The 143,824-nt window shown below is 36.6% G+C and overlaps 4 protein-coding genes across 6 annotated transcripts in view; all 4 read right to left on the bottom strand.

Moving 5' to 3' along the window:
- LOC133517496 (cholecystokinin receptor-like) overlaps positions 1-16,477 on the bottom strand; it is a 20,942-nt gene extending 4,465 nt beyond the window's left edge. The window contains exons 1-4 of the mRNA XM_061850831.1: positions 16,022-16,477; positions 14,260-14,374; positions 8,282-8,482; positions 5,555-5,836 (exon numbers count right to left, since the gene is read on the bottom strand). Of these exons, the coding sequence (XP_061706815.1) occupies positions 5,555-5,836; positions 8,282-8,482; positions 14,260-14,374; positions 16,022-16,273 (850 nt within the window). The 5' untranslated portion in view covers positions 16,274-16,477. The remainder of the gene's footprint in view (positions 1-5,554; positions 5,837-8,281; positions 8,483-14,259; positions 14,375-16,021) is intronic.
- Positions 16,478-43,408: 26,931 nt separating this feature from the next.
- LOC133517243 (sucrose-6-phosphate hydrolase-like) lies at positions 43,409-45,435 on the bottom strand. The gene has a single exon (XM_061850460.1). It carries the CDS (start codon positions 45,370-45,372, stop codon positions 43,882-43,884), a length of 1,491 nt encoding a protein of 496 aa, XP_061706444.1. The 5' UTR covers positions 45,373-45,435; the 3' UTR covers positions 43,409-43,881.
- An 8,315-nt stretch (positions 45,436-53,750) lies between these two features.
- Positions 53,751-69,044, bottom strand: LOC133517448 (proton-coupled amino acid transporter-like protein CG1139). The gene is made up of 9 exons (XM_061850777.1): positions 68,910-69,044; positions 68,461-68,574; positions 66,234-66,384; positions 65,406-65,527; positions 58,869-58,953; positions 58,154-58,398; positions 55,032-55,244; positions 54,566-54,735; positions 53,751-54,352 (listed from the first exon to the last, which is right to left on the bottom strand). The coding sequence occupies exons 1-9, from the start codon at positions 68,939-68,941 to the stop codon at positions 54,051-54,053; spliced, it is 1,434 nt and encodes a 477-aa protein (XP_061706761.1). The 5' UTR covers positions 68,942-69,044; the 3' UTR covers positions 53,751-54,050.
- A 5,185-nt stretch (positions 69,045-74,229) lies between these two features.
- Positions 74,230-121,188, bottom strand: LOC133517244 (proton-coupled amino acid transporter-like protein pathetic). 3 transcript variants are annotated; one of them, XM_061850463.1, is made up of 10 exons: positions 121,152-121,188; positions 112,680-112,730; positions 109,685-109,801; positions 108,410-108,560; positions 101,376-101,497; positions 98,788-98,872; positions 95,836-96,080; positions 76,171-76,383; positions 75,343-75,512; positions 74,230-74,952 (listed from the first exon to the last, which is right to left on the bottom strand). In XM_061850463.1, exons 2-10 carry the CDS (start codon positions 112,715-112,717, stop codon positions 74,672-74,674), a joined length of 1,422 nt encoding a protein of 473 aa, XP_061706447.1. In that variant the 5' UTR covers positions 112,718-112,730; positions 121,152-121,188; the 3' UTR covers positions 74,230-74,671. The 3 variants fall into 3 exon arrangements, with proteins under 3 accessions (XP_061706447.1, XP_061706446.1, XP_061706445.1); XM_061850462.1 differs by lacking the exon at positions 121,152-121,188 and adding an exon at positions 120,983-121,140; XM_061850461.1 differs by lacking the exon at positions 121,152-121,188 and adding an exon at positions 120,824-121,140.
- Between the last annotated feature and the right edge of the window lie 22,636 nt (positions 121,189-143,824).

Genomic DNA, 143,824 nt, shown 5'->3' on the forward strand with positions numbered 1-143,824 from the left:
AACATGGGGTCTGATTTCGGTGTTGGTCCTATAGGAAGAGCTATACAATATAATGTGGCTACACCCACGGACAAAGAATACGGGTTAGTACAAAAAACCAGAATATCTCCTAAAATAATAAAACTAGGGGCGTGAGTGAAATATATAGTATATAGAATATCGTATTGTTAATAAAATAATACTAAAGATTTTAAACGTTATTCATATTTTATTAAAATTACATAGGAAACAAAACATCGTTAAATTACACATAGAAAAATTAACGGTTGGCATCTCACCTACAACACAAAAAAAACTTTAAGCTGATGTAATACTACGTATTGCCTCCACGGCTTTTCTAACAGATTCCAGACTATTGGGCATGCCCAAGTATGCTGTTTATTAAGTTTCTTATGCGATGTTGCGGAATTTTGGTCCTTTCTTCCACTAACGCATGATTTAGGTCTCTAAGTGTAGCTGGGGCGAGGTTTCGAATTCTTACATGCCTCCCAAGCTCATCCCATACATGATAAATCGGATTTAAGTCCAGGCTTCTCGAGAGCCAGTTCATGCAATTGATGCCAACTTCCTCAAAATAACCATTTACAATTTAAGCTGTGTGTAGCGACATGATAGTAATTCAATAATAACCATGAAAGATAACAATGCCGGCTTTTTTTTTTGCTTTGACAGATTGAAAACAAAAGTGAGTAAACAAGCAAAAGTTAAACAAGCGTGATTTGAATTTAGTACCTAAGTAATTAAAGTTTTATTTTAATTATAACTTTTTCCAGTTACCATGTAAAATACCATATTGCATTTAATACGATATTAAATTCTCTTTTATATAGAGTTATTTTCATGCAAGTATCACTATTAATTTGAAACTTACAGACGTTTTCGTCATTGACCCGTATTACCCGTTTGAACGCGAGTGTATGTGAACAAATTTGTCAACGGAATATTCCGTTCACGAATATGTACAGCACCCTTTGCTTTTGACTGCTGGACTGAAAAGCAATAGTTGCTTATCGAATAATTTTGCAAATTAGTGTTTATCGTGCTCGTGTATTATTCGACCGAAAGTACCTTTGGCACAACATTACCTAATGTAACACTTTATAAATTGTCTATGATAATATTATTTATATGATTATCTTTTTATTCATTAATTAATCGATGATAATAATAAATAAATAAAATAGTTTTTTTAGTATATGTGATGATGATTTTGGTGCCAACGGTTTTGGTGGTGACACAATGATGTTCTGGGTGATTATTTTATTTGTCTAAAAGTCATTTATTGCATTTACATTATACTTAATACATGGATGATTTTTAACGGCCTCCTAGCCTAGTCGGTATTGACCCGGCCTATGAAGCAGTAGGTCTGGGGTTCGAATCCCGGTCAGGGTATGCATTTTTATCATGAAGATTTACTTTGAGGCTAAATTGATCTGTGTATGATTGTCCCCAAATATTTAATTAATTAATTAATTAATTTAATTTTTGGAGTTTATTAAAGTTTACTTCTTTTAACGAAAGTGGAGGACCCACGCGAAATCGCCTTTTCTTACAAACGTAGTCCTCATTTTCCTCTCTGGATATCAACATATAAATGTACTTAAAATTGCTCAAAAACCTTCCTTTGAGCCTTAAGGACATTCGGAAGTATGGAATCATTTAGTACTTTTGCCAAAAGCGCCTAAAATTAGTCAAATACATTTTTACCAAATCATGCAACTCTCCGAACGTTCCTAAAGCGCTGATGGCGGAATTGCGGATCTGTGGGTGATTTTCAGTGGAATAATATTGTGAACGATGGTTTTTAATGGACGAGAAGCTAATATGCCGAAATAATTAAAATTAATGATATAAAGACAGTTGTGAATATTGACCAAAACGTTGTCCAAAGCATTATGCGGACGGTCAGAAAACACTACAAAAAATTTAAGGTGGACTTCATGTTATAGGTATTATTGTGTTTGCTTATAATGTCAATTATGCTCCAGTTTGTCATTATATAATCTAATAAACTGGCCAAGAGCATGTCGGGCCACGCTCAGTGTAGGGTTCCGTACTTAGGGTCTCCCCAAACTAGTCGACGCCGTTTCGGCAAATCGCGTACGGAAAAAGCTTTATGTCAACGCAATAAGAGCGAATAAGTCGTAAATCGGCTCGGCCCACGCGAAACGACGTCTTTCGACGGGAAAACGGCGTTTTGCCGTAAAGCTGTTCGCATTCGTACGACGCTGTTTGCAGCCTACCGCACACGTTCGCATTCATAAATCTCCTTATACCGCCGTACGGTGCCGGAAAGAATTGAACGGCTCCGATCACGGCCGAGTGCCTACGATAAGGACCGGTCAGAGCTGGCGGAAGCCGTTCAGCGTCTTCGACGGCCGAACATAGCTGACGACGGCCGAACAGAGCCGATGACGGCCGAAGTAGCTACTGATGCGTTTGTATTTGTTCATTTGAATTATTACCCACATTAATTTTGTGTTCTGTTTTTGAAGTGTTCGTCTTAGCAAATCCAATAAGAAGTCAAATTTTGTTGCGGTCATTCCATTTTTGGATCGAGTCTCAAACGAGGATATCGTAAATTAAATTCACCTTCACTTAATCTATATTGCCACAAAGAATCAACCCACGGTCGCCTCCGCTTTTGCTGCTGTTCTAGCTCTTCCAACAAGTAGGCTACGATAAAAATGCTGGGAAGCCTTTTTTTCCATGCCCGTCTACGTAAAATATCCATCATCACAGGTTATTATATAATATGTAACAATTACCAAGGAAAATAATCTTACAGGTCTGTTCAATTTCAAACTCAGGTTGTTACTAACAACCAGTCTCCAAAAATGAGATTTACGATTGCCGATCACCCGCTGTCCTACATCTGTTCGTCGGACTCAACGGCTGTACGTGTGCTGTCTGACGTCTCGACGGCAGGACGGAGCACGGGAGAGCCGACCGTCGCTTTACAACTGTTGCGATAGCAAGTCGCAGGCGATCGGGCGTCTCTACGGCCGCAAGGAGGATGAGACTGCTAAACGCAGGTGTCCAACCGCGGAGACGGTCGATCGGCTAAATGCGAATAGTGTGGTGTAAAACACTCGGCGAAAGCCGACTCCGCGTCGACTGGTTTGGGGAGACCCTTAAGCTCTACTCTTCTTCTTAAGCTCTTCTTTTAAGATTTTTTTCATATTTTTTGGACCTATGGTTCAAAAGTTAGAGGGGGGGGACACATTTTTTTTTTTTCTGGGCCAATTATCTCTGAAACTAATAGCTTATGGTCTTTTTTGTGTATTCTAAAATAAAACTTCTCAATACTTTAAGCCAGCCCGTTATTTGTCCTAAATACAACAACCTACACAACATCAACCTACATCAACTGTGTTAATGCTCTTAAACTCCTAACGAACAGAAACAACAAAGTTACTACATTAATTTGTGTTTTAACCTCATAAATTCAAACAATATTAAACTTTGCTAACTATATAATGTCAAAGGCTCTCTTTCCTTGATCTCTCTTTCACTTTATCAAAAAATGTTTCTTGAAAACCCCTATTAGTTTTGAAAGACCTTTCCAACGATACCCCACACTCTAGGGTTGAAGCGAAAAAAAATTTTTACCCCCACTTTACGTGTAGGGGACGTACCCTAAAAAAAAAAAAATTTTTAGATTTTATTGTACGACTTTATTGATTTATATATCCATGCCAAATTTCAGCTTTCTAGCACTAACGACCACGGAGCAAAGCCTCGGACAGACAGACAGACAGACAGACAGACAGACGGACATGGCGAAACTATAAGGGTTCCTAGTTGACTACGGAACCCTAAAAACGAATAGCTTATGGTCTTTTTTGTGTATTCTAAAATAAAACTTCTCAATACTTTAAGCCAGCCCGTTATTTGTCCTAAATACAACAACCTACACAACATCAACCTACATCAACTGTGTTAATGCTCTTAAACTCCTAACGAACAGAAACAACAAAGTTACTACATTAATTTGTGTTTTAACCTCATAAATTCAAACAATATTAAACTTTGCTAACTATATAATGTCAAAGGCTCTCTTTCCTTATTACTGCCGGAGGCTGTTTTTCGTACATAAGTGTTTGTGTAATTCCTTGGCACGCCTACAGCATATTTTACGGATTTCGACATTTTAGGTGTCAAAATAATAAATTTATGTCATATGTAAGTAGGAGTGATAAAAGGTATAATTAATTAAATAAATATTATAGGACATTATTACACAAATTGTTAGTCAATTCCCACAGTAAGCTCAATAAGGCTTGTGTTGAGGGTACTTAGACAACGATATATATAATATAAAAATATTTATAAATACATAGAAAACACCCATTACTCAGCAACAAATATCCATGCTCATCACACGAATAAATTGCCCTTACCAAGATTTGTACCCGGGACCATCAGCTTCGTAGGCAGGGTCACTACCCACTAGGCCAAACCGGTCGTCTTTCATCGTTTTTCGTTACAGACTCTATTACATATATTACGATTGTATAAAATACTATTGGTACATCAAATTTCTTATCTGTAAAAATGTTATCATAAATATTGTCTAGTAAAATCATCGAAATGTGTTACCTTAGACAAAAATCTATTTGGTTTGACCTCTATTCTAATGTCAGTCGAAATGATTTCGTTTTATTCTCTTGAAATATAAAAAAAAAAACAGTCAAGTGCGAGTTCGTTTTACTCGCACACGGAGGATTCCATACAAAATTCAAATTATCTCGTATAACTATAAAGGCGAAAGACTTGTGATTAGAAGTACCTGTACTAAGTATAATTGTATAGAGCGCCATCTATCGGCATATTATCTAACTAATTTGCGCAATGTAATGCACGTATGTTGGTTATTCGAGGATAATTATCTTTCATGTAAACCGATTTCAAAAATTGTTCTTTTATTTGAAAAAAGTGTGTCTTTAATATAATCTCATAGCAATTTTAAGTGTTGTCAACACACGTAAAGTTGGGTCAATTGGAAACTGAATTCGGAAATGTTTTTATATTTTAATTAAAAAAAGTTACCGTGATAGAGGTCTGATTACATTTTCCTGTAAAAAGTATAGTAATGTTAATATTATGCAAAAATACAAAATCACTATATGTATGCCTTTAACATTTGAGGAGGTTCCTCGTTTCCTCATAGATTCTACCATCAAAAAGAAAAAAAAAACAAATCCCCATGCGGGAACTATGCGTCGTTGAAGAGTTCCATTCTGATCAGCATCAGCAGTTCCACTTCATCGATTGTACCTTTTTAAATGTAAATGCTTGATTTGTTCATGAAAATACAGAAATCACTATATGTATGCCTTTAACATTTGAAGAGTTCCCTCAATGACTCATGGATCCCATCAATAGAACTGAGTTTTGGTAAAAACGGGACCAATCTGTATGTCTATATAAATTCAATAAAAAAGTAATTTTCAAAATTAGTTTATACAAACATTAAAAAAATACTACCTAATTGAAAACCTCCTCCTTTTGAAATCTTGAACTCGGTTAAAAATGGATTCATCTCAGCATGATTCTGGCTTCCTGCGTTGATCTTCCAACGAGACCAAAAAAAAGCACGGGTATAAAAATGACGACAGAACACAAAAAAGCGCTCGGTACTTACGCTGCCGTTGCCACCTGTAGTTGTGCTTAATTTCATGCTGCATTCCCCTCCAGAGCTTGGTGACGATGAGCGAGTAAGCGAACACCATTACGAAGATAGGGATGATCAGTAGCGCCACGTCTAAACCCAAGCTGAAGGCCCTCTCCAGCTCGAGGTTTGGCCAAACCTCCCGGCACTTGTAGTAGGCTATGGACAATCAGATTTAGATTTATTTATGTCACGATTAAACTTACACTATAACTTTGTAACAAAGTCAAAATTATACCAGTTCCTCACAGATCGCCAATAAATCATAAAATATAGAATAACAATTCTCTCAGTAATAATCGTAAATAATTAATGTCATTAAAAACATCAAAATACACATTATTACATAGGTAGGGTCGGCAATGCGCATGTAACTCCTCTGGAGTTGCAGGCGTACATAGGCTACGGAAACTGCTTACCATCAGGTGGGTCGTATGCTTGTTTGCCACCGGCAAAGTGAAAAAAAAAAAATTACATGTAAGTAGAGGGTTGTCCGATAAAATGTTTCTCAATTCGCGCCTAAAATTAAATACTTAATATTTTTTTTTAGATCGGTAGGTTCCCACAAACATAAGTGCTCAAAACAAATCAACCCGATGACGTGTGGGGACTGTGGGGTTTTTTGAGAGTGGCATGCGACTAAAAAAGCCAAATATATCCTACTGCTATAAGGTAAATCAATATTAAACACATAGACCATAGTGATTGATTGATGCCCTAAATCGTTTAATCAAAGTGATCGCTAGTGAAGTGTCACTTTTACAATATTGAATTTGTTGTGAAGGACGAATGGTCTGTTGTAATTGGTAGCACGTTTGATCGGTAATCCAGAGTAGTAGGTTCTAATCCTACTTTTATCAGGTTAGATAATTTTTTTTTAAATGTCTTCTTAATCTTAGCGCTTTGGGGCCCAGGGTCCGCTTTGGTAAGTTAATACCAACTATTTTTGCAGACTTTGGTTTTTACGAAAGTGATTCTTATCGGATCCTTTAAAATTAGAGCGGAAGCCAATTTATGGGCACAAATTAAAAATATTTATATACTTATTTAAACTAGTAAAAGCACAATAAATATTAGAATGAAACCGTAACTTGCACTCCGCGAAACAAAAAAAATAGTTTTCACACTTAAATGTAAAAAATATGCTAATAAAAAATCATTGAAATGGACTATAAACTACATTCAATTAAAACTAAACTTGAAGAAAGACACAAATACAATAACCTAGTCAAACAACCCGTCCCGTCCGTCAAAGAAAAAAATTGGGACCGTGCGAAGTGCATGGTGGGGGTAAGTAAAGCGATCCCAGCGCATAAGGTGGTAAAAATTTGAACTAACTGCGGATAGCGTCTTTAACATTTCGTACAATTATATGGCTCGAAATGAAACTTTGATTTACGATTACTTCTGAAATATTCATTTAAATTTAATGGTGTAAGGGACCAATGTAATCTGTATGAAATGCTTAATATAACTAACGTATTTATTTTGATAATTGTTAATAATGTATCCATGTAAATAGCTTTGCAAATGCCACATATTACGTGATCTTTTTCTAAAAGTTAAGAATGGATATAGTAAGTTATCCTTAAAAGATAGACATTTAACATCGCGGACTTTTTTGTAGACCTATGAATGAGAAACAACCCCACCATACATTGTGTTGTTATAGCTCAAACGGATTAGGCAGCGTTTTCGATTAAAGCTCCTAGCCAGCGTGATTTTTTCCGACAACATCGTTATATTTCAAACAATTTACACAAAACCTTAACAAGTTATATACTTAAGCCTTCCTCAAGAATCACTCTATTGATAGATGAAAGTCGTATGAAAATCCGTTCAGTAGTTTTTAGTTTTGGAGTAGTTTTATAAGATGTAGTGAATTGACGTTTTCCCCTAGACTTGCGGACACTAGGTTGCGTGACAGTCGTGCACGCTCCCAATAGGGCGGTATAATTAGTCGAGATTCACGGTAAACCAGACATTACGGTATATATGGCTGAGCGCTGCTGCCTACCTGTACTTCGTGTTCGCTCTCTACTTATGTTAAAACTGTATGGAAAAAAAAAGTTTTGAATATAATCCCTTCCTCCCTTAATTTCCTTGTATCTTTTACTGAGGTGTACCAATAAAGAGTAATCTATCTATCGTAAATTGCATGCATTTTTTTATGTAGATATATGCATCATTATACATCGTAGGCTGGTAAAACCCGACAGATTTTAACCACGTATTCCTGAGTTCATAAGGAACAAAAAATATTAAATGAGATTTGGTCAAAAAAATTTTTAAATTTTTTGCACACAACACGTTATTTTATTTAAAAAAAAACATTACAACGAATAAGTTAAGTATTTTTTATTTACAGAAAAAATTACGAGTATACTTTAAAGCTTTGATGTCTGTCAGTATATCCAAACCAAGTCACATATTGGCAGCGTTGCAGCTTGCAGCCAAAAAGGCGAAACAAATTTTCGTAAGAATTGTCATTATCTCTAAAACAAGACCGATTTCAGAAAACAACGCTAAATGCTATTAAGAATACACCTTTAAATCACTCGGGTTTTACCATCCCACGGTTTATTTATATATTAGATGTCTTACCAGTTTCTCTCATGGGCTGTAAGGTAGAAACGATGAGTATTGGGAAGTTCAGCACGAGGGACAGAAGCCACACGAGGGCGATCATCTTATAGGCGTGGGACTGCGTCTGCCATTTGCGGGACTTAAGAGGTCGGCAGATAGCGAAGTATCTTTCTAGGGAAATGGCGACCAGCGTCCATACGTCAACGGACACCGACACGGCTGAAACAATGATATTACTGGTTTTTAGACCAGGACCTCTAGAACAGTGTCGTATGCATTATTATTAGACCACAATTTGACTTCTGAATTTCTGATCCTTGTAGTAGTTTTCCCAGGCTTCTAGAAACCTGATCTTGCCAAGCTTACGCCGTTACCCCGACCAGTCCCTAGAATTTCCTCCTTATAATTCTCATACATTCGCTGTCGAAAAAATATTTTTTATGAATTGGAGTCAAGTGATTCTAGCTCTTAGCGGCATTGCACTAGAGTCTGTTTGGGAAGAGAAGAGTCATTTAATTGGACCCCATACATTCCACGACTCTTTCTCTTTCCGCACAGGCTCTATCCTGATCGATTTCGGTGAATTTGAAGATTTTGAATTAGGTTTAACGACCTTTATATTGATATATTTTGTTTTAAAACTATATATATTTTGTTTAAAAAAAGAAATGAAAATAATTGTTTCAAGGGTTGTGCGTTATGTTTTATGTTCATTTCTAAGGAACCATTTCTAAGAAACCATGGAATATTTGGTCTCAAAATGGTGCAATAATACTTATCAAGTTTGTCTTAGATACCTCTTTTTATTTGTAATGTTGTTACGTGGCAACTGTTGTTTACTATTAAACAAAAATAAATGTCATAAACAGATATATGAGCTTATCCTTACTTAGACGGAGGCGGAAAGCGGCAACTTTGTTAAGCGCAGCGGGAGCAAAATTGACGCTTTCCTCTCGGAGGGCAGAAAAATATATTGACGACCTGTCTGGCCTAGTGACCCTGCGTATGAAGCCGATGTTCCCGGGTTCAAATCAAGCTAAGGGCATTTATTCGTGTGATGAGCATGGATATTTGTTCCTGATTCATGGAAGTTTTCTATGTATTTATAAATAATTATGTAGGTTATATTTTATATATCGTTGTCTATAAGTGCCCGCAACACAAGCCTAAGGGTGCCTAAGCATAGCACATCTCTGGTTGAACGGCATCCTTATTGAGCCGTGGGACTTAGTCAATTTGTGTAATAATGTCCTATAATATTTATTTTTATTTTATTTATTTTATAAAATCTGCTTAAATCAACAAATTGCCACATATTCCAAGAAAATTAAAATTGCATTAAAATTTGAAAATCATTGTGAAGAAAACAAATTTGGACCAAACGAGGTAAGTTGGATCTATTTATCGGAGCAGAGGGCCTACCGTGAACCACGTTCGTCGTCTTGCCTCTCTGTCGTCCTTATATATTTGTATCTAAGTGTGACAGGGGAGCAACAGGTCGAACGTGGTTTACGGTAGGCCAGCGGTGGCAGCATGGTTCCATTTTTATCACTTGTCACTAAATATGCTCGTCACTTTCGCGCTTACATACTTGTTAGAACGTGACAGGCATGGCGACAAATGATAAAGAACTGACCATCTTAGCTCTACTACAGATCTTCATTTCTCACAATTCAAATCGGTAGTACGACTAAGTTTATCAAATATACGCTAAAAGCTAGAGTCACTGTTTGAAGTCCGATTTGTGACAACGGTGTTTTTTATTAACGGCGAATGTATAAGTAACTGTAAGGGCGAAATTTAAGGGGCTTGCTCCAATTTCTTAGCTCAGGAACACCAACATAAGGATCAGAAGTCAAACTGAGGGCTAATAATTACGTATACAATTATAGATAGATAGGTTTTATTTGTATTGATTATACAACATTACAATTTGCCACGGGCGGTACAGGAATTACTAAGTCGCATTAATTAAGCCACGATTAAATTTATACGCGTCCGTAAATTCTTGTTTACCGCTATTAATGCGAAATCTAATTAATCTAGGCGAGCATAACATTAATTACATTCGTCATACATTTCTATGCAAGCCAATTTCGTCAATTATATTAATTACTAATGGAATGGAGTAGTGAGCATATATTTATTTACGCATGTTTAGTTAACTTTTAAAGGTTTACATGTCAAATGAATTAATTATGAATGGAATATTATACCTACAGTGTGTTACCGTCATACGGGCATTTATTAAAACTGATAAAAAACGATCTATTAGCAATTGTTTGCGTGTATTAGCAATTCATAATAATGTGAATTAACTGCTCAATTAAATGTCTGAAATCCGGACAGTCAATGTAGTGGGCGTACTATGTAATTGTCGTTACTCATATCGTTAATGCACTTGGTACAAGGCATGTCGTGGTACGGAGGTAAAAAACTGAGACAACTGTCACAAAATTATTGTCGTCTTTATCATTATGTTCATGTATGGAGGTTTTAATACATTAATTAAACAGTTTTTATAAACATTGACATGATGATTTCAAGTGTTGACGTCGGGTTGTCAAAACAAACCAAAAAATTACCAAAACTGGTATTTGATTTTCTTTAAAATGGCTTACGAGTGGCTTACGATACGATGCCCGAGAGTAGTTGAAACACGTGGAAATGCAGCTCAAGGCTTAAGACTTTATCAGAAACGCTTCCCAAATTGACGTGACGACGACGACATCCACACAATGCTCGATTGATAACCGCGGCAAGTTCGTGAGAATAGGCCAATGGGCGATTGGTCAGTCTGAAAGGGCCGTGAACGGGATCGTACCAGTGCAAGTTGAAAAAAGGATTCTAGAGTACTTCATACAGGTACCAACGTCAAGTACTCGTACTGCTCGGTACTAGGAACAAAATTGTGGCTTCAAGTTTTTTCAAGGCGCTAAAATTACTCCCCAGGGATTTGTTAATAAGACTCGTTACTGGTTGTCAATTGGTTTTTCTCCAATATACTCGGAAATGTTCACCTTATTGTAGCAAAAATAGTACGGGAAGTTATTCGTTATGGTCAAACACAAATTAAAAAAATACAAACCATTATTGTCGTGTTTTAGCGAACGGGAAAGTTATTACTGTATTGTTTTTTACTTTTTAAAAACATGTATCCACTAAGAAAAACGCATACAGCCAATTAATATAGCTGTGGGCCGCGTCTACACGACCCGGTGAGCATCATTTCAAGCTATAGGATAGGGTCGTGTAAGACCGACGTGTATGATCGTGTGAATACTGCTCAATAAAATCAAAGACTATATAATTTTTATATTTTTTCAAGGATCTCATGCGTGCAAATACAGCTTATATTGCACAGTTATATTGAATGAGCGAATATTGAATGGCAGAATAGTTGTGCCTTTAACTTTTAAAAAATAATTAAAGAGGGAAATTTATTTTGACGTTTTTGATGTGAAGGTTCGATTTTAGTGATAGTTCATGTTTAAATTATGATTATTTAACCTGATTTCCTCGCATGTTTGGAGAAAAGTACTATATAAGTAGGCCTCGGCAGGAACAGCAATTCATGGATTCGTCTTCTTTGTCGGAATCCGCTACGCGTCGTCCGACAAAATCGAAACTCATCCACGAATTGCCATTTCCCGGCCTCTGCAATAATGTAATATTTACAAAAAAAAAAAACATTAAAATGTGGGATTTGTATTTAAGTTTCATTTAGTTGGTAATAAAGTGTTTATCAATAAGAGAAGTGCCTATAATTTGCCGTAGTTATCTTGAGTGCAGTAATACTGGTATCGCTAACTCTTGAAATAAACGTCGCAATAAACAAAGTATGAAGGGCTGTCATTGGCACTTACTTGTAAATTTACTGCGCTGTACATTGCTGGCAGTTAAATTTTGTTAAAAAGTTAATAAAGTCTGAATTTTAGTTTATTAATTAAATTAAGGTCATGGTTAAGTTAAAGAACTATGTTTTTTTTTTTTATTAAAGCTGATCGGCGATTGGATCTAGTCGCACCTGATGGAAAGTGAAGACAGGGCCTAAGATGGAGCTCACCGGTTCAGTATAGTAGCCTATTCACTCTTGCTTTAAAGAGACCGAGGTCATATTTATCAGGGAATACAGATGGCGGGAGCGCATTCCATTCTTTAGCCGTCCGTACCAAAAAAGAGGAGGCAAACCGATTTAGTTGAAATTTGGTAGGTAAAAGGTTTTCGTTATGGAGAAGGATATTGAATAGTTTTCAACCCCCAAATCACCCCGACGGGGTGAAAAGGGGAGGAAAAGGGCGGTACGGGGAAAAGGGGGTTGAAGTTTATATGGGGAATCAGTAAAGAAAGTAGATTGTATAAAAGATGCCCCCAGATACGTATTTCAGGATTTTTAATAGTAAATCACTCATTGAAAGGGTTGGGGTCTTTAAATTAGGGAATGGAAAATTATAATCCCAACAAAAACATTTTCATGTAAAATGTTGCCAAGACGAAGCCATAACTGTAAAAAAGTTATCAGATCTCTTGTAGAACCAAGCTTCTAACTCTACACAAGTGCACCTTGGTTAAAATATATGGCTTGGCCGTTTCGTTACTACTAGAACTATTGTATGATAAAATAATGAATAGTGAATAATTTTTTCACCTTACGCCCATGTGACGGTAGCTTCACAAACTCTACACCTTAGTCAAAATACATGGCTTGGCTATAATTTATAATTTTCATAAAATAAAAAATAAAAATTAAGTGAAATTTCTTTAATGGCGCTGTGCACTTTTTGTGATGGGGAAAAAATGTTAAACTTGCGACAGGTCACGTGACTAACAGATACGTCAGATTGAAAATTCGTAAGACGGACACGTGACCTGATCGAAAAACTGTTACAATGTCATTGAAGCCAGCAGACTGCCGCGCGGCGAAAGAGAGGGGTATACTTCCTCTCCTACACCGCGCCGGGTACAACGGGTTGCACTCCGGGAGTGCCGATGCCGGCAGAAGTGAAAACTTGAATAGGTTTTGTATTTTACCACTCTTATTCTTCTTCTTCTTTCCCTGTTCCCTTTATTTGGGGTCGGGTCTCCTCACTCTTCTGCGCCATGTTACTCTGTTTTGGGTTGTCTCTTTTGACATCTGGGATCGATTGAGGTTTCTTTCTATGTTTGACCACCAGGTCAACGGACGGCGGCCTGGGCCTCTCTTACGTTCCGGAATTTTTAATGCGACCCTGACGACATGATTATCACTACGCCTGTTCACGTGGCCGTACCACCTAAGACGTTTTTCGGTGAGTTTTTTGGTGATTGGTGCGACTTTAAAGTTTCCCCGTATATACTCGTTCCGAACTTTATCCATTCGAGTCACACCCCCCGCCCATCTCAACATTTTCATCTTGTTTACATGGCACTTTTGCTCGTGTGACTTTTTGACTGTCCAACACTCGGAGCCGTACATTAGTGCTGGACGGACAGCCGTCTTATAAACTTTGCCCTTAGTTTTTATACTAATAATTAAAGCAATTCCTGCTAAATTATTCCCTAATCATTCCAAAATATCAAAGATGCACAACGTTAATATTCAAGTTTCCACTTCTGCCGGCACTCCCGGAGTGCAACACGTTGTTTTTTTTACTTTTAAACTATTTTTATGCAGTTCGTGTAATTGTAGTCATCTCTCTCTATCACTCATCCATATTAATGCGACAGTACGATAACGATTGGCACGTTGGCTACGCACCCAATAAACAAGGGACTATTGGCACGGCTTATAGTAGATTGATGACCAACTGATGAAATGGTGCCTTTCACCCGAGTTAAACACTCTACTTTTCATATCGAATGTGACGCAACCAAAAAAGACAAGAAAATTTTGCTAAATCAGTAATCTAATCTACGTTCTAGTAATTCTATCTAATCTAAAATGAAATACAGAGATATGCCCATGCAGACGAAACCACGGGCACAGCAATAAAATACATAAATAAACAGAAACTCACCTTGAAAAAAGGGTATTATCTTGCATAGAACTGGTCCGAAGAGGAATCTCCGGTAAATCTGTCCAATAAGCGTGAACGGCACACAGAAGACTCCCAGCATGAAGTCTGATATGGCCTGCGAAGTAATGTTGAAAGGTTAATAAGGTTTGACGACCTGGCCTAGTGGGTAGTGACCCAGCCTATGGAGCCAATGGTCCTGGGTTCGAAATTTCGAATCCGCGTAAGGGCATTTATTTGTGAGATGAGCACAGATATTTACGAGTATTTATACAACTTTTTTCAAAAAATTGTATTTAATGTAATCTCATAGAAATTTCAAGCGTAAAACACACGTAAAGGTGGTTAAATTGCAAACTGAATTATTTTTTTTCTCTATGAAGAAAAAAGAAAAAATGTTTTGGAATGTACAATTTGAGATCTTTCAATTGATATCCCACTTGCCCCAATCATTAGACTTTGAAATTTTGTCTCCTCTTCATGTTGGGCATTTCCCATAGTAAATAAAAAAAGATTAAAAAATAATACTCCCGATGAGTCTGAGTTAGCGTTGTTCATAACTTGGAGGATATAACAACTGGAGGCGCCTTGTCTGTAATTTTTGCGGGAAGGGGCACATCAAATGTATGGCTATTTGTACGTAACGTAAAAATAGCCATGTCAGATTAACGTCAGTCCATTTAATACATATGACCATTGGCCGAGCTTTTTGACAGAGGGGTAAAGGTCTTAAAGGCAGCTCTAGTTGTTAAATCCTCCAATGTTCATAACTATTCTAAATTTCTAATCGATAGCTTTAGATAGCGATTAGTTTTAAACCTTAAATGTTACTAACCATTATGGACCATTGTTGTCTTTTGAAATAAATAAACTTAAAAATTTAAATAATTAAGTTGTTCTTGAGATATTTGGCGATGTGACAGATAAACAGACATACAGATGGACGGACAGAGTCGCACCATAAGGGTTCCCTTTGTACCTTTTGGGTACGGAACCCTAAAAACTTGATTGTTTGCTTAACAGTCTCTTGACGCGAATCATGTATTTTTAACACTCCTTTTTTAATTCCTTTGACACTCGGAGAGCCTCCAAATCTTACTAATAGGTAATATTCTCATTCTCAGACCGTGGGGGCCTTTTACATCTCCATTCCTAATGTATTAATCTCTGTAATATTGTACATATAATATTCTTGACTTATTCTATACACATTAATTAAGACTGTTAGGTTGATAGTCTTGACGCGATTTATTTAATATATATTTCATTTCGATACTTGGAGAGAATTTACTCTTTTACAAATACAAAAGTTATTTTACAAGAGCTATCGAATTATGGGTCGTGCGTTGATTATTGCTGGTTTTTTTTCACATGAATTTAGACAAAAAGGAATGTTGACTATAAGAAGGAAAATATCCGAAAATTGTATATTACAAACTTATATATTGGCAGTTGGTAGCTATACTAGTGTATATAATAGTGTACCGCTGCACTTTAATCATAACTACTATTCGTATTCGTAAAAAAGGGTATTATTCGTTGCATCACTACTGTACCTAGAAGAATTTGCGAGACTTGCATCAACATACATTGTTGAGTATGTAGTACATTATTTTGATGAAACCGAACTATTAATAAATAGTAACTAATACTAGTAAAAATAGGCATTATTGTAAAAAAATACCTAGATTATCCAAGAATTTAAAAAACAGTCTCAATATAGTTATACTTACATCTTATTTTGCCGCTGTCTAATAGAACTTACCAAATTAAGCAAGAATACGTTGGTGACCGTTCTCATCGTCTTATTATAAGCCAGCGTCGCTATCACCAGACAGTTCCCAGATATGGACAGCATGAAAATGAGGACATATGGCGGCAGTATGAAGCGCCATTCGTACGCGTTCCCCGGCGCGTTACGCGTAGCGTTGCCTGTATCGTTGCGGGCGAGGTCTAAGGCCGTTGTGGCGGTTGGCAGCTCGTAGAGGTGACTGTACGTCAGGCTTGTTGACTCCATATTTGTAAATTATCTGCAGACAAACAAACAGGCATATATTTTTTTGTTAATAATTATTTATTTAATCAAAATCAAGCATTAATAAAATAATGACAAATTCATATCCGCAACACAGGCTTCGTCAGGAGGGTACAACCATAAATCAGCAACAGTCGTCATTGCACACAAACAATAAAGCTATCCGCAACAGGCTTCGTCATTTTAAAAACACAATCATTTTTATTTAAAAGAACCACCCCGAATTGCATCCGATCCAAAAGTTCCCATTATGCCAGCAGCGTGCAGCGTTTCAACGTTGTAATAGCCAATGAAATCCCCTGCACCAGATATGACCCGGAGCGTGGATCACAGCCCCTATGCCTAAGTCGGCGACCAAGTTCTTTTACAAAAACCTCTCTCCAGTTTTATTCAGTGAGAAAAAAAAAAACAGTGAGATACAACATTTGTGCTAGTATGTTTTATTAAAGACGGCATAGCACCATATACACCCAACAAATTAATATATGTAAGGAGGATGACTTAGAGATTTAAAGATCACTAAGTATCAATTAAAAATAAACTAAAATTTTATACAAAGTAAAATATAATAAAATCTTGGAGGCGTATATCTCTAAGTGTCCAACACTAAAATTAACTAAAACAATACAATCAAGCGTGAACATGATGGTCTCTTGTGTCAGTCCTACTGGACCCTATAACCATTTTCACAGAAAAAAATCGGAAACAATAAAACAAAACGACTATAACTTAAGAGGGAAGAATAGTTTTGCGATTCTCCCGAAATGAAAATTTCATCAAAAATGTACATACGTTCGATTAGCATCGCAAAGTTATTCTTCCCTCTTAAATTTTTATCTTATTATCAAGATCACTACTGGCTTAAAGGCATCATTGACATTATAGTACATCTTACGTAACAAGCAGCTCTTAATGTTAGCTTCTTTATATTTCTCTTAAGGATACTCGAGCGCCCAGCCCATAGATGGAATTAACAGCTTCTCCCCACAACAGAGTTCCATACGACATAACGCTATGGAAGTAACTAAAGTATACCAGCCTGGCCGTCTCTACGTTTGTTGGCATTAGAATAATATCTAAATGCAAGATGTCATTTAGTTATCGTGCATTTCGCTCGTACTTGTTCGTGTATTAGTGCGAGCGAGATGCACGATAACTAAAAGACACCATTCAGATATCGTTCTGATATCGGTGTACGTTCAATATTTTGGCCTCCTGTAGCTTTACTACGAGTTTGACACTGACATATAAAATTTTATGTATGTTAAATTTTAGATTAGCTTTTGTGATTAGTAGCACCACCCACAATCCCTCTGCTTTGGTTGAATGGTAGACAATGCCTTTTGGCATTAAGTCCGTCTTTTTTACGATAAGTTTTCTTTTGTGCAATAAAGTTTAAATAAATAAATATTCGCTAATTTCTGCGTAACATACTTTCTGTACATCTCGCTCGCACTAATATGCCAGTACAAGCGAGATGCATAGAAAATAAGTTACGTTCACGCTAGCAAATAAGTCAGTGTCAGGTTATTGTCAAACAAATTGGTTGCAATGCTGAAGATTGTTCATTGGGGATTTTGAGTTACCAAAACGTCCCGCTTGGCGCGCTGTCTCTAAATCCCATACAAAATGAGACTTAACGCAGACGCGTACGTCACGTCACGCTAACGAATACATTTACACACACACACACACACAGGGGTTCTGTAACTTTGTATTGATTAAGAGCGGTATCGATATTATAACCTTTTTATTTTTATAATATAATACCTACTATATGTTTTGGTGATTTGTGTCTATTATATTGAGATATTTAAGCTACGAAGGAAGTTATATATTTTTTGTTATATTAAAGTTATTTTTGTAAAAAAATGATTGGTCTGAAACGTCAATTGCATGGAATGAAAAAATTCAAATGTCACCCTACTATTCGCGTTTCAAAAAAACTATACATTACCAAAGCAAATTAGAAATAGAAGTGGGATTGTCAAAGAAAACTTTGTAGCCACAGTAAATTTACTGCCATTTTTCGACACATGATTAAAACTTGTATAGAACACCATAGATCAAAGGCCAAAGGTATGGCGGCATCGTTTCGAGCTATGGCGACAAACTTGAAGAAAACAAAGATGGCGCCACTTTTTGATATTTAACAAATTTAACACAAATGGCGTTCTAAAAGTTTTAATCATGTGTCGAAAGATGCCACTAAATTTACTGTAGCTACAAATTTTTTCTTTGAGAATCTACCTCTATTTTAAATTCTCCTTGACATTTACATAGACAGACGGTGGACGGACAGCATATACTTACTTTACTCTTTGACGGACAGACAGCGGATACTTAGCTTTCGTGTGGTACAATTATGCTAAAGAACTCTAAAAAAGAAAAATATATGATAAATCGAATGTTCTGACTTCCGGTCTGGCCTAGTGGGCCTGTCTATGAAGCTGATGGTCCTGGGTTCGAATCCCGGTAAGGGCATTTATTTGTGATGAGCACAGATATTTCTTCCTGGGTCATGGATGTTTTTTATGTATTTAAGTATTTGTATATTATGTATATCGTTGTCTGAGTACCCACAACACAAGCCTTCTTGAGTTAACGTGGAACTTAGTCAATTTGTGTAAGAATGTCCTTAAAATATTTATAGTATTCGCATAAAAAAAATGTGAATCCTCTATTGACATTATTGACATTACTTTCTATTTTCTTTTCGCTTTGATCTTTTTGAATTCCATCCTGTTCAAATCTGAATGGTTCGATAAACCAAACAGCGGGGATTTTATTTGGAAACGTTGATATCCTTTGTTGACTTATCATAAATCAACTTTGTGAGTCGTTTGTATAAATTGTAGGGGTCGGGCAAAACGGATATGCCACTAGGGCAAAAAGGATAACTTAAAAATAACACAGTCAGTCTTGGCATCATAAAAGTAACTACCTACACCTGCATATGGTGTGCAATTTTAAATGTCGATGCAAGGTAATAACTGGTGCCCCAAACGTTTTTGCAGCACAATTTATAGACTTTCCTCCTTCTTTTACTGGTTATAACGCTCGCTTTAACGATTTTTCAGATCATGATGCCTTCCCACTCTTTCTTTTTGTAATTAAAAAGTATAAAACATCTATAACGTAGCCGACCGCATGCAGAATCATGGCGGCGAGTGTCAAAACGCTATTACCAATATTTAGATTAATTGATTGTTTTTCTTACCCATATTATGCGTATTGCCCGGGCTCCCCTACTTACGTTAAGCAAAAAAAAAAACAAATTTGAAAGGATTTATCACCAGCCCAGCTCGGAAAGGCTCTTTTGTTCCTAAAAACAATGAACACAAATGATTTTTATTCTCGAGAGTCCAATAGTACCTACATTATTGAAGAGGCTAGAAAGTGATCAATAGATGGACGAATGACTTTCAGGTTTGAGGGCCGACCCGTCAGTGTATTAACAAAGCCTGGTACTATTTGAGTTCGAGCGCGAATTGAAATAGATAAGCTAGTATGTAGTAAAGTATAGTAATGTTGTAAATAGGTAAATAAGGTATAGTAAGTTCAGAAATTACACTATTAAAACATTGTTGGACTGTTGGTTCAGGTGAACAACTAAGATACTTTCTAGTCAAAGCTTTAGACCATCTATTACCACATTCCCGAGCAGTGGCGTAAAAAGAATTTTGTCATTCAAACATGACACACCCATCGCACCTTTTTAAAATTAATGAGAAAAAGAGTCGTTCTGAGTCTGTTCGTTTTTGTTTCACAATGTAGGTATAACTATTTTATTAATTTGGCACACAAAAATTATCATGTTTGCATCTAATGAATTTAAATTCAGCCTATTATACGTTCTACGTTTCACTGCTGAATAACTAACTCGTGAATTAAAACTAACGGTAGAGTTAGAAGCTTGGCTCTACATGAGTGTAAATTTATTCGATTTGTTTGACGACCGGTTTGGCCTAGTGGGTAGTGACCCTGCCTACGAAGCTGATGGTCCCGGGTTCAAATCCTGGTAAGGGCATTTTATTCGTGTGATGAGCATGGATATTTGTTTCTGAGTCATGGGTGTTTTCTATGTATTTAAGTATTTATAAATATTGATATATTATATTATATATATCGTTGTCTAAAGTACCCTCAACACAAGCCTTATTGCGCTTACTGTGGGACTTGGTCAATTTGTGTAATAATGTCATATAATATATATTTATTTATTTTTGATCTTAGGCTAGGTCATTTATAATATGAATATAAAAGTAAAATATAAAAACACTTACAAAACAATACAAAATATATATAAACACATTATAAAAAACCTAACCTAGGGTGCCGCCAGCAGCGGGGCAGGGCCCAAGCTGCCGGTGGTCAGGGCCGCAGAGAGAGGAACCGGCGGACTATCCGCGCCGTGTCCAAGATCACCGCCTTCTGCATCTGACCCTTGATCCAACCACCTAGCGAGAGTCTCTCAAGGTGTTGGTCGAGACTCTTCGCTATGAGACCATTCGTTGAAACGACTATCGGGACAATGATCGTCGAATCAACATCCCACATGGCGGTTATCTCGTGAGCCAAGTCTAGGTACTTACTGGACTTGTCCTTCTCGGCTTTCACGAGATTCTCATCATGGGGGATGGTGATGTCGACGAGCACGGCCCGGAGTTGCGATCGATCTATTATCACGATGTCAGGCTTATTGGCTACAATAGTCCTGTCAGTGATAATAGATCGATCCCAATAGAGCGTGGCACGACCATTTCGAGAACGGGCGCAGGTGAGTACTTGTAGTACGGTACTTCGCGGTCCACAAGGCCGTATAGAAGAGCAAGTTGCTGGTGAATAATCCTGGCTACGAGATTATGTCTGTGCAAGTACTCGCCGTTAGCAAGATGAGAACAACCGGAAATGATATGCCTGAGTGACTCTCCGGGACGGCGGCATGCCCGACAAATGTCGACCGTACCGTCCTTCAGGATATATTTCCGATAGTTGTTCGTCATCATCACTTCGTCCGCAATTGCACAGGCAAAACCTTCGGTTTCTCCGAAGAGGTCCCCGAATCGTAACCAGTTCACCGACGCGAGCAGGTCTACGTCGGGTCCCGTGAGGGCCTTGTAGAACCGCCCGTGTAGCACCTTAATCCGGACACGATACGCGCATAGGTTAGTTCCTCCCTCTGTAGCCCCATAGTAGGCGCACATGACGTTCTCATTCATGGATTGAGACCATCGCTTGCGACGCACTACACCACCGGCAGCGGGAGCCGTGGGCGGGGCAGGATGTCCCGCAGGCCCCAAGCGTGCCGGCAGCGGTGGCCGCCCTCGTCGCGCAGGTGGTCGTGGCGGCGGCGGCGGCGGCCCGCACTCGTCGCTCGACTCGCTGGTGTCGGGCGCGGTGGCGAATTCATCGCCCGACGACGATTGCGAGGAGACACACGAGGCGGGCGAGGGTGGTAGGCGTGCGTTGGATGTGGTAGACGCTATTTGAGGTCGTGTTTTGCTTCTGGTTTGCATTTTCTTTACTTATATATTTATTTATTATTATATTATTATTTATTATTCGATGGCGTAACGTGACGTACGCGTTTGCGTTAAGTCACATTTTGTATGGGATTTTGAGTTTACAAAACGTTCCACTTGGCGCGCTGTGTCTAAATTCCATACTAATGAGACTTAACGCAAACGCGTACGTCACGTTTAGAAATCGAATAAATTTACACTAGAAGCTATGTTAACTTTTCGATAGTGCGAGCCTTATGGTTTCGCCTTGGCAACATTTATATGAAAACGTTTTAGGTGTGATTTCACTTCTTTTTGTAAGTTGTTTATGAATATCTTCCATCCCCTAAGTTGTGTGTGATTGATGGTGGGGGGTGATTTACTAAAACTTCTGGAATATATTCTAATATTTATATATAACAAAGATTCCATCAATATTCAGACCTCTGGCATGAATATTTTCCGAACCCTCATACTAATTTTCATGCCCTAGTTTAAGGGGTTGGGAGCCCCCAAAAGTTCCGAGTTTTAGAGTTTTTTATTGTTCGTATAATTATATACCAAATTTCAGCTTTCGTATTTAGTCGGATTTCAGAAACTACTGTTTTTGATGATCATCAGTGAATGAGTGAGTGAGGGAGTGAGTTACAGAAACCGTTTTTTTTTATCAATAAAGTAAAGCAGAAAACCTATCTAAGTGAAACTTTTTATGTTTAGTAGGTTCACTCGTGACATCAGATTTCAAGAATTTAGTTTATCTAGGATAACCCAAACCCAAGAAAGTAAGTAAGTAAATATTCTTTATTGCACCACACACACACTATTAAAACATTCCCCATCTGGAAGGCGATGAACAGGCTCAGGTCTCAGGTTGGCCGTTGTAAACAGAGCATGGTCGAATGGGGACTGCTTCGTGGCCACTCTATCGAATGTGCTTGCGACACTGCACCACATACTATGGCGCACCTGCTGGATTGCCCCACGTGCCCGCACTCGTGCTCTGAATCTGACCTGAGAGATGCCACGGTCCGGGCTGTCAGCACCGCTGCTTTCTGGGCATCCACTGTTTAGGGCAACCTCGACACGAGAGAAGAAGAAGATTGCACCACAAAGAAAACGAATTTAAGAACAGATGTACAATGTAAAGAAACGTAGCAACAGGCAATCGCTGTAAACCCCATCGCTATCGCTGTGCCCAAGTTATGAGGGTTAAAAAAAAAAACGCTTCGAGAAAAGGTAGGTAGTGCCAGTGCGCTTCGCTTGGCTCGTCTTGGCGGGGGCACTGCCGTACCCCCAGATAATGTTAAATAAATCTATTCTATAAATCAATGAATTTAAAAAGAATAGTTTTATAATAAATAAATAAAAATTGTTCCAGTTATTCACATTCCGTCAGATGGCATAGTGGCGCGTATAACTGAATACTCAATCTCAGTATATATTTTGCAGCCAACTGAATAAATTAGCCAGTTAATAAGTTAGCCGAAGAATAACCAGCCAAGTCATTGATCGCAATTCGCAACGTTTAACCAGATGGCTGAACGCCGTGTAGTCGTATAGTTAATTTGAACATTGATTAATTTGATGTTCGATTAGGTTAGGTTCGTTTTGAAAGACCTATCAAAGCAAAAATAAATCTTTTTTGTATGGTAGGTACCCAATTTTTTTTGTGGTTTTTGTTTTACCGTTCTGTCGCCATGCATGATTAAAATATGCATGCTGTGGTGTTCACATTTTGATTCTCAATCTATGAACCTGGGATATAAATTAAATAAAACAAATTATTATCACAGCCACAGGGCACCGCTACCCCTTCGAGCCATGACAGTTGGCCAGTATTGCTAGTGCATCTGCCCATTTATGCGAACACCACAAATGCCAAATGCAAAGTTAAGCTAACGATCACAGAGCAAAGCCGCGGACAGACGGACCTAAACTAAAATTAGTAGGCTGTAACGAATGGTTAATTAGTCCGTTTGGTTTATATTTTTAAACTGGCCCTTAGTACTGGACATTACCCATCCCAATGGAGGTTCCGCAAGTACGCCCTAGGCCCTATCCCAAAGTCAAATGAGACGTCTAGTGTTGAGAACTATTGCCATAGCTATCCTTTCCTCCGCAGCCAAACTGAATTGGTCGTGAATAGACTCCTCGCCCCTCTTAAATTAATCCATACCTCTGCGACTCTCAACATGGTTTCAAGCGATCCATTATATTTTTTAACATATTATAAGTCGATGTGCTGTACTTTGGTTTTCAAAAAAGCTTTTGAGCTTACCACACACGTTCAGGAGTTCGAGTTATCCGAAATGCACCCAACTTTTACGAGTAAGACCCTTGGGCCATTAAGCTTATTTACACTGTCCTGGTCATAACATAAGAAACAAACCGACAGACTGAACTGAATTGACAAAAGCAGCGCGATTCGGGCAACCAATGTCATTTTGACGTTAGAAATATCTTAGATAGATATTATTGGAATTACAGCGGAATCGATCTAAACGTCAATTTTGACATGTCGTTTACTTATCGATCTTTTAAAGATCTTTACAAAGTCTTTTACGTATCGAAATCATATGGCCGTATGTCTATTCTGGTCTGCGCTCTTCAACTGCGTGCGCGTTAACGCATTCACTGTCAGCAACTCGCCAGACGGGCGCTCAGTCCGCAGTCGCTTTACGCTACATACGCATTTTCCCATGTTATCGGCTACGCTCGTAACGCGTAGCACGCGCTGGCACTGAATATGTTAAGCGTGAGCACCGGAATGTGATGTTTTTGCGAGTGGTTGGACTGTTGTTTGTAATGATTGTGAGTCATCTGTTATGGCAAGATTGGTATTTTTAATGTCTTAGTTATATTAATTGCTAATTACCCTAAGTAATCTTTGAATAAAATAAAATAAGGCTTGTTTTGTGGGTGTAGACTGTGTGGTGTAGACTATAATACGAGTATAATCGCTACATAATATATAAGGTAAAATGTATAACACGAATTCCGATATAAGCATCAGGGAATCGTTTATTACCTCACAAGAATTGTGCTGGCAGCTGCCAAAGAAATATATATGGATTGCGCCCCTCCCCTGCGCTTAATGGATACACACATTACACGACCATTGAATAGATTCCTTAAGTAACACACCACGATATATTTGTAAGGTAATATATAAACTCAAATTACACCTACGTTTTTCGTAGATACAGGTCAAATGAAACCCAAGCAAATTAATGTACATATATGAATTCGACTCACGTCGCAGGCCAATAAAAAATATATCATTGATTATTTGGCCTAGAGGTAATCAGAAAAATTTAATAAATAAGAAAAAAACGTTAAGTGGTACAAAAAGTTGGTAATAATAGAATCATATCAACTAAATAATATTAACGCATCCCCCCATTTTAATGTAAGTGGGTGGGTAATAGTTATAGTACCTACATTTCATTGCAAGTGTGCAAAGTGGTCGTTTAGGTACGAGTCTCAAGGTGTCAAGTCCCGGGATAAGTACATAATGAAAATTGCAGACGTACAATAAACGACATTTTTGAAATACATTTCGAAAAAATCATAATAAGTCAAATTAAGCACTGCAAACACCCACTTAGTTGCTTAGTTTTTTTAAGTTGTTATTTAATTCGAATAAGTGGGTGGGTGTACTAAATTATATTTATTTTTTTACAGGGCTGTGTTATTCATTTACTGGGAATCAAAATTAAATCTCAGGTGTGTAGACTCATGTCCACATTATTGCGAGCCATGATGGAAGCCGAAGAAGTAAATAATAACTTCGCTTTGGCAATTTAATTCGGTCAAGTTATGTTCTAATGTCATAGAAATGAAAGAAATGGCTTTTACTATGAGACTTTAATTATACAAGTAATTATAGAAAAACAATTGACACTTAGGTGCAATCACACAGAGTACGAGATTAGAAGAGAGAGTATGCGACTATGCGTAAGGCAATCGTTGAGCATGTGCACTTTGCTCCTAGATTTCATGCAGGCGCGTAAATGGTTTGTGTTTACTTCCATCATCCTCTCCTGAACACAAACCCATTAACGCAGTAAACTTTTTGTGTGTAGGTCCATGTAGTCCTTTAGTTAGGAGATCAGCAATCATCTCCTGCGTTGGTAAGTACTGCACAGATATTTGTCTGGTGGATATCCGCTCTCTTAGGAAATGGTAGCGGACATCAATATGTTTGCTCCTCGGGTGATACATGTCGTTACCTGAAAGACTAATGGCACTTTGGTTATCACAGTATAAAACGGTAGGAATATCTGAGAGATCAGGCCAAAAATCTTGTTGTAATTGTTGTAGCCAAATACATTCTTGTGTAGCGGATGCTAATGACATGTATTCCGATTCTAATGTCGATAGGGCAATGGTCTGCTGTTTCCGTGAGTTCCAACTCAAAGCGGCTCCTTGAAAAATAAAAATATATCCAGTGCATGACCGTCTATCTTCAGAGTCACTGGCCCAATCAGCATCGCTATATCCAACAATATTAGTGTGTTGATCACTTTTGTATGTAAGCTTTGTGAATATAGTGCCCTTTAGATATCTTAGCACTCTCTTAATAGCCATCCAATGCTCTTCTGTAGGTTGGTTATTAAATCTGCTTAGTGTATTTACTATATATGCTATGTCAGGCCGTGTGCCTTGTGAAAGGTACAACAAGCAGCCCACTGCTTCCTGGTATGGCTTATCTCTAATAATCTCCTTTTCATTTTTAGCCTTTTTTAATGTAACATTTGTTTCACATGGTGTGGACACCGGCTTGCAGTTCATCATTCCAAAGCGACTTAATATTTTTTGTATGTAAGCCGACTGGTCAATGGAAATGTCACCGTTGTCTTCCTGTGTAATCCTGTAACCTATTCAATGTTTGGCTTCGCCCAAATCTTTCATAAAGAACTTTTCTTTAAGTTTATTTTTAACTTCCAGGGCTGTGTTGTAGTTGTTAAAAAAATACAGTAGGTCATCTACGTATACAGTAATAAATAAGATGTCACTTTCATTCAATATTCTAAAGTATATGCAGGGATCCAATTTTGATCTTTTCATACCTATCTCAAGTAGAGCAGCATTTAATTTAAGATTCCACTGCCTGCTTGCTTGTTTAAGGCCATAAATGGACTTGTTTAATTTACATACTTTTTGTCCATTTTCAAAGTATGGCGGTTGTGACATATAAATTTCCTTATCTATGTCTCCTTGTAGAAACGCTGTTATTGCATCTGTTTGATGGATTTGTAATTTGTATTTTGCTGCCAAACCAATCAAATATCTAATTGAAGTGTTCCGAACAACAGGAGCATATATTTCATTGTAGTCTATACCTCTTGCTTGCTTGTAGCCTTTTATGACTAATCTTGCCTTGTAACGCGTGACATTTCCTCTTTCATCTGTCTTTGTTTTGAAAACCCACTTGCATGGTATTACTTTCTTATTCTCAGGTAAGTCAACTAACGTCCATGTATTGTTCTTTAGTAATGATTCATGTTCCTCATTCATGGCTTCTATCCACTTCTCAGCCTTATCGCTATGAAGCGCTTCATTAAGATCTTGTGGATCACTGTCTAGTATACTCATGGCTGACTCACCATTTATACAAAGATATGTTGTAGGATCGCGTTCAGCAGGCCCTTCCCGTCGTCGTGGTCTTAGGTTCATTCGACGCGGTGGAGTAACATTTACACTTTCATTAGGTATGTATGTTTCATCTAGTCCATCTTCATATATTTCAGATTCAGAAGTAATACAATTATCAGTGACAGTAACATTCAGAGAACTTGAACTGCTCTGTTCATCGGATTCATCAATGTCATCGGTGTCCTGAAAAACTCTGTTATCTTCCAGTATTGGTAAGTATACTACTTTCTTCTGTACGCATTTGTCAGATGGTAAGTTTTTAAATTCATCTTTGTTTATTTCTTTGTTGGTATCTTCACCTTTGTTTTTATTTAATATGTTTTCTTCTTTTTCAGGTGCTGGAGGGACCTTCTTTTGTTTCACGGTGGCTTCTAAGAATACAACATCTCTGCTCATTATGGCCTGTTTGCTTTCTGGGTCTATAAATCTGTAGCCCTTTGTACATTCACTGTAACCTACGAATATCAACTCACGTGACTTTGCATCTAATTTTTGCCTTCGTTCTTTTGGAATGTGAACCATGGCCTTGCACCCGAAGATCTTCATATAGCTGAGGTCAGGCTGCTCACCGGTCCAAACTTCTTCCGGAGTCACGTCATTGAGAGCTCGAGTAGGCGAACGATTTATGATGTGTGCCGCAGTTGCTACTGCCTCTGCCCAGTAGCAGTTCTGCAAATTAGCATTGAGAATCATACATTTAGCGCGCTCTATCAAGGTTCTATTCATTCTCTCGCTGAGACCATTCTGCTCCGGTGTATAAGGGTTACTAGTCTGATGCAAAATGCTATATTTTTTTCATTGTATTTTGAAAATTTTTGTTAATATATTCCTTGCCATTATCACTTCTAAAAGTTTTTATTTTCTTATTTAATTCATTCTGTACTCTGTTTTTAAACTCTATAAATTTATCATGTACCTCTGATTTACTTTTCATAAAATATACAAATACTTTTCTTGAAAAATCATCAATGAAAGTAACTATGTAACTGCAACCACTAAAAGATGCCGCCTGCATGGGTCCACATACATCAGAATGCACAAGCTCCAATAAACCTGTAGCTCTGGAACCATTGTGCGGGAATGGTTGCCTCGTCTGCTTGCCTTCTATACAAGTAATACATATGCTATTCTCTTGATTCGGTGACAATTTAACACCTGAAGTACATGCCGGTATTTTATTTACATCAGTAAAATTCAAGTGTGCCATTCTTTGGTGCCACAGGTAGGTATCATCTTCAGTTACAGCTGACATTGCATTTACTGTGTCATTATAAATTTTCAGCCTATATGTGTCATCTATTTCATCAGCCCTTGCTATTTCTCGTCCCATTTGGTTAAATATTGTACAACCACCTTTACTAAACTCAATCTTGCAATTAGCTTTTAATATTTTTCTCACTGACAATAAATTGGTAGCTAGCTCTGGGACATAAATAACTTCTCTCACCTGTATTTTGTTGTATCCATCCTTAGCGGGGACTCGTATGGTCACATCACCACAGCATTCAGCTTGGAGAAATGTATTGTCGGCAATCCTTATTGATTTTACAGGTGATGGCCTTATATTGTGCAGCCAATCACGGTGCATTGTCATATTTTTGGCGGCACCAGAATCAACATACCAATTGTTGTGATCCTGCAACAATGTCGCTGAAAAAGCAGCTACAAAACCATTATTAAATTTGGATTTATCATTTGCAGTTTTATTATTCTTTTTGTGCCAGCATTGCTTCCCTAAATGTCCATAGCCATTGCAGTTGTAACAACGAGGTCCCTTGGACTTTTTATTTTGTACAGATTGACTAGACGACTTAGACTTAAAATTGGAATAAAATGCTGTGGTTGTATCTTGTGCAGATGTAGATTTAACTTCTTGAAGCAATTTTGTTTTGATTAAATCTGCACTTATTTTTACTCCTGAGCTTTCAATGCCCATTATCATTGGTTTATACATGTCCGGCAAACCGGCCAGCATCAAAGTTCCAAGCCACTCATCATCAATTTCAAAATTAATACTTCTTAATTTATGGGCTGATGTCATAATCTTATTAACATATTCTTCTATACTGTTACTTGATTCCAAGGTGGTGTTAATTAAATCTTTCAATAAACCAACCTTGCGTACTAATCCTGAGTCTTGAAAAGCATTAGAAAGATTGTTCCATACCTGTTTAGACGTATTTGCATCTTGAATGTGTACGTATAACATAGGATCCACTAATAATATTAACTTGGATTTCGCTTTCAAATCTTTCTTTGTATCAATTTCGGTGCCTTGTACACATTCCCACAATTCTTCCAATTGTAGATATGCTTTCACCGCAAAACTCCATGTACACCAATTGTCTCGTCCTGTAAGCTTCTCAATTGACAATAATCCGTTTTGCGATGTCATTTTGGTATCTGAAATGCTGAAAAGAATTCCGACGACCGCGTGCTTTTAGGTTATGTACTTTTACTTTTCGATTTGTAACTTTATTTTATAGCCAAATCTTATAACTCACTATTGAGCGTGACGCCCATAACCTCATAGAAATGAAAGAAATGGCTTTTACTATGAGACTTTAATTATACAAGTAATTATAGAAAAACAATTGACACTTAGGTGCAATCACACAGAGTACGAGATTAGAAGAGAGAGTATGCGACTATGCGTAAGGCAATCGTTGAGCATGTGCACTTTGCTCCTAGATTTCATGCAGGTGCTTAAATGGTTTGTGTTTACTTCCATCATAATGTTTGAGGAATACAAACAAATTATATCCAGATTGATACAAATGTAGTTTGATACCATTGAGTATGGTGCTTTGCGCACACTAGCGTCCCCTGCCCTCCCCATGACGCAACCCCCCCTTTTAGCATGGAATAACTTTTATTTATTTATTAAAAATTCAACAAATAATACAATAATGTAAGTACCTCAATCTAATTTTTCGCCAAAATGTGAAACAGTTTGTTGGCGGTTCGCTCTAAAATAATCTTAAACTAAATAGGTACACTAAAAATTTTGTAATACGTTAAGTAGCATTATACGTATACATCTTAAATCTATCTTGTGAGACAGCATCACACACAACTGACCTGAACTGAACTGTTTATTTACTTACACTCGTAATGCTATGCCTAGCCGCTTAAGGGTTAATAGTAAAACGAATAATCTTCGGCCATAGTTTTAATTACAGGGTGGAAAAATAAGAAGTATACATTGTTTTTAAATTGTAACTATATTAATTTCAAAGATTATAAAGTATTGTTTTAAAAATATACCATTCAAAGTTGGCAAATCCATGCGGAACATAAAGTCTGACATATGTCCACCACTAACCGCAGGCAAATGTGAGCCATTCACATTTTTGGCGTTATCTTAGTAAATTTCTGTCAGATGGTCAGTTTTAACTGTTTCAATGACATCCACTTGTTAGTATAGACACGTTATATTAAATAGCCCCTCAGAAATAAGACAGGGGTTGCAAAATTTGGAGAATTTGCGTGCCAATCACTGTCACTGTTTCTCGAAATTAATCGAGCAAACAACGTGTTATACACAACACAATCATTTGAGAAAAAATTGCTTGCTGCTAGAGGTATACATTTGGCAGAAATTAGTTTCCATATACAATTAATTGCCAACCCTGAATAATATACTTATGAAAAAATATTTAGGTAATCAATTCTGCACTAAATATAATTTAAATTTAAAAACAAAGTGTATCACTCTTAATTGCCCACCCAGTATATAATAGTATGTGATTCGGTACAATGAAGATGCCACTTTAAACATTGAGGACATGAATGATGAACGTTTGAATTGACAGCTTAATATTTTCCCAGAATCTGTTCTAATTAGTCGGCCGCTGTTTCCGGAAATTGTCTAGAACGTTGTAGCACTAATTACTTGAATGTTTAAACCTTTTTCAACTAGGATAAAGTTTAATTTCAAAACATTCTACCACATTTCCTTCATTTCTTCATTACAGGCCATGACTTTATACATTAATCCATTGGAGGCCATGATAAATGTACAGCTGTTAAATACATTTTCATCACACTTACACCGAAGGACAAAGGCCTATATTGTTCCCGCGGGAGTTATGGATTGTGAAAAAAAAGGCTTTAACTCCCTAGGGAATTATAACTTTTTTTAATTATGTCACGAATTCATAGTAACCACGTAGTGTAAATGAGTTTTACTTTAAAAATACTGCCGTTAATAATTTAATATGTTTTTTTTTATATGTTTAATAATATTTAATTTCATTAATTTAATAGGAGTTTAAAATATTTTTACATAATTTTCAATCGTGGCTGAATGCCGAATAGGTCTGTGCCTTCGATGCCTCATCTGCCAAGACACTGATTGACTAGCACTTAATTATTTCGTGGATTAGCGAAGTAATATTTTTGTATCAATTAATACGGATTTCCACAAAGTAAATTGTATTAATCACCCTCCAGTCAATTCGCCATCAAACTGTTTGCTTTGTTGGTGTAGTGGCACAATCTTAGGCTTTTAATTTTTCTGTCGGGTTTTCATTTAACTTAAGAGAACAAACAAGTAAATGTGAAAAAATACAATCATTTTGTTATTACCGGCATGATATAGATATAGGTATCTTAATAGGTATGTTATAAAGCAATACCACGTACCTACACCTTACCTACCTAGCTAACGGTCAAATCATAAAACTCAGGATTCATATTAAAATTACACGGAAAATTGCTGTACTATGAAATAAATACAAAATATAGAAAATTAACTTTCTTTTAGGACCAAAGTCAACAAAACTTCGACAAAATATGCTTCTCGCGACCCTCTAGCCTCGAAGACAGTTTCTCTCCTTTTGACGTTGAAACGCGGGATATTTTCTCTCTCATAGTGCACTTGTGCTACGTGTTTCGAGAGTATCCCGCGTGGAACTGTCAAACGACAAAATTATGTCGCTTTGACATTTGTCCGCGAGACAGCGGGTTGTCGCGCGCGTCTTATGCTACCGATTCGCGAGAAAGCTCTATGTCGCGGCATTTTCTCGCCTGTCGACTGTCGCGCCCGTCATGTGCTAACCGTGCTGTCAAAGAATGACAATATGGCGGACGAATGTTTGAAATGTCACCGTATTTAAGAATTATATCGCTTAAATTTTAGTTTTTTCTTTGCGAGTGTGATGAAAAACATTGTGTGTAACTCCGGGGGTAAAAATATTGCAACCTCGGGTCTTTAATTCCCTCCAGCCTCCAGTTGTCGGGAATAACCACCCTCGCTTCCAAAATATCACTTACCCCCCTCGTTGCACAATGTACTATAAATCAAAACAAAATGGACTTTTAGCGTGTTTTTATTAATATAGACCGTGTTTTTATTGAATTCCTTCAACTTCGAAGTAAGTAAGTTTAATAAGGAAACAAAATGGCGTAAGTAATTAAAGTTAATAACAAAAAAAAGGGTTTTTTTAATTTACTTTTTTTATTAAAAAGCAATTAAATGTTGCATAATTATACGGTTTCTGTAACCAAACAATTGGAAGCTCAATATCATTTCGAACATCGATCGTCAGAGATATTACATAAGTTTAGTAGCAAATACTGATATATAAACTCGTATTAAACAACAATCAATATGTAAACAGGCCCTAATGCAAGGCAGGCAGTGTACACGCTGGTAAGGACCTTATCAGATAAAAACGAATTATTGATTATCTCCGAAATGGAGTTAATTAGAATACCGGTGTCTTCGAGAAAGTTATTTAAGCTCAGGAATGCAACTTTGAAATTAACGAAAATCAAAAACTGTATAGATGGCATGGCATAGAACTACCCGTTATAACGTTAAAAAGTATATTTTAGTAGATTCCTACAGGACACGTTTTGAACTTTTTTTTTGATTTCTTTTTAAATCTTAACTTCAGATATAGGTACAAAAGACTAATTTAACAGAATGGTATTTACTCTGTTGCTTGAAGTAAATCGCAGATAAAAATCTGTATAGACAGTAAATCAAACTACTTCTGATCTCCTTGCTTATTTTGTGGCTACAATCTCTGGATAGGCATTTGGAGTGTTGATATTTTCCGAGAAATGAATTATTAGTTTGATAACTTTAGAACTTTGATTAGCAACAATCTCTGCCAAGATCAGCCAACCTACTTTTTCTCGAAGCGCTTCGTCGTTTCTTATGAATCCTCATAACTTGGGTTTGGACCAGATAAACAAAATTCTCGGAATATGATCTCAATAGTGGACTTATTATATATATATTTTGTTCCTGAGTTTTGAATGTTTTCTATGTATGTGTGTATGTATAATAAAATATGTATGGAGAAAAAAAGTATTACTAGTAGTAGTAGTTGTCTTGTGTAAACAGTATTTCAAGTTTATTTGGAATCCCGGATCCATTTCAAACCTTTCTTTTGTTACATTTTGTATGGTCTGCGGATATGTAGGTATTGTGTCTTTATTTACCATTATACTTCGTATCCAAATCCAAGACAACAAATATAATTTACTAGCAGCAGTACACGTTATCGTGCAGTCCAAGTCACACATTTTAGAGATTATAGTGTTTAAAAAACAAGTTCGCGCTGTCCCTCTCACTCGCTACACTGCGTTCCTGCTTCGACATCGCTCCTCCAGTACTCATTACATGTTTTTGTGTTAGTCCGAGTCACACGTATTTTCGCCAAAATAGTGTTCCTCTAAATATGTGTACCTAATTGTGTTTCGATTAATGTTTATTGTGCGCTGAATAAGAAGTATAGAATCAAAACATTATTTGAACTGCCGACCGCCGTACCCTCGAACGTAAAATTGATGTTTATTCAGCTCGGCAAGTCTAGTCTCGTTTGCCATACTTACATGGCAGTTAAACTTTCAATTTGAAATTGTAGGTATATTCGTTTAGCGTAATAAACTTATTACCTAAGAAATCAAGTAAGTAATTTTTACGTTCATACGAAATCACTTACTACAACTACCTTCTTTTTTGAATAAATAAATTACGGAAAAAATAAGTATGGGGCTACAAATAGATTACAATTTGAACTTTAAATAATTGTAATACGTACTATTATAGTATTATTTACTAATATAATATTATTTAGATTTGATTTTATGATTGCATTAAATGCAATGTTCAATCACAATTACGAGATGCTTTCGCGTACAGATTTAAATATACAAACCATATCTGAATAAAGTTAATATATACTAGGTAATCGTTTCACGAAAGCGCCTTTTACCATGTCCGATCTACCCTACCATACAATAAAACAGATAACAATGGTAATCCTTGCCGATTGGTAATAAGTGCCTATGAATGATAACAAAACGCGTCTTTATGCAAATGTACATACACAGTACCAACAAGTTTAATGAGCGTCTTATGAGGATACCTATAGGTATAAATATACAGGAGTAATGTCAATCAATACACAATCTATAAGACATTGGAAGACTATTTAGTCTGACTGACAGTTTAAAGTGTTTAATGCCATTAATCGACGTATACAAACGGGACGTGCTATGCGTGCTCCGATACCGTGCGCCCCATGCCCCATATGAGGGCCATAGTGAATCTATCGTATGGATCATGACGGATTAGGTAGTAGGCTTTAATCGGACATCGCGGTATAGTCGAGTCTTGGGTCCAATCGATGTGGTCGCCTCCTAAATTTGATCATCAGTTAGTTACCCGCTTTGTTATTATTAGACAGCTTTGATTAACATAATATAATATAATTTTAAAATGAAATATATTATGGAAAGATATACTTGATTTGTGTAATATTGTGGACTCCGTCTAATAATAATTCTCCTTTCCGTGAGTACTTAGAAGCTTAGGTTTACTGTGCAACAAGATATTCATCAAACAGAAAATCGGTATTAACTGTGTTGATTAAAGTTTTAATGTAATTTTATAATGCACATTAATTAATAGTTCAAAATTAAAACACATATTAAATAAATATTTTCTTATAAATGAGATGTCGACATGGTACTATATTTGCCCCACTTTAATAGTGAAGAGGCTATCATTACTCCACAATCATTGTGTCGAGGGCTCCGCTTTCACAGCGTCGAGGTTATATTTGCCCCACTTTAATAGTGAAGAGGCTATCATTACTCCACAACCATTGTGTCGAGGGCTCCGCTTTCACAGCGTCGAAGCTATATTTGCCCCACTTTAATAGTGATGAGGCTATCATTACTCCACAATCATTGTGTCGAGGGCTCCGCTTTAACAGCGTTGAAGCTATATTTGCCCCACTTTAATAGTGATGAGGCTATCATTACTCCACAATCATTGTGTCGAGGGCTCCGCTTTAACAGCGTCGAAGCTATATTTGCCCCACTTTAATAGTGATGAGGCTATCATTACTCCACAACCATTGTGTCGAGGGCTCCGCTTTAACAGCGTCGAAGCTATATTTGCCCCACTTTAATAGTGAAGAGGCTATCATTTCTCCACAATCATTGTGTCGAGGGCTCCGCTTTAACAGCGTTGAAGCTATATTTGCCCCACTTTAATAGTGATGAGGCTATCATTACTCCACAACCATTGTGTCGAGGGCTCCGCTTTAACAGCGTCGAAGCTATATTTGCCCCACTTTAATAGTGATGAGGCTATCATTACTCCACAATCACTGTGTCGAGGGCTCCGCTTTAACAGCGTTGAAGCTATATTTGCCCCACTTTAATAGTGATGAGGCTATCATTACTCCACAACCATTGTGTCGAGGGCTCCGCTTTAACAGCGTCGAAGCCATATTTGCCCCACTTTAATAGTGAAGAGGCTATCATTACTCCACAGTCATTGTGTCGAGGGCTCCGCTTTCACAGCGTTGAAGCCATATTTGCCCCACTTTAATAGTGATGAGGCTATCATTACTCCACAACCATTGTGTCGAGTGCTCCGCTTTCACAGCGTCGAAGCTATATTTGCCCCACTTTAATAGTGAAGAGGCTATCATTACTCCACAGTCATTGTGTCGAGGGCTCCGCTTTCACAGCGTTGAAGCCATATTTGCCCCACTTTAATAGTGAAGAGGCTATCATTACTCCACAATATTGTGTCGAGGGCTCCGCTTTCACAGCGTCGAGGCTATATGTACCCCACTTTAATAGTGAGGAGGCTATCATTACTCCACAATCATTGTGTCGAGGGCTCTGCTGTCGTAGTGTTGAGGCTAAGTTTGCCCCACGTCATAGTGAGGATGCTATCATTACTCCACAATAATTGTGTCGAGGGCTCTGCTGTCGTAGTGTTGAGGCTAAGTTTGCCCCACGTCATAGTGAGGATGCTATCATTACTCCACAATAATTGTGTCAAGGGGTCCGCTGTCGCAGCTGTCGCAGTGACGAAGATATATGCCGCACTTTAAGTTATATGTACTATACAATTCCACAATAATCGTATCGAGGCCTCCATTTCCGCAGCGTCGAGGCTATATGTGCTTCATTTTAAGTGTCGAGGTTATAATGCTTCGGTCATTTGGTTCTTCGGTTGCTTTGCTCCTTTTGGTCGCTTCGCTCTTCGGTCGCTTCGCACTTCGGTTGCTACGCTCTTCGGTCACTTCGCTCTTCGGTCTACAGTCGGTCATTATACATATCTCAAAATGATATCGTCAAAGATATATAACGTTGCTCTACTATAACAGTGTTGATGCCAATGTAATGATTGAAGACTTTAATAGTATTGGAAGTAGCTTTACGCATGTAAATATAAGGGACTAAAGAGCAAAAATATTTAAGGTTGAGCTAAAGTTTACAGGACTTGTAAAAATAATGAAATATAAAGGAGGTTCTTGTTACGCTGAGGTAATTTAATTGGTGTTAATGCGGCCTAAAATACCTTAAACAAAATGTACGCAATGTCATTGCCCTTACAGACAAAGAAATGCTGTATGTAAACAACATATAGGAAAAAATATATCTGTAAACCCTTTAACCCAAATTTATGATTCGTACTCATATCACGCTGTTATATACTCCTAATAACTTCAAACGTCAGCTTTGATATGCTGTCAAGAATATACCATATCAACGAGCCTAATGTAATAAATCCGGTACAATTTACTTACGGATTCTCAGCTCCAAACTTCAGGGGAACATCGCCGCATCAAACAAGAGGTGAACCGCCGTTCATGCACTATCCCGCGACGCGAAATAAGTGCTGTAAATTGTGCAACCATGCAACTAGAGTTATGCTGCCACGTGTTGCAGTCGCTTGCGCTAAGTAGCTAGATTAATAATCGCAATAAAGGGTTGAAATCCTTTAACAATAACATTATTATTGTCTGAAATGTAAATGCTCGGGTTGTCATATTGTCTTGCTGTAAAAGAAAGCTTAAATAGTTTTCATTTTTCGTCGCAATGCACACTGTACAGTTTTATTGTAGGTAACGTTAAAAAATGTTACTCCTTAAAATGAAGTACAAGTTACAAGTCATGCCAGATATTTTGTTCACAAATATATCATAACTCAACACATAATCTACCTAAGTTCCTTGCCACTTGTTAGCGTAGTAGCCATCATCGTTCAGATACGCATAAGCAGATGAGATTAGCTATTTACCTCTAGTTATAAATAATATCATATTACTATTTCTTGATCTGTGGTAATAACTAAAATTAGTTCATCTATATTTTCAAAGTGATAAGTTTCAAATACTTAATACCTACAGGATACTCTACTAGTAATTGTCCAGACTTAGTTTTAAAGTACTTACATATGTATAGCCTTGATATTTATGGTAGCTTTACAATGAAGAAAATTCTCCTTTATCTACCTCACTCAAAGGCTATTTACCGAAGAAAGTATTGATTGCTGTATTCAAAATTAACTTTAAAGTGTCGTAACATAAAATTAGATTATATTTTAGGGTCAGTAACGCGCATGTAATATACCTCTGCAGTAGCGGGCATTCATAGGCTACGGTGATTGTTTACCATCAGGCAGGCCGTATGCTTGTTTGTCTCCGTTGTAATTACATCCAGAGAATGGTTGGTAAATTCTAAATTATACAAAATGGTTTGTTTATATGGTTACAGACAGAAAATGCCCATCTAAAACTTATTTAGAGCCAACTAAAGCTTGAAAACACATTTACACTTAATGGCGTCCTGGCTTGTAAATGACATAAAAATAGTTGTACCTTGTGAATATTAAGATATATACAACTTTATCAATATACTACAGTGAAATCAAAGAAAGATTTATACTTTTTAAATATTAACGAATTGAAATACCAAGAGTAATTTCACTCCTTAATTTTATTATGCTATACATACATTTTACATTTATACTATGTGGATACATAAATAATTATTTAAATTGGATATAAATTAATAACTTCTAGGTGGTACGTTGTTCTCTTTAGTCAAAATCAATAATATCAGTATGTTCGTAACATACTGATTTGATATCGATATTTTATTTTATTTTCGCATTCAGGATTTTAATTTAAATACAAAGCTCTGAACATCTGCTAGTAAATTATATTTGTTGTCTTGGATTTGGATACGAAGTATAATTAATAATCAAACGAACTTACCTGTGAAGTTTGATTACAATTATGCGAGTATCCAAATCCAAGACAACAAAGACCCGCCCCCCATCCCCAAAAATGAAAATAAAATAGTCTCTGTTAATAACACAAAAATAACTCTGAAATAATGAGTACTGGAGGAGCGATGTCGAAGCAGGAACGCAGTGTAGCGAGTGAGAGGGACAGCGCGAACTTGTTTTTTAAACACTATAATCTCTAAAATGTGTGACTTGGACTGCACGATAACGTGTACTGCTGCTAGTAAATTATATTTGTTGTCTTGGATTTGGATACTCGCATAATTGTAATCAAACTTCACAGGTAAGTTCGTTTGATTATTAATTATTGGCTCAAAATAGCATGATAAGAGTTCAGAGCCAATAAATTGAAGAAAAGTACACTAAAAGTTTTTTTTGTGTTTAAAAATGTGCCATTTAGTAATTTATGATTGCACGTTTTTTATGTTTTGTGTTACCTTTAATTTTACTGCCTCCGGATTTTTGTTGTAATTGTTGTCAAATGTATGGATATAAATGACACTTTTTTAAACTGTGTTTAATAAAATAAAAAAGTAAACCTACATTACACTATATAATAATATCTTCGTCTATCAAGTACCCACAACCCACAACGGCCTTATTGGGTTTACTATGGGACTACATAGGTCGGTCCATGTAAAATTGTGTTATAATAAAATTAGTTCGTTGAGTTGATATCACAGTGAACTCAAAATGTTCTTAAGCGCCATAACGCATTTTGATAAATTTCCGAAAACTGGATCTCCGAAAAAAATCTATTTAATCATCGAATCTGGTCACAATATTTCACGAGATTCGATTGAGATTTGCTACCTGTAGAAGAGAACATACGAACGAAATATATACATAAGTAGAAAGCAAAATGCCCGAATCAAAACGAAGACTGCTAACGTTACGGTCAATGAAGTCGGATTTTATGATTTTATTTTTCCTTCAGGCATAAAGGATTAATTTGACATCGGACTTTTACCATAGTTTTTCCTCTCAAATGTTTTGTTTTCATAATTGCCTTGAGACCTTATATGCGTTTGAGACGACATAATGTGCGGTGTGTGTAAATACATCTTTTTCTCTATCTATCGTCTATAATTTTAGTAACAAAACTCTAACACAATATCGTTTATTTTCAGGCATCTAAGACCCATAGATACATACCTCACTAATTAACATATTATATACAGTAATAAAATGACGGATTGGATTTTAACTTAAGAGGCTGTCAATACCTAAAGCGCGCACACTGTCTGTTTGTATCGGAGTAAATGAGATAGCACTGTCGCATGTTACTGGGCCTGGGCAGGGGAATAATAAGAAAAATATTTAAATAAAAAAAAGTGGATTATTAGTGTAATATTTTACTCAATAGCGGTTTAGATATAAATGTTTTGAAATTGTCATTTTAATTGCAGACCCATAAGTCAAAACAATAAAGACATAAAACCGTTTAATTGTGATTTTAAGACCAATCTTTGCAATTATTTTCTATTGAGCCGATTTCGTTCAATCATGTATCGAGTACAACCACGGTCTTTGAAATATAATTAATATGAACATATATTTTTCTTACTTGACTAAAATGAATAGTCTTTCTTAAAAAACTGTTTAAGTAACACCAATTTCAAGGACATTGGGTGTTGACAGCCTCTTAAGACTTTATACCTAAAATATTTAAAGAGTCTTAGAGTGTAAGCATGTAAAATTTGGAATATCTGCCTCTATTTTACAATTCAATCAAAATAAATCAATAAGTAGGAACAGATATTTTGTATAATTAGTTAGTAATATGAAAGATACAAAAATCTTGCTTAATTTAAATTATTTAAAAATAAAATGTGAAAATGAAAGTGTCAATTTTGCTTTGGCGGTCCTGAAAAATTGAGATTTTCTACACCCGACTGGCGTTAAAAAAATCGAGGCGAGTGTAATATTTATTTAATATCGATCTTTAATCTTGGCACCCATTTTCACAACTATACATCTGTCAGATTTATTTTATCATAAATTTCCTGATTTTATGTAAGTAATATTATAATTATGGAAAGAAAACCTGTTTCTATAAGTCAGTTCTTAGGAAATTTTCCGTTAGAAAAAACTATGCTCTCAGTTAAAAAATTAAAATTTTAAAACATATTATATTACCTACTTATTGATACAAAATATATATAGGTAAAATATATTAGTAATATATTTTATCTGTATATATTTTATATCTTTTCCCATTTATTTACTTATAAAAGATTTAAAAAGAAAAGATTTTTGCATGGTAAGTGTCCTGCTATCTTAGGAATAGCGTCCTATTTTATTTTAATGGCTAAAGAGATCATGTCAAAAAGTGTAAAAATATTGTTATATTTTTTAAATTAGTAATATAACAATATTAACATTTTTGATTTTTGAAATTATATTTCATGCATTTTTTGCAAAGATATAATGGTAGGTTAAAAAGCAATTGAAATTAACCAACTAATTTATATTACTTGGTTAATTTCATTAAATTATGATTTAATTTTTTTATAACTTACTTTTTTGTCAATTGCTAAATCCTCCTCTTCGTTCAAAACTTTTAAAAGAAGTTCACTAACTTATTCAACTTTTTACACAAAAATTTACACTACATTTATCCTTATTTATTACACTAAACTACGCAATCTGTTTGAAATTTACACACAAAACACTTGTTTTGGTTCATTTGTAGTCGCGAAACTTTTTGTGAAATGCACTAGGGTAACTTTCCATACCCTAGGTGCGTAACAGACGTTTGCGAACTGAGACAGCGAGGCCTATCTCGCAACGAGCGGGCTTTGTTCAACGCATGCGTCAACTTTCAGTCACTTAATATTTTGTTTGGGAGTGTAAAATGTTAATTACATATTACAAATTATCATTCGAACTAAACTTATTAAAAAGTGTCATAAAAAGAAAAACGCGTCTTTATCGCTTGCACTTTATTTTATTGCTTGTCTTGATGTTGCGAGTGTGATATTACGTTCTTGGTAAAACTAAACTTAAGAACGAAACGCAAAGTCAAATAATAAATTAAAAATATAATTGGGACTTTATCTTGTACACTTACACTATAAAGCCCCAATGTAGGATTAAATAATGCGTGGAGATCGTATTAGTTTACCTTTTTAACACAGAAAATATCTTAATTATTCTCTGCTCAGCTTTGTCAGTAAAAAAGGAAATTCAAGATTTGTATGGGCGATCGGTCCTTCACGCCTAATTTATTCAAATATGCCTGTAGAAAAAGAATAGGACTAAACTCCTATGGGACTGCTCAAAGATATCTCTCATTATCAGTGAATTTCCGTACCTTTCGGATGAAAATTGGAAACAAGTGGTATTGAAATATGACTGAAACTGAATCACTCAAAATTATACCGTCGTTTTTTGATTGTTTGATGTAATACATATTGTATTGTTACCGTAAAACCCCATTTTAGTGAAAACGCGTTTTTCTTGGTTAAAACTAGTTTTCCATATATATGTGGCCAGGGTGAGGACAAGCTTGTAACAGAAAATAAGCTTTTTTAGGGTTCCTTAGCAGAAATAACAAAAACGGAACCGTAAAGTTTCATCATGTCCGTCCGCCTGTCCGTATGTCACAGCCACTTTATTCGGAAACTATAACACATATTTTAAAAAATAGGAGGTAGGTGTATTTTGTGAACCAATAGTTAGTTTAGATTTTAAAATTATTAATAATAGGTATATATATTGAGGGGTTTTACTTCATACATGTAACTACGAGTGTAATTTTGTTTCCAGTAAAATAAACATGTGGCACATTATACGATAGGTCTTTCAAAATAACATTAAGGTAGCTAAGAGCGTTTTTTGATTCAGTGTATACTTTTGGAAATCTTTCAAGCTTTCAAGGTATTATCATGTTTAGTTATATTAAAAAAATATACGAATTCTCAATAGTTTTAACCTGCCGAAACAGAGGACCTACCTTATGTTATAATTGTTTATGTCCCGGGAACGACTTACGGAATTGTCAATCGAGTTTTAAGTGACGTAAATGCAATAAAACGTTACATACGTTCATTAATTTAGAATCAAACATTCCGCGACCGGCTATCAGCGAAGCTGCGGAATCTCGCTCGCTCTTACGGGGCAGCCCGGCAAGAGCACTAGTACAATAATTGTACTAGTGTACGGGGTACGGGTTATGAATTATTCATAACCCGTCTGCAACCCGAACGTCAACTATTGACAATCAGAGTTACTGCCAAATGTGTAGAGCTATTACAGCGCCATGTTGTTTACCTGTCAACTTGAAGTGGTCGTAGCACGAAATAGTCTTATTTATCATCTTAATAATGTATCATTGGTTTGATTTGCCTTTGCCATATTTAATAATATAAAGAGACGGTTGTCAAATATGTATATTTTAATTTACAATTATAACCTTATGGCTTTATTCTTATTTAATATAAATATAAATAGGGGCTTATCATGTACTAAAAAAATAGTTACTAAAGCCTCTTACGTCCGATGATGTTTGGGAAATTAATCTCCATTGAGACGTAATAGGAATTGCATGACAGCCGCAACCACTGGACCGTCTAGTTTATTCCAAGTATCACTATGACTATTTGTATTACTTTTCTTTACCGCTATTTCGATTAATAATTATTTAAGTTGAAATATAACATTTGATTCTAAGAAATAAATATATTTAACAAAATAATTTAATTTATCTAGGTATAGTTATATAAAATCTAGCATAAATAAATATTGAATAAATATGAAACAGATATTTTCTACGCTTCTTTGGGTACTACATATTTATAAAGATAATTTATTTGCGATACTCACAAACCAAATATTTAGTGACCATATTAACCTCCGACACAAACGTGCCATCTCTGGTTGTCATGGCCACCGTGGGGTACAGTGCGCACTATCTCATGAACGCTAATATGTTCAGCCCTCGACTGTTGTCCTAAGCGAACTCTGATAGGACCATCAGGAAAGAATCGACTCGAGAAAGTTACCTCGCCTTCCCCACAAAACAGCTCAACAGAGCTCGCATCCACAAAGATTCTCCATTTCAGCTGCCCTGAAGGTTTCCATTCCGTGCGACGAACACCATCGGTGCCTCCACGATCGAGCGTCACCTGTCCCTTGGCTGCATCGTAAGATAAAGTCAATCGCACAGAGCCGGACTCGATGTATAAATTAAGATTATTGGAAGCATCAGCACGAACATTAATTTCACCGGCTTTGTTTCGTAGAGTATAAACTCTTGAGCTGTCCTTGCTCACTCTTCCGGGGATCAAACTCCGCCCTTGAACTCTAGACATTTCTTCAACTGGCTTCTGAATAATAGTTCCATCCGAAGAAAGCTTCAATTCTCTAGGTAAGGTCATGAGACCAGTAAAACCATCGTAGCGTTCCGGGTAATTCTGGTCCCACATATCAAACCAAGCAATGACAATTCTACGACCATGGTTGTCCAGTAAAGTCTGAGTTGCGTACACATCATGACCATGATCGAGTTCCTTGAATTCAGATGTCGGAGTAAATTTAAGAGTCGAGTAATCAAAATCACCAATTATATAACCCGTTTGGTACAAGTTTTTGTATTTATCCCCCTGGGCTGCAACACCTTGTGGTGAAAACAGAAGTACGTATTTCCCGTCAAGCTCGAAGAAATCAGGGCATTCCCACATATAGCCAAGGGTGCCGGTAGATTGATCGAGAACAGACACTTCGTTCCAATTTATCTTGTCAGTGGAGGAGTACAGAAGAATGCGACCTAAGCTGTCGTTATTGTAGGAATTTCCCAAGACCATGTAATACGTATCGTCGTGTTTCCAAACTTTAGGATCACGGAAATTTGGCTGACGGTCGTCACCGGGAATGATCGGGTTATCTGCGTATTTAGTAAAAGTGACTCCATCCGTACTCGTTGCGTAAGCTTGCCGATTAGCATGGTCAGGCGTTTGTCCTTCTATGTTTACATTTCCGGTGTAGAATATGTGCATAGTATCATTTTCAACTAGCGCACTTCCAGAAAATACTCCACCTGCGTCATACCACTGGTCAGGGTACATGGCGATGGAGAGGTGTTCCCAATTGACGAGGTCTGAGCTCCTGGCATGGCCCCAGTGCACGAGCGTGGACGTCAAGCTGCTGTTAGGGTTGTGCTGGTAGAAGAGATGGTATTCGTTTTTGTAGAGACAAAATCCGTTGGGATCGTTCATCCACCCGTAAGGCGGAGCCAGATGGTAGCGTGGGTAGTACCTGTCTTTAACTTCTTGTCCATGAGCTCCAATATTATATAGTATGAGTAAAATAAGTGTAATCTTTAAAAACGTCTCCGTCATATTGTTTAAGCGCGACCTGTGCCTAAGTTACACACGATTAGAATGATGCGCTTCCGCATTTGCGACGATTATATAGTTGTTTTGTCGTGTCTCCTCTGATTGTTATCTAGTCACATATAGTTGCGCTTTAGTTATTTCCTTTGGTTATATATTTCAAAGGTTTCACACATAGTACTGAATAATATAGTATTGTTTGTAATTCACACTCTTTAACCAAACATAATTTACTCGTACCCACAACGAGAGTAATACGTAATTAGATTGTATCTACACACATATCATAAACCTTCTATGATGCCTTAAAAGTCCGTAAACAATGACCAACATTACGATAAACTGTTTTGTTACAACAAATTTGATAAAGACATTCAAATTTCGAACATCTCTGAAAAAAAAGAATTCGATTAGACCTCTATTCTAATATTAGTCAGGATGTCTTTTTGTTCGACATGAAATATAAATTGCATACAGTTTGGACAAATCTCGCATGTTACTTTGTATCGAATGATACGGAAATAGACCCCCGACTCTAATTTGTCTCAAAAAAATTGCGAATGCGAGACATGCGTAAAACAAGTTTTCATTTACCGCCATTTTTCCTAGTTTAAAGTATAAAATGAATATGTTTTGTTGTTTTTAAAGTAACTATAGCAAAAGTTTCCGTGAGTTCCGCCAAGAGAGCAACGATGTCTCAACGTTGGTTGTAATTTGGGTTAGTAATATATCAAGCGGTGGTGGCCGAGTGGATTTATGACGTCCGACTTTCAATCCGGAGGTGCGGGTTCAAATCTTGGCTCGTACCAATGAGTTTTTCGGAACTTATATACGAAATATCATTTAAAATTTACCACTAGCTTTTCGGTGAAGAAAAACATCGTGAGGAAACCTGCATACATCTGCGAAAAAATTCAAAGGTGTATGTGAAGTCCCCAATCCGCATTGGGCTAGCGTGGGGTCTATAGCCCGAGCCCTCTCGCGCACGAGAGGAGGCCTGTGCCCAGCAGTGGGACGTATATAGGCTGAATTATTATTATTATTTATATATCATAATAGAAAGTTTATAATATGGGTGTAGTTAAAATAGTGTATGTAATGTAACTGTACATAATTAGGCATTAAAACACTCGTGTGATCCTTTTAAGAAACTCACTTCGTTCGTTTCTTAAACCCACACTCGTGTATTTTAATGCCTTTTATTATGGACGACCGGTCTGGCCTAGTGGGTAGTGACCCTGCCTATGAAGCCGATGGTCCCGGGTTCAAATCCTGGTAAGGGCATTTATTCGTGTGACGAGCATGGATATTTGTTCCTGAGTCATGGGTGTTTTCTATGTATTTAAGTATTTATATATTATATGTATCGTTGCCTAAGTACCCTCAACACAAGCCTTATTGAGCTTACTGTGGGACTTAGTCAATTTGTGTAATAATGTCCTATAATATTTATTTATTTATTTAATATTTATTTATTATGTATAGCAGTCGCATAAACTACTATTTCTGTAATGTACAACGTAGTACGTAGATTAGAAGTATCTCTATATATCATACATTACTTAAATATTCGTACATATACGAGTACTAATAGATTTGTAGTTCACATATTGAATTCTGTTAGCCTACTTATAAAAACCATGAAACAAAGATAAATCTCTGATTTTCCTTTTTTGTTGGTCGCAAACGTAGTTATTACGAATACAGCGACCTCAGCCTTGAAGCGTTTTGAGTGCATCACGTGTTTGTGATCATCATTGTGAGTCATAGAAACCTTGATATTTGCAGAAAAACTTCCTGCTAAAAATTTACTGCCTACTAGACTAGTTTTTGACTTTCCTGGTTTCGTCTTTCTAGTTCTCGCGGAAGTCGTTATGGTTTTGGCAACTGGACTCGGCTTTTTGTAAATGTCTTTTAATTTCTCATGCTCTGAAAGAGGGTCATTGTTGTTGCATGTGCATTGTTGTGTGTGCAGAAAGTTTTCTGCACTAGAGTATTTTACTTTCCAAGTACGATTTTTTAATTTTTCTCCGATAAGCAATTGAATTTAGTTTTTAAATGGATTTGTTAAACAACCTCTTAGTTAATTTGAAAGTACCCTCAAGAAATGCTATAAAAAATTATACTTAGTCATGTTTAAAAAAAAACACATGTACGTATTTTACTTTCCTCGTATTCGAAATTATAAGCAGAGTGTTTTACTAGGATGGACCCATTGGTCCATCCTGATGGGGAGGTTGGTGGTTGTTTGGTGGACCATAGGTCCTGACCTATGTTGCCCAAACCTGGTCATTAACTGAGGCGCAAAAATCACTGCTCAAGATTTGCCAAAGGGCAATGGAGCGGAGTAACCCGGGTATCCGAAGATCTGACAGGATGAGGAACACACAGCTTCGCTCCAAAACCCGTGTCGTCGATGTTGGGATGAAGACCGTCAGGCTAAAGTGGGACTGGGCTGGACGTGTCAGCCGGATGAATGATGACAGATGGGCTAAAATAGTCACTAGCTGGCATCCCCAGAGTAGCCGTGGCAGAGGCAGACCGAGAAAAGATGGCGGGCCGACTTGGATGCGTTTTAGAATAGAATGGAATAGAATAGAAATATTTATTTGCCAGAATACGTTACAATTAGGTCTTAAAACAGTTTTAGTATCAGTATTCAGTCGACATAAAGCCAACATGCAAAATGTTTGTAAATTACATTTACTAGTAGAGTACATCAGGTACATACATATAATTTTAATAATCCTAATAAAAACAATGACATAATGTAAATAAAAACAAATGAGATTAAAATAGAAATACTTATAAATGGCACATTAAAAAATAAGCTAAACTAAAATAGATTGGTAGGTAAAAAGAGACTGAAAATAGTAGAAACAAGTAAAAAATATTCATCATTAGTAACATTTTAGTGAATCCCAGGACAAGGAGATTATACTAACGATTATAAACCAGTTTTACTAATAGTATTTACTAACACCAAAAAACATGTCCTTTTTAGAAAAACAATACTGTTTACTAAAAACAAGCAAACTTTTATGTGAATTCAATAATGTAACATACTTGTTTTTAACATTAGACAAGAATAGTTTTTTTTTCCAGTAATATTTTATCGGTTTTATTATACCTGTTACTAGGAATTATAAAAAAAATCATGGAATTTATTAAGCCGAGAAGTATTATCTAGTACATTGTTTCTTGGTTTTAGTAATCTCATGACTAGAATTCACAAGTTTGCTTGGAAACAATAAAGCAGCACTCTTATTTTCAGTAATATTTTTACTAGAAATTACAATTCTATAGAATAATTAATGGGATTCAGTAAGCTGCGATTTAATTTAAGTAACCATAATTGCAATGTACAGATGCGTCCGCACCTGAGACTGATGGACCAAGCGATCCAAACGCTATCGAAACACACCACACATATTTAGATCCCGTAAGGAACAATCATTTTTACGTGATCTAAATTTGCGTGGCACGCTCCAATCGCACTTGGCTTGCTTGAATCAGGATCAGGTACGGGTGCATCTGTAAATTGCAATTATGGTTACTTACAATTCGCTGGCCCAGTTTTACATGTTTCTTTGTTATATGTCCAACGTAGTTAAAATTAGACTTAGTCATAGGGACATGACAAGTTGACAACGTTCAAATTTCAATTTGTTAAAAGTGAAACCTAGAACTGTAGTAATGAGCTAGTGAAGTGACACTTGCATAGCTCTTCAGTATGCACTTTTACATGGTACAAGCTGCTAATTGCTTATATTTTGACAGCTACTCTTCGAATCATAGAAAATGATAAATTAAATCTAAGTAAGGATAACAAAAAAAAAGTAAAAAAAGTAAGTAAGTAGGTAGGTAAGGATGTAACAAGACGTGAATGGAATAACTAGTAGCTGTAACAACAAACAGGCAATTAAGGTTTAAATAAAATATCGAATATTTAGTAATTAAGTAACTTTATAATTTAAAGTTAAATGACAGTTCTTCACCTAGAAATATACAATTAATTGAAGCAAACCTTGGAAAATTCAGACAAATCTATGATAACGTTTGAAAATTGATTGAAAACAGTACTATTTATTATTACCTATTAAAAAAAAAAACATCTGCCCCTCAGAGCATAAAATAAATTTCATTTTAAGTTGTGCTTGCATTTCAGATAGCGTAAGCTCGTTTGAAATTTTGCATTTTATTTTTAATATTAAGTTACATTAAATTATTACTTACATCGCCGCACTCCATATTGTGTCTTAGTAAAAGGCGCATTTTGTAATATGTGGCACAAGCGTTGCAGTGCAGACGCGACACTACTGCACACTTCAAATTGAGCTTTTTTTAATACAGTTAGGGTTCAGTTTGGAGTGAGGCGATACGTGCGGATACTGCCTGCGTTTGGCAACGAAATGACATGTTTACACTTTCCAATAAAAATATACTTATATTACTGTCCGATCAGCTGATTATATTTTTAATTAATTTGGATTTAAAAATAAACCCTAAAAAAACTAACACACAAAACAAAACTTAGCAAAAATACAGAGATTATACTGAGAGAAACCCCACGACTTCAGCAAGTCTGCGTTAATAAGTCCATGCCAACCAACGAACGACACACCACAGCAGCACCACACACTATTTTTTTGGCACAAGCAAACTGGACGAGTCAAGGATGGATACGGGGAACGCGTGCGGGGGGATGGGCGGCCGGTGCGTTTACGAACCTAACTAATGTGCACTTTACTAATATTTATACAGCTATTTTACTATTTACAGAAATAAGAATAAAACTCATAAGAATAAGAAAGGGATTTGTTATTATAAGTTTATGAAGTATAGAAATTAGAATTGACTTTTAACTATTAATACTCATTTGTAGCCACCGACTTTAATAAATCCCATTTGTATTATCTAGTCTTCACGTACTGGAGCTAGTACACCATTTATAAACCCAAGGAAAGTTTTATAGAATTTCTACAACTCTGTTATTCCGAGTAAAGAATATTAATTTCACGATTAAGTAAAACCGTTTTGTATTTATACAATTTCCTATACTACGAAATTAATAAAATTTCCTTGAAATTATAATATTTACTATCGCCTAGAAAAAAATGTAATAATTAATAGAGTTTGCTATTCCCGTCTTTTAAATATCAGGTTTTTAATTCGAACAATATTTTTTCTCTCAGTGTATATTTTGTCTACGTGACATCTGTCTTTTATAATCGCGTGGTAGTTTAATTTATGTTATCACGTGGATCCATATAATCCAGCCTAAAGAATTTGGAATTTATGTCGTTAAAACGAATAAAATAACGCCTACAACCCATACAATTATTTTTCCAGAGATCAAACATTAGGCTATTACCTACTTTTAGCAATGACGAGTTCAATTTTATTTTGGCTCCCTGGTCACGAACTGTTATTAACTTGACTCGACTTTGCTTCTAGCTGGCCAGGCATAAATTAATATAAATGGCAAAAAAATATCGTGAACTCCCACGCTTAACATTATTGTTCCAAACTATGGTTCCAAAGTTACAAAGTGTTTAATGAATGAAATCTACATTCCACAGAAATAAATAATTTACCCCGTAGACTACTGGAGGACTGCGCAGCAAGTATTTGTTTTGCTGTCTTTTTCAACAACTTCAAAATGTCTTTTTTCTAAGGAGGAGATTCTCGATTTGGGGTTGGTTCGACTGTTATCAAGGCAGGATTCGTGCGTCGTGCGAGTATCAACTTTGTTTTAAAACAACGTATTTGTTTCATTACACCAACACCATAAGTGCTAACTCTTTTTACTCTCAAAAGATATTGAATATTCAATAGCCATCTATCTATCTAGATCTATTAGAAACAATGGACAGTACAATGGACTTTGACTTGAAAGAGATTACCTATAAGCGCGAGATTCACGCTCGACTGATTTTACACAATCGTTTTACGTAGGTGTGTTAATAAACACAGCAACTGTGTAATCCGTAATTGTTTGCAAAGTTGTTATTTCCGATACATTTTCCTCGTCACGACAAAAGACCATGGGCAACTTTGTATGGAGCCTACTCCAAAAACCAACAGAGATGAGAGAGGTATTCCTATGTATTTCATTTCGTTCTATGGGCAGGGGCACCAAGCGGAATTCCATTGCAGAACTGAGATATTAGCATTTAAGTTAAAATGTCGTGTTACCCTTTTATTACCTAGGCAATATAGTCCAAGTAAGGAAATGTATTGCTGCAGGGCAGATGTTCGCGCACCGCCAGCTGAACACGGCAAATGGTTTGACCGATCGAAGGAACCAGTATAGGCACACTTCTCGATTAAAACATGATATTTCAGTACTGCAATGGCATTTAACCTGGTGTCTATATAATGAAATAAAGTGGATAAAAAAAGACATTAAACGAGATAACTCTCAACTCTGTTGGTTTTTGAACCATTTTGACGGATAGTCCTTTCCTTTAGTTTAAAGTTTAGTTTAATCGGAAATCCGTAACATGATTTTCTTACCTCTATTGTCATGTTATTAAAGGTTACATTTGACAAATCTGCGCGTCATCGTCGATGACAAGAACTATACATTTCAGTCACTTGTTTTAAATTTAAATAAAATCATGTTCAAAACACATACCAAATTGTTCATGATGCGTTTAATATCTATGGTCCAGTTCCCGCGAAGTTTACGGGCTGCTGGATCCGTAAAGCCTGTGGGATGATTGTTCAAGACAGTTGCTCGAGCTCAGCCATCAGGTCTTTTTCTTACATACATCGTAATACCAAAGGAACGTGTAATCCAAGTTTCAATACTCCGGGAGTTATATTACCTGTATAACGGCTATAATAACGATAAGTCAGGTTTCCTCACGATATTTTCCTTTTAGGTTTGCTCGTTTGACTCGGAAATAGACTGTTTGTTTGCTTTATAGGTTGATGTTTACTAAACACCCAACCCAGCCAAATCCCCCATGACAGCGTTCAGGCTCCCATGAGCCGTGGCAAATGCCGGGACAACGCGAGGAAGAAGGATAGGTTGATGTTTAGTAACCGACTTTAAAAAGGAGAAAGTTATCAATGCGTCAGAATTGTTTGCAAGTAATTCGTTAAAAATATTACTAATTTAGAATAAAAATACCGGACAAGTGCGAGCCGGAGTCGCCCAACGACGGTTCCGTACTTTTTAGTATTTTATTGTTATAGTGGCAACAGAAATACATCATCTGTGAAAATTTCAACTGTCTAGCTACCACGGTTCATATATGCAGCCTGGTGACAGGCGGACAGATAGACAGACGGACGGACAGCGGAGTTTTAGTGATAGGGTCCCGTTTTACCCTTTAAGTACACCCTAAAAAGGGTATAGTAAAAATATTGTTCATCTCGTGTTGTAGTTTTTGGATGAACTCAGAGCTTTTTAAGCCTCTATTCTCCTAAAAAGCCATGCTACTTCTTAAGAAGATGAATTATAGTAGATGTTGCACGAACGATAACCCAAACAAACATGAAACGCAAGAGTTTCCACGCCACTCAGTAGGCGTAAGAACGCTTTTGTATATCAAGCGGTCATCGGTCAGCAGAACGTGGAACTTCAGACCGCTCTCTGTCCCGGTATCTTCGTTCAACATCTCATCTCAAGACGTAAGTTGGCACGTTACGCATGGAAGAAGCCCCTGGCGCACTGTGGGCTGAAATTCGGCTCTCATTGACATAGAAACCGAAGTTGTTATTTATATGTTTTTTTTTTTATTGAAATAGGTTTTGCCCAGCGTTGTTATGGTAACCTATGAATTTTAGACGATTTGGAATGAAAAGTGGCGGGCCACTTCTGGATGAGATTAGCTCGGCCGTGACCGGGGCAAGTAGATGCCTATGCTCAGTAGTGGGCGATAAAGGGCTGATGTGATGATGAAGTTGGCACGTTACAGATTAGACGCCCCATGGCAGTGATTTATCTTAGACGTAAGTGTCGTTAAGATAACCTAGTTTCAATATCTAGTGATAGTACTCATGGAAGCCGTTTCTGCTTCAGCTATTTGATAAGGTTTTGTATCTTTTTTTGAAACGACCTTGAGTCGTATTCGCACACCAGTAAGTGCGAGCGAGATGCTTTATGTGACGAGACCTGATTACATTCCGTAAAGACCCTGATTGGTGCAGCGGCGCATACGTATATAATTGGTTGAAAACCATTATATTCAATTGTAAAAACAGAATCGATCTCCTTCTTTCAGAATACGAAAATAGTTATTAGTCTATTATAATAAGTTCATATGTATTTGATAATGTAATGAAATACCTAATAATTTGTAACGAAAATTATGCCTTTATTAATTGTAGAGACCTACTGACTACTACTTATTATAATTAAGACTGTTTTTATTAATGCAATTCATTAAAAATAATTTTTGACGTCCGGTCTGGCCTAGTGGCTAGTGACCCAGTGGCTTATGAAGCCGATCGTCCCGGGTTCGAATCCCGGTAAGGGCATTTATTTGTGTGATGAGCACAGATATTTTTGGCACTAGAGGCAAAGCTATAGGGTACTTTACAAAATATATCTTTGCTAACCCATTTATACTGCTTCACTGACTACTGACATAATTTAAATCGTAGGCTCCATTACCTAAATAAAATTGCATAACATTTTAATTACATATTTTAATAACACTTAGAGACGATCATATTAACATATTTACAATAGAAGTGGAAGTCAAATTGTCATTTTCAATGAGATGTTCAACAAAAAATTCATCTATTATACCGACGACAGATACATAGGCTCCAGAGACAAGCACAAAGATGGAAAAAACTCCAATAACAATATTCTTGTAGATAATGTAGTTGAATCGGCCAGTGTCTCTATCCCAGCGATACACGGTCTCAACGATAACGGGAAAGAGAAAACCCAGGGTAGAGAAAAAGATGGCGCCTACGAAGCTGATAACCAACTCCAAATTCGGGAAGGCTGCGGCTACGCCAACTGTGAAACAAGGATATATACTTATAATCTCTTTTCTTATCTGGCTAGCTAAATCTATATTTTCAAATAAGTTCGTTTTTTTGCACATACGTGCTTTTTCCTTATATTAATTTCGTTTCTAGCTTTTGTTGATCACATCAATATAAATAAGTATAGAACTAACTGAATAAAAATCTGTTTAAAGGTCACTAATGAAATGTTTTGAATTCTCACCTGAAAGTAAAACTATGAAGGTCCTGATGCTGACTTGAATGACGTTGTCAAACTTATTCGGTTGGTACTTTTTGAGCATCCTCGTTATTATCTCCATGGCCACATAACACTGTAAAGGATATGTGAAGTATATTACGACAGCCATTAACAACTTGGCTGCTTGCGCAAATCTGAAAAAGGCGGCAGTAAGGGGTAAGTAGGAATTAAAAAAAGGAATGAAAATGACAACCCTGGAACAACTTTTTTAAAGAAAAAATACTCCGAAATAAGTCATTACTCCGAAATAAAGGCAAACTACTCGAGAGCATAACGAATAAACAAATTATCTTTCTTTAATATTTAATATTAAATTATCTTTCTCGGAGGTAAATTCAGAATAGTATAATTCATCAAAATAATCTTTGAAGTCGACAATTGTTTCGAGGCGACATCCAATGCAAGGGAATAATGAATAGTAAGTACTTACATATCGTTATTGGGTAAATTCAGCGTTATACTGCCTTTGACATCGTCCCCAAATTGCACATATCCGAAGAATCCGAAAACAGTGAACAGAGAGATTACGACGGACATGGAAATATATAAAACGCTTGGACATCTGAGAAAATGCTGCGGTTTCTTCATTTCATTTTCTACAGGCATGACGACTCCAATTCCCTCCATGGCGAATACCACGGTGCTACGGAAAAAATATGCTTTAATAGTAGACTACAGCCATTTTATGAAATCGTAGAATGGTAAATATCACACAGTTTTCGAGACTAGGAAGGAAGCTATTGCTGGCTAGTCCGTTTGATTTATTACAGAACCAGCAATTGACATTCCAGCGAAATCAAAATTAATGTTTTTTTTTAATTGGTGCAAAAACATGAAATATCGCAATTATCATAGTTAAATACAAGTTTATAGGTTTCTTAAGATCATGCCCCGAATTTTTGGGTGCAGGAATGTTTCATACTAGCAAAAACATAGAAAAAACTGTAAAAAAAAGAACTTATTTGTGCATTTCTAAGCGTAGCGTAACTCTTATTTTTAATTCATAGTTTGGTAACGATTTCATTATAAATAAAGTTATAAACACACGAAATCATTCCGCAACCAAAAATCTGGGGTATGCTTATGATCAGTAGCTAGTATATATTACCCATGTCCATCATAAGACACAGAGAAAGCTAAAGTTAACTTTGACAGTGCAACAATAAAATTAAAAAATGTAGAATAAATCATACCTAATCCAATTCTAACCTAAATCAAATCTAATTTTGCAATGTTCTTTTTTCAATTTTCCAAAAAAAATGTTTTTCGCGGACGTATTTTATCTGTGCTGTTGACACGCTTTTAGGACTATCACACACAAGCTAAAATTAAGAAGGAATCTGAGTTACTATAGTTACTCAAAGACTTCAGCGGATTATTAATATTGTCTATGGTCTCTGGTTACATCCTTCTATGCACACATGTTTAGAGTTATAGTCTAGATTTGAACTGTATGATAATATTGTAATTTCTGCAATTCTCTGTAACTTGTTTTGTGAGCCAAATAAATAAAATAAAAATATAAAGACAATATTTATAACTCTCTGAATTCATTCAGTAACCAATGTAGCAATAGAGATTCAGATACTTAATTTCAGTTTGTCTGTACCTTTACCGTGGATATTTTAGTCCATTCACTATCACGCTAACAAAAAAAAAGAATGACGTTGTACATTGAAACATACATAATGCAACCCGCAGGCCTTGAATTTTAACGAAAATCCCATAGCATCCTCTCGACTGCTCTCTAGTAACTGCGTTTGTTATTATGTTGGATATACAGGTTAATCAATCCAAAACGGTCAGTATGGAGAAGTCAGAAACTATGAGAGATAACCACATCTGTTCTTAGGAAACATGGCTTTGATTTTAAAATTAATAATAATGATATTCAATCTTTTTTTAAATCTCTTATACATAATCGGGAATTGAATCTGGTCAATCTTTATGTAATCGCGTGTAAATAGTATGCGTGTAAAAAAAATAGTATTTGTTTGCATAATTGATTCTGAAAGTATAAGTAAATAAAAAAAAAGATAGAATGTCATTATTATTAAATTTAAAATCGAAGCCATGTTTCCTAAGAATAGATGTGGCTATCTCTCATAGTTTCTGACTTCTCCATACTGACCGTTTTGGATTGATCACCCCATATAACAATAGTTAATTATATACTGTTGAGTTTAACATAGTTTATGTTTTGTAAAGAACAAAACGTATTTTTAGGGTTCCGTAGCCAAATGGCAAAAAAAGGAACCCTTATAAATTCGTCATGTCCGTCTGTCTGTCCGTTTATTTGACAGCCACTTTTTTCCGAAACTATAAGAAATTCCCCATACTTAGAACTGAAATTTTTTTCATTAATCCCATACGTGTGGGGTATCTATGGATAGGTCTTCAAAAATGATATTGAGGTTTCTAATGTCATTTTTTTCTAAACTGAATTGTTTGCGCGAGAGACACTTCCAAAGTGGTAATAGAATGTGTCCCCCCCCCCTGTAACATCTAAAATAACAGAATGATAAAACTAAAAAAATATATGATATACATTATCATGCAAACTTCCACCGAAAATTGGTTTGAACGAGATCTAGTAAGAAGTTTTTTTTAATACGTCATAAATGGTACGGAACCCTCCATGGGCGAGTCCGACTCGCACTTGGCCGCTTTTTTTTTCTTAATTTTGGAAGATATGTTTTATTATTAGATAAAATAAAAGAAGCTTTTTGCCAGTGATCAGCCCCCTGTGTACCAATAGTCAGCCTTTATGTACCCAGTGACCAGCCATCCCATAATTCATAATCATTTATTTGCACATGAAAAGGGTTTACATAAAAGGTGTTACAAGAGTAACATGTCCTAGCCTTTTTAGTCGTTTTTGTCAGCATGCAAATGGGTCCTTATAATACATAAAATTTGTACTACATAAGACTACCTTATAATAATAATAATAATTCAGCCTATATATGTCCCACTGCTGGGCACAGGCCTCCTCTCTTGTGCGAGAGGTCTCGGGCTATAGACCCCACGCTAGCCCAATGCGGATTGGGGATTTCACATACACCTTTGAATTTCTTCGCAGATGTATGCAGGTTTACTCACGATCTTTTCCTTCACCGAAAAGCTAGTGGTAAATATCAAATGATATTTCGTACATAAGTTCCGAAAAACTCATTGGTACGAGCCAGGATTTGAACCCGCAACCTCCGGCTTGAAAGTCGGACGTCATATCCACTCGGCTACCACCGCCTTTACACACAAATAAGACAATTTTGTGTGTGAGAAAAATATGTATGTAGTATCCTCTCATATGCAAATCTCAACGTAACAAAAATTTATGGACTAAGTTTTTTATATGTTGAATTCCTATGTGTTATATTTTCCGGAACGTATGCATTACCCAGAATTTCTCATAATCAATCCTACTTTCGTTAATAAAATGCAGAAAACCAAAGAAAATGTAGCGTGTCCGTTTATATACTCATAACAAATATAGTATTCTTCTTTTTATTCGTTTTTCAATGAGTTTTAGACTTTCGTTTAAAAACTTACCTAAAAAAGAGAGGCCACGTCGAAACACTAGCAACCATCTCTCTGTCAGTCACTGGAGGCAGGTCGGAAAACATGTAATACATGGTGATGCTGAACACAATGACCACAAGCACGTTAGCCAGAGCCGAGAACGGGACTAAGTACTTGAGGTTTCTGATTTGACATATGAGTACTAGAGGTATGCAGATTATAATGCAGTACATCTGGACGGAGAGTTTCCATTCCGGCTGAAGTACATCCAATACCTGAAATGATATTTAAAAAAAATTTTAACGCTTGTACGGTATCCCCATAAATTCGTTATTGCATTTATGCTACACGAAACTTAATTTTTTTTGGATTTCACGGGCCTATAAATCTCGGTGTTTTGATATACTTCTGTGGTGATAAAGATCCAACACGTAGAGGCTCCTTGGAGAGTTTTAATGTAATGTAGAACGCCTGCTGGAACCCGTTCACAGGCGCAACAATAGATACCCATGAACCGGTGTCGCAGCAGGCATTGGGACTATTGTAGAAAAAGTGAACAGTATTAACGGTCTATGGATTTAAGTTTGGGTGAATAATGTGACTGCGTTATTAACTTTATTATTATACTTAGGGGGAAAAATGAAACATCCATTAACATGGGCCTCTACTGACAATTGCTTGATTGATGAGACACCTAGACTATTAACATGTCTATTATTATGCTTCATTGATTATTTATTTTTACCTCTTTAAAAGTCGAAGCGATGAAAACCACATAAACACATAAAGTACTTGCGTATGTCAGCATCATTGAGAAGTCAACTAGTGCCCTGGAAGTAAAAATAAATAATATTAAGCTAGAGACATACGTGCAGATGTGTCCTTGAGATATGTCTGGCCAGCACTTCGGACAATGTATGACGAGAATTTAGCACTGGTGCGGCTGTCCGCACCAGTGCTAAATTCTCGTCATACACCATGAACTGTTTCTCCGGCACACACATCTGTGCCTGGTCACAGACAAACACTGTATTTTACCATGCGATTTTAAGGTACTTACTATATATAATTATATCCTATCTTAAATATAACGAAAAATCCTTATTTTTAGACAATTACATTAATTAGCCTATATAAATACTTTTAAACTAGCATACATATTATAAGATAAGTATATCTTTAAAAAACACATATAATGAATACTATGCATATCTCATCTTAAGAGTCCTTATTCCTACAGACGAGCGTATTTTGTAAAATGCTTCCTTTTTCATTCAAGATTACGACGTAACTATTAGTATTTATTCAAAAACTGATAACGTACTTAAATAATCGTTTCCTAAACTAGGGGCTCCAACAGTTCAAATTTTCATTTTCTCTTTTAAACCTCTATTTTAATGAGGTTTTTTGGGAGTCTTTTCCAAATTTTGCAATGAGATGTGGCGTTTCGGTTCTCAATTTTGCTATAAACAAGAATCATTTGGTACATGAATGACTACAATTTGATTCAACATATCTCGTACGAGGGGCTGGAATGATTAACAATCGAAGATTCATTTGAAAAAACTGATAAAATACCTTCCGAGTTTTCTTCATTTTTTTGGCGAAAACAGGGTTTTATTATATTTTATTTCCGCAAATTGTACGCATATTTTGCTTTAAAAATAATATTATAGCAAACTGTAACTTTATGTTAACCTATAAAAAAAAAATCGTAACTATGGGACCTACATTGCCGTAAATTTATATTTTTTTAAAACACGTATAAATCACGCAGCAGCGACGCCCCGCTCTCAGTCCGCGCGGAGCGCGCTTAGAGGACGGACCTGTGCTCGATTGTCAGGCATTCGTTGCGATCGTAATCAGCTACGGAGTTCCGAGAAGTGCTATATACTGCGATTAGAAAATCTTAATAAAAGTTCATTTTTTACAGTATGCCTAACAGACTCGCTTATTGATGGATTTTCAGTGTTACTTTTTTTTTTTATACTAAGTCGGTGGCAAACAAGCATACGGCCCGCATATGTACGCCTGCAACTCCAGAGGAGTTACATGCGCGTTGCCGACCCTAACCCCCTCCCGCCCCTCGTTGAGCTCTGGCAACCTTACTCACCGGCAGGAACACAACACTATGAGTAAGGTCTAGTGTTATTTGGCTGCGATTTTCTGAAAAACGCATTTTCACTTGAAATTACGTTAGGGTTTGCATTATTATTTTTTACCCGGATGAAGTCCAAGTTCTCATGATGGAGTCAGGAGTTGGTCACCAGAACTCCTAATCTACTAATTATAATCCCAGCGTGTTTGGGCTCAAAAGATTTGCCCTGACGAACACCATCGATCTAGATGAGGCCCAGGGTCTCATGATGGAGTCAGGAGTTGGTCACTAGAACTCCTAATCTACTCATTATAATTCCAACGTGTTTGGGCTCAAAAGATTTGCCCTGATGAGCACCATCGATCTAGATGAGGTCCAGGGTCTCATGATGGAGTCAGGAGTTGGTCACCAGAACTCCTACTCTACTCATCATAACTCCATCGTGTTTGGGCTCAATAGAGTTGCCCTGACGAGCACCTTCAAACTAGATGAGGTCCAGGGTCTCATGATGGAGTCAGGAGCTGGTCACCAGAACTCCTAATCTACTCATCATAACTCCATCGTGTTTGGGTTCAATAGAGTTGCCCTGACGAGCACCATCAATCTAGATGAGGTCCAGGGTCTCATGATGGAGTCAGGAGCTGGTTACCAGAACTCCTAATCTACTCATCATAACTCCATCGTGTTTGGGCTCAATAGATTTGCCCTGATGAACACCATCGATCTAGATGAGGCCCAGGGTCTCATGATGGAGTCAGGAGCTGGTCACCAGAACTCCTAATCTACTCATCATAACCTCATCGTGTTCGGGCTCAATAGATTTGCCCTGACGAGCATCATCAATCTAGATAAAGTCCAGGGTCTCATGATGGAGTCAGGAGTTGGTCACTAGAACTCCTAATCTACTCATTATAATTCCAACGTGTTTGGGCTCAAAAGATTTGCCCTGATGAGCACCATCGATCTAGATGAGGTCCAGGGTCTCATGATGGAGTCAGGAGTTGGTCACCAGAACTCCTAATCTACTCATCATAACTCCATCGTGTTTGGGCTCAATAGATTTGCCCTGATGAACACCATCGATCTAGATAAGGTCCAGGGTCTCATGATGGAGTCAGGAGTTGGTCACCAGAACTCCTAAACTACTCATCATAACCTCATCGTGTTTGGGCTCAATAGATTTGCCCTGACGAGCATCATCAATCTAGATAAAGTCCAGGGTCTCATGATGGAGTCAGGAGTTGGTCACTAGAACTCCTAATCTACTCATTATAATTCCAACGTGTTTGGGCTCAAAAGATTTGCCCTGACGAGCACCATCGATCTAGATGAGGTCCAGGGTCTCATGATGGAGTCAGGAGTTGGTCACCAGAACTCCTAATCTACTCATCATAACTCCATCGTGTATGGGCTCAATAGAGTTGCCCTGACGAGCACCATCAATCTAGATCAGGTCCAGGGTATCATGATGGACTCAGGAGTTGATCACCAGAACTCCTAGTCTATTCATCATAACTCCATCGTGTTTGGGCTCAAAAGATTTGCCCTGACGAGTACCATCGATCTAGATTAAGTCGAGGGTCTCATGATGGACTCAGTAGTTGGTCACCAGAACTCCTAATCTACTCATCATAACTCCATCGTGTTTGGGCTCAATAGATTTGCCCTGATGAACACCATCGATCTAGATGAGGCCCAGGGTCTCATGATGGAGTCAGGAGTTGGTCACCAGAACTCCTAATCTACTCATCATAACCTCATCGTGTTCGGGCTCAATAGATTTGCCCTGACGAGCATCATCAATCTAGATAAAGTCCAGGGTCTCATGATGGAGTCAGGAGTTGGTCACTAGAACTCCTAATCTACTCATTATAATTCCAACGTGTTTGGGCTCAAAAGATTTGCCCTGATGAGCACCATCGATCTAGATGAGGTCCAGGGTCTCATGATGGAGTCAGGAGTTGGTCACCAGAACTCCTAATCTACTCATCATAACTCCATCGTGTATGGGCTCAATAGAGTTGCCCTGACGAGTACCATCAATCTAGATCAGGTCCAGGGTCTCATGATGGACTCAGGAGTTGATCACCAGAACTCCTAGTCTATTCATCATAACTCCATCGTGTTTGGGCTCAAAAGATTTGCCCTGACGAGTACCATCGATCTAGATTAAGTCGAGGGTCTCATGATGGACTCAGTAGTTGGTCACCAGAACTCCTAATCTATTCATCATAATGGTAATTTGATGGTGCTTGTCGGAGTAAATCTATTGAGCCCAAACACGATGGAGTTATGATAAATAGATTACGAGTTCTGGTGACCAACTCCTGACTCCATCATGAGACCCTGGACTTCATCTAGATCGATGGTACTCGTCAGGGCAAATCTTTTGAGCCCAAACACGATGGAATTATAATGAGTAGATTAGGAGTTCTAGTGACCAACTCCTGACTCCATCATGAGACCCTGAACATCATCTAGATTGATGGTGCTCGTGAGGGCAAATCTATTGAGCCCAAACACGATGGAGTTATGATGAGTAGATTAGGAATTATGGTGACCAACTCCTGACTCCATCATGAGACCCTGGACTTCATCTAGATCGATGGTACTCGTCAGGGCAAATCTTTTGAGCCCAAACACGATGGAATTATAATGAGTAGATTAGGAGTTCTAGTGACCAACTCCTGACTCCATCATGAGACCCTGAACATCATCTAGATTGATGGTGCTCGTGAGGGCAAATCTATTGAGCCCGAACACGATGGAGTTATGATGAGTAGATTAGGAATTATGGTGACCAACTCCTGACTCCATCATGAGACCCTGGACTTCATCTAGATCGATGGTACTCGTCAGGGCAAATCTTTTGAGCCCAAACACGATGAAATTATAATGAGTAGATTAGGAGTTCTGGTGACCAACTCCTGACTCCATCATGAGACCCTGGACTTCATTTAGATCGATGGTACTCGTCAGGGCAAATCTATTGAGCTCGAATACGATGGAATTATAATGAGTAGATTAGGAGTTCTAGTGACCTACTCCTGACTCCATCATGAGACCCTGGACTTCATCTAGATTGATGGTGCTCATCAGGGTAAATCTATTGAGCCCAAACTCGATGGAGTTATGATGAGTAGATTAGGAGTTCTGGGGAGTTCTGCTGACCAACTCCTGACTCCGTCATGAGACCCTGGTCCTCATCTAGATCGATGGTGTTCGTCAGGGCAAATCTTTTGAGCCCAAGCACGATGGAATTATAATGAGTAGATTAGGAGTTCTGGTGACCAACTTCTGACTCCATCATAAGAACCTGGATGGACTTCATTCGGGTCAAAAATAATAATACAAACCCTAACGTGATTTCAAATAACACTGAAACTCTATAGCACTAATGTGCGCAAACGATTGGCATCTTGACTACGCAGCATGGGTGCGTAGCCACCATGCCAATCGATACGACAACGAAACACTATCTGTCTCTCTCTCGTACTAATATGCACAAACGATTGGCATCTTGGCTGGGCAGCATGGGTGCGTAGCCAACATGCCAAACGTTTACGATACGACAAGGAAACACTATCTGTCTCTCTATCGCACTAATATGCGCAATCGATTGGCTTCTTGGCTAGGTATCATGGGTGCGTAGCCAACATGCCTATCGTTTATGATACGACAACGAAACACTACTCTCTCTCCATCGCACTAATATACGCAAACGATTGGTATTTTGGCTAGGCACTAAGCAAGTGTGTGGCCAACATGCCAATCGTTTACGATACGACAACGAAACACTATCTGTCTCTCTATCGCACTAATATACTTTATTTATACCTGCAGTCATTTAGTAACTTCTTCATTTTCCATTGGTGTGAAAGAGACAGAATAAAGAGCAAGGGTTATAGTACACTCTGTAGTCTGTACACTTAGTAGTAGTGTACATAAAAAAAAACTACTGTGCATATACAATAAAATAAAGAGTGCCCATATGATATCATATGACACTAAAATTAATGTTGCTTGAAATTATATTGAAAACTATCAAGATTATTCTAGTCTGCATTGAAACGCGCGTCGCGTTGCCGGCGCTCGCGTACCGAGCGCCAACGCCATCTATCGAGCGTTATTTCGTGAAATCGGAGAACGCTCCAAGGATTAAGGGCTCTTAACCCGACTGTGTTAGGAACCCGGCTGTAGAACCGCCGGATTTGACACACTTTGGCCTCAACTCCTTCATGGTGAAGTTCGCTTAGTGGAAACGGGACACATACAAATGTATGTCGTTATGAGCCTATCAATGTCTTGGAACTTCTATGTAAGTAACTAATATATTATGTCACCGTAAAATTAGAAATACCGTTAAATCAAGTTACATTATAATTTATCTCGCGAGATTTTAAACTGTCGAAAGATTGCGAACCGTAACTGCTACACAATATTACGTTTTTTTTTTGGGCAGATTATTATCTATCGATGTGACGTGATGTGATGTGCTGCCAAAAATTTTTTTGTGGATTATTTTTCTTTCAAAATTTTGTATTTTTTTAATTATTTGTAACTTGTGTTTGTTTTCCGATAAAAAGTTATGTTTTAGATATAAAAAAAGCATTTTTTGGAGTCATTGTAGGCGATAGATACTTATTTTATATCTAAAGTAAGTTTGGGTATAATCTTATGCATTTAAAATATATAAATTTATTCCTATTATTAAGAAAGCCAAAAATTTCTTTACAATGTACACTAAAGTTTTCAAAAATCCCTAGCTACTCATTACGTCATTGTTTAGTCGTAATTTTAATTATTAATGTTTATTTCGTGCATACTAACTCCATCTGTTGGACCTATATTGTAAACATTCAAATAAAGTCTCAGAGGGCGCTGGCGTGTATACTTAACCTATAACATATTGCGAATGTACCGTTGCCTATCTGCTCACCACGTGGCACGCGAGCACTCTCTCATCATTTCACTTAAAAAACTTAGTTTTTATCCATCTTCCACCTGCGTATCCTACAGTCATATTACCCAAAGATTGATTGAAGGGTTAACATAGTTTTATTTCATGATTAATATCGCGGTAATCGAAGAAAATATTAACCTAATAGATATAATTTTTGTAAAACGAAATAAGCTTATGGGCTCAGCCCCATCCAATATAAATTAATATGTCCCAATACTGACCTGATAAAATTGCCCCACGACCGTAGTTTCTTAGGTCCATATGTAAAAGCCGCTCCACAGGTCTCAGCAAAACTCATAGACGGCACTTTGGCATCCACGCATACTTGCTGCGATGTTGTAACCTACATAATTTTAATATATAGGCTTACATTGTATTACTATTAAGGCATATAACATTAATTAAAGTATTATTTTATTGAAGTTTTATTTAGACCGCCTGTTGCTATTTTTCTTTACATTGTAAATCTGTTTTTTAAATGTGTTTTCTTTGTGGTGCAATAAAGAATATTTACTTACTTTCTTACTTATTTTTCTTACGTAGGTAGAGCGCAAATATGCGTTCGAAGCCAGAGCACACGCAGCGCGAGTGTTATTTATATGTACATACGTCATTATTTCATAGGATTTTTATATATCCAATCGCTTAGATTTTTTTTATAATGTTTATATCCAGAGAGGGAAATGACTAGTAGTATATATTGGGAACCGGTTGTCCCCGTTCGTCTTAATCAACACTTTTGTCAAGTTTTTGTCTCAAAACGAGTCAAAACTTATAAGCATATTTAAAGCTATTTTTTTTTTCATCAAAAAACTAAATATTTGTATTTATGTAAACAGTGTTATTTGTTGAAATTGAACTGCGCATGAAGACCAGACAAGTACTTATTATTAGAAACTAAAAACTTACTTTATGAAATTAGTATCTTTGGGAAAAGTTATTTGAAAAGATAAAACTTGGACACTTCCCGCGTTTGATTAAGGAACAAAATGAGGACATTTCCAAGCATATTTCAGAAAAATAAATGACGAACCACCAAACACACTTACCAATATAGCTACCGTGTGCGTGCAGAGATACCCTGCCAACAAAGTGCCTATAGTTCCCGCAAGAAGTCCCGCATTTTTGAAGGCTGCCGGCATCGCCAGTATGCCGGAGCCAATGCACGCCTTCAGCAAATGAAGTATTGACCCGATTGTACTGGAATAACAGATAGCCACTTAACGTAAAAGTTAATAATAAAGGCGTTTTTTGACAGCTGCACCCAGGCTGCACCCTAGTTTTGCGATTAAATTAACAAAAAATAGATAGTACATGTCATTAGAGCGCTGGTAGCTTAGCGGTATAGTCGTTAGCTTTTGTAGCTGGCCCCTAGCGGCTAATCCTTTGTCTATTGTTAACTAAAACCGCGCGTGCCACTACCTGCAAAAAAAGGGTCGTCAATTGTAATTGACATCAGAGCGCGGGCTAGTCCAACGCTCAACAACCAGTGTAGGTGCACCCTCCGATAACGCGCCTTTGTTTCGCATATCTAGGACACATTTTAGACTGGTTCGGTAGCGTTCGACTCGCCGGCACTCAGTAACCGTAGAGACCGGACCACACAAGAAATCGCAAATTATGTTGTTCATTTTGAATCTTATTTAAATTATCATAGGAGTTGTAATTCAATAACCGGTTAAAGTGACCGGACCATTTTTTATGCAGGTAGTGGCACGCGCGGTTTTAGTTAACAATAGACAAAGGATTAGCCGCTAGGGGCCAGCTACAAAGCTAACGACTATAAGAGCGAGCAACTTTCAATCTGGAGGTCGCGGGTTCAAACCCCGGCTCGTACCAAAGAGTTTTTACGAAATTATGTACGAAATATCATTGATATTTACCAGTCGCTTTTCGGTGAAGGAAAACATCGTGAGGAAACCGGACTAATCCCAATAAGGCCCAGTTTACCCACTGGGTTGGAAGGGCAGATGACAGTCGCTTTCGTAAAAACTAGTGCCTACGCCAATTCTGGGGATTAGTTGCCAAGCGGCCCTCATGCTCCCATGAGCCGTGGCAAAAATGCCGGAACAACGCGAGGAAGAAGAGATGTCGTTCACAGAGCGAGATAAGTGTGAAGCGATTTTGATAGCCCACTAGCCCAGGACAGTGACAGTGTTATTTTAAACGTCAAACATCTATGAAATTATGACTTCTACTTAACACTTGCACAGGCTGGGTTATCAATATCGCTGCCAACTTAGCATGGTCGGATGTAACTGAAGATCAAAAAACATTTGCTCAGACGGTCAATATTCGATATAACATTGATATGTCATACTTTCCCATAATTAGGGATACACATAACCTGTCAGATTTAGCAAAACTCTGGCTCACATAACAAGAGATTCTGTGCTTAATTTCAGTCAAAATGTTGACAAATCTCTAAATGACAGATTTGCCAACTTAATGCCAATGACAATTATGCCAACGCGACAAAAAGCAAAATGGTTTAATGTTTTCTATTGGGCTACTTTTCTAGCTTCCTATGAGGCTATATCACCTGTTTTGTTTGGTGATAAAAGACAATTATGATTATCAGAAAAGTAAAAGTAAGATCCGATTTTGTACATAGGTCCGTGAATAAAATAACTGACATTAAGTTTTTTTTTATGTGACAGTCGGCAAACGAGCAGAGCTACCTGATGGAAAGCGGTAATCGTCGCCCATGGACTTAAGCAACTTCACAGGAGCTCGCTTCTTGAATAATCACATTTTTTAATACTACGTCGGTGGCAAACAAGCATACGGCCCGCCTGATGGTAAGCAGTCTCCGCAGCCTATGTACGCCCGCAACCCCAGAGGAGTCACATGCGCGTTGCCGACCGTAAAACAGCCCCCCCTCGTTGAGCTCTGGCAACCTTACTCACCGGCAGGAACACAACACTATGAGTAGGGTCTAGTGTTATTTGGCTGCGGTTTTCTGTAAGGTGGAGGTACTTCCCCAGTTGGGCTCTCTAGATCTCGAATAACATCCACTGGCTGTGCCCTACCACACAAAGCGAGATGAAATTCACAATGCCCATACCTCTCTTCCCATGTTGTAGCGCAAAGGAAATACCTCAGGAGGCAACTCATTCCACATTCTGCACGTTCTAGGAAGAAACGAGCAAGATGCCCGCTTATTCTTGGTGTGCCATATATGTAAACCTAGTCATATGCCAAAGCAGATAAAAAAACCAAAAATATATATTTATGTAGATTGGTACATTAAATATTACATTAATGGTCACTTACGAATTAGGATGTTGGAGTTGTCGATGCTCGAACGGGTTATATGTCTTGTCATTTTTTTCGTCATTCGCTATACTCAAAGTTGATTGAAATCCTGGGTTGCTTGTTAAATCAGCTCTGGAAATAAAAAGATGCCATTTTTACCGAACTGAAAAATCGCGGTGGTTTTACAGAAAACGATTTTACCGAAATTAATATTTTTTTATTGGTATAGGTTTATTTATAAAATAAACTAACTTTAAATCACTTACAAAATAATTTAAAGTATTAACTTATGGTTGGTTCTAAATAAAAAAAGTTTACAAAGTAATAAAATTCTGTCAAACGAAACGTTTCTAAAACATAATTTGGTAAAACAGTATATCATTTGGGGGTATATGTACCTATGTATTTAAAATTTGTTGGCAAAATACTTAGAAATATATTTCACTTAATTAAAAGCGTATACTTACGTCGAATTAAAGTTAGTGACTTCTTTATCCATAACGAGCGCTTAAACCTGTAAAGATATTTTTCAAAATAAATCACATTTTTATTTGTTTGGGTTTCTTTATGTAGTTGATAAAAATGAATCATAATTACCGATATTAGCGGCCCTATTCGAACGTCTATATACTAAAATATACTAGGTTTAGATACGATATGGATCGGATATGTCAATGTTAAAAGCGACGTTTTTGTTTGATCGAACGTCACTTTTGCAACTGTCATAATGTATCGGATCCATATCGTATCTAGACCAAAGAGTAGTATAATATATAGGTATATATATATTTTTTATGTTAGCGTAGTCAGCAAACGAGCAGACGAGCCGCATGATGGGAAGCGGTCATCGTCGCCCATGGACATAAGCAACATCATAGGAGCCACTTAAGCGTTGCCGACCCTTGAGAGCCCTAAATACCCGCTTCGTGAAGAATCCCATGTCATAGCTCAAAGGAAAGGAAGAAACGAGTGAGATGCCCGCTTATTCTTATTGTGCCATGTATCTAAGAAGTGAGGATGAGCTTTGCTCCTTTGGCGGGAGGTGCGATGATAAAAACGTGACGATGGCACTAATTCAAAAAGTTCTTCGGAGCATTCCCCTTTGTACAGACGGTAGAACATGCAAAGAGAGCCAACGTCTCTCCGAAGACTAAGAGGTTCTAAGGCGTTAGTACGTTCGGGATCTAGGCCTAATATTTTACGTATTTTAAAGTTCAAATCGGGCCGTAAGTTAAATGTATCCCTTTACTAAGCTGATGAATTATGTGTTTCCTTTCCAAATGAAACTATATCAGGAAGCCTAGCCAAGATAACAATCGTACAGTCGCCATCAGATTTATCGGAGCGACCGAGGTGCTCAAAGATATCTGAACACACACTATAACGCCTTGACAATAGAGGCGTGTTCAGATATTTGTGAGCAGCTTGGCCGCTCTGATGTATCAGATGGCAACTGTAGATCGCCAAACGCCAAACAAAAAATAATATGTTTTTGGCAAAATTTTCATTTTTGGTATAAGCTTTTATCGCTGACCGTACTTTTCTTTCCACATGCAACTAATACTCATCGAGACAATTTTAAAAACCCCAAACATAATTAAGTTGCGTTGTTTTATTAGAGTTCCCATGGGCACCTCCTCTCTCTTTCATCAGATCAGCTCGATGGTACCATAATATTGCATTATCACCCGACTTACAATATGTATGCAAAATGTCAGCTCAGATATCAGGAAGTGGTTGAAAAATGGTTTGCAAGATTTGAAAACAAAAAGTTACATACGAACATGTCAAGAAAAGCTTGTAAAAATAACATTTATCGGTATGACAGATGCAACGAATAATCACGTTACAATATCCTTATTTACATTTTTTCAGTCTTGATTGGCGTTTTTTTATCAAAGCTTGTTATTTTGGCTAGGCCCCCTGGTAACAATCACGTTGCTCGACGACAAAATTATGGAGCACACGCCATCATCATCGAACCAAATCGCCGCAGTCGCTTCTCGCGCTATCATACCACCTACGCTCCCACTCGGGAACCACTTTGGCTATATAGGTACATTCACATTACAATATAGCCAAAGTGGTGACCCCGACGTGAGGTGACTCTGGACCAGAAAAAATCAAACAAGAAGATGACGCTCGAGGACCTCGCATTGCTCGCCGACAAAATGATGGAGCACACGCCATCATCATCGAACACTTCATCGAAACAACCTGACCACCACTTCACTGCAGACCACGTCCAATCGCATGCGCTGCTCGTGGTAATACAAATAACCAAATCGCCGCAGTCGCTTCGTTTATACGAATAACCTGTCAGAGCATCCTTATGGGCTTATGGTGAGTGACAATGTAATGCCTTTTGCTTCAAAACGACACAATTGTGGAATATTATTAATTTTGTCTTGAAAACACTATATGACGGCGGCGATATAAGCAAATTTTGCTTTTATGGTAAGCGACAATGTGGTTTTTGTTTGTTACAATTATTCACGTCCAATTAGCGAATTCTCATTTTAATAACCTTGAATTTATTTTTACCTATTTGTTTAATAATCTTAGAATCTTACCTTCCCAGCCACTATACACAATTGCCATCGAAGTATGAAAATAACTGAAAAAGATATCTTGTCACAGATATCCCAGCTGTTAATAATAATTTACAAATGTAAGGTTAATCGTTTTTGAAGGGTTCCGTATGTAGATCAAATTAAAAGTAAAATATTTTAATAAGTCACAGGTCTGTGGTTTCAATTCAATCTGCATGTAATTTCAAATTGCTTACTTATCCCGGTAAGGTCATTTATTTGTGTGATGAGCACGGATATTTGTTCCTGAGTCTTGGGTGTTTTCTATGTATTTATGTATTTGTATAATATTACATATATCGTTGTCTGAGTACTCACAACACAAGCGCTCTTGAGCTTAATGTGGGACTCAGTCAATCTGTGTAAATTAAATGTCATTTAATATTTAGTTCTTTTTTTTTATTAATTAATAAGCATTTATGACGGCCAAAAATACATCCATATTATGTTAGTGTTACCACTTACATATAATTGAAGATAATTGTTAGGTGGTTCGTATTTAGGCAACTCTAATACCCAAGAGTTGTTTAAAAGAGTAGTATAATTTTTAATATTCAGTTAAGCCCAAATGCTTGATATTTTGTATCCCTAAATATTATTAAGTGGGTTACGACATTTAGGTACTTCAACATTTTATCAGATATTCTTTTTATATCAGTGATAGTAAATGCAGATTGCTACTGCTGAAGAAATCTCTTTTCATCACAAAATCTTAGTTGTATTCTGTCAATATTTCATTGATAAGATACGCAGCTCATATCAGCTCAGCTCATCATATTGCTATGTCGATCAATTCATACAAGCCCCGCCGTACTAAATGACATAATCCGCCGGTCTCTTGCATCCGTCAACGTGCCGGCTCTGCTGGGGGCCTACCGCGAAAACTGAAATTCGCAAATTGCGGGGATCTTTCTCTTTTACTCTAATTAAGACGTAATTAGAGTGGCAGAGAAAAAATCCCGCAATTGACGAACTTCGATTTCCGAGTTAATGCAGGTAGTAATAAGAATTAGTGGTCTCCATAGAAGTATTTTTAACCGACTGCAATTTCATAGAAGGAGGAGGTTCTGTATTCGGTTGCAGCTATTTTTTAAAGTATATAATCAATTCAAACTTGGCCCAAGCCAAGTGCCTACCCAGTAGTGATGCAAGTGCCTATTCGTAAAAAGCACTTTGTTACGACTTGGCCGAAAGTGCAATGATCTCCTATGGTGGTGACCCCACAGGCCAAGCGTCTCAACCCCAAATAGCATAAAAATGTATTCGGGGCCTAGACCCTTGTACTTTTATACGTTAAGCTTTTCGGCCGCTTTAGCCGCCGCTCCTGCTTGGTTACTGGTTCCGGTGAGGTGAAAAGGGGCCAGTGTGTCTACACAGGCAGCGTCCCATACTACCACCCTTCCCAAACCCCAAGGAACCAGGGACATACCGTGCGGTCTCTTGCCGCCGTCTCTGGCTACGCCAGTTAGCTCCAGGGCTATAACCGCGAAAATCGAAGTTCGTCAATTGCGGGAATTTTTCTCTGCCACTCTAATTACGTCTTAATGAGAGTAAAACAGAAAGATGGCAATTTGCGAATTTCAGTTCGGTATGGGTTTGATGATTTTTTTTAAAATTTTATGACGTATTACAAAAAAAACTACTTACTGATCTCATTCAAACTAATTTTCAGTGGAAGTTTGCATGGCAATGTATCTCTTATATTTTTTTAGATTTTTCATTCTGTTATTTTAGAAGTTACGGGGGGTGGGGGGGGGGGGGGCACACATTTTACCACTTTGGAAGTATCTCTCGCGCAAACTATTCATTTTAGAAAAAAATGATATTAGACACCTCAATATCATTTTTGAAGACCTATCCATAGATACCCCACACGTATGGGTTTGATGAAAAAAGATTTTTTGAGTTTCAGTTAAGTATCGGGAACCCCCAAAAATTTTTGTTTTTTTTTTTTCTATTTTTGTGTAAAAATCTTAATGCGGTTCATAGAATACATCTACTTACCAAGTTTGAACAGTATAGCTCTTATAGTTTCGGAAAAAAGTGCCTGTGACATAATCGGACAGACAGACGGACATGACGAATCTATAAGGGTTCCGTTTTTTGCCATTTGGCTACGGAACCCTAAAAAGCACCGGGTTTGTACCCTTGACATTGAAAATATCGTTGTAGAGGAAGATAATTTATGATCAAGCGAAAACACATACATAATTAATAATTATCCAAAGTGCCAAAGGATGTAATAAGATTACCGAGTAATAATTTTAATTATACTAAATACCTAAGTAACTTAAAATTAAAAGTCAATTCTTGGTTCATAGAGTTTTTTTATTAAATTCAAGAAATTCGAAACCATAATGTATATAGCATGCTCAACTGTATACTTACTCCGGAATGTTATCTATAAACTCTGTATCTATAAACACTTTTATTTAAATACCTAAAGATACAGAGTATAAGCGTAGCCTAGACTTCCCACAATAGACTTTTAAGACATTGGTGTATATTTTTCCAAGTCTACATAAAATTATGTATGAATTAATTATTTTTGTGTAAAAGTGTTTTTATTGATCACATACATACAAATAACGATATAAAAACAGAAATAACTTATTAAAACCTATATTAACATTAAATACTTACAACTTTTACAACATTACAACACTTTATACTTTACAACATTTTTTAATTTAAATGTTTTGAACCTCTTTAAAAAAACCTCTATTTATATATACATATAGATTGATAGTTCCTAAGAGGATACCCCAGGATGTGGACGGGGCAGTAACACCACGCCGCCGGCCATGTCTGTTGCAGCGGCCTTCTGCTCGCACATGCTACGCGAGGCACGCTCCTACCTCACGCGCTCTATCAAGCCTGCATTCAATGCTCGCTCAGTACGCAGATGCCGACATGTTTGCCAATAGTTTAGCGTACCTATGCAATACTGCTAGACACTTTCTGAATTCGAATTATTGTAATTAATTGGCTGAATTTGTAACTTTTATCTTCCTTGACATTTTATATATGCTGAATATTGTAATTAAGTCAATTAATACTAAGTAAATTTAATTTTTAATGACATTTTATCTGTTTGTATGTTTTTATTTTCCTGACATCTATTTTTCTAGTGTGTAAGCGAATTGGTACTGTAACTAACTGCACTATAAATAAATAGATATATATGTATTTATTATTTTATTATTAGAGTGGTCATGACCATCGCTTTCGGTTGTTCCTTATGCAATGGTTATCCATCATTGTTCGATGTGGCAACGAGGCGAGCGTGATGGGCTTCTTTGCATCAGGAGTGGCGCGGGGCGTATTTTGTGAATAGTTCTTGTGGTTGTTAGTTAGAGTAGGATTGTTTAGGTTGAGATTTTTGTAATAGTTTAGTAGGTTTTTAAGGTATTTAGATATGTTACATCTTTAGATTATTTTACATAATACTATCAATCATTTATGTTTTAACCGCAGGCAAGTTTACACCTAATTCACTTTTATTTTAGATGGGTAACATACAAATTCTCATACTCGTATATCTATTTACATTAGATCCGTCACAAAATTGAGAAATCTTATCAAAATTTGATACTACATACTGCTACATATTTTAGTTTCATCGAGCCATTTTATAATCATGTCAAGGTATCATTATGTACTTCAGGGCTTTGTCCTATGATAAATTCTTCAATCAGCCCAACGATAGATACATATGCTCCAGACACAAGGGCTATGATGGACACGATTGCTATAATGATGTCCTTGTAAATGATGTAGTTGAATCGACCAGTGTCTCGGTCCCAGCGGTAAACGATTTCGATGATGGCAGGAAAGAGGAGACCCAGAGTAGACAAGAAGACGGCGCCTACGAAGCTGATCACCAACTCCAAGTTCGGGAAGGCTGCCGCAATACCGACTGTAGACAAAGATACATTTAGACTACCTTTTTACATTTCGTAGAAGCATGGACGACGTATACAAGAAGACAGACATCTACACAAAATTGCTTTTCTCCAATAGTCAAGCTTTTACCCGGTGGCGGCACTAACGAAGCAGGAACAACAACTTGTTGGTTGTTGTTGTCGATCTATTGAACAGAAGTTAAAATATTTTGAAGTAAATCTCATTCCGTCCATTTTCTTCGGCGCTTAGACCTCTGGTCAAAATTACTACTACCGTTCAATAGGTACCGCAAAGTATTGTAGCAAAATGAATTTGTGAAGATAGGTATTGTGAGTATTCTTGTTTTATTCGTCTATGGTAGAACTATAAAGTTTACATAGCTGTAGCATAGGTAGTTTTTTACCTGTTAATGTTACGATAAGAGTTCTGATGGTAATTTGGAAGACGTTCTCAAATTTACTTGACAGGCGGTTTTTCGTCATCCTCGTTATGATTTCCATGGACACGTATAATTGTAAAGGAAACGAGAAGTAAATTACGATAGCCATTAACAACTTTGTTGCTTGCGCGAGCCTGAAAAAAAAGGTGTATTGAATTACTTGTATCAGTTCTAAGAAGAATTCTAAGAAATATGAGGAGAAACGGGGTTTTCATTTTAATTTTTTACCATGAAAAATATTATTTACAGATAGGAAGACGTACAATTGTACCATTGCACCGGACTTTTTTTGATTATTTGATAGAAGGCACAAGTAGAGCTCGACAGAGTGGTCGGAAATAAGACAACGACAGTAATTTTTAATTAATTATAGACGTTTACTGCTTGACAAACGTTGGTTGCAGGTCTTCTCACGCTGTTTTTTATGAATTGCACATTTGCCACTTAAATTAATTTCTGTCACAACACCGCATTGATGTCCGTGTATTGAGTTTTAGTAAAGATGATAGCCATTTCGTAGTTATCTCAGGACGTCTTGATTGTATTGATATAATTAGTATATGGCATTGGTGCAAGAGAGACACAGTGAGGTAAACCAAATATATTTTCCTTTCAACATTCTTTTGAACCTCATCGAAGGTCAAGGTCCAAGAATGTGAATGGATGGTAAAAATCATGGGACAGGCATTGATTTGTGTAATGAACATAAATACATGTTACGTTATTGAGTCAACGTTATTTTAATTATTACCGCTAATAACATGATACAAAAAAATAATTATATAGACTTACTTGTCGTTTTCTGGTAGATTTAAAGTAATGCTTCCCTTTACTACTTCCCCGTACTGCACATATCCAAAGAAACCAAAAAGAGCGTACAGGACTATAACAATAACCATAGAAACATTTAAAACTCCCGGGCATCCTAGGAACTGCTGTGGCTTTTTCATCTCGTTCTCTACAGGCATGACGACTCCAATCCCCTCCATAGCGAATATAACGGTGCTAAAATAAAATAAAAGTCATCAAATTTAAACTGTCGTGAGACATACTAACATTGGTTTACATTCACGTGTTTTAGTCACTCGCGGGACATATTTAGAGATCCTAGGACTCCTTTGAAAAAGGAAAAAGGTGAGCTAGGCTCTCCGAAACGTGTCGCGCGAGTGACTAAAAACACGTGAGTGTAAACCGTAAAATTAGTTTAAAGTTTTAAATAAAAGTAGCTTAAAATTTTAGTCTCTAAATATTTTCATTCATGAAAGTAAACTACGCGTACGTGTACGCGAAACACAGCCGTAGTGAACGCTCGCACTGTTAGTGTTTAGAAAAGAGACTTAGGCTTTCCGAAATATGTCGCGCGAATGACTAAATACACGGGATTGAAACCGTAAAATTAGTTTAATATTAGTTTGACTCACGACAGTTACATTCGGTTCTTGAAATTGTTTGTCACGGATTAAACTGAATGAAATTGACTATACCTTAAAGGGTTGATAAATGACAATGACCTACTGAAATGACTTTAAAAAAACAGATAATTTTTAGGTTACAAGTCTTGTTATAATTAATTTAAAAATAGTATTGTAAGTGGCGGGCTCGATGGGGCATTCCAATCAGTGATAGACAGTAGGTAGTTAACGACAAGTAGTTTATTTTTAAACTTGGCGAATTTTACAGACTTGATGATGAACAGTATCCAAAAAAATTAACACAGTCCAGAAGTGTCGATCCCGGACAAAGAGTATGCAGGAGCATTTAAGGAGCAAAAACCCTTAGCACGAACTAAACCACAGCTTTAAATAACACTTATGTAATCAGTCTCCGAGCATCTCTAGTAAGAATGTACACAGAGTAGTTGAATTCTTCGTATAAAATGTCCGCACCACCTACCGAATCTATACAAACAAAAATCAAACCTAAAAATTAACTACTCTACGAAAGATAAACGCTTACGCGTTCTATCTCGACGCCACCGCCATCTAGCAAACGGTTTGCATAATGATGTCTAATACATGCCATGAAACTGTGAACGAATTACACTTGCGCGATCTAACTCGAGTCTAGCGCCATCTAGCGAGCAATTGGGTAATCTTTAGATAAAATATTATAAAAAACAAAGTGTATAAATAGAGTATAGCATTTATTCGTGCACTACTCTTGTTGTTATCTATATCCTGCTACCCTAAGGTTGTGTGGAAGAGATCGCTTACAATGATAAGACCGCCTGTTGCTACCTTTATTTACATTGTAAATCTGTTTTGAATTTGTTTTATATGTGCCTGGGTTCCTAGCCAACGTGCCGACCACCACAACCATCTCTCTCTCTATTACTCTTCCATATTAGTGCGACAGAGATAGTTGTGTTTCGTTCGCTAGGGAGCGTTAACGATTGGCATATTCGCTAGGTATCCTGGGCTATAACCGCGAAAATCGAAGTTCGTCAGTTGCGGGCATTTCTTTCTGATTACGTCAAGTTCGTTTCAAGTATGTCTCTTCTATCAGATGTTCTCAGACTCATATTCTTGCTCCTCCCTCATCTACTTCAAAATTTTATAATAGCTTACCTTCCGGGCTTCCTTACTATTCGGTTGTGGAATGCTTTGCCGTAGAATTAAGATTAGCTAATCTCTCCCCATTTTCAAAAATCAGCTAAATATATAAGTATAAATATATATTACGTTATATTATTATATTGTATATTTATTTGTGTATTAGGTATTGTTTTAATACTTATATAAGTAGTATGTGTGTTTGTGTTTCATAGTCTTCATTTTTAGCTCCTTGCACTACCTGTTGACTTTTGTATGAGTTCTACATTTCCTGCTACCTAAAGGTTGTCTGGCAGAGATAGCTTTATAGCGATAAGACTGCCTGTTGTTACCTGGTTCTATTTTCCTTTAAAATTTATTTGTAGTTTTACGTGTATGTAAAATGTATAATTGTTGGTGCAATAAAGAATACTTACGTACGTATGAGAGTAAAAGAGAAAGTGCCGCAATTTGCGAATTTTCGCGGTAGGCCCCCTGATCCCTCTATCGATCTGCTACGCGGAAGCCTATTTAAAGTTTAAACGACAGCGGAGGAAGGCAAATATTTCAATTCAATATCCACGGTAATGAAAACATAATACAAAGGAGAATGGGCAATTTGTCCCATGGATGTATACTGTTGAGACATATCTCGTTTGAAAGGGTTTACTCTTAGCATTATTTTATTGTATGACACCAACTTTGGATAACGTGCAGGGACTGAGCAATTTAAAAAAAAGAGTGGCGAATATAAACTGTTGTTTTACAAAGTACTTGTTACGTAGCCGGTTGTTAGGTGTTTTGTATGAAAGAATATGAGAAATTCTAGATTTCTGTTTACCACTACTTACGTTTAAGTACGTACAGGGCTGGAATTAGTTGATATAACATATGCTTGAATTAAAAATACTGCTATTAAACACTGAAACTTGCTTGTATACTCAAGCCATATATATCATTTAAAAGACATTTTTATAAGGTATTTTAATATATATATACTTGCACTCAAATGCTTGCAGGGGCGGTAATAAAACGAGTTTTTTCGTTAATTAATTGTGGTAAATGCCGCTTTGTTTGTTCTACCTGGCACTAGATGGAGCCTTGGTAGCAGTTTGAGTAATTTTTACTATTGGTATATACAATTGAGTCATATCCTATTTGGAAGGTCTTCAATTAAGCATTAATTACTTATATGACACCAAAGACCGAAAGTGTCCAGGGAAGATGATATTAATAATTTTGATCATGCGCTGCGGCGTAAACTGGAACTAAAAAATGTCATTCATATAGAGTTACTTTTGTAACCATTTACATCACTTTGCATGCCTGAAATATAATGAAAAAGTAATTTATATATTTTCTTAAATTATTACTGCTCAATAAATGGCACTAAACTACTTAATTATGATTTTTCAAATCCTCTCTAGTACTGACATCTTGCGTGCAATAGGAGAACCGAATGAGCGGCAAATGCTGGATCCGTATAGTCGCTTATAAACGCTAAAAAACGTCACCGAAGAATAAGTTTGTTTAATTCGGAACTTTGACAATAAAACGAGTGGTTACCTTGAACTAGTAAGTTTCGTCTATTTATCTCTCTTGCTCTTACATATTCGAGGGATAAAGGTAGAAAAAGCATTACATTTTTTAAAGTTCGCGTTATGTCCCGCTAGAAACGTTATATAAACTTATTATTAAACATGAAATAAGATTCCTAAGCAATAAGTAGGTAAGTAAATGTATTTATGGAGTAGTTGGAGTACCATAATTAGCAGCAAGAAAATAAATCTAAGTTTATATGTTACGATAAAATAAATCGTAAAAAGGTACTATGTACATACTTGTTTTGTCTCTCTGCAGGAAAATTGTGTAAAAGTGAAACATTTGAGATTGCGTCGCGGTTCAAAGCAACGTTTCCTTCGTTTGCCATATGAAGCAGGATTAAATTGTGTAGTTTTAAGTTCTCATGTAAGTGAATTGTCAAATTCTTAGTGAGAATAAAGAATCTTAAACCTAAAATTAACGCAGTGAATACATTAAAAGCATCAGCGACTCTTAACTGCTTGCCAAGCTAAGATAGTAGCTGTATTTCGTTCCATTATATATACATATGAAATAAAAACTTTTGAATACATTTAACACCTTTATTTCATATAAATTGAAAAATAACTGACGGCATACATTTTCTTCACGGTCGCACAAATATTAGCAGGATAAGTCGACAAGTTAATTTAAAGCAAGCATTGGTGAATAGGTGCATCCAGATCCAGATAAGAGAATGCATGGTTATTGCGCCAATCTCGGACCATTTGCGATTGGTTTGCTAAGGGCACCGCTAGCTGGTGCGGATGCACAGAGCACTTATACATACTTTATTAAATAAACACTTTTGAATACATTTAACATCTTTATTTCATATAAATTGAAAAATAAGTGACGGCATAGATTTTCTTCACGGTCGCACAAATATTATCAGGACGAGTCGACAAGTTACTTTAAAGCAAGCATTGGTGAATAGGTGCATCCAGATCCAGATAAGGGAATGCATGGTTATTGCGCCAATCTCGGACCGTTTGCGATTAGTTTGCTAGCTGAAGCGGGTTAACGAAAAACAGTAACTGGCGACGCTAGCTGGCGCGGACGCGTGCGACGAATTTTACCTACAAAGGCACCCGGGCACGTGCACTCGCGCCAGCTAGCAAACGCCCTTAACCCTTTACCAGGCCAAGGGATATATTTCACCCACATCTTATATCGGTTACCGTAGTCAGGTTTTAACTCCAAACCACCTACAAAATATTTTGTCAATCCCTGAAAATATTATTTTATGATCTTCATTCACAACACGCTTCTAAATTGCGTAATATATCTTTGGCAGCCGTTTAAATTCACTGGAACGCTAATTTCAGTAAACTACGGAGAAATTCGATCACTTTTCATAATTTCTATGAAACAGAAGTACATAGGTCGAACAATTTTTTGATATTTTGTAGATTTTGAGTGTTGAAAGCTAATGTAATCGGAAACATTGCTAAATATTCATGCATTATTATGTATGACCAGAATTAGGATGTGGGTTGACATTATCCCATGGCCTTATTAGAGTTTAACTGTGTGGGAGCTATATTTCCCATGGCCCGGTAAATTGTCTTGTCATGTCATAAAAACTCACGTAAGTAAGTGATTTTTTTTTCAGTGATTGATATAATGTTTCGTAGGAGATTTGGAGTTAAACCTTGACTATTATAACCGATATAAGATGTGGGTGGAATATATCCCTTGGCCTGATCAAGAATATAATAAGACAAAATCTAGTATGACAGTTCATTACTTAGACAGGCGATGGGATAACCTTAACCCACATTTTTATTTCTGGTTTAAAGGAAGATCTCCGACGTTCATAAATACATTTTTTACAAGGCGTTCAATACGGTTGCAACAGAATATAAAGTACGTATTAAGACACGCTGGTTCTTCGGGGCCTGGTAAAGGGTTAACCTTTTGAACGCCAAGAATACCTTAAGGCGTCGTAACTAGCTATGCTCAAAGCGTCATAAATACATTATAGCTGATATAGCCGCTGTCAGAGTAACCTTCACACTTTCAAGTAAGGTTTAGGGCATAGGGCGTCCGCAACGTCGCGCGTGTGCATGGAGCGGGCGTGCGGCTTAGAGCTCGTTCCCACTATGTCGGATGTCGTGGCGATTTTTAATCGTGTGTCGTTGCCGCTGTTCTCACTATGTCGGATGTCGGATCCGGATTTCAATCGGGTGTCGGCGGTACTGTTCCCACTAGTCGTCTGTCGTGCACGATCGCAGCTGGCGTGTATTTTTCGAGTGGGTAGCGAGGCTTAGTACAAGATGAACGTCGACGAAATGTTTGTGGTTTTGTATTATTTGCGAAAGAAACGATTAGAGGCAGTTAAAAAAAGGAGATATTGGGTACACCCAATTCTCAGGGAAAGATTTACCTTATGAATATTTCAGAATTTGATAGCTGAATTAAGAAGCGATCGCAACGACGCGGCAGCGACGCGCGGGTGTGTGAGGGGGTGCCGCGGGCGGCGCGGGCGAAATCGTTCCGACATCCGACAAAATGTGAACAGCGCTATATTCACTCGTACGCGAGCGAGACACGACACGATTTTTTTCCGGGCTGGGAGGGCTGGCAAAACGCACGACATTTTATGTCGTATCCGACACAAAATCGTTGTCGGACGAGTGTGAACAGCTTCATATAAAATGTTCTGCCAGTGGAACGTACGATTAAAAATCGCCACGACATCCGACATAGTGGGAACGAGCTCTTACAGTATGAGCAACGCTAACTGGCGCGGACGCGTGCGACTGATTTTACTTACAAAGGCACCTGCGCGAGTTTGCCCGCTCCGTCTAGCGCCAGCTAGCAAACGCCCTTAACCTTTTGAACGTCAAGAACACCTAAAGGCGCCGTCACTAGACATGATTTAAGGGCCATGAACACATTAATGATTATAGCTGTTATAATCGCTGTCAAAGTCCCTAATGTAATACTCATGCACTTTCAAGCTCACTTGCGCCCGTGACCTTGGCATGTGAGTAACGTTTTTGTTATGGCGTTCAAAGGGTAAAATATCAATGTCGTAATGCGTCGCTAGCGCGTTATTTTCGAATCGCACCCGTGCTCCCGTGTTGGACTGCACACGCGGTGTACACTTCTTGTTATTGTAACCGTTTGTGCGCCTAGATAACACAAGTACACATACACAACTCGCAAAATGCTCGCGTGCTCTTGTTTATATGTAAAGTATGTCTTCTAGGGCCGTGGATTGGACCCACGCGACCGGCGGGGCGGTGAGCGGCATACATTGGTCGCAATGCAAGCTGTAAAGCTAGTGCAGTGCATGAGGGACGCGCGGCTTTCTCTCACCACATCTTTAGGTGTTCTTGCCGTTCAAAAGGCTAAAAGCACCTAATGAGGTGGCTTTACATTAGCTAGATGCCGGCCCACACGCCGATCCGGTGTGCAGGCTAAGGAAATCGCTATGTAGGCCAATTCGAAAGTGCAACTGACATTAAACCAATTTTAGAATAATATTGGAATGATACCAGTTAGCTGTCATTCGTGTGTTCATTTCGCACTTATACGCATGTATTTGTGCGAGCGAGACGCCCGCAACTAACTGATATGATTCCAATATTACTCTAATATCGGTGTGCACGCCCCTTTTTACTCGTATTCATAAGCAAGGTAAGATTGAATTGAACCTCTATAGAAGGCAGCGAAGAGGCCGGCAATGGAACTGGTAGCGTTTGATGGAGACAGTTTTCTGTCAAATGCAAGTTCAAATTGGCCTGACTGTCTCACTCGCACACCGGAGTAGCGTTTCATATAAGCGTACTTTGTTATATCCAATCGACCCGCTCTATTCAGTAGGTTTCATTATCTCGATCCATCAGTTAAGTAACAATCTCTTCAATCTGGTGGATCGAGATGGTGGATCCTACTGGACAGATGGAACCTATGGATAGGAAAACGTTATGCTCAACAATTTGGTAGCAGAAGCGATGTGATTTTTTAAAATCGCGACTGTGTCGTTGACATAATATATCTGAGGACGGGCCTTACGGGCAATAAGAATGGGGCCAGTACAGCGGTGTTACGCACACGAGTTTGAGCCAATCGTGCAGTCTAACGCCACAAGTACCACAACGTGATTGGTTGATGAGTTCGCATTATGCACGCGATTGATCGCATCTAGTTGCGTTAGACAGCACGATTGGCTCGAATTTGTGAATGACACAACTGAACTAGCACTATCGTTATTGCCCCTAAGGTCGGTCGTTAGATATATGGTAAGCGTCAGGATGGCGGTGGACCTCAGCGAATTTCAAAGAAATATTTATAAACATATTGTACCTTCTGTGTACCTTTAATAGGTACACAGACATAAAGTGCAACTGACATTAAACCAATTTTAGAATAATATTGGAATGATACCAGTTAGCTGTCATTCGTGTGTTCATTTCGCACTTATACGCATGTATTTGTGCGAGCGAGACGCCCGCAACTAACTGATATGATTCCAATATTACTCTAATATCGGTGTGCACGCCCCTTTTTACTCGTATTCATAAGCAAGGTAAGATTGAATTGAACCACTATAGAAGGCAGCGAAGAGGCCGGCAATGGAACTGGTAGCGTTTGATGGAGACAGTTTTCTGTCAAATGCAAGTTCAAATTGGCCTGACTGTCTCACTCGCACACCGGTGTAGCGTTTCATATAAGCGTACTTTGTTATATCCAATCGACCCGCTCTATTCAGTAGGTTTCATTATCTCGATCCATCAGTTAAGTAACAATCTCTTCAATCTGGTGGATCGAGATGGTGGATCCTACTGGACAGATGGAACCTATGGATAGGAAAACGTTATGCTCAACAATTTGGTAGCAGAAGCGATGTGATTTTTTAAAATCGCGACTGTGTCGTTGACATAATATATCTGAGGACGGGCCTTACGGGCAATAAGAATGGGGCCAGTACAGCGGTGTTACGCACACGGGTTTGAGCCAATCGTGCAGTCTAACGCCACAAGTACCACAACGTGATTGGTTGATGAGTTCGCATTATGCACGCGATTGATCGCATCTAGTTGCGTTAGACAGCACGATTGGCTCGAATTTGTGAATGACACAACTGAACTAGCACTATCGTTATTGCCCCTAAGGTCGGTCGTTAGATATATGGTAAGCGTCAGGATGGCGGTGGACCTCAGCGAATTTCAAAGAAATATTTATAAACATATTGTACCTTCTGTGTACCTTTAATATAAACCAGTGTACCTTTCCCCAAAACGAGATATTTTACAAAACGTTCCACCCGCCAACTTGACGTCAGGATGGCGGGTGGACCTATGAAATCTTGCATTATACCGCACTAAAAGTATGCAGTTATATTGTGCATGAGCTTAGCCTAGCTTGTTTTGGGGAGAGGTACACCGGTTTCTATTTCTATTTACAGAGGTACACTGAAGGTACAGTCACCATCATATATATCGGAGCGGCCAAGGTACCCACGAATATCTGAACATGCCTCTACTGTCAAGAGGTTAGAGTGCGTGTTTAGAGATCTTTGAGCACCTCGGCCACTCCGATATATCTGATGGCGACTGTACCATATAACTGCATACTTTTAGTGCGGTATAATGCAAGATTTCATAGGTCCAACCGCAATCCTGACGTCAGAATGGCGGGTGGACTTTTTCTTAAATATCTCGTTTTGGGTTAGGTACACAGAAGGTACAGTATGTTTATAAATACATATTTACTGCTATGGCGCAGCGACCCGAAGTGGATCTTGGCCTCCGACACCAAAGACCGCCATGCTTCTCTGTCCAAAACCGTTTCCATCTAGTCGACGGCGCCGAGTTCGCTAAGGTCTTTTTGCATTTTATCTCTCCAGCGGGACCTACCTAGGATGTCTAGACGGTCTTTGGCCATTTGGAACTTCAGAGTACGCCCTCCAGGCTGCACGATCCTCACCCATCTGGACTACGTGCCTGAGTCATCGGAGTCTGGCAGCGCGAAAAATCCTAGGACTCACACGTGGAGAGGATGGAACCTGGAGACTCCACAGGAATCAGGAGATTGAAGATCTGGTGTCCGAGCCGGACGTCATTGGATGTTTATAAATATTTCTTTGAAATTCGCTGAGGTCCACCCGCCATCTAGACGCCAGATGTCAATGCCGAGTGCGACCGCCCTTAAAGCGGTGTATTATCTCTAGTCTCTCCAATATGTCCTCCTGGTGGGTCCACGGGGTTTATTTAGCGGGTCTACGGGTACCAAATTATTTTTACCATGGGCCGACCATGAACACGATTCTGTTTTGAAAACGTTGCCCGCGTAGCTACTTCAGTCTTAGGCGGTATATAATCTACACCACGTTCACAAAAGATTGATATTTTAGGTAAAAACTCACATTTCGCTATATTTGTCCATAGTAAATACTAATTCAAAAACTACTGTAGGGCCTAAAATCTTCTGTGATAGTAATGTAGAAATAAATACTGTTGACAGGCGGTCAACGGTATTTAGTACAATAATTACACTGAAACAATTCGTATAGAATACAGAACCTATGAATAATATATATCTAGAGAATCTAACTTTAATGCAATAATATAATTGAACAAAAGAAATACATTAGTACGACTATTACGATCAACCTATATGTCTATTTTTAATAGTCTTAATGTTCGTGTATCGGTTCTGTATTCTATGGCCATTAATTATGCTTTATTTTTCAACTTTCTTTGACTACACACAAGTACACATTATATTTGCTTTTTTCTTGAACTTTATCTTGCCCATGTTCGATTCTTCTTATGTCGATGCATCCTCATTATTTCCGTATGGTTTCTGAAAATACAATAACAGTTTTTGTATTGTTTTCTAATACCTATGTTTGAAGTCGGTTTCCTATTTTTAAGAGAAGTTTTTTTTTTCATGTAAGTACCGTCAAGTGGGGTAAATTAGAGCAGATGGGATACCTATCGACAATTATGTCAATAAACAGTTTTACGTTCCATCAAGAATTGAGAGGTTGCCTCAATTCCTCATGGAACCCATGATGTAAGCTAGACCTTTACACAAATATTCCTTAAACCTCGTTAAGCAAGTAGCTTCTTTACAAACATAACAAAGAAGACAAATCGTCTAGCGTGAAATACGCATCGTTAAAGAGTTATTTTCTGGTCCTGATCAGAAGTTCCACTTCTTCAAATAGCACTTTTTTGAATGGCAATGCCTGGTCTGTTGATGAAACTAAAAAACGCCTATAAGATTTGGGGAGTTCCCTTAATTCCTCGTGGTTTTGTCAAAAATAGGACCATCTTGGAACTATATACCCACTTTCAAACGATAACTAATTTTCAACATTGGTTCAGAAAGTTTTTGAAGTCGGTTAAAAAGTAGTATCTTTACAATACTTTCCTTTTACTAAGAAGGGGTGACTACTACAATTTGCTTACTAAGTAACTACTTACTTACTATTAGTATCAGATTGGAGTCGACTCGAGAGTCGATAAAATGGGCGTCGCTACCCTTTCCGGGTGGGGGGGATTTCACCGCATGAAAAAGAGACACATATAGTGAGTTCTTACTGTTCTACCAAACTACATATATAAAGTAGTCGTACTTTTTGAGTCAAATTAGTTTAATTCTAAAGGTGCGACGTAATAGCCTGAAGCCCGCTCTTAGTATGCTAAGAGTACTAGGTATGCCTAGTTATACTATTTGATGGATATTGGTGTCAATTTATAATACGTTTAATTATTCATTGTCTTTACCTAATTATCTTTACCTTTTGCCGACCGGTTTGGCCTAGTGGGTAGTGACCCTGCCTATGAAGTATGAAGCCGATGGTCCCGAGTTTGAATCGCGTTAGGGCATTTCTTTGTGTGATGAATACAGATATTTGTTCCTAAGGCATGCGTGTTTTCTATGTATATACGTAAATATATATTTATCTAAATAAGTATGTTTAACGTCGCCTAGTACCCATAGTACAAGCTTTGATTAGTTTGGGGCCAATCTGTGTAAGATTGTCCCTACCTATTTATTTATTTATTACCTAACGTAACCTACATTAGGTAATGAAAGCATTTTATTTTTGTAAGGGTAACAGTTTTGTTGGGATATAAAATGGTTAATGATAAAAACTAATACTTTTACCAGCATTTTAACTTTATATTCATGTATTCGAAACCTATACATTTATGACAATAACTTTTGCAAGACGATAAGATTTTTTATTCACAATAACTTGTCCGTATTCGAACTGTCTGGCTACCCGGCTGGCCGTGGCTGTGTACCCGGATTTTATACTCTGAAACTGGAACTAGTGACAGATAAGAGTCGATTGATGTTTTTTTTAAAGACACTTATACTTAAATAGAATTACTTACCTATGTTTAATTAAAAGAAAGACTACTTATACATAATAATCCTTACAGTTTTAACCTATTTAACCTACCTACCTACCTACTTTTAATAGTAGCAGTTCGGTTCACTTAGTAGAAATACCTGTTCTAAGAATAATGAAAAAGAAAGAAGAGTAATAAAAATAAAGAATCTGGAAGTCGTTGAGGTGTTCCGTTCTTCATCAGCAATTCTACTTCAACAAATGTCACTTTATTGAGTAAAATTGCTTGTAATATTGATGAAAATCCTAAAATGACTATATGTATGCCTATCCTATACAATATAAGAAGCTCCTTCGGTTTCTCATAGAACCTATCATCAGAACTAGACCTTGACACAAATGTTCCTTAAAAGCCTTACATGCTATAAACGAAATAAAATAAAAAACACGCCTAAGGTAAAATACTTGTCGTTGAAGAGTTCCATTTTGCTCAATATCAGCAGTTTCACTTCATCAAATGTCACTTGTTCAAATAAAAAAAACTTGATATGTTGACGAAAATCCTCAATTCCTCCCAATTGTGAATTCAAATCGATTTAAAATCCTCAATTCCTCATTGAATCCATCATCATAACTGGACCTTGACACAAATGTTTCCTAAGAACCTAGCTTGCTACAAACTTAACAAAGAATAAGAATCGCGCGCGTTGAAGAGTTCCGTTCTGGTCAATATCACTAACTTGTTTAAATAAAAATGCTTGATATGTTGACGAGAATCCAAACATTACTGTATGTATTGTATGCCTATAAGATTTGAGGAATTTCTTCGATTTCTCATGGAACCCATCCTCAGAACTAGACCTTATGACACAAATGTCTTCAAGAACTTTACTTGCTACAAAATAAACAAATAAAACATATCGCGCGCGAATTGGCGAGTTCCATTTTGGCCAGCATCAGCTGTTGCATTTCGTCAAATGTCACTTTTTAATAAAAATGCTTGATATGTAAATAAAAATCCAGAAATTATAAGATGTCAGGAATTCCCTCGATTATTTATGAAACCCATCATCAGAACTGAACATTGATATAAATACACCTTAAGAACGTTACTCGCTACAAGCTTAATAAAGAATACAAAACGCGTGCGTTAAAAAGTTACGTTCTGGACAACATCAGCAGTTCCACTTGATCAAATATAACTTTTTTTTAAATAAAACACCTAGAGATATTGATGAAAAAAAAACTATATGTATTTCTATAAAGTTTGAGGTGTCCATCATCAGACCTAGACACTAGACACTGGTGTCTAGCACAGATATTTCTTAAGAACCTTACTTTCTACAAACTTAAAAGTTGCGAGGAATTGTTCGGATTAATCTCTGCCGCCTCTTTCCGTCACCGCTTTACGCTACATCATTTATATCTTCACCACTTAGATGGTTGGCAATCCTCAACTGTGCATTTCTCTAGAAACTTCCTGCCTCATACAGCTAAACTATGAAATGATCTGTCGCATGCGGTATTTCCGGCCCAATACGATCTTTCAAACTTTAAGGAAAGAGCGTGTTCCTATCTTAAATGCCAGCACCGCACTTACAATCCCTATGGTGTAACAGATGTCCATGGCCAGCGGTAATTGCTTACCATCAGTTGATTCGTCTGCTAGTTTGCCTCTTATATCACAACAAACAAAAAAAGAAAAAATCTCACGCGTTGAAGAGTTCCGTTTTAGTCAACATCACTAGTTCCACTTCATCAAATGCCACTAATGTGAATAAAAAAAGCTAAAGATATTGATGAAAATCCAAAATGACTATATGCCTATAAGAATTGAGGAGAATGAGGAGTTCCCTCGCTTTCTCATGAAACACATCATCAGAACTGTACTTCGACAAAAATGTTTCTTGAGAATCTTACTCGCTACAAACTTAACAACGAAGAAAAATTGCGCGCGTTGGAGTTCCGTTTTGGTCAACATCAGTAGTTCCACATCATCAAATGTCACTTTTGTGAATAAGACTTGATAATATGTTGATGAAAATCCAATAAGTACTATATATATATATACCTATAACATTTAAGAAATTCCCTCGATTCTTCATGGGACCCATCATCAGACCTTACCTGGACCAGACCTGGATCTAGACACAGATGTTTCTTAACAACCTTACTTTCTACAAACTTATCAGGACAAATCTATTACGGCGAGTGTTCCATCGAATTGCTCGGATTAATCCTTGCCGCCTCTTTTCGTCATCGCTCTACGCTACAACATTTTTATTTTCACCACTTAGATGGTTGGCAGTCCTCAACTGTGCATTTCTCTAGAAACTTCCTGCCTCATACAGCTAAACTATGAAATGATCTGTCGCCTGCGGTATTTCCGGACCAATACGACATTTAAAACTTTAAGAAAACAGCGTTTTCCAATCTTAAAGGCCAGCACCGAACTTACAACCCCTATGGTTTAGCAGGTGTCCATGGGCGGCGGTAATCGCTTACCATCAGGTGTGACGTCTGCTCGTTTGCCTCTTATATCATAAAAAAAACAAAGAAGAAAAATCTCGCGCGTTCAAGAGTTCCGTTTTGGTCAACATCAGTAGTTCCACTTCATTAAATGCCACTAGTGGGAATGAAAAAGCTTAAGGTATTGATGAAAATCCAAAATGACTATATGCCTATAAGATTTGAGGTGTTCCCTCGCTTCCTCATGGAACCCATCGTCAGACCTTTACCTTGACACAAAGGTTCCTAAAAACCTTGGTACTTGAAACTTACTCGCTACAAACTTAACAAAGAAGACAAATCACGCGCGTGGAAGAGTTCTGTTTCTGATCAACATCAGCAGTTCCACTTCACCAAATGTACTTACTTACCACCCATTTATTTAAAACAGTACCTAGGTACTCCATTTTGATGCCGCCAGCTTGAAACTTCAATGGCCTCAGTGTCCGATGAACAACTTAAAAATGCTGAAAGTAATAACAATTATAATAAGTTGGGGAGTAGCGACCTTACACACCCGAGTGCTCCTGGGGAGTTCTGTTACCGGACATACAATAATAATAACAATAAATAAATATTATAGGGACATTCTTACACAAATTAACTGAGTCCCACGGCAAGCCGAGAAGGCTTGTTTTGTGGGTACTCATACAACGACATAATAATATATAATATACAAATACTTAAATACATAGAAAACATCCATGACTCAGGAACAAATATCTGTGCTCATCACACAAATAAATGCCCTTACTGGGATTCAAACCCAGGATCATCGACTTACTAGGCCAAACCGGTCGTGAAAAAAAGAGCAAAAAAAAAGAAAAATATGTCAAAAGAAAATGCGATTTGGAAACGTTATTCGCCACTTAATATATATCTGGTTCACAGCATTTATTTGGTGCTGATATAATGCCTGCAATATTACCTACCCGAGTACATTAAAATATGAATAAATTATCATAAATTCAAAAGATGGTCCCTATAACAGTTCATTTTTACATGGAAAAATGGCTTTCATATAAAATGTTTGTCAGACATATTTTTGGAAGTATAGTACAATCATTAACTTATAAATATAGGTAACATTTCACGAATAAAAATACGGTAACACATATTTTTAATTATTTTTTTAACTTATCCTACGCAAAATAGAATTGGAGAAACTGACATAGGGACTCTCATTCGACACGACACGTATAGTAAAGTATGAATCCGCTCTAAGTCCCCTTACATAGACAGTGGGAAGTAAAATAATTCTTGTTCTGAAAACAATAAAATGTAAAATGATTAGGTAGGACAATCCAAACTTCTAAGGTCGCGTAGATCAGAAGTAGATATGAATTTGTTCGACAATACGATAGGAAACTTTTCAGCATTTACATTGGCGCATTTTTTTCTGGAATACTATCTAAATTACACTTTGTATATATGCTACATTTTTTATATAATTTGGAGCCTTTATTTTCCATGGAGTCGAACGCTATATAGCAGCTATACGAGAAAAAATAATACTTTGATCTTACCTACCCCATGAATAGTGAAGATGATCAAGGAGCATACTCTCTGAGATCAATGGAATGGAGTGCCTTTCGATTGGAGAAAATTATAGCGTATTAGAAATATACTATTTTGTAATTACAATGTTGAATATTTTAAATTGCGTGTTTTGACAATTATTGTTGACAATATTACATTCAGAGTCATCTTGACATAACTTTAGAAATCCATAAACTAGTCTATACTTTTTAAAATGATGGAGTAAGACTGACGAGATTACCGCGATGTATAAATGTTTTACGTCAAGAAGAATTTTGCTTTAGAGCGACATCTGGCGTTGAGTAGAAAAGTTAAGGCGTAATTAACTACAATTAATTAACTCATTAAATTGTTTTATTTTGGTCCCTGCAACGATTTGACCCCAGTTATATTATACGAAAAATAGCTTATAAAAATACTTTTCACATGATATACATGGCATTTGTATACACTCTTATTTCGCTGTGTATCAAGTAATTTTTAGAATGACGATTTTTTAAAACTGTTCATTGTGTCCCTTTAAATACTTTATCATTGGTGTTGATACAAAAAACATAAAGCATTTTTTATATTCTTTCGAATAAAATACGCTAAAACTTTTTATATCCCGCGTATAAGGAAATATAACTGCTTATATGCGCAACTTCTTTTTTTATATAGCTCGGTCCCTGCAAGTGGTCCAAGGTTGGTGCCATACAATAAAATAATACTACGATTAAGAGCTTTAAAACGACATATGTCTCAACAGTATACATCCATGGGACACTCCCCATACAAAAGTGCCCATTGTCCTTTCCCAGCTTTATCATAAATCTTGATCTTCCAAATTCCAGTGGATTAAATTTGATTAATTTAATAGGTTTAATTGAGTATAATATAAACAAATATTCGCCGATGACTTGAAAGAGATTAAGCAGATGCTGGTTTAATTTGGCTGTGGAAAGTTATTTAATCGGTATTAAGGAAATTTCTACTGAGCCCCTTCTTACATTTGAGAATTTTAGGTTAGGTTAGAAAAAAAATAGGTCAATTAATATCTTCATCGCGCTGAAGAGGACGGGAAGAGCTTCTAAAATGAGTCCGATAAGGACAACAGCAGTAGCGGTGAAACATTCTGCGTAAAAATATCAGAAATTGAGGTTTCATTTTCGACATTTTAATGCTCCAAAACTTAACCAATCGTAACGAAATTTTGGGAACGGAATGTTTATAATACATTATGCAACGAACGTGAAATTTTGCAAACGAGGTCTTTAGATGCACGACGGCCGCAGGTTAGAGTGCATTAAAGACTCGAGTTTGCAATATTCTTACCCCCGCAGACACACAATATTTTTCATCACTCTGCGAAGCGAAACAAAAGAAATTTTTTTAGCGAAAAAATTCTTAAATAGATACGGTGATTCAATCAAATATTTATCGCTTTATTTTTTGTGCATTGAACTTAGTCAAGAATAAACTTAAAATTTAAAAACGTACATAATCGCTGGCAAAAATCAAAACGTTAGCCAAGTGAAGACGACTGCCCGTCTGTACACTCTTATAAATTCATTTTGAACAAACGTAAATCGAAGAATTACGTTCGTAATTGACCCACTCAATTTGTTCGCTAATACCCACCAAGGAAATGAAACAAAAAAAATGTATGTAATTCTCGTAATTGAATCCTGAACTAATAATTACTTATTCAAATAAATGTCGTATTAGAACTATTAATTAATAAGAAATATACTTTTTGAGTTACACTGTGTTTAATATATAGGAAAATTGCAACATTTTTTTAGTAGTTTTGGCTTGAATCCTGTGTGCACACGTACGCTCCACTAGTCGTTTGGTACTCGTGATTTAAAAGATGGTATAATAAATAAATAAATGTCTTTATTTCTTTAACAACGACTAAAAGTTACATTAAAGGTAGGTACATACATCAGTCTGATTTACGTACAAAATATATTTAGTTGCAAAATTAATACATTATGAGAAGAATGAGTCCTTTACTCCCCCTACTAGTTAAAACTGTATCACGGTGAAGTAAGATTCGTCACCCGCAAGGATAATAATATTGCATAAGATCTATGTTAACAGTAGTTACAGAAATCGATAGATACATAAGATTAGAATCGTTTATATTAATAAAACAAACAAATAATATCTGACGGCAGATTGCATAGTTTCTGATAGCATCATGGTGTCATGTTGCTAAGTGTTAATTTAAACGTAAACAAGTAGACTATGCATTCCTTAATCGAAAATGGATATTACTTTAATATAGACAATATTAAACATTTAAAATAAACCTACTTGAGAAACAATATGAATGCTAGGTATAAATGTGTGTACTGTGTATGTTGATGTATACGTATGTATGTGTTGTGTGAGTGCGCGCACGCGGATGTGTGTATGGGTGTATGGATAGGTGGGTATGTGTATTTTTTGCCATTTATTTTAATAATTTTTCTGTGTCTTTATAGGTAAGGGTATTCAGAAACACGTTTAATAGTCTTTTACACTCATATAAACTCAGGTCGCGCAATTGAATGTATTTACTTATTCTATTGTACAATTTGCGGCTAGGAATTTTTTGAAACTTTCGCGAAATCCAGTCTCAGATGCGGGGATAGTATAGACAATGTCAAGCTAGGATTTAGCGTTTTATAAATGATTGTCTTATAGTTAAAACCGAAGTATCTTTATAAATCGACTGTGTCGGATATCTAAAGGGTTTGAATGTCATAACTTTAAGAACAGCACGCTGAGCGCGCTCAAGTGTAATTAATTTAGTTTCTGCAGCACCTCCCCATGTCGTGATGCAATAAGTTGCAATTGATTGACAAAGTGCATAGTATATGGTGGTTAACAACTTAACATCACAAACATGACGGAGATTCTTAAAAATATATATATAAGCTTTCTAACTCTGCTAGTTAAATTTGCAATATGCCTATTCCAATTTAGGTTTTTATCTAACTGAATGCCTAAGTATTTAATAGAATCAGTACTTCGGATAACAGAGCATGTACACTCAATCAACTATGAGCGCGAATGAGATTTTATTGTAATCAAACCAGGCGTAGGCTGAGTATTATTGCGTATTCTAAATGTGATATACCTACTTAGTTTTAGAGGAATTTAAGGTTAGGAGATTATAGTTTAGCCGCTTGATTACTCTGTTAAAACATAGTTGTGCGGTCTTTGCTAACTTAGACCAAGTACTATCCTGGAAAACTAGGGCTGTATCGTCAAATTAGAAAGAGGGGGTTAGGGGAGGGGGTATGTTATCTCTTTTTAACGTAGTGAAACAGCTGCGTTTGCGATTACCCAGCGTTCGTGATTACCCCGCTTTCCCCTAATTGGAAAAAAAATGTTAATTTATAGTATTTGCTACCTACTAAAGTAAATTAATAACTTCTGACTACGAGCCTTACGGCTCATTTAGACGGCGCGAGAACTCACATGTGAGTTTCGTTACATATAGGCATTTTGACCGGTTGACTGAATTGGAAACATCAATAGTCCGGAACGTAACTGCTTACAGGGTGTTTCATTATGGGGCTTTAAATAAAGGGCTAAATTCTACTTGCTATACTGAGTTACTTTTATTATGGGGCCAAGCCCGAAATCGCTAAAATATTTTTCATTCATTTTGGCTGATCAGATGTCGATGTTTTCTATGGAAAAGCCATTTCTTTGCTATTTCGGGGTTGGTCTCATACTAAAGTAGCTCGATTTAGCGAGTAGAATCGAGCTCTGCATTTAAAGTCCCACATGCATGCATGTATGGTGGGAAACATGCAAGTTCACGTGCCGTTCAATTCAGCCTTGAGCGAGCCAGCGCAAGCTCTGCGCCACTTTCCTAGCCGATAACGCGTTTTTCCATCTAGAGATAAGCACCCACGCACAGAGAACTCACCTAGCGTATCGCTATCAGAAAATGTGTTAACTATTGCAACTGCGGACAATCGGCAGAAATCTTACCTGACGAAGAGAGGCCATTGCGAAACTTTAGCAACCATCTCTCTCTCACTGACCGGTGGCAAGTCAGAGAAAATATAGTACATGGTGGTGCCAAACACGATGACGATGAGTGCGTTCGCCAGACCGGAGACTGGGACCAAGTACTTAAGGTTCCTAATTTGACATAGCAGTACTAGTGGTACTAGGGTAAGTACGCAATACGTCTGAATGGATAGTTGGGATTCCGGTACTAGCACATCTATTACCTGAAATTGTACAATTTAAGCATTTTTATAGAGTTATACATCAGGTTGCTGTTTTAACCCTTAAGAGGCCCACTGATTACCAGTTCGGCGGACGATATCGGCCTGTCAGTTTTTCGCGATTGCCAGCTTATGCGAATAACTAGCAGGCCGATTTCGTCCGGCAAACTGGTAATCAGTGGCCCCCTTTAGCCATAATTCGCGAGGCCTTCCAAAAAGTAATGATTAACATTACACAGTACAATCAATGATTAGGGGGCTACAGCAAAATTGTATAGTAAACACCCCTATAATGGAACAGGCACCAGTAATGGGATGGTATAGACAAATCCTGTAAAACAAGTATTTACCATTAGTTTTTAATCGCTGGCAACATTTTACCATAAACAAGAGCCAAAGAGCTTAAGTTAAATTTTTCATGGATCATTGTTAGTTTGAAAATTAATGGCGCCATACATCTCATGACTGGAGCAAAAAACCATAGTTTTAATTGGTTAATACTATTTAAACCAACTGCAGTAGTTATCATTAAATAAATAGAAAACATAAATGACGAATTGGACATTCAACTTTTAAAGCATAAAGCGGTAGAAATTTTACAGATGTCGGTGAAATATTAAAAACACTCCAATATTTCTCTTAAATGTCCCATGATTGGTGCCGTTAACATAGTTATATTTACATTTACATTTGTTACAACTTTTTACAAAGGAAATTTCTATTAGAAAACACACAGAGAAAAGACTATATTTGCAAGGCCAGACTCCAACTAACTAAAACCTTGTAAGGTCAAATTTGGTTGATAGAAAAAAACAAGATAAGATGTTACTTACTGTTCAATTATTTTCAATCGTATATCATTCGTTAAGTACCATAGCAGCAATATAATTTTAGTCTCTAATAACTAGTGATAAGCCGAGTTGATAGAATAACCTTTCAGAAGCGGTGGTGGCCGAGTGCATCTGGCGTCAGACTTTCAATCCGGAGATCGCAGGTTCAAATCCTGGCTCGTATAAATGAGTTTTTCGGAAGTTATGTACGGAATATCATGTGATATTTAGCACTAGCTTTTCGGTGAAGGAAAACATCGTGAGGAAACCTGCATACATCCGCGAAGAAACTCAAAGGTATAAGTGAAGTCTCCAACCCGCACTAAGCTAGCCAAACCCTCTCGCGAATGAGAGGCCTGTGCCCAGCAGTGGGACGTATATAGGCTGAGTTGTTCTTCCGTCACAGGTATGCACGGCGCGCCATATCTTTTGTTTCTTTCAAATTTCCGCCTCTTCATAGATTGGGTGTGCCTACTTAAAATACAATGATTATGATCTACTTTATTTTAATGTTGACATCGAAGATATTTCTCTTTAAGAGGATGCCAATACCGAAAGCACGGCGCGTCAGTGCACACTGTCTATTTGTATCGGAGTAGGGGAAGGCGGGGTAATAACGAACACCTAAGGGAGTTTTGGACTAAATCTAAAGGTAGTATTTGTAGGTTAACTTAAATAGCTTCTTCTGAAAGGTACATTATCGTACTTTAAACTACTACAATCAACAGTATTAATTTCTCAGTATTTGATGAAATATTACAACATAAACAAAACCTCTTTGTATTCGTATTTAATTTACCCGACACTGGTCGGGCAATCACGAACACCTAATGGGACAGTTAAGATCGTTCACAATTGACCCAGACTGGGCTAAAAATCTGATCATGTAAGACATTTTAGTCATAATTAAAATTAAATTTCAAAATCTACTGCCCGACAATAATCACAACGTTAGCCAAGTGAAGACGATGGCCAGTCTGTACACATTTTATGGGTCCATTTTAAACAAAAGTAAAATGGAGAATTATTATTTTTTAAGTGGAGAATTAAAGTTAATGTTTTGTGTAACCCGTGCGAAGCCAGGGCGGGTCGTTAGTGTGTAATTGACTACGGCCCTAGAATGCACCTAAGCAAATAAATAGTAGGTATATTACAATAGGGCAGTAAAGAAAGAAATATCGGGTTCGCCTCGGCTGGCAATTATATGGGATCTGCGACTTTCTTATTTATACTATGGGAAGTATGTACCCATACTATTTTTCTGCTCAATGGTGCCGGAAAGCGGCAACTTCTTTCAGCGCACTGTGCCGAAAGTTGACAGTTTCCGGCCGGAGGGCAGAAAATTATCTTACAGTGTCTGTACCTACCTACAATAGTCATTTGTTTTACAAGGGGGAAAGTTGCTGTTTAACCGCTCGTGCTAATATTGACACCCGAGCAAGCGAAAGAGTCCAAAATTAGCGTAGCGAGTGGTTTGAGATTGGAATCTTGAGCGTTTCGAGGGTTAAACAAACTTTGCCTTCGAGTGAAACACAATATTTTTCATCACACCAACGCGAAGAAAATACTAACTATGTAATAACAAAATAAACCAAATCAAATCTTAAAGAACGTCATAAAAAAATATCATTCAAAATCATTATTAAAGTCAATTCTACCAGCTGGCATAACAAAATTCGCATCTCATTACATGTGTATAAAATGCAACTTTCTCATTAGTTATTAAACAATTAAGAGGGCCTTTACCAGTTGGTGTGGTGAAAAGTAACTTACGGGTCTATTTGTTTTTAAACGGCAATCCGCTTAAAAATACTATTAGGTCTAACAACGTAACAACTCACATGTATGTCGCTATGCACTGAATGCAATTGAAAACAAACCTCTTTAAAAGATGAACCAATGAATACAACGTACACACATAAGACACTTATGTACGTGAGTAGCAGGGAAAAGTCCACCAATACTCTGAAAAAGTAAGAAACATGTGTTACAACATATTTACTTACAAGACATTGGTAAACAGTGTAGAGAGAAAGGATATTTTTAAGAAATAAGGGCAAGCTCGGTTCTGCATACAAAAGTAGTTACCCTCTCATTTTAAAACGACTAGCTAGATTGCTTTGAAGCTTTCTACTTACAATAGGATAAGGCTGTAATTAGTTACTGTAGCCTCAGATACCATAGTTGAATAAAATACAGCGAATTTAAGATTTTCATACAAAACTTGTTTTTGCTCTATTTCGTTTGTTTTATAAGGTGGAGCAATATAAACTAATTTCACCCCTGAAATATCTCATTTCATTGCAAATTATATGTACGTACAAAGTTTCATTATAATCCAACACGTAGTTTTAAAATGAGAATGAAACTGCGTTTGTATGGGAAGGTGAAATTCGGCCGAGATAGCCGAGGACTCTAATCGTCAAAGCTATTAAATTATATTTTTACGAGTAAGATGCCACGTCGTTACTTAATTGTATATAAATTAAAGTATTTTAAAAGTGTAGAATAACCAGCTATCATCGACTGGAGTGACTTGACACAACGGAAAACATTGAAAATCTCAATAATTTTATCTACACACACAAACCCTCTATGATGCGTTAAAAAACCGCATATTAACTACGGCAAGCGTTAAGATTAACTGTTTTGTTGGAACTAATTTCTTACCTGTGGAAATGTTATTGCATTATATTACATTTCTAGTAGACAGTCGCCATCAGAAATATCGGAGCGACCGAGGTGCTCAAAAATATCTGAACACGCACTTTAACGCCTTGACAATAGAGGCGTGTTCTGATATTTGTGAGCACCTCGGCCGCTCCGATATATCTTTTTTTTTTTTTCATTTATTTTTCAAAGGCACATATACATAATCAATTTTAAAGTTACTCGCCAAACTGCTTATGCGGTTTGTTGGCGAGACAGCGCTCATTTTTTACATTTTTATGCACCTAAAAAGGTACCGTACTTAACCCCTTACCGCATATGCAACCTATATACTCGTATATGGCTGATATAATCTTCTACTCTATTGACAGCTATTTGAGTTCAAATTTAAAACTATATTTTTTTATGACACGTTAAGGGATTAAGTTGCTATCATTCTATGCTTACATGCCCTAAATTATACAAGTACATAATTTTACAAGAAGATAGACTATGCAAAAACAACAAGTCTAATAATAATAATAATACACGGTAGCTGAGGTCAAGGTAAATTATCTAAAAGTATTTTTTTTAATTTGTTCTTTACTTCCATTATGCTATATTTATTTTCCTCTCTTAACCATTCTATATCATTATATATTTTTGGGACCAAAAATTTATCTGTTCTTCTACCATAATAGTTTTTGACAAAATGTTGTACATATTTCCTTATTCTAATATTCTTTGTTCTATATCTGCTTTTCTTAAACACTTTAAATTTATTATTATAGTAATTATCTATAGCTATCAAATATTGTACTCTTTGAGTCACAGGTAATATTTTATACATTTTATAAAGTTTTTCATAGACGCCTTTCAGATTATTTTTAGTTTTGCTGTCCAATAAGTATTTGAGTGATCGTATCTGTAGCTTTTTAATTTCCTCAATATACGTTTGGAAGGTTCTGCCATATACATTAAGTCCATAACATATCACTGATTCCGCTAGTGCATAATATACTACAAGCATAGTTTTTTTTTACTAATTAATTTATGTAAGATCTGATGGCGAATGTAGCAGACGATGTAGTGAAATTGATGAAGTTTTATTCCAGAAGAAATGGCTATTGCAAACAGTGTGATCAAATGCTGCAATGGCGGTTGTAACATACGGTTCCTGTAGGGTTAAGATGGTCGGCTCTTTATCATTTGTCACCATGCCTGTCACGTTCTAACAAGTATGTAAGCGTGAAAGTGTCGGCTATAGTGACAAGTGATAAAAATGGAATCATGATGCCGCCGCTGAATACATCACAGAGAGTTTATGAAATTTGTATGTAGATAAAGCAGTATAAATAATTTAGCATTAAAATACTCATAGGTTAAACTAGAAGACTATGGTGTCTAAACAAAGTAGCATTTCTCCAATATACAGCGCCATCTATTGAACGGAAGTTCAGTAATTTTGACCAGAGTTCTGAGCGCCAAACAATATGGATGATATGGATGGTAGCCTTACCACGAGTTTGACACTGACCTGACACTAACATATTCACTAACATATCCATCCCGCTCGTATTGGCATAACAGTGCTAGCGAGATGTATAAAAAGTAAATTACGCAGACGTTAGCGAATATGTCTGTGTCTAACTCGTGGTAGCCATACTGCTGCGTTAGTGACGCCATCTGGCAATAGCCTGAATGTTGGGAGAACCAAATTTTGTTTAGATGTTGACGTTTTTTCTTCTTATTTTAATAGTCTTAATGACTTTATGAATCTTATATGACATAATTGCTATAAGATACTCAACCAACGGACTTGAAAAAGTTGCTCCAGGGCCTCAGTTTTTTAGGGCCGTACTCGAAGGCTGCAGCACACGTCTCAGAAAAGCTCATAGATGGCTTCTTGGCATCCACGCATACTTCTTGTGATATTTTAACCTAAAGTAATGAAAAACATGTTTTAAACATATATTTTTATAAAATAAATTTAAAACAACACCACAGATTTAAACTTTCATGATTTTTACACATTATTAATTTATAGAATCGGAATCCAGTCATTAACATATGTAAGCGGAAACGAATATCGACCGTTGAAATCCAATTAACCTTTTGAACGCTTTCTCTCTCGCATCAAAATCGGTGCCAAGCCCCATTTTGAAAGGTAAATTTCCCATACATTATTACCCTATTACACAATTCGGCCAAGTTCGTAGGACAAGCATTTAATAAGCTCAAAGACTAAAGTTTATTTGGACCACATTGCATTGGGCCGCCATTTTGAAAACAAGTTAATTCCTTTAAACAAGTTAAGTCTATTTCTTTGACTGTCGACGTGGTCAGTGAAAATCTTTTTTTTTTAAATAGATCACTTTTAATTTCCCAAAGCTGCGTTTACATTCTTTATCTGATTAAAATTAATTGCCAATTACACAGCTACCTATAACAAAATCTTTATCAATAAAAGGAATTTAAGCTGAAATGCAAGGTCTGAACCAAGTTAATTTCAAGTAAATTGAATTAGGTACTTGAAAATCGCTTAATGATCAGCAAATTTCACAGGAGAGGCAAAAAGCATTTAACACGTGATAAATTAAAGAAGAATTCAATTACGATACAATGTAGTAAAACAAAACAAACGAATACTTTTGTTTAAAGATTACTTAGAACAGTAACAGTTTACTGTTCTTGATAGTTATGAGCAATGTTTTTGAAATTAATTGTAATCGTAAACGTTGTAATCCGATCATGGATTGTTAAATTATATTAATTAAAGTGGTATTCAAAATAACACGGATAAGTAAACAGAGAGCTTGCAAATAAGTAGGTACCTTATATAGTACTTTATGTGACTGCTATACATATAATGAAAGACATTAAAACACAAGTGTGGGTTTAACAAACGAATGAAGTGAGTTTCTTAAGAGGACCACACGAGTTGGCCATTATTTACAGATTTTTAAGGCATCATAGAAGGTTTATGATATGTGTGTAGATAAAGTAAATTAGATATTGCAGAGTATTGATCCTTACGTTCGTTCCAACAATACGATTCATAGACAATCTAGATATCGTAATGTTATTTCAGTTTATTTCAGAGGTTATTTGGTTGATTTCAATACTTTGTGAGTTGTATTTAGGTCTACAATAACATTTTAAGTGATGATTATTGTGTAGTTCTCGAGAAAAGTGTGATAATGTCTTCGAGAAGTGTTTGATTACATGATAGGACAATTAAGGCTGATACACAGATCGACCTAACCCCAAACTAAGCAAAGCTTGTACTATGAGTCGCCTAGTAAGGCGACGATATACATACGTATATAGATAAATATGTACTTACACATAGAAAACACCATGACTCAGGAACAAATATCTGTGTTCATCACACAAATAGATTCCCTTACCGGGATTCGAACCCGGGACCATCGGCTTCATAGGCAGGACTACCTACTAGGCCAGACCGGTCGTCAAGGTATATTTAGGGTTTTCAATGCAGATACGAAATATATGATATAATCCTGTTCTGATTTCCATACATTTCAGATCCGTTGTGCAATCCCTAGGTATACCTGGAGTGTTTAATTGTTCCATTTATAGAGATATATTTCTTTTTGTTAAACTATCAGAATCAGTTTTTGCAAATACTTTTGACGCAGTCTGATACGCTACGTTTGATACTGACTGAACAAGTAAAGGCGTCTTCGACAATTTAATGAAATTTAATGAGTACACTAAGCAGATGCTGCCCTTGCCTGTGTCGTGGGACGCCTTTGCCACGCAAAGTCGCCAAGGTGTAATGAATGTTAAGAGTTGATGAAATCTCAAATAAAACATAATCGCTTTAAAATTACTTCCGACGTTTCGAAGACGACATTGCGTCGGCTAAAGTTGTTAACTTCGTAACTCCTCCTGAGTAGTTACGGGGTTTGCAACTTAACGTATTGTAGGCCAAAGTATCAAATCCCTAGTGTCCTGTAATGGAGTTACGAGGTTTGCGAGTTTAGCCGACGCATTGTCCTCTAGCCTTACCACGATTGCCTTAGTCTCAAACTGCCATAATCGCTAACGTCTGCGTAACTTACTTTGTATACATGACGCTAGCACTAATATGCAAGTACGAGCGACACGCATAAAAAGTAAGTGATGCACGCGCTAGCGAATATGTCGGTGTCAAACCGGAGGAAGCCGTAGAGTTTTCGGAGAGACTGGCCAAAGTTGATGTCAATCAAAAAATCTTTGTGTATGATGGCTCCATCGATATTGTCGATCATTACGTCAACGTCAAGGTTTAGGAAGGCACGTGTTTTATGAAGATAATTGGACGGTGAATATCCATGGTGTAGTTTAGTCAAACGTAGAAAGTTGATAACAAAATCTCTTATCCGCGCGAGTTTATACGAACTACCCTCACTAATGTGTGAAAATTGCGAAAGTTTAAATCAGTGAATCTCAAAAAGACTAGATACTGGGCTAAAAATTTGGATGTATGCCTAATAAAACAGTATCCAATATTATTTCAAAAGCTTCGTCATCTGCAGATGTATTTGAATTACTACTCTTTATGAAATAAAGCCCAACACCGCGTCTGTCTGTGTGTATGTTTGTTCGCGATAAATTCAACAACTCCTGAATGGATTTTCATGCAGTTTACCTACCAATAGAGTGAGTAGTGAGGAAGGTTTGGGTGTATCATTTGAGATTTAAGATATTAATGTGAGCTGTAAATCATGCTGAGCACGAGGTAGCTTCAGCCTGAAACTCGACCCTTTAACGACAAGGATAAACAATAATTAATCCTTTCTGAAGGCCAAAGCGACCCGTTAGATGAGTGGTATTTAGGCCCCGTTGGTTCAGGTACTTCTCTCAATGTCACTGAATGAGATAGCTGTGCGTGCCCCGGATCACGGATATCGGACTTCGAATTTTAATATTTTGTAAGTTTTAAAAAAAATATAGTACCTAATCAATGAGTTCATCCAAAAATATTTATACAAGCAATTTTTAATGTTTAAAGCTTTTGTTACAAATGTTGTACGTGCAGTTTAGACCTATGTTCGTGATTTTTTTATATCAAGCAAAATACAAGAAATCAGGTTTCGAATCAATGACGTTACTACAAAAAGCTCTCAAGATTGCGTATTAAATTTTTGGAAACCATATTGGGATCTAAAAAAGCGCTACGGTTTTTCAAAAACTCTCTCAACCTATTGCACCTTAATGTAATTACATATTGAAACTAATGATAACAGATTAGCTCTTACTCGGGACTACCTACAATATTAATTTAAATCCGACGAGAGTGTGGTGAAAACATATTACATGGAATAACGATCTCATGTGGTCGAGACCCTGTCATGAGAAAACGTGGAAGAAGAGATATATGGCAGGAATACATTGAGGTATAGTACTAGAGTCGGCATCTCTAACAAAATGTTTCCGCACCTCAATGAAGTGCTGGTACTTCAATGCGTTTTGTACGTATCCGACTACTGGCTTTAAAAAATATATAAAATCTAAAAAGGCCTTTATGCGTTATGAATATGTATTCTAATAATATCAAGAAACATAACAAAAGCAATATAATAATAATCCACTGCGAAAAAACTCCTGTTTTAAGCTTATTTAGATTATTTTGAAACTTCACTTTAAACACACGTAGTGGTACACCATTTTCTTTGGGGCATAGATTACTATTCGCAGATGTAACACATAGGTACTAATGATTACCTACCTTATTTTTTGCATAATATATACACAATAATCATATATTACAAATTGAAAGAGTTTTATGACCATTTTTATAAATTTTAATATTACCAGTGTCACATATGTAAAACAATTTGAATACACTTGTAATAAATAAATATTATAGGACATTTTTACACAAATTGACTAAGTCCCATAGTAAGCTCAATAAGGCTTGTGTTGTGGGTACTCAGGTCTCAGACAACGATATATATAATATATAAATATTTATAAATACTTAAATAGATAGAAAACATCCATGACTCAGGAACTAATATCCATCATCACACGAATAAATGCCCTTACCAGGATTTGAACCCGGGACCATCAGCTTCGTAGGCAGGGTCACTACCCACTAGGCTAAACTGGTCGTGTAAGGAAACAAACACATTTTATCTAGATTATTTACAACGCGTATGTAGGCGGAAAATGAACAGTTGTCATAACAGTTTCGGCTCTGGCCACCTATGCTTATTCTTTAGCTTAGTGACAGACGGCAAACGCCGAAAATGGCGGACATAATGTGTTCTCGATAGCCTGTCTAGTACGCAGTACATTTATGTCAGTGCAGGAAGATGCCCATTTAATTCATTGGAACTAAATTTTTAATACTAAATTGAACTGTCACTCTATACATGAGAAATATGAGAATATATAACAACGCCCTCTTTACTCTATTTGTAGTCGGGCTTTCCTCATAAATGAAAATCGACTAAAACATATTTATAAATAAAATAAATACTTAAGGATTTCTAAAATAGGTATACCTATATAGGTACCATATACCATAATCAATGAGCGGAATTCTTCATAGCAAAAATCAAACTGTCAGAGGGATTGACCTAACTGTTTTATCGACTTATCGATGTTACGGAATAATATCGCATTAGGTATCCATAATAAACTTAAAAGATTATTCTGTAACATTTGACCTCTTTGATAAGCAACTTGCATCTCCGTATTAAAGTAAATCATGTCAGCGTCACATATGTCATTTATGTCACTTGAGTTTTCATGAGTGATTTCCGTGCCGTGTTACTAAAATGGTTAATCCTAAAAGAAAACAATAAAAAAAATGGATACAGAAAGATTCTTATTTCAGTTTCAAAGAAGATTCTTCCACAATATATTGCTCTAAATGTTACGGTCATTTACATCATAAAAGTATTTTCTGTTTTATTCTTTACTATTATACCAAAATACAGTGGCGGTCAGCTAATTAGGGACACCTGTGTTTCGTTAAGTGACAAATATTTATCGATAAGTCGATAAAACAGTTAGGTCAATCCCTCTGACAGTTTGATTTTTGCTATGAAGAATTCCGCTCATTGACCATAATATACCATAATTTTGTCAACATGAAATCACAAGTAAGAAGTACGAGTATACTATAAATTACATATAAAACAAAAATTCGTTGTGAAATTAACAAAAGAATCAAGTTTCTTAACAAAAAAATATTTGACGTGACAACTTCTTCAACTTTCAAAGGAAAGTAAATAATGAGCAAAATAAGCTTACACCGGTGTTGCCCTTGAGCCATTTTAGATGTTGTTTTTGTGGGGGGCCCATGTTTTTTTCACCGCACAGTGCGTGACCATTTAAGTTCTAGGGTGTGAGGATGAACACCCTGCCGTCGGCGGGCGATGCGGATAGAAAGTTTGTTGTGGGCGCGAGTCACTGTCTGCCGGAAATAATATTGGATACCGTTTTATTAGGCAGGCGTCCGGTTTTTTATCCCATAGCCACTAGGCTATGGGAAAGCAATGCACTAAATACTAATTTAGTGCATTGCTTTCACCCAATAGCCCAGTTTATTTGAGATTCTATCAACTAATCTTCATCAGTCCTTCCCTGGCGGGACTCGTCGGCTAAAAGTCGCAAACCTCGTAACTCCACTTTTTTTTTAAAGATGTATTGAAACTTATATATATCATCGCTCTGAATGTTTCAACCATTGGGTCAAAAAAATTGTGAAACAAAAGCTTAGTAAATACTTTCAATGAAAACCATAGTGAACATGATGGGTCCAGCCGTTTTTGAGTTATTGCAAAAAATCTTCTCTTCTTAGTAAAAAGACGTACAAAGCGCTGCGAAGGTATTCCCTTATGTTGTGTAAATAAAGTGACAAACCCAAAAATTTTAAGTATTTTTATTATCTACAATAACTTGTTCGGATTAAAATATTTTCGCCAATTTTTATAGCAAAACTCCTAACTGCCATTTTTTCCAGACAATAGCTTTACAATTTTCTTAAGAAAAACTCGGAACTCCATTATTATTTTCTGGGTTCAGATGAGATTTTTATTAAATAAATGTGAACAATCTAATGGCTACATTTAACTTAACATTATGTAGAAAAAAAAACTAAGCCAGTATTCATACAAAGTTTTTGGTAAAGACAGTTTTTTGTGCATCGTGTAAAATTTGGTCAGGTTGAGTTACGAGGTTTGCGACTTTAGCCGACGGGGTGTTGCCTCTACGTGCGGCCCATTGCACGCGGGCACTCCATGTCTTAGCTTCGGTCTCAAGCACACTTTCCAAAGGTCCGAAACACCATTATTCCGTGATGGAATAGACAGCAAAATATAATAGATAATAAAGAGAATGTGCCCGGAATATTAAAATATCTTATTATGAGCCTATATTGTCCAACTGCTGGGCAAAGGCCTCCCTCTTATTCTTCCACTTGTCCCTATCCTCGGAAGTCTCCCACCAGTCTCTGTCAAAGGCGTCAAGTTCATCCCGCCATCTCCGAACACAACAACATCTGCTAACGCCAAATGACAACTAATAAAATAAAAATAAAAACCCGACAGCGTAATAAACCTATATGGAAAACTTAAGAGAGATTGGTAGCTACCGTATATTTGTTATAGATCTTAAATATTTTTCAAATCCTTTTAATAACTCGACATAGTCCGTAGATTGTATTATTTATTTTTTACAATATGGCATTTGATTTTTGCCACACTTTGTAGGGTGACTGTTTGAAGTTGGGTTGAGACAAAACTTCCGTGATACAATTGTCCTGGTTATATTTGATCTTTAGTTTATTTGTTACATCGTATTTATAACTGGAAATAAGTACAGAAGTCTTACCAACACAGATATAGTGTGAGTGCAGACATATCCAGCCAGTAAAGTCCCAATAGATCCAGCTACGATGCCAGAGTTCTTGAAGGCTGCTGGCATCGCCAGAATGCCAGAACCTAGACATGCCTTCAGCAGGTGAAGTATTGAGCCGATTGTACTGAAAAAATAAACTTTTAAGACAATTTTTTGTGTACGGAAGTATTGAATAGTATAGGAAAGTGAAAGGTCTCGTACCTAATGGAAAGGTTAAGAAGGTCAATTAAAATATTATTTTATTAACTTCAGAAATATTCATAAAAATAACACAAAAAAGACAAAGAAAATATAAATGGAGTGCCGATTATCATTTACATATATATAGCGCAATATTATTATTGTCTAGATCATTACAAAATAAATAGTTAAATTTTAAATCACTAATAGGTTGTCGCGGCTTGCCAGCAAGCGTTTCAGTTTTGAATGATTCACGGTTAGTTTCTCTAAACTTATACTAGGATAGGCTAGACCGAGCATGGCCTACACAACTTTGACACCCACCCGCTATCTTGAGTTACCCGTGAACAAGATGCATGTAACTGCGTCAAAATATCATGTTCCATATCCCGTTCAATATAGGTAAGTCTAGTGAAACTAATCGTGAATCATTAGAAACTGTTATGGATTCTTCATATTAAATTTCATAAAAGTTGAATGGCAATAAATGGTCAAGTGGTCGAATACAACTCAATGGTCAACATGTGTATTAAAAGCTAGCCGGATGGCCGAATGCCCGACGGCGTACTTACATCCGTAGACTTAGAAGGTCGAAGCCCAACAGAGAGCCAAAGATTTTAGGTTAGTGGAATATTTATTTCTTTAGCCCTCTTGCAAAGTTGTTGTTTAACCTCTCGTGCTAGCGAAAAATTCGAGAAGTGAAATCTTGAGCGTTGCGAAAGTTTCAAGGCACGAGGGTTAAACAAACATTGCCTCCGAGTGAAACACAAAATTTTTCACCATACCAACGCGAGGAAAATACCAAGTATAAAATACTAAAAAAATGAAACAAAATCAAGTGAACATAGTAAAAAAATAGGCTGTGACAGACAGACAGACGGACGGACAAACAGACGCACGAGTGATCTTATATGGGTTCTGTGTTTTCCTTTTGAGGTACGGAACCCTAATATTATTCAAAATAATCATTTAGAAATCCATTCTACCAGCTAACATAAGGAAACAACTCAAAATTGGACCTGGGCCGTCAACAGTTGGTGTTGTGAAAAAACAATTTTAGGTACTTACGAATTAGGGTGCTCGAGTTCACGGTGTTCGAACGGGTTGTATGGCTTCTCATTCTTTTCTTCACATGTCGCTATACTCAATGATGATTCAAAACCAGGGTTGTCTTTTAAATTGGCACTGAAACGAAACAAATATACTTCATTATCATTAGTAACTGTCACGGCAAAACAACCCGCGGCGTTACAACACAGCTCAAATCGATAAAAGCCAGGTATTGTTTATTTTGCTGATAACAAGTCATTTATTTGATAAATTGATATACTACCCGTACTTTGGTATAGAATAAACCCCAAACATTAAAAATCTCATCTTAGTCTGTTAAATATTGGGCAATTTAATACTGAAACTAGATATGTCAAGTAAGAAAGTCTAATACTCAAAGTGAGCTTTTAGTCAGAATTTTAAATTAACTAAACACTCATTTTAAATTAAGATACGTTGTATATTAAAGAGGCTTAAAAAGATAAGTACTAATTTAATTTCAGAGAATAGTTATTCAACACGATTTTCGCAAAATTATTAGATACGTCGACAATGGGCAGAATTATTGTTAGGGACAATACGATTTTTAGTAGAGGCCAACAAAGCTTTTTTTTTTACTTAATTGCTCGTTTTGGATCTTATTACGCATGGTTTCTTTTGTGCTCTTTCTGGCTATGTACAATTTATTTGCGTAATTTGGTTTTTTTTATTTATTGCTCTGAAACAAAAAACTGAAATGTAGTACATAATTTCGTCAAACTGCGAAATTATAATATGGATCTTTTACACTGTATAATTGTATAATTGGAATTTTTATATAAGTTTTAAAGTACTTACTCGCTTTACTCTTTGGTCCTTTTCTAGCAATTTCATTGTTACGCTTGTTTTTTTTTAGCTTGCTCTATATCTCGTATCGATAAATTCCATTTTGACAAGCTGGACACAATTTTCACCGAGATTAAACTGGAATCCAATTTATTAATTTCGAGCGCTTGATTTCGTTTATCTGTATGTGTTTCGTGTGTGATCTCTTCAATATAATCTCTACTCCACTACTAGGCAATTTAATTCTACTACTAGAATTGTGAATAGAAACACAAAAAATACGTCCATATTTATTTCTCTACCAAGGAAGAAATCTGTTATGTTTGATTAATTTTCGAATTCCATGCATCTTTGTCATACTCGTTGTTAAACATGAGCTTTTCTCTTTCTTTTTCGGTAACCGGGAGCTCATTAGTTTGCCCAGATGCGATTAAAGGCAACTTGAACTTGTACGATTTGTTACAAGTTAAGCGCTTTAATTTTTGGAACGCCTTTAACCTATTTCACAGATTCCTGAACTGTCGGTCCCATGTCGGTCCCATTATGTTAAATAACAATCCAAAATATCCCAAATGAGCAGTCTATTAGGCAGAAATAATCATACCCTCACTAGTATGCTTCATTCCCATGCAGAAATTTAAAAAATATGTCTTCGGTACAAACCTTATACAACATTTTTGCAAAATATTTTTTGCAAATCTTATTAAACAAAGTCCTCATCCGCGTCTGTTCGTGTATATGTATGTTCGCAATAAACTCAAATCCAACTACTAACTAAGTTTTCACTAATCAATAGAGTGATTCTTGAGGAAGATTTAAGTGTATAATTCGTGAGAAGCCGTGGCAGGTCGCTAGTTTGCAATAAAATTGTTGTTTGTGAATTGCAATAGTAGCTTGTTATCCAAGGGATGAAAAGCGCCTATTTCTGTCGAGGTAGTTTGCCAATAGTGCGAGAGTGAAATGGTGCCTATAACGCCGAATTAAACACTCTACTTTTCATTTCGAATACGGTAAAAATCACGGCTAAAGCATAAACTTGTGTACCTAGTATAAAAAAACCGTTATGTATGGAATGGGGAGTTTAATGATAATTAACTTCATTGTACAACAAATCCATTGAAATCCAAAATTACTTATCGTAAAAAAAAAGAAAAAGTGGCCAAGTGCGAGTTGGACTCGCCCATGAAGGGTTCCGTAACATTTATGACATATAAAAAAAAAAAAACTACTTACTAGATCTCGTTCAAACCATTTTTCGTTGGAAGTTTGCATGGCAATGTATATCACATATTTTTTTTTAAATTTTATTATTCTGTTATTTTAGAAGTTACAGGGGGGGGGGGGGGGGTACATTTTACCACTTTGGAAGTGTCTCTCGCGCAAACTATTCAGTTTAGAAAAAAAATGATATTAGAAACATCAATATCATTTTTGAAGACTTATCTATAGATACCCCACACATATGGGCTTGTTGATTTTTTGTTTGTACTTTTACGACGTATTAAAAACAACTACTTACTAGATCTCGTTCAAACCAATTTTCGGTGGAAGTTTGCATGGTAATGTATATCACATTTTTTTTTTTACTTTTATCATTCTGTTATTTTAGCAGTTACAGGGGGGGGGGGGCACACATTTTACCACTTTGGAAGTGTCTCTCGCGCAACTTATTCAGTTTAGAAAAAAATTACATTAGGAACCTCAATATTATTTTCGAAGACCTATTCATAGATACCCCACACGTATGGGTTTGATGAAAAAAAAATTGAGTTTCAGTTCTAAGTATGGGGAACCCCCAAAATTTATTGTTTTTTTTCTATTTTTGTGTGAAAATCTTAATGCGGTTCATAGAATAAGTACATCTACTTACCGAGTTTGAACACTATAGTTCTTATACTGTTCAAACTGAGATGTATGATAGTTCTTATAGTTTCGGAAAAAAGTAGCTGTGGCATAAACGGACAGACAGACGGACATGACGAATCTATAAGGGTTCCGTTTTTTGCCATTTGGCTACGGAACCCTAAAAACGTACTCGGAAAGTACAGTGCTCTAGAGCAGAAACGTATCATTTTCTGCACACATTTCAAAACAACAACGACCCACTTTCAGAGCAGCAGAAATGAAAACAAACATTAGTGCGCCGACGATATCGTCACAGCAACAGAGGCGTTTAAAAAAAACTTACGATGAGTTAAAGTTGTTTTCTTCAACTTTTTTGTCCATGTTGTTAAATAACCTGAAACAAAAAAAGGCGAGTTGTTATTATTTTTTCACGTCAGCAGCTGGAACAAGGGTAATTTGCAGCTTAGAGACAGTGAGCAAAATCGCATTTTGCTCTCTGAGTGAGACAAAATAACATTCAAGTGACCTTCGTATTCGAATGTCATTTCAACGTGCAGGGCCTAATACAAGTTCGAAATATTTGGATTCTATTTAATTGTCTTTGTCCCTTTCTCGTCATTGGCAAAATGGAAGAGTCAAAAATAAGTGCATACGTAATTCAACGGTATATTGACGGTTTATATTAAACCCCTGAAATAATTCAGACCGCATCGTTCCAAAACACCATATGGGTCCTCAGTCCTCAATCGTAAAAATTAATTAATGAAATAAAAGTTTAAAATTTAATAACACCATATTTTACGTATTTTATTATACAATAAAAACAATAAACTTAAAAGCAAATTAAATAATTCTACTTTTAACCATCTCTACTATAGTTCACAAATAGTTGTATTTGCAATTCAGACCGAAAGTTTTTTTTTTACAAAAAAAAAGTTTTCGATCGAATTGAACTGTCAATTGATGTTCGTTACTTCATTATTTCCGTATTATTTTATTGAAATTTCTTTCGTTTTGTTTTATTGCGGTAATTAAACTTAATTGTTAGAATACTTTCCTTAAGAAAACATGAATGAAATAGTGATGAAGACAGATTCAATTTTTTCAGGTTGTATTTTTACCTTTCAAATATGTTCACACTGCTGTCGAGAATATTTTTGTGTACTATACGAGATCAAAGTTATTTACATCTCGTGCGCTTTTGAGTCCCTTACTCTGCTCAAGATTCTAAATAAGATTATAAAATAAGCACTCGAAGAAATATCAAACTTTGCTCTCTTGTTGTACAAATAACTATTGTTGCAAATGATTCGTCATCGATATTGTAACGTTACCTAATAGAGATTTGAACAGAAAGCTAGAGTTATCAATAGGCCATGAAAATCTTAAGATATTTGATTTTCAATATATATAGCCAGTTTAAATTCCTTATATAAAAATGTTCTCGTAGGAGACAGTCTATCCCATCAAAAACATTTTCATGTAAAATGTTGCCAAAACGAAACCATAAGGCTCGCACGGTCAAAAAGTTATCAAAGAGTAGAAAGGCTAGAGTAAATAGGTATCTCATAGGTAAGCGTGCTCCACCGTAGACCGCATCATCACTTACCATCAGGTGTGATCGTGGTCAAACGCCTGCCTATCCTCTATAAAAAAAAACCTTCCCTGACGCTTCGGTCAATTAAGTACATTATTAACTGAATTTTAATAACTATTTTAAGAAAGAAGTTTATTTTTGTTGCGTTTATTATTAGACAGCGTCAATAAAAAAAAATCTCTTTATTCCAAGGGGCTTTTTCCATTAAATAAATAAATAAACGACATGTCACTCCATAAACACAGACTTATTCACAAAGTTAAAAGAAAGTAAACAACCAAATTAAGGTTAAGTACATCATGTATTTCTGACGGAAATGTGGCAATAGATGGTCTCAAACCAAGCTAGAAAGTAGGCAATAGCTGTATTAGCACCCAGGGATCGGAAACCGGTATTTTTTGTATGGGAACGAAAACGGTATTTTTTTGTTCTTTGTTAATTATTTCATTCCTAATCGGGCAATCTAATAATACGAAATCGTTATCTAAAAACACAACTGAGTCCTACATTTTGAGTATAAAATAAACCGAAATATATGGTTATTTCGATTTTTTTGCAAAAAACCGGTTCCGATCCCTGTTAGCACCTGGACCACCACTACTACAATATTTCATTGTTATCATCATCTGTCAATGGTGATCATTGTTATTATCATCTGTCATTAGTGATGGTAAAAGGTCTTTTTTTGGCGCAACTTTTTACTTCAAAAATAAAATTAGGTTTTTAATAGGACCAATTACTTATCAAAAAAAAGAAACGTCAAAACCATTCAGTTCACGCTTAAGGCGTTTTTACGTTTGTAGCTGTTTATAGTTTTTTAGCAAAAACGCTTCTAAGTTTAAAGTCGGTTTGAAGCAAACAACAGAAAAACGCCTCTTAAATGTGATAAAAAAAAGTTAAAAAGGTGGGATCGGAAAATACTTACTGATTTGGATAGTGTATTGTGAATTGTGTTTGACTAAAAAATACAAGAAACATGTATCTACGCTATCTCTCTAATGTTTTCTAGCAAAAATACATTGCTTTCTTTCAACGCCTCCTCTAACGTGTCGGCCCTCAAACTCACTCGTCCATTTTTGAGCGGTTTTCCGGCCTCTCCTACAATGTACCATAATACCTACCTTTCAACTACATCGGACATGAGATCGGATCAGACCGCAATTTGTAATGGCTAATTTTCAATATTTTCAATTCTAATTAACGTTCGGCCAACACTGTTACATAACCAAATTGCGGACGCTAAGCGCTGAAATCATGCACCCAGCCAATATTTAAAAAAAAGTTGTACGCCTTAGTAAAAAGTAGGCTAAGGTCCTGTTCAGCCATGGATGTCAACCAACCGCGAGTTTTTATTTTTGTTTGAAATAGCTTAAGTGTTTTAGGCAGAAAAATACTCTTCCATTTTTTAAAGAAAAAAATGTGGCGGATTTCACACTTTACCGATATAAATAAATAAGTAAAGCAAAAAAATCATTTCCCCAAAGCGGAATCAGTAAAATTAGAACAATTGTTCCAGGCGGGGAAATAAAGAGTATTTTTCCAATTGTTTTTACCTAGTTGCTCACGGGACGGGGACACAGAGGAGTACACCACTTTTCTGCACTAGAGCAGAAACGCATCAGTTTATGCGCACTTTATAAATCAACATGACCTACTTCCAGAGCATGAGATATGAGAAAACCGAACAAGTGCGAGTCGGACTAGCGCACCGAGGGTTCCGTATTTTTTAGTATTTGTTGTTATAGCAGCAACAGAAATAAATCATCTGTGAAAATTTCAACTGGCTTGCTACCACGGTTCATGAGATACAGCCTGGTGACAGACTAACGGACAGCGAAGTCTTAGTAATAGGGTCCCGTTTTACCCTTTAAGTACGGAACCCTACAAACCATTACATAATAATTATAAAATTTCAAAAATAAATAAATATGTTTTATAGGACATTATTACACAAATTGACTTAAGTCCCACAGTAAGTTCAATAAGGCTTCTGTTGTAAATTCTTAGACAACGAAATAAGTATATAATAAATAAATATTTATAAATACTTAAATACATAGAAGACACCTATGACTGAGTAAGAAATATCCGTGGTCATCACACGAATAAATGTCCTTACCAGGATTTGAACCCAGGACCATCGGCTTCATAGGCTGGGTCACTACCCACTAGGCCAGACCGGTCGTCAAAACGTTATAATTTACCGCTGACAGATATAGACCTAGCTCAGAGGCAGTGTTGGGCATTCAAGAATAAAATCATGATTGGAAAAATAATTTGTAAGAATAAAATCACGTTCATTTTATTCCCGTCAAAATTATTCCAAATAATTCCGTCTGGAATAATTCTTCGGCGAGGAAATTGAATGGCAATAAATTATTCTTATTCAAATAAAAAAATTATGATTTTACATTTGAAATAATAATCCATGAATAAGAATTGTAACGTGAGATTTGTTCTTAATAAAGCCGATGAAGCTGGTATGTATGAAAGTAGGTAGGTATAGTTTGGATGGACTACGGACGGACGCAAATTTAAAATAGCAAATAGTAAAACTCATGGGGATCGGGTTGTATGGAGCCGCCGCTACTGCAAAATACATTTGTTTAAGTTATGATGACTGGATATATTTTCATGTTTCTAAATTAACTTCGGTACTTTTAGTGTCTTTGTTGCTACCGAACTTTTATTACTGAGTTACTAAAGCAAGAAATATTACCTTGCTAATCCTCGAGGAAATAACGTGCTAGTCAATCAGTGCTAACCCGTTATACTTACTTTCGTATTTTTACATGCATTTAATGTGACTAAAAAATAAAAACGCAAATAAATATAACAACCCACCACCAAAAGTACAAAACTCGACAAGGTTTTCGCCTCTCTACGAGGCATCCTCAGGAGATGCTAGAGATGTTGACGGTCTGACACCCGACAACTGAAACAGTTGTCAGTTGTTTATGGCAGGAGTTTGTTTACTGTGATCTATGAGCTCAGAGAAAATAACATTCCTGAATCCTTCATACTTACAATATGTCTGTTCCTTGTAACATCAGTTACATTACAACTAATGAATTTAATATTTTATAAAACATGCTTTAAGACTTCTCTATCATTTTGGTTGTCTATATGAAAGCCACAAAGAATGGAATTAATAAAATGTTCTTATTCAAATTCTGCAAGTTAACTACGTTACATATATCCAAGAATGCAAGTTCAATTGAAATGTAACGTCAGACACGGTGGAATTACCCATTTTCAGGTGGCTTGTTTTGGCTTCAAAGCCGCAGTCTTATCAAACCACGCTTTTATGAGCGTTTTTTATTAAATTTACTGTCAGCCGAAACCATGTCTTGCGTTATTTTAAACTCCAGGATCGTCTGTATTATATGTAATACATTTTCGACTAAAATTCACGAAAAAATCACGACAGATCACGTCGGGGGGATTTTTATAAGGAGACCTCATGTGTGTTTTCTGTAGAAAACGAAACTAAGAAAAAATATTTATTTTGGTATTTGTACTTATAGCTATTTACAATTCATAGAAATATTTACTAAGGCAATGATTCTAGAAGTACTTAAATAGTAATTAGTTAAGCATAATAAGTAGGTTCTAGAAACAAATATGGGCAGTCAAACCGCTCGGCTATCGAACGCAGAATGGGGTTGGGGCTGACCCGCACTCGGTGCACCAGGGATGTGCATCGTTTGTGCATAGTCGTATAAAAGCAATCTATGCGCGCTTCAGCAAATATCCCTGATGCGCTTCAGAAGCGAGACAGCCCCAACAGCACCCGGAACGCGTTATACTGGACCCGGAGGGCCCCATAGGCCCGCTACGAGTACTAACGACCATAAACTGCACGTATACAGGGACGTGCAATATGCTCTAGTTAGTTAATTCTATCTCCGTAGTACAGCTGTCTCTTCCGCTATTCATAAAAAAAGCACTTTTCAACAGAAACGTGCAAAGCGGGAATGATAGTTAATCAGTAAACAGGTAATAAATACATAGTCACGCTTTTCACATTATTTTAAAAAGTTAAATATAATAGAGACACGTGTATTCATTCTACGTGATTTTTATAATAATATGTTAATAGTATGAGACATAACTCATTGTCCATCCAAACTTCAATCTATACACTGTTATAAGGTACAGGTAAGGTACTTCTTCTACAATAGTCCCAATGCCTGCTGCGACCGGTTCATGGTTTGTCTATTTGTTGCGCCTGTGAACGGGTTCCAGCAAGCGTTTCGCTCTCCAAGGGTCCTCTACGTGATGGAACTATATACCCACGCAAGCCTATCAAAAAACCAGGATTTATAGGCCCGTGAAATCCAAGGAGACATAATAAATTTTTCAACAGAAAATGTACCCTTGTACAATATCAAAATGAAACCTCTTTCAAAATTAAACAGTCAATTTCAAGTACACATATTGGTTGCGATGGAACAAGATAACAATACCGCTAGGTCCCTTTAAAGGTAACGAGTACATATCAGAATACCTAAAATCGTTTTTACCTAATATTGAAATACCTATAAAGATAAAGATATTTTATTGACTTAATAAAGGTGCTTATTACTACTTACATTGTTTTACTTACATTATTTGTATGGTACAAGACCAACAGGCAAGTGTCATCTGACCCCCGCTATGCTTGAAACACCTTCCTAATTTTATAACGATAATTTCAAAGATATCTAGTAAGTTAAATCATTGTAGCTAACATATTTTTAATTTTAAGTACCTATGTGTACTTGACTAGCCTTTCATGGATTTCTGTGGTCCGATTTTTTTTTTATAACGATAATTAATGTTACCTAAACATTCGACCTAAATAGTCGATTGGACTGATTTTGAGTTCACTTTACGTGCAGTAGTTTCGATAAAAAATGTAGTTAAAGTTGCAAGTTTTTTATAGTGATCTAAAGCGGAATCCTTCATTATGAGTGATCCGACACGCATTTGGCCGATTTTTATACAATATGGTGGTAGTTTAACTTTACGTCCATAATGAATACAATTACAATACTACAAATAATCACGTTATAGTTTTACGGCACAAATTAAGCACCCTCGAAAGAAAAGAAATGTCTCAAGTCTTAAAAATAAATCTGTCACACGAAACATACTCGTACTTAAACGTAGATAAAAATATGAGCAACTTATTCTTCTTTATTATTACTACATAATTTAATTACACCTTATTACTTAGGTACTGTACGTTAAATACAGTTAATGTCAGTACCCCTAGTGTAAATATTTTCGACAGCGAAACGTGACGTACGCGTTTGCGTTAAGTGTCATTTTGTATGAGATTTTTGACTTTCCAAAACGTCCCGCTTGGCGCGCTGTTCAAAAACCCATACAAAATGAGATTTAACGCAAACGCGTACGTCACGTTTCGCTATCGACTAAATTTACACTAGGGGTACAGAAACAGAGCCTAAACAACAAACGGCTAGAGAATTCAAACGTATTATGATAATTTTTAGATTTTTCGAATAGTGCGGTCGTGCTCAATCTACAAGTTTCAAATACAACAATTACAACTAGTTATAGTAAGTATTTGTGAAATGTACAAGCTGTTTATTTAGTCGCCTCGTCACCTGCAATAATTTACGGGGATAGATCATACTGAGCAACTTTTACTATGGGACCAATCCCGAAATCGCGAAAAAAAAACAAATTTACTCTCCCATACAAAATGTCAAGGTCAGACAGGCAAAATTTATGAGACAGCCAATTTCCCGCCCGGGTTCGATCCCGGTGATGGCATTTATTTGTGTGATGAACACAGATATTTGTTCCTGAGTCATAGGTGTGTTCTATGCTTCTATGTATATAAGTATGTATTTATCTATATACGTATGGGGCCAGGTCTGTGTAAAATTGTCCCAAAAAATATATTTTATTTTATTTATGGATGCTAGCAAGATGTAAAGACAAAAATTTAGCGGAATGACATTTTACGCAAGAATGTGTATGTCATACAAACCTTTCCGTGTGTATTTACTTACAATCATTCAGTCAAGTTCAGTATAATTTGTTTCTACTTGAAATCCGCCTTGCAACTGCTTGGCCAATAGTCTAAGATAAGTGATAGACCTACACACGTTCTTCGGTTGGCGTATTAGTAAGATGGAGTGGCCTCGTATGTTGCATGGATGACTGTAGACTCCCTAAGTCCGTTTTCTATTCAGACCTTAAGGATGGGAGACGTAGCCAGGGGCGACAGTTTTTGCGATATAAAGACGTTCTGAAGCGTCATCTCAAAGCTTGCGGCACCCCATCAGAGCGTTGGGAGAAGCTTGCGGTTCAGAGATCAGATTGGTGCAATACTGGATGCGATGCGATGAGATGAGATGCCAATGCGTACGATGGTATAGAGCACTTACCACCGTTCTATATTTTCTAATGTGCCCACTATTTAGTACCTTTCACGAAAGTTCTCATCATATAACCATTATGGTAATTTCGTGTCTTGGTATCACGATATAACCAATTAATTCAATTCCGAGAGTTTGCGTAATTTGCGTTTCCTGGCAACTACCAGGCATCAAATTAAACAAAATTTATATTTTTTTGAATAATATTGCCAGTACTAATTTTTCCAGCCTCTCCTTTGCTGAAGGAGTAAATACCAATGCTGTAATTTGGTTGAGGGGTTGCTACAGGGATGCTCTTCAGCAACCCCAGATTCCTTTGGCGTGTGCTTCAAAACTAAAGAGGTACAATTTTCTTCAAGTAAGTACAAATTAAGTACCAATTGTGAACTAAAACCTTATATAACAATAACAAAAAATACCAAAATGCAATGTGCAATGCAGCCAGAGAGCGTGGCATAATTTTTTATCATTTGTTTAGATTTGCAGTATACTTACTTTTATAATTATTTAAATAATATTTACTTTATCTTCTTTCACTTGAAGGGCTTATGTAGTAAAATCTAGCTGTTTGTTGATAACATCATTATCTACTACCAGAAAAGTTGCAATGTCACGAGTTACAGTATATGTTGAATAAAACAACTTGGTTTTTACCACGGGTCAAATCCACAACTCGTTACACAGTCAAATTATAGTTAGCACAAACGCAAAGAACCTGCAGGTAGACTTGGTAGTATTTTGAAAACGAACTATTTCACTGTAATCAGAACGCGCTTGCGCATCAACGAAGTGCGGATTCGAGTACAACCGAAGGAAAACTAACCTCGAAATGAATAAAAAGTCCAACTCTTTGATTGCAACTCGAAGACTAGTTGGCCTCAGCTACAATAAGAGCGTAACAGTAATAAGGTTGCAGTGACACAAGTCTGTTTACTATTTAAGTACTGTCCATTTGTCACACAGGAAAATACCAAACCATTTTAAACCTTAATAATGAGAAGTATGTCTTAATTTTAAATGAAGACATCTTATCATCAAGGACGTGCGTTTTTTATAGTTAAGGTTTCTTTCATTACCAATTATTTCGTGCTAAATAAGAAACGCGAACATAATGATAATGGTACTAAAGTAATTGTGTTTACGCTTATTTACCCTTTCAAGACCACCGTTTAATTTACTTATACATATTTATACTGTATTCAGCGACTTCGTTGGCGTGAACTTTTAAGTAGATTGTTGTATCTTCATAACGATGTGTAGCAAAATAAGTTGTTGGCAAAAATTTCATTTTTGGTACAAGCTTTTATCGCTGACTGTACTTTTCTTTCCACAGGCAACTAATACTCATCGAGCCAGTTCTAAAAAACCCAAATACAATTAGGTTGCGTTGTTTTATCACAGAGTTCTCATGGCCACTTCCTGTCTCCATCATCAGATCAGCTCGATGGCACCATAATATTGCATTGTCACCTGACTTACATGTACGCAATTTTTGACCTTCATCGGAAACCGGGAAGTGGGTCAAATTTAACTTGCAAGATTTGATTACAGACAACGGGATTTTATGACAAATTATTTCCCATAATTTGGGACAAATTATGGAAGAAGTGCAAGTGTCCAGCTGGTGGCTGTAAATAATAGTTCGAAACCTCTCCGGTGGCGCTAGGGTAGCGCAAGGACATGATATGAACTTGGACGTTATTGACGGAGAGTTGTGCGCTATCTGTGATTTGAATTGTTTTATAAAGTCAAAACAAAAATTAGTTCGTTATGTATTGTGGCGCCACCTATTTAAGGTTTTTTGATGCACACTTTTCATACACATAGATTGTTCTCCTTACCTAACAGTGGATCTTTTGCAATAACTTCACTAATATTACTTGTACAGGCTAGGGGTAAGCGCTCACGGCATTACCGCTTTTACGCCCCTATGTCTGCCTAACTATCTAGTTAGAACTTTCTAGTTAACTATCTAGTTAAAATTTTAGTTTCAGAACTTAAATTCGGAGTGATGAGCACCGGCTACCAAGTAGCTAAAAAACTATTTTGATACTTACATGATTTTCAAAGGAATAGTTTTCTTTATGGCATGTGTTTTTTTTTTTATATTGTAAATATTACTTTATTTTAACCATAAACCAAACAAATCAATTTTGGTAGTGTTTTGTTTTATAACTACCATCAATAGGGAAGAGTGGATCATATGAAATTGGGTCACAGTGAATCAAAGAAAAATCGGGCATGAAAATTCAAAGTTTTCTTTAAGGAGAAAAAATCATGACACTAGAAGCACAAAACTAATATACATCTCCACGCAAAGAGCGAAATCCCTGTTCTTCAAAAGCGAGTATGCAAAAAAATAAGATAATAAATCATCACACTCTATGATAAACTATGATCATCGTATGCATGTATTGTATTTTAATGGATCAAACAATGCAGCAGCTCTTATAGATTCTATTACTCACACAAAGGTAACAGTGAATCATTCTCCACTTTTATTTGAATATTATCTTATTTTATTTCTAGCCTTCCATACAGCTTTTCTGTCAATTCTGTTTAAGATTAGATACGAAAACGATACAATTTGAAGTTAAAATGTCTCAATTACAGCTTTACAAAAAAGTGATCCACTCTGACCCACTCTCCTCTATGTCACTCCCTCAGGCCTTGGGACAATATCAGGGTTGCAGTTTGCCTTTTTTGCGAATTGCAATCTAATGCTAAGTCAAAGCCTTTTCCTTACTGCACACATTGCTGCACCCCATGTGTAATTTTCTGTTTGTGTAATATACCTATATGCCGGCGGGCACAGTGGCGTGCAGCACAATGTTTAAAAAAATCATAAAAAAATAAGTATTCATTTCTTTCAAAATACTGCAGACCAGAATGGAGATAAAAGATTAACTAAGAAGCGATAGCCGTGTTTCTTCTAATTCTTTCTGTAGTACAAATGTAGGAGTAACGACTCAAAACTTGTCATAAATCAATGAAAACCGCGGGGAGCCCCTTAAGTGCCATTCATCGGCCGATCATAAATTTCCTGTGTAATATTTTGACGGTAGTCAAAATAAACCAACTGATAGGTTCGTAAGGTTCCTTAGATGCCCGACGGGCAAATTGTCCAGAAATACGAGCCCCGCGTTTCAACCGTTTTTGATCCAGCTTGTCCAGAAGTCCTTCCTTACGTATTTTGATTGTAATGACAGGTTATTAATTTGTTATGACAATGATCTTTAAGTGCAGTGTCAAAAATGACGTTTCTGGTTGAAGAAATGACACTTTCGACCATATCTAAAACAAATCCAGATAAAATTCTTGGGGTTGTCGTTGAGATTTAAGATGGCGAAGACGTCTCGAGAATATTTTTTTGTGTTTTGCTCATTAATTTTGTTTAAAGTGTAATATTGATAGCTTGTTATGTGCAGCTAATGATAAACTAATCTTGAAATATGTTTAACCATGTTTTAATCAACATCCTGCATTCCATTGTGGCTTAAAGTCCAGTTATCTCTTTACTAAAAGCAACTACCGAACAACGTCATGCTCTTCGAGCACACATAAAAGTTACTACTGCACAACAACACTTGAAATTGGCAAAATCATCATAGATATGATAGAGGCCGTATTTTAAAAGAAGAAGAACAAATTCATAACAATGGAGCCTATTGCATAAAAAATACAAGCTAATACCTACTATTAGTGTTTCTGTATGTAAAGTCACTAATAGTATTAGCTTTTATTTTATAATGCAATCCGGCACTGGTATTACTATCAGAATAAGCCTCTTTATGGTACTTATGTTGTAAATTGCTCAGTACGATAAAATACTCGTTTTCCCTATTTTGTAACCTTCTCCTTGTATTCATGGTGACAGACAATTCTGCATTATTTATAATTTCTTTATGATAAGGATAACTACAACTTGTGTCCGAGATTGACAATAACATCGCTCGTTTTCCTCAGCAAAGCTTCCTGCAATGCGGCGCAGCTATGCTTTCAATATGGGGATGTAACCTTAACAAACAATAATGACGACCGGTCTGGCCTATAGTGTGGGTAGTGACCTAGTGACCTTGCCTATGAAGCCGATGGTCCCGGGTTCGAATCCCGATAAGTGTATTTATTTGTGTGATGATCACAGATATTTGTTCCTGAGTCATCGTGTTTTCTATGTATTAATCTATATATAGTTTGGGGCTAGGCCGATATTATTGTAATCGCTTCGTATTAGCTACCTCAGTTAATTCTTCAACAAGCAGGCTTATTGTATGGCTGATACTTATGTCAGTTCATTTTTATCTGAAGTAGCAGTTACGTAAAATGTATGAAGACATTGTTCGTAAGTATAAGTAAATTAATTTTCTCCAACACGCTCGGAAATGTTCATCTTATTGTAGCAAAAATAGTACGGGAAGCTCTTCGTTATTGTCGTGTTTTAGCGGACGGGAAGTTATTACTGTATTGTTTTTTTACTTTTTAAAAACATGTGTCCACTAAGAAAAACACAAACAGCCAATTAATATAGCCGCGGGCTGCGTCTACACGACCCGGTCAGCATCATTTCAATCTATAGGATAGAGTCGTGTAAGATCGTGCGAATAATGTTTAATAAAATCAAAGACTATATACCCTTTTTTGAAGAATCTCATGCGTGGAAATAAAGATTATATTTCACAATTATATTGAATGAGCGAATATTGAATGGTACTAAATGGCAGAATAGCCATTTAGTTTTTTTATACTACGTCGGTGGCAAACATGCATACGGCCCGCCTGATGGTAAGCAGTCTCCGTAGCCTATGTACGCCTGCAACTCCAGAGGAGTTACATGCGCGTTGCCGAACCTAAACCCGCCCCCCCTCGTTGAGCTCTGGCAACCTTACTCACCCGCAGGAACACAACACTATGAGTAGGATCTAGTGTTATTTGGCTGCTGTTTTCTGTAAGGTGGAGGTACTTCCCCAGTTGGGCTCTGCTCTAGATCTGGGATGACATCCACTGGCTGTGCCCTACCACACAATGGAGATGACATTCACAATGCCCATACCTCTCTTTTGGACGTAGTTTAAGGACATACCCGGGTAGCCGTGATATTTAAATTTGCTCCGAAATGTTCACCTTATAGTAGCAAAAATAGTTAAAGAAGTTATTCGTGGTTAAACTCAAATTTACAAAATTCACATTATTGTTCACATTGTTGTTTTTACATTATTGTTCTGTTTTAGCGGCCGGAAAGTTCATTACTGTATTGTTTATTACTTTTGACGACCGGTCTGGCCTAGTGGGTAGTGACCCTGCCTATGAAGCCGATGGTCCCGGGTTCAAATCCTGGTAAGGGCATTTATTTGTGTGATGAGCATGGATATTTGTTCCTGAGTCATGGGTGTTTTCTATGCATTTAAGTATATATAAATATTTATAATATATTATATATATCGTTGTCTAAGTACCCTCAACACAAGCCTTATTGAGCTTACTGTGGGACTTAGTCAATTTGTGTATATTTATTATTATAATTTTTTTTAAACATGTATCGACTAAGACAGGCAGACCGAGGGTCCCGAGCCGCATGCGGCTCTTTGGGCTCTTCAACACAACCAAACAATTAATAACTTTATAAGACCAGTTTAGAATTGATCAATAAAATCAAAATTGTGGCTATAGGGCCCTTCGAGGCCAATATAATAAAGCGTTCCGGCTGATGACAAGACTGCCTCGCTTCTGTACCGCATCAGGCATGTTTGCAGAGACGCGCGTCGATTATTTTCAGGCGACATTGTGTGGGCGCGCATCCCTGGTGCGCCGAGTGCGGGACAGTCTCAATACCATCTTGAGAATGATAGCGGACAAACCAGACTACAACAACTTTTTAAAGAATATTTAGATTTTGGAACATTGAAATTTCGTTTTGTATCTGCTAATTTGAATGCCGAGACAAGTTATTTTGAGTCAAGAGCTTACCTACCTTTGGATTGTTGGATACACGTGTCATCTTGTTTGCAGCCGGTGTACCAACCAACATCACCCCAGCTTGTCGACGCGGACAAACAGAAAGTTTCTCTCCAGGCTAAGTTATCATTCCGAGGACGGTTCATTCTGTTTAACGTTTAACATCTTTAGCTGAGTAATTTAAACGCCTTTGAACCTGTATAACGTCCCGTTTATATTTATTTATTTACATTAAACATAAAATTTCCTTTGGCGAAGATAGATTTTTACTTACAGTTAAGATTTGGAATAAAGCTTAAATGGTACTAACTTAGTATCCCTACAACTTCGGTTTAAAAAATCTTTATTGTTTAAGAAATTACAGAAATTTCACTTAAATACAACTTATAAGTAGCTAATTTAAAAAAACAATACAAGTTACGCAATATACAAGCACTTATTATGACAATGTTTAACAATAGATAAAAATCGACAAGGCGCATGTGAACCTATGGAAATGCAGGCGTCTATAAACTACAAAGTCTACTTACCATCAGGCGGACCCTTTGTTCATTTTCTACAGTCATAATAAAACAAAGTCGTAGCTACCTTAGCGCCTGTTATTAAATTCAGGGCAACATTGAACGCCGACGTTAAAAGTTTGGTAGGTATTGGGTTTACTACGTTCAGGCATTTTTAGTTTTTTACCCGATTGGCGATTCTGGTAGTTTTTTAAGCGCCATTTGCACCATCTCACTAACCCGGGGTAACCGGTTAAATCTGGAGTTACCATGGTTACCAGTACCATTTGACATAGGATTATAGTATTTTCACCAGTTTTTAGGGTTCCGTACCAAAATGGTATAAAAGGTCTGTCACATCGCTAAATATATCGAGAACCACTTAAGCTATTGATTTAAAATTTGGAATAGTTATAAGCAACCCTAACCCAGACACATTGAAAGTATTATTTTTGTATTTTATTTTTCACAACTATGAGAAATGCCCAATATGAAGAGGGGGCAAAATTTCAAAGTACGAGTATTATTAGATTAGTACCTGGGCGACCGAGCTTTGCTCGGTTATAACTATTTATTGTAATATGGTGGTGTATAGGTGATAATCTTAACTACTTTTTTTTACTAAATTAATCTTGTCTAAAACAATAAAAATTAAAAAAATATAAATAAACTTGAACACATAAAAAAAAACAAAAGTTAGTCACCGGGCGAGATTCGAACCCGTAACACTCGTTTGGCACTCCGCGTCTTAACCCGCTGGACCAGACGGATAGTGGTCGGCAACACGAAATTAGCGACCATATTCTGCGTCGAAAGAAAAACGCATGAAAACTCGAAAATACGCGTTTTCCCAAACATAAGACTAATCTAGATCACAGACATATATATACAAGAATTGCTCGTTTAAAGGTATAAGATAAATCGATAAAAATGATAGAGTGGTCTCTGCCTACCCCTTCGGGAAATAGGCGTGATTATATGTATGTATGTATGTATGTATGTAAAAATGATAGAAACTAATTTCAAAGAAACCTTCCATGAATGAATATTATGTACTTTCATGAAAAAAAGCGGGTTATCCTGATGACAGAAACCAAACAATGTTTAACCTCAGCAACTTTTTGAATTTTTATCATTCATCGTTAAATCACCATATTTTACTGATCGTGTCATTCACGAAGACGCGTGTCTTGACTTGTATTGCCATTTTCTTCAAGGTTAGATTTGATTTGACAAATCTGCGCGTCATCGAGTCATTGTAGACAAACTTTATTAGTGAATTACATTTTGTAATAACCTCTAGCCATCCAGAGGCTAATAAAAAGTTTTATCATTCCATTCTAATTTGAATCTTATTTTGACAGATAAAAATTGCTTGTGCCTTGGCAATTTTTGATGAGTGGGCGGCTAGAGGTTCATTCATATAGGTATTCCTTCGTGTGGCTAATTCCCACAGTAGCGGGACATATTAGTTCGAAATTTAATTAATTATTAGAATGTTTGGAGGATGTGAAGTGGATGGGAGAGGATCATGCTGCTAAGAGAGCTTATCTAGGGCGACCAACTGGTAGACCTCCGGTCGGAAGGCCTAGAAGGCCGTGGGCCAGGAGCATATTTCGCCAGTCATCGCCTCCCCGCTGATACTTTGTCAGATGATAGTCCGGTTGTATCGCGGTGGAAAGACAAAGATAAAGATAGTTTATTATTTAACCCTACTCCTCTGACCAGAGAATATTTAAATCCCCCCTCAATTGGAGGAGGGTATCCCAATATGGACCGGCAAGAAACTCGGCGGGACACATCAACTGACCTCAAAGACCGTCAACTGTAAAATGAACATGTAAAAAATATGCGCCTTATCACTTTGTGTGCGGCAAAGTATGCGTAAATTGCGTTGATGGCTTTTCAGGCGTTAATGCCTGATGAAATGCTACATGCAAAGTTTCATAATTAGTTATTGCAATCATAAAAAGGTATAGCGCTTATTTTTTACATGTTCATGCTACCAGCTGATGTTCTTACCAACTCAAAATAACCATCTGACGATTTTTTAAATTAACAATAGCATCTGAACTAGCATTTGACAAAGTATCAAACGGGAGGAGATGACAATTTTTTGTTTTGTTTTACGTATTTCAGGGGCTGTTCCTGGCTCGCGGTCTGTAGGTACCGATGGATCGACGAGGTCTAGAAAGACCTGTGTGCCATCAAAATAAAGTTATTTTTAAACTAAAATCTACAAATAATAAATACAAATTAAGTTAATAAGACGATTAAAATTAAGATTTAAACTTAGCATTAACTAGGCCTAGGAGCGGTTCACCCCGATCTCATGGTGACAGGTTTGTGGTAGGTCCTACTCCCTCACTACGGACAGCAGCGTATCTTACGTGTAGCAACTTATGAGGGCCTGTTGTTTGATTTCATCACTCGTCCTAGTTAAAAGCTGGAGTGGGACCGAATACCGGTATTTTTGTACAAAACCGGTGCGAATGTTAACTTTTGGTATTTAATATACTAATCATAATACGAATATCATCAATTGTATATTTGGGACGAAACATGTTGCATTTTAAGCCACTTGACGAAGCCCGCGTTGCAGATTTCTTATATAAAAACTTTTTTTTATGATTTTGTTTAAAAAATCTATTACTAATATAATATTACCAATTTGAATGTGCATATGAAATAGCTTGATAATTATGAAGATAGATAGATAGACAGAATACTCTTTACTGGCACACCTCAGTAAAGAGATACAAGAAAATAAACAAACAAACAAAAACCATACATATCTTGCAAAATATTGATCCTATAAGTATGAGTATGATTTCATTCGATTCAGCGCAAAAAAATACACAAAAATGACACCTCACTTGCCTAGTTTGTAAAATGTGAATATTTTAAAATGAACCCCCTGCACATATCCCCCCCCCCCCCCCCCCGAAAAGGGGGTCGTACCCCTAAATTTTGGTAGGACTCGACAGATCCTCATTTCTAGTGCCAAGATAAAGATCATAAACAATTTTTTACCGATGTTCATATTTTGCCGCCAAATGGTCATATTTAGCCTTATTTTACCTGTTAATTGTATGTAGGGGAGAGTCGGATATATCGTACCAGTTTTTACATAAACTTGAATATTTTGTTTTTGGAGGTAGTTACAAATATGTTTTACTGTGCATATAAAAGTTCAGTTACTTGTCTACATTCATTATGAAGATGACCATTCTGAGATTAAATTAACAAAGTCAAAATGCATTTCTTCGGAAGCACTGCCATCGGTATGATTTACCCGACCAGTTGGTTAAATCGGTACCCATAATAAAATTATATCTATGAAACGATTTGCAAGTTTATTGCTTATTTTAGGGTTGAATAACAAGTATTTATTACGGGAATCCGAAATCATACTTACACGACTCAAAAATACTTGGTCGTTTAAATCATACCTATGCCAGTATGCTATAAGTACTTAGTACGATTTAAACGACTAGCTATTTTTATTAAATAATCAGTATAATAACCAAAGTATAAAAACTAGACAATTTTTAACACCTACACGGTAAACCCGTTTATATTTATAGGAATATACTTTTAATTTGGTATTTTTAACTTATCTTGGCCATAACTTATGGTATTACAAATACACATTAAAAGTTAGATCAAGTACAACGAAAAATATATTTCTTCTCTCTTTTGTTCGATGGTAGTCATATGTCATATCTGATTAAATTATTGAGCTTAATTCCTTTAGAGCACTGTTTGGTGCATTATGTGTAAATAAACTAAGTTGTTTTTTTAGTGGGAAAACTATAGGTGGTACGATTTAACCGGCGGTACGATATAGCCGACTCTCCCCTATGTGTTATTAGTTAGATGAGTCATCTTAGTCAAGTCTATAGTTAACAGTGTTGGCTGAAACGTTAATGCAATTGACCATTAACCGTACCGTAACGGACGGTTACAGTTTATGGTTCAATTTGTAATGGTTATTGGTCAATTGCAATTAACGTTCGGCCAACACTGATAGTTAGAATGGGAACAATGTAAAAGGCACCTATATTGTTATCACAAGGAAAGTCCATTAAACCTAAGTAAAATATTTTATACAAATTAATTTAAATAAATACTGTACTTGGCAGTTATAATTGTTAGAATTATGCAGCCTAAAGTTAATTGTATTCTTAAAATGTGGCTAGTTATTGAGGTCAAAAAGAAACGAAAACAGTTATCTGTTTAAGTGAAAGTGGTTGGAAATTAACGTCTCTGACGTAAAAGCGAACTCAAGGTTGTATTTTATAGTCACGAACAAATATACAAATTAAGCAAAGACCCGGTGTGCGTATATAGTTGTAATATAATGTATAGACATAAATAAGTAAGATAAAATCTGGACTATAACTTAGTTACTAAATTAAGAGCCGCATCAGCCTATGCCTAATGTAGGGGGTTTGGTTGTATGCTGTTATGATATACTGACTTGTCGTTCCACAAAGGAAAAACGAAAAAAAATAATATCTTGTATAGCAGTCCAAATTTTTAAATTTACATATATATATATATATATATATATATATTACATTGGTTTTTTTTAGTGGCAGAGATTGCATAAAGCGGAGCCAACGCCGCAGAGGGGTATGTACATAAGTTATAACATATAATAACAACTGATGTACGATTGAATAAAAAGCATTTCTTAGTTATAATATAACTGAAAGATTTTGACAGTGTATTACTGATCACATTTAGAGACTAAAATGTCATATAATCTTTTCTGGATTTCGCCTAGTTTCAGAGTTAATACCAATGTAAAAAAACACATCTTCTTATCGTAACTTAGTGCAAAACGCCTTTTTGATCGCGATGATGCCATTATGGAGCGTAGTCTAAATATCCTTATTGATAGATGTCAAAAAGTGACAAGTAACCTTTGCATTTGCAAGAACTAGTTTTTACACAAAAAAACGTAAAAAAAAATTTTTTAGTGCCAGTTTTACCATAACATTAACTTTTTATGTACAAATACGTTAAAAAAAATATTTTTTTTGGCGAAATTTACTGCTTAAAATCTTTCGGGTTCCTCGTGAACACCATGTATACGACCGGCCTGGCCTAGTACCCGTAGTGAGTGCTAGATGAGTATTTTTTTATACGAGTTTAATATTACCAATATCTGTGTTTATACGTTTTGCTTTTTTTGATATTTTTGTATTTATAAAAACTAGATTATCTACTTCAAACAGCGCTAAAAACGGCCAGACAAATGCGCCGTAAAAAGACATACAAAATCTGGAACCGTTCCCAAAATTTCGTTACGATTGGTTAAGTTTTGGTTTGGAGATGGAAAATGTCGAGGACGAAACCTCGAGTTCTGAGATATTTACACAGGAATTTACGCCTAAGGTGCAGGACAGTTGTCCTTATCGCACTAATATTAGGAGCCGTCCCTGTCAGCGCGACGGAGATATTTACCTAAAATTCTCAAATTTGAGAAGGGGCTCAGCTAATATATCCTCTTAAGAGTTCCCCGGGAATTGTGGAACCGGCACATCACTATGTGGCTTAATGATGTAATGTGCTTACCTGCTTACTGTGACGTGCGTCACGCGGATAAACCCGTGTAAGTCTTTTGATTTACCATGGGAACAAAAGTTAATTTTTCATAACGGGTGACTCTCTTGCCTAATTTAAATTTTGGCTCACGTACCTTAGGGCGCGGCCTGGCAGACAGCGGTGCCGGCTAGCCGCGCCGCCTCGCTCACTGCGCCGCGCTACGCGTGCGTCCAGTCACCGGCTTTATTGTAATTTTGTTCTACATTTCCTAGTAAGGGATCGAAACATGTCGAGGTGAATTTTCAACCTTATGAGCAACCTTCGCTTAGGTGACCTGTAATATATACTTGTATTTAAATATGTTTGACTCATATATGAATTTAAGACTTAATAAGTTTCTGGCAAAAGAGTTCCTATGGCCACCTCCTGTCTCCATCATCAGATCAGCTCGATGGTACCATAATATTGCATTGTCACCCGACTTACAAATGTATGCAAATTTTCAGCTTTATCGGAAACCGGGAAGTGGGTGAAATTTAACTTGCAAGATTTGACCCGTACATAATATATGTACATAGGTACTTACATTGCAAGCTAATAATAAGTGTATGGCAAAAATTTCATTTTTGGTACAAGCTTTTATCGCTGACTGCACTTTTCATTCCACAGTTAACTAATTCTCATCAAGACAGTTCTCAAAACCCCAAACACAATTAGGTTGCCTTGTTTTATCACAGAGTTTCTATGGCTACCTCCTGTCTCCATCATCAGATCAGCTCTATGTCATAATAATATTGCATTGTCATCCGATTTATACATGAATGCAAAATTTCAGCTCAATCGGAAACCGGGAAGTGGATCAAATTTAACTTGCAAGATTTGATTACAGACCGACATCAGACAGACAACGGGACAGGTGAAACTATATAAAAGCTTGTAAAAGTTATAGCCAAAAATTTCATATTTGGAACAAGCTTTTATTTCTGACTATACTTTTCTTCCCACAGGCAACTAATACTCGTCGAGACACTTCTAAACGCCCCAAACACAATTAGGTTGCGTTGTTTTATCACGGAGTTCCTATGGCTACCTCCTGTCTCCATCATCAGATCAACTCGATGGTACCATAATATTGCATTGTCACCCGACTTACATATGTATGCACATTTTCAGCTCCATCGGAAACCGGGAAGTGGGTCAAATTTAACTTGCAAGATTTGATTACAGACAGACAACAGGACAGGTGAAACTAAATAAAAGCTTGTAAAAAGCTTGTAATAAATAAATGTATAATGTTGAGTTTGTTCAACATAATACCACAGATCATATAATACTAGTACAGATACCCAATCCCATACTAAAAACGCGCACCGTCCTAAGTATCCAATACCTGTAGGCTATTTTTTAGTTCACAGTAACGGACTAGATGGCGCACGGAGCTAATAAAACTCTCACAACTAACATGCGTTGAAATGGCGTCGAAATACCTCTCTTGCGACATCTGTTGTAGCTTTCACGCACTAAACCTAGAGGTCACATATATTGTTAAGGTCAATTATTACTAGATGGCGTTTCAGATATCGATGACGAAATTAAAATTTATTTACAAATTAAGTCAATTTACAATAAATTATGATGTCAATTATAATTTTATGTTACTTTTTTTGTACTATAAATAGTAGTTTGATTTGGTACTTTAAGACATCAAAGTTTCGTTACAAATCACAAGTCGTGTTCTTATCGCTTACCTTGCTTCGGCGCGACGAGCATTCGAGTAAACCAGCGTAACTATGACTTTTAGATACACAATAACGCATAATCAAAGAGGACTCTTATGCTGGTTTGAAGGTATCTAGTACCTGGCGCTTCACGTTAGGGCAAAAAGAACACGGCATTAAGCGGTATGATTTGTTTTAATAACTCTTGGCGCTAAGCGTTGCATTGGTTGCTCGGCACGTGGCCTTGAGAGGCCCAAGGTTGCGCTTATACAAATGATTTAAAACGTTCGTCAAAATCGAAAGTAAAAAATATGTGCATATTCAATAAAAAAATATATTGGTACCTACCTAGAGATATATTAGGCAGTATTGTCTTAGATTTATTATAATATAAAAAAGAGCATGTATACAGGAAAGGAATGAGTATTTTTAAGGATGATCAATTGATAATTTTGTGTTAAAAAATAAAGGCCACCACTTACAAAAAATAGGTACCTAAATATGGAAGTGTCTCGTTAGACAGTTTACGCACTTGCGATTTCCGTATGTGGCTATAGCGTGATAAGTGCTTAAGAGGAAAGAGGACGACCGGTCCTCCATACAAACGTAGTCCCCAGTTTCCTCTCTGGATGTTGACATTTAGGAAAATATTTTTAAGTAATTTGATGTATATTAAACATACCTTGTCTTTTGACTTTTTTCGATTTGTGTATTATTATAAAAATTAGGAGCGAAAAATAGAATTCAGATTTCATACAAATTTTTTAATGCTTTTTAACTCCTATCGAAAAAAATCAAACGTAGAGGCATACTTGTGGTTGATATACAACAAATTGTGTCAAAATATTTTTAATAATGTTAATATCTAGAGAGAAAAATGTGGACTATGTTTGTATGAAAAGGTGATTTCGCGTGCGTCCTCCACTTTCTTCTTAAGAGGGAAGTGTACCACGTGATTGTCCATACAAAAAGAGAAAACGTTTTTCCATGATTTAGTTGTAGGTTATTAACACAATGACACACTAGATTCATAGGTTTCCTATTTTAAATGTGCAAAACAAAAAAAAATGTTTTTTTTTTTTTCAAAAAGCGAAACTTATAAACCTCTCTCTGATCTCGGAAACGGCTCTAACGATTTCGCTGAAATTTGGTATATGGGGGATTTTGGGGGTATACAATCTATCTAGATTAGTCTTATGTTTGGGAAAACGCGTGTTTTCGAGTTTTCATGCGTTTTTCTTTCGACGCAGAATATGGTCGCTTATTTCGTGTTGCCGGCCACTGTCCGTTTGGTCCAGCGGGATAAAACGCGGACTGCTAAACGAGTGTTACGGGTTCGAATCTCGCCCGGTGATTAACTTTTGTTTTTTTTTTATATGTTCAAGTTTATATATAATTTTTTAATTTTTATTGTTTTAGACAAGTTTGATTTAGTAAAAAAATGACCTATGGAATAAGAGAAATTGACAATAGATGGCGTTACTCTGTGACAAGTACTGTAAGGTTAAAATCGATTGTAAATAATAATAATTGTCAGTTCACATTTTACTTTTTAAGTTTATGTAGATTATCACCTATACACCGCCATATTACAATAAATAGTTATAACCGAGCAAAGCTCGGTCGCCCATGTACTATATCATAATATGAGCTAGAATGTTTAAAAAGGAGTACGGATTTTTACAGATATTTCTTAAAGACTTTATTCAAACCGACCCATACGCTTGAAAAATACTAGGTTTCTACGTACCGTACCTTCCCATCGTTTCATTATCTGATTTGTGCACTACCTAGACGACAAGAGAGACGATTAGCGCAACTCGCGCTATTGAACACTGTGCGAGTTGTGCGGATGACCGAGCTTGATTCTAAACGGGTGTTGCTTTGCGTGTTTAACATTCTAACATTGCAATAAAAAAAGCGTGTAACGTTTTTTTCCATAATTTTAAATTAATAAATAAAATAATTTTATTTCGTATTTATTTTATTAAATTTTTTAACCACCAAAGTGTGTTTTGTAGCTTATTCAGTACGGCTACCATGAGTTGGCATTTGACGTTTACGCTAGCGACTGCTTGAACTTGATCGCAGTTTATCTCGCTCGCATTAAAGTAGGTATTGGTGCGATCAAGTTCACGCAGTCTGTGGCGTAAAAGTCAAATGTCAACTCATGGTAGCCATACTTGTCCTATCATGTAAATGTTTTTTTATATTTTTTGATATATGATATAAACAGATTATTCAACATGTAAAAAAAAAAACATCAAATTAAAGTCACTGGAGCGCGTCAGCGGGTAGTCAGTCGCGCACCATGTATCCGAAAAAAAGAAAGAAAGAGGAGGGGAAATAATAAGGGTAGGTATGTTAATTTACATGCTCAAGGTGGTTTTCAATATGTAAGAGAGTAGCAGGGTCACAAAGTTACAAAAAAAAACGTGACCTTGATTTACTCGAGCGCGGTCGGTCTTTTTTTGTTTTTTTTTTTGTAAATGTAATGAAGATTTCTTATTAGAAAACAATCAACTTGTAACGTTCGAGTTCATTATTTTCAACTGACCGAAAAATATACGGGAATACCCTCAATACCTCTTTAACTCCATTAAATAAATAAAATTCTTTTTTATTGTTCAGATTCTTGCCAATCAATTCAAACTATTAAAAGTTAACTTCATGTTAAAAATTTACATTGTCGTACAAAAGGCAGTTACACAATGCAAAAGGCAATTATGTTATAATTTTCCGTATGAATATACAACGTAAGCAAAATAATAGATTAATAGATAATGCTTTTTGACGTAAGTCGCAAGTATTAAGACGATTGTCGGCCCAATGCCCTTGAGCGTCGGGGCCTCGGAGCGAAGCTAAGCGCTCTGTCCCCGCGACAATCTCATGCTCATGTCTCATGACGATCGCACGCAACGACGTTCAAAGAATAAGATGCAGTGCAGAGGCGCGCGGGTGGCGCTATCCTCGTATTTGAGTATCATCTTTTGCAGACGTTTTGTTGTTTGATATGAGTAGATCATGCATTTGGTGAAGGTACCATAGTAACCTCGCAGTAGGTCACACATACAAAATACACCATACACCACGAATTATTTATGATTTTGTGGCACACGTCATATATCCGTATCGAGTGTGGTTTAATAAAAATAATAGTTTTTGGTTTCTATGAAAAAGACACGCAAATCAAAGTTGTAATTTTAAGATTTTTTGATTGAAATTGAGTTTTACGTGCATTTTTATGCTAATCTATGAATTTTAGACGATTAAACATGAAACGGCGCCCGGGGCATGTTACACCGATACTAACTTTTCATATTAAATTGGCGGCTTAGGCCGGTATAAAGCCGTTTGAGTAAATGTCCTGTTCATATCTCGACGACAAAAGCGATTGTCAGCCTTATAACTTACATTATTAGTTTCCAAAATAAAATTAATTTCGTAGAGTAGAGTATAATTTCGGAATTGCACCACGTTCGGAGGCATTCGAAACTAAGGTACATAACAGTGATTTTTTTATTTCTTATTGCGCAAATAAATATTTATGTTGCCGGGCGCCGATTTTATACTCTTTTTTTTACAATCCTAGAAAAAACTTACCACGTTTTAATAGGTAGTTTATTAATCCTAAAAATTTTATGGTTTCTGAATTTAATCGATTAATTATTTTTAAATTTAAAAAGAAACAACTATCTATATACAACGTAAATAGATAGCCTATGTTAATCAATTAATTATATTTTTTTAGGAATCGAAATTTATTACAAAACTCAAAATTCGAATGCCTATATGTCCGCGCATGTTAGAAAACATTTATTATACATATATTTAAAAAAGCTTTCTCAAACACAACTGGAAATAGTGTCATTACGTTCATAACAATAAGCTGCGAAACACCATATTTCGCGCGCTAAAGCGAGTCACAACCCTGCTTTCTGCAGTTATTTATTCTTTGGCCGCAATTACTCCGATATTATAAGTAGCACTTGGGAAATGCACAAGCATTCATAGTGCAAGGAAGGCACGGAGCGACAAGTGATACAGCCTCCTCGTCTAAAAGCTGGCACACGACTGACGTTTACGTCTTTTTCGAGCTGCATACGCACGAAATGTCAAAAAATGATCGATTTCTTAAAAAAATATTAACTGATTAGCAAAAGCTGTGTTGTATTCGCAGAACCTGTTAAAAAATATTTTTTTAGTTTAAAAATAATTTAATCGATTAATTTAGTAGAAATGAGCAAAGTTACCCGCAAAATTGTCCGTGTCTTTTTGTATGTGTATTTTTTTTGCCGTGAAACTATAAATGTTACGATAAAAGTCAAATGATGCTATTGTTGTACATAAAATGAACATTCATATATATCTTTTCCACAATTTTTTGTTAACCCATTTAGAAGAAATAGCCTCTAGACTAGAAAGCGTTTTTCGACGAAAACGGCGCGTAGCGCCTTAATAAGGTTATGTCCTTCGCGCCACCGTGCACCGCTAATAATACCTAGTTGTATGGTAGTATGCTTACGCACACAGATGCACCTCGGTGGCCTTCAGGGGCTGCGTAAGGTTCGCCTACGCCTCTATGGTTCCTCCGATACGAACAATATGAAATCGAAAATGAGCCCATATTAAATTAAAAACAAATGCGAACCTACAAATATAATACGTCGTATTGTCAATCTAAATTTACAAACGCACACTGGTAAATAATAATAAATAAATATTATAGGACATTATTACACAAATTGACTAAGTCCCACAGTAAGCTCAATAAGGCTTGTGTTGAGGGTACTTAGACAACAATATATATAATATATAAATATCTATAAATACTTAAATACATAGAAAACACCCATGACTCAGGAACAAATATCCATGCTCATCACACAAATACATGCCCTTACCAGGATTTGAACCCGGGACCATCAGCTTCGTAGGCAGGGTCACTAGTTGTCACTACCCACTAGGCCAAACCGGTCGTCATAAATAAATAAATATCAGTCTTCGTCTTCTGATTGATATTTTGTCAGATGATGATAGTTTATAGAGTTAGAGCAGCTTATTTAGATGCACCAGGTTTCTATTTTATCACCAATATAGTTGAGAAAGATGCATAATGAAGCCCTGTGAATATCAGCTGCCGCGAATGAAGCAGTTAAAAGTTTAAGATCAAATAAGACTAATTATTGCTCTAAGCCTGTAAATTTAAATGACCAAGATGACCATAAATGTCACAAATGACCGGTCATTTATCAAAAACGAGGGTCTCTAAAAGTGAATATTTATGTTGCCGAGCGCCGCTTGACGGACGCTTTGTAACCCTACTTGTGTTGTGACATTGCTTTCAATGCTTACATTTGACCAGTTGAAGCACTTTTTAGGGCCACAAAGTTTGTGTCTAGAGTCATACTGTGTCGATATGTACTTCAAAAAATGGGCTATGTGCGTTTTAAACCACGCATTATGGAGGGTTAAACCTTAATACGATTCTAAAAGACAAACGCAGCGCTTGCGCGGCATAGCGAAGCGAGGTCGAGGTATCGCTCGCTACCACTAGGTCGGCTACGATTGGCTCGCGCGCTCCGGCACGTCGACGGTCCAGCGCGCGTGGCTATGAATTTGGCGCCTTTTAAAATAGATTTTACTATTATAATGGAAGCTATTCACAGAAATTTATAACTTTCCTTAATATTTCCGTAACGCATATTAATTTTTAAGCAACTATCCTATTTTTCAAAATTTTTAGCTTTGTCTATTAACTTAAGAACTTAGAGGTATTGTCATGGATTTAATAACTTTAATTTAATGTCCACAAAACAAAAAGCTAATTTTAGTTTAACAAATTATCACATTTAAAAAATCTAAATATTTGAAGCTTAAACTTTGCACTTTAATTCAATATTCAAAAACCATGTAATGATTAAGTAAATTTATCCTATTGTGAACTTTACGTCTTAGCGCTAAGGTTGCAAATTCCATGTGACTTCCATGACTATGAAGGGTACAGTTGTAACTGATGAGCAATTTTCGTCACTGCATTAACTGTCACAATGGCTCAGCGGTAGATGCGTAGACTAGCGAGCGGGAGGTCCGAGTATCGTACCCCGGCGAGAATTAACTTTTCTCCTAACTTTATTTGGTTTTAAAAATAACTGGTTTATTTGGTTTTTCAATTAATCTATAAATTCCCGTAATTGATTTCGAATTACCGAAATTTATAGTCATAAATCCGGGGATCCCACTTGTGAGAGATTATTTTTTTGTAATTAAAGTGCCCCACTATTTCACCAGAGCGTACCGACCGCTATGACCTTTTTGGATGGATGCACAACAGTGCACACACACTAGGTAGCCAAAGAAACCCCGTCAAACACCAGGCAAAATCCCTCATGGCGCCCACATAATTTTAATCTTGGTTTAATGAGGATAATAGATTAGGACCTGGGCGACCGAGCTTTGCTCGGTTATAACTATTTATTGTATTATGGTGGTGTATAGGTGATAATCTTAACTAATTTTTTTTACTAAATTAAACTTGTCTAAAACAATAAAAATTAAAAAATTATATATAAACTTGAACATATAAAAAAAAAACAAAAGTTAGTCACCGGGCGAGATACGAACCCGTAACACTCGTTTAGCAGTCCGTGTCTTAACCCGCTGGACCAGACGGACAGTGGCCTGCAACACGAAATTAGCGACCATATTCTGCGTCGAAAGAAAACCGCATGAAAACTCGAAAACACGCGTTTTTCCAAACTTAAGACTAATCTAGATAGATTGTATACCCCCAAAAACCCCCATATACCAAATTTCAGCGAAATCGTTAGAGCCGTTTCCGAGATCACAGAAATATATATATACAAGAATTGCTCGTTTAAAGGTATAAGATAAAAAAAATATCACTTAGTATACTGAGAATTACATTATTTTACCTCCCTCGACAACACATAACAATCATTAATAAAAGAATATATATACCTAATTTATATCTGACGCTCGTTCTAACTTTTATATTACAAATATGCTTAAAAATATGTCCCATGCCATATAAGCATAACTTTTCCATCTTTAGAATTATCATAACTTTTAGGGCAAAACTCTGGTCCCACTATTGAGCTAAGAAGTTACGCAATGCGACGAAATTAAAAACACATTTTAAGATCCCTGACAACATAATCTATAATTTGGTCGGGTTATGTGTAGGTACCACAAACTATACTAAATTCACGGTGGGAATAAAAAAATGTCCTCACATTTCAACATTATGTGACAAGGACAAACAATAATAACGCTTTCTTTGCTACTCCTACTGAAAGATAAATAAGACTATCCCGTTCGGTCATTTCCCTCCACCGCTCATGGCTGATCCAGTTGAATACTCGATTCATGCGTAAAACGTACTAGAATCGTGGTGGCTCCATCTAGTGACGATATTCATTATTACTTCGACAGCTATATCCGTCGTGCGCTGTTGCCCATAACGTAGTCAGTCGCAAAACTCGCAAATCGCAATATAATTGTGGTATCAAATTTTGTAAATTTATGCATTGAATTCGTGTTGTTATTAATGTTTACATTCCATTTATAGTGTTTTTAATTTATGGCACGTTAAATATCTCTTAATACGAAGGATAACAATTTCGTAATGGCTGATTGTGACATTTGGCGCCATCTATTGATATCGATTTAGAAATAATTATAACTAGTTCGAGATGGGAGGGCATGATAATACATTTATTTAAGCCTTATTTTGTGTACATATTTACAGATACATTAGTATACAATTCATTTTACATTTCATCTTGATTTGATATAATTCATAACATTTTAAATTATGAGTTTATGAAAATTATAATTATTATTAATATAAAATTCATGTTTTTACTTTTATTATTATTAAAGACCTCTCGACGTAATACATTTCTCTTCACATTTTCCTATCTTGGGCTACTTTTATCCAGTCGTCGCGTCGTTTGTAATCTTTGTAAGTTCGTCCGCCCATCTTTCTAGAGGTGGCCTTTTTCTTTTTACGTCGAATTTTTTTAGTCCATCTTTCTTTGTCGTGGCGTGCAACATGTTCGGCCCATCTCCATTTAAGCTTTTTGCAGTGGCTTAGAGCGTCGATTTCTTCTTACTTATCTCAGTATTACGTTGCTTGTACCCCACCTAGTAACCCACCAACATACATACTAACAATTAAATAAAAGCTTGTAAAAACGTAATAAAATCGCAATTTCCAATAGCTGTCTACAATACTAGAACACATCTCCACGCATCATAATGACTGTTATGACATACTTCACGGCAATTTGAACGTGCGACACGGATCACCTTGTGTGCAGACTATCGACACTTGCTATGCGGACAAAGGTTTGGCATGAACGGAGAAAGTTGCTTTCGAGTTGACTCGCCCAGACTGCTGTTAGATGATGCGTCTGTTCTTAACAGTCATATTTGTTTTTTTAAATTAGTGGTACTTAACCGGAGATTTGCTAGCATGTTTGTTTTAATACCAAGTCGATAGCAAACAAGCATACGGTCCGCCTGGTTTGCAGTTACCGTAGATTGCCACACCTGGGCTCCATTTCTCGAACGATATTAGTCTAATATTATTAGTGTGTTGCCTTGGTAACCCATACAATTTGACATTTCGTGGCCTAATAATATTAGTCTAATACCGTTCGAGAAATGGGCCCCTGGGGCCACGTCTTCAATTTTGTTGTTTATGCTTAATAGGTCCAGTTTGTACACCAGTATTTCTTGCTAAGATAAAGGTCCGGGATACCTCACTGTGCGAATGTGGGTTCGACGAAGGCACTGTAGATCACATTTTCTTTTCTTGTCCGAGATTTAATTACTCTTTGTATTATGTGTTACCTATAAATATTCCACGACCTATAAATTTCTACTCACTTCTCACTCTAATGGGGGTGCCTGTAACTTATATTCTTATTAAGTATATACAGGAGCATAATATAAAACTTTAATTCTTACTCTTACTATATTTCTATCTATCTATATATTTTAATTTCTACGTTTTTTACTCCATTTCATCCGCCATGTTGCTTGCCTTAACAATCTGTCATCCGCTTTCCGCTCTTTTTACTAATGTTGGTATTATGTTAAATGTGTCATGGCACGTGTTTGTGTGTGATGTCCATAATATTTGATTATTTTAGGTTCCTAGCCTATCCTTCCACAAAAATCAAAATTAAACCGAACATTCTCTGCTCACATAAGTCTAAAGTCCACATCTCGACATTGGCAGAATCCACCTTGCTAAAATTAGCGAGGAGTAAAATTTATGAAAAAAAAATCGTTCGAGAAATGGGCCCCAGTAACGATCGGTAAGGTCGTCCCCATAACGATGATTGACCATCCCACATCGATGGGGAGCGACCCACCACAGCAGTCACAGCTAAAAGGCGGGAACGCCCTCTCATACCTCTTCAGGGAGGTATCGAACGACATTCACATTTTCAAACCTCGATGTGAGTTAGTAGTTACAAACTTAAAGGTTTAGAGATCTTTTGTGAGTCTGGCTGGCTTTTGATTCAGTGATAATTGATTTCATAATGTTACATAAGCTGTTTCTCTTTCTTGACAATTTGCTCTAGTATATCTCATGAATGCAAGAGTGAAAAGGTAATGAACCTGAACTAGTGAGCTTGATTTTAGTCTCTCGTCGCTTTCTATAAATTCAAAATAACTCTTAGTAGCGAATATTCACAGAAATGAATTTCTCATGTGAATTCTATCCTGCTAAG

This window comes from Cydia pomonella, chromosome 4 (assembly GCF_033807575.1).
Source record: "Cydia pomonella isolate Wapato2018A chromosome 4, ilCydPomo1, whole genome shotgun sequence".
Classification (NCBI taxonomy): domain Eukaryota; kingdom Metazoa; phylum Arthropoda; class Insecta; order Lepidoptera; family Tortricidae; genus Cydia; species Cydia pomonella.

Bases quoted from the DNA above. Each gene is read 5' to 3' on its own strand.
- LOC133517244 (XM_061850463.1), bottom strand. From the start codon at position 112,717: ATGGACAAAAAAGTTGAAGAAAACAACTTTAACTCATC. The intron at 101,498-108,409 runs GTAAGACTTCTG...TCATTACTTTAG, and splicing joins CTCACACTATATCTGTGTTG to GTTAAAATATCACAAGAAGT. The intron at 96,081-98,787 runs GTTTGTTTTCAA...GTACAATTTCAG, and splicing joins TTGGTTCATCTTTTAAAGAG to GTAATAGATGTGCTAGTACC.
- LOC133517243 (XM_061850460.1), bottom strand. From the start codon at position 45,372: ATGACGGAGACGTTTTTAAAGATTACACTTATTTTACTCATACTATAT.
- LOC133517448 (XM_061850777.1), bottom strand. From the start codon at position 68,941: ATGGATAAAGAAGTCACTAACTTTAATTCGAC. The intron at 55,245-58,153 runs GTAAGTTTTTAA...TTTTTTCCGTAG, and splicing joins ACGTGGCCTCTCTTTTTTAG to CACCGTGGTATTCGCCATGG. The intron at 54,353-54,565 runs GTGAGAATTCAA...CTTGTTTCACAG, and splicing joins CTTCATAGTTTTACTTTCAG to TTGGCGTAGCCGCAGCCTTC.